At 38.9% G+C, this 116,433-nt stretch overlaps 5 protein-coding genes across 7 annotated transcripts; all 5 read right to left on the bottom strand.

Moving 5' to 3' along the window:
- Positions 1 to 29,122: 29,122 nt before the first annotated feature.
- Positions 29,123 to 33,520, bottom strand: Krt24 (keratin 24). Its single transcript, XM_046442899.2, has 8 exons — positions 32,903 to 33,520; positions 32,032 to 32,114; positions 31,470 to 31,626; positions 31,058 to 31,219; positions 30,840 to 30,965; positions 30,286 to 30,503; positions 29,692 to 29,759; positions 29,123 to 29,464 (listed from the first exon to the last, which is right to left on the bottom strand). Exons 1-8 carry the CDS (start codon positions 33,464 to 33,466, stop codon positions 29,361 to 29,363), a joined length of 1,482 nt encoding a protein of 493 aa, XP_046298855.1. The 5' UTR covers positions 33,467 to 33,520; the 3' UTR covers positions 29,123 to 29,360.
- Positions 33,521 to 56,108: 22,588 nt separating this feature from the next.
- Krt25 (keratin 25) lies at positions 56,109 to 62,222 on the bottom strand. Its single transcript, XM_046442895.2, has 8 exons — positions 61,730 to 62,222; positions 61,357 to 61,439; positions 60,787 to 60,943; positions 58,560 to 58,721; positions 58,348 to 58,473; positions 57,554 to 57,771; positions 56,807 to 56,874; positions 56,109 to 56,474 (listed from the first exon to the last, which is right to left on the bottom strand). The coding sequence occupies exons 1-8, from the start codon at positions 62,156 to 62,158 to the stop codon at positions 56,365 to 56,367; spliced, it is 1,353 nt and encodes a 450-aa protein (XP_046298851.1). The 5' UTR covers positions 62,159 to 62,222; the 3' UTR covers positions 56,109 to 56,364.
- Positions 62,223 to 70,470: 8,248 nt separating this feature from the next.
- On the bottom strand, positions 70,471 to 76,834 carry Krt26 (keratin 26). Its single transcript, XM_046442879.2, has 8 exons — positions 76,346 to 76,834; positions 75,547 to 75,629; positions 74,541 to 74,697; positions 74,271 to 74,432; positions 74,060 to 74,185; positions 73,075 to 73,292; positions 71,565 to 71,623; positions 70,471 to 70,841 (listed from the first exon to the last, which is right to left on the bottom strand). Exons 1-8 carry the CDS (start codon positions 76,787 to 76,789, stop codon positions 70,690 to 70,692), a joined length of 1,401 nt encoding a protein of 466 aa, XP_046298835.1. The 5' UTR covers positions 76,790 to 76,834; the 3' UTR covers positions 70,471 to 70,689.
- Positions 76,835 to 81,352: 4,518 nt separating this feature from the next.
- Krt27 (keratin 27) lies at positions 81,353 to 85,844 on the bottom strand. The gene is made up of 8 exons (XM_046442886.2): positions 85,376 to 85,844; positions 84,796 to 84,878; positions 84,251 to 84,407; positions 83,841 to 84,002; positions 83,637 to 83,762; positions 82,002 to 82,219; positions 81,785 to 81,834; positions 81,353 to 81,683 (listed from the first exon to the last, which is right to left on the bottom strand). The coding sequence occupies exons 1-8, from the start codon at positions 85,817 to 85,819 to the stop codon at positions 81,544 to 81,546; spliced, it is 1,380 nt and encodes a 459-aa protein (XP_046298842.1). The 5' UTR covers positions 85,820 to 85,844; the 3' UTR covers positions 81,353 to 81,543.
- Positions 85,845 to 98,051: 12,207 nt separating this feature from the next.
- Krt28 (keratin 28) lies at positions 98,052 to 107,512 on the bottom strand. 3 transcript variants are annotated; one of them, XM_058578736.1, is made up of 8 exons: positions 107,019 to 107,512; positions 106,309 to 106,391; positions 105,618 to 105,816; positions 103,370 to 103,531; positions 103,164 to 103,289; positions 100,127 to 100,344; positions 99,497 to 99,552; positions 98,052 to 98,989 (listed from the first exon to the last, which is right to left on the bottom strand). In XM_058578736.1, exons 1-8 carry the CDS (start codon positions 107,433 to 107,435, stop codon positions 98,847 to 98,849), a joined length of 1,404 nt encoding a protein of 467 aa, XP_058434719.1. In that variant the 5' UTR covers positions 107,436 to 107,512; the 3' UTR covers positions 98,052 to 98,846. The 3 variants fall into 3 exon arrangements, with proteins under 3 accessions (XP_058434719.1, XP_058434720.1, XP_046298840.1); XM_058578737.1 differs by having other exon boundaries at positions 105,618 to 105,687; XM_046442884.2 differs by having other exon boundaries at positions 105,618 to 105,774; positions 107,019 to 107,511.
- Positions 107,513 to 116,433: the final 8,921 nt, after the last annotated feature.

Below are 116,433 nucleotides of genomic sequence, written 5' to 3'. Positions count from 1 at the left end.
GAATAAAATAATGGTTACCTGGGTGAGGGTGGGGATGGGGAGAAGAAATTAGAGAGATGAAAGTTACAGGATACAAAGTAGCAGAGATGCAGGATGAACAAGTCTAGAGATTTAATGTATAATGCGAAGACTCTGGTTGATAGTTGGAATTTTCATTAAGTAAATTGATTTTATGTGCTCTTGTCACCAAAGGAAGTAACTATGTGAGATGATAGACAAGCTAATTTGCTTCACTACAGTAACTCTTCATTATCTACATGTATCCCACAACATCGTGTTTTAAACCTCAAATAGCTGTGCATGGGTGGTGCACATCTGTAATCCCAGAGGCTCGGGAGGTTGAGGCAGGAGGATTACGAGTTCAAAGCCAGCCTCAGCAAATTAGCAAGGACCTAAGCAATTCAGCAAGACCCTGTCTCAAAATAAAATATTTAAAAAACGGGCTGAGGATGTGGTTCAGTTGTTAAGCTCCCCTGGGTTCCATCCTTGTTCCCCAAAAGCAAAGCAAAACAAAAACAAACCCTCAAGTATATACAAAATTTATTTTAAAAAATAAAATACACGATTAAAGAAGAAGAAAAGAAGATGTCTCTTTTATTTTCAGTGGGAGAAACTAAGCCTCTTATTTTTACTTTGTAACTGTCTCTATAATATCCAGCTGCCCTCTCTAGTACACTCTTCCTATGCTTGAGGGCTTGAAAATCATTCAGATGCTCTGTACGCTGGTGGTATGGAAAGAGCAGGTAGATTGTTTTTGGCTCTATCTGTCCGACATACTGTGCAGTCATCACCTATTTGGCTCTTGTCCCTTTCCTGGGGTTACAATACAGGAAGCAGGGCACAGTTCTCCTAAATGATCACTTTTCTGAACTTGCTTCAGTTTTGCTGCTTGGTGGGGACAATGACTCAGAAGCAGGCCCAGGGCTCTTGTCTCTTGGGCCCCACCTCTGCGTGGTCTCAGCAATCTTCAGGCTATGGGAAGCTGTTCTTTTCTTGAGGGTGGAATGGAGAATCCTGCTCTCGTCACTAGCACCTACGCCACACAACCTGTCTGTCTTGTTCACTGTTGTGCGCCACTGTCTGGCTCTGTGCCTGGCACAGAAAAAGCAGAGATGAATACATGTGAGAGAAACATTTCTTCTGAATACTTAACTGGCTCCTGAGTCCCCTTCACTGGAAGATCAAGGTCTGGGAAACCGTTTGACTTGTTTTACCTTCCCCAGAGACAATGAGCACATAGTGAAAAGATTACTCAGGAAATGATAGCTGGTCTGGACATCACTTAAATCTGTTCTAAGGGGTGTGAAAATGTTTTTTTTTTTTTTTTTTTTTTTTTTAATCTGCAACATGAAGCTTGCAAATTAATGATATGAAGTTCTGAGCATTTCATCTATAATTGCATTATTTTGATTGAGTCAAACAGCTATTGTTAGTTTCATAATTTAGCTTGTACCAAAAGATTGATCAACTTTTTTTTTTTCACTTTTAAATACTTGTTTTGATTTTTCCCCTCATCCCTCTTCCTCTCTCAATTGCATGGTGACGACCTTCATAGGTGCAACTGGGTTGTATCTTCTCCAGTTCCTATTTACTTGGAGCAGGTGAAGGAAGCAAATTATCAAGAGGTGGACAAGTAGCTAAAAAAAATACTACATTCCTCAAGTTTTTAGTGTTTATAAATCCCAGCAAATCAGACATGCACCCACCTCCATCTTGCTGACTTTTTAACTGGGTAATATTATGGGAATTTGGCATTAAATTTTCTGGGGAAACAGCATCTCTTCTAGTCCATTCGAACGTAAACATGTCACCTGCAAGAATGGGATTTTTTTTTTATAAAGGGAAAATATTGAAAGGAAAGTAATGGATTAATTTATTCTTATGTAATAATTTGGGCACATAAATTTCACCCTTTATATTATCTAATCTTGTATCTATGGATGAAAAATCATAATTCAGCTAATGTTTTGTCTTTGCTCCACATAAATATTGTGTTTTGTTTTTTTATTCTGAAAAGCATAATAGAATGGATGGCAATCCAACTTTATACTAAGTGGCATTTCCCTCCAGGCAGTTGTAATTATGAATCTCTTTTCTTTAGTTGGGCAGATTGTACCCAACTGATCTTTTAATTTTGGGTGATAATCTCATAGAGCTTGGGTATTGTTTCATTTATGAAGTATAATTTCTTTAGCAGCTTAAGATATCTCTTTTTAGTCAAGCATACATTTTAATAGGATTATAGATACATAGTCAGCAGAAAAGCATTTTTTAAATATAAAAAATATTGCTATAAACAATAGGCCTTTACTGACTCCATCCCTCTTTGTTATGCCATTCATTTTTCTATTCACAGGAGCATGCCTCTGCACGATACAGGTTAATCTTGTGTTTCATGTATCAGTTAAGAAGGTAATTTGATAAAGAGCTGTGTGATGGAATGTATGGGTCAGGATTTTTCAGCAGGCTTTCAGTGTGTATGAGAAATGCTTACATGTGCATTTATCCTGCATGTGCGTTTTGTATGGGGTGACTAAGTGGGATATATGACATACAAAGTCTTGTTCCTGGCAAACATGGACTCATTTTCACTGCTATAACTCAAGGGTTAAAAAACAGGGCAATTTCTCCAGTCAAGGATTTTGCCTTCAGGTCTTATTTTCTCTGGCATCTTCTATGGTGCTTCCTCTTCTTACCTTGTGAACTATAGTCCAACACATGCAAATGCTTAGAGAGCAAGGTCATTTTAGGAAGCCAATTATATATGGTTTCGGTGTATTACAAATACAGTTTACTAGCATGCATGAGGCCCTGGGTTCAGCCACCAGTACTGAAAAAAAATATAATTCACGTTGTTTCATTAACTTTGCAGATTATGAACATCTAACAGAACGATTCAGAATTCAATTTGCACTTCTTCATTCTGTTTTGTCACAGGAGAGCGAGGAGCTGAAGCTCTGAACTTTGGTTTTTGTGTTCCAACGAAAAAATTGAAAGTTAGCAAAATCCATGCAAGAGAACTTTATCGTAAGTGAAGGTAAAGTAGAATCCAAGTGGGATGAAAGCAGAGAAAGGCTCAAGCAGAGGGCACTCTCAAGGGAGAGAGTGGGCTGTTTTGAGCACAGAGCAGACAGTGCCCTCTCCAAATTTATTGTTGCTTTGTGGTTGTCTGGAGAATTGGAGTCCTTCTTCAGCAACCTTCACCAATCAGGAGTTCAACTCTTCCTTTACACTGAGAGGTAGAGTTTATATATATATATTTTAATTAATTAATATATATAATTAAAGTATATTAAATAATTATATGTATACGGTTTTTAGGTGGACACATCTTTATTTTATTTTTATGGGGCTGAGGATCGAACCCCGTGCCTCATGTATGCTAGGCGAGCCCTCATGCAGTAGAGTTTTTGACATTAGTTGGTCCTTTCTGGATTTGTCATGGTGGCCATCTTATTTTGGGGTAGGGGGCTTCATCTACAAGTCAATCCTATGTTAATGTGGGTAATGGGGTTAGTGATGTATCAGAAGTGACCTTAGTGTGCCTGAAATACTAAAGAAACCTCCCTTCCCAGGTATATGGAGGCACCTGTGACCATACTTCCTAGCTTTATCGTGTCTTTTACGGATTCTTTCAAGAGTTAGTTAGTTAGTCCCATACATCCTCCTTTCTTGATGGAGTTCCCCTCCCCCCATTAGCTCCTTTTACTTTTGTTTGTTTATTCTCAAGGTTTCTGTACCATGTTTTTCTACAGGTTATCTGCTACAAGTTATTTGTCTGTCTTGGCAGAAATTTAAAGAAAAGTTTAAGAATGTAAGGGTAAAAGAAATTGAAGTTAAAGCGTAAAAGTTAAAGGGTAAAAGACCGGGTGTTGTAAAGTTTCTAAGCTGCAAGGTCTGAGTTAAAATGTAAAGGATTAGGTATTGTTAGGTTTCTATGCTACCTGCAAAACCTGAAATTTCTGTAGCTGTTGAGACAATGCTTGGAACTGCCCAGTAAATATTTCCCCTGACTATTTGGATTGTTTAATAAGGGCTCTGTGTGGTCGCACATAGGCATTGCAGGGCCTGGACCAATCAGTTTAAATGTAACCCCCTCCTTAGGAATGACCTATCACTCCAGCCTGACCTGTTCCTGCCAATGAATGAACCAATCATGTTTAGGAGTTGTTGTTCAATTTTCCCGCGCCTAATGATTTGTTCTGATGTATACAAAGCCCTCCGCCCTCCCCAAAAAGTGTACTTAAGCAGTGCTCAGCCCCTGCTTGGGGCTCTGGGCTGCTTTCCCTTGTTGAGTGGGCACGGAGCCCCAGCATGCTGGTTCAATAAATCCCCCTTCTGCCAATTGCATGAGTGGTCACTTGGTGGTCTCTTTCTCCGATGTTTCACGGGACCCTTACAAGAATAACTTAAAGGAAACCTGTGACCTCGCCATGCATTTCGCTGCTCATTACCACTACCTATCATTTCATCTGGAACTGCCTTGCTTAAGTCCCTGCCTTCAAAGTTCTAGCTTGTAGACTGCAACTGTGCACCCATCCCCTAGGCCCACTTGCACTACAAAATTTACTTTCCCCTTCTGGTCCCTGGAAGAGAGATCTTTGTTGGGTTCTGAAACCAAGGAAAACCTAAATCAACCCTCTAGCTTCACTTGCTTTTAGTTACATGTTTTTAGTTGCCTTTAAAGATTGCAGATTTCGAGGGGAAGGCTGTGTCTCCAGTTGATCCACGGCTCAGGATTCAAGCACTGTGAGTTCTGCTTCTTAGTGAGGCTGATGAAAAAGAGTTCCCTGGAATTCAATATCAGACAGAGACCCTTAGAGATTCAGAAATGTTGGTTCATTGAAACAAGAACAAGAAAGAGTACACTGGAGCCAAGCTCGTGGCACAGCAACAGTGGTACAGCTTCACTGTGGAGAGGAGGAATAATAAAACCAGAGAGAAACACAATGGAAATTTGGCATGAAAAAATCTGTAGATCCAAAAATCAGCCTGAACTCAGTTGATCCAGAGGCTGTGTAGTGAACTGGTGATTGAATTGTGCTGTTTCTCATTGACAAACAGAGAGCTGGGCAGGAGCCACCTTGAGGAGGCCATGCTATGGCTTAGGTCTAATCAGCCTGCAGGGACTTTGTTGGATGTTATTTGCTCCAGAGAGAGAGAGATCAATCCACTCCAGGAGTGTGGCCAGGTGGATGCTGATCTCTGCTGGGAGTCTGGATCTCGGGAGCCTCTTATGACTTCGATTAGTGGGACATTGGAACCAATCCTTCACGGTCTCACACATTCTACTGCCTGTGAATTCAGCCTTCCAAAGCTTAGTCCCCAAGTGTATTCACTCCTGCTTGTTCAGCTTCTTGACCCTCTTCAGTTGGTCATGAGAGCCTCCAAACTCAAAGGGAAAGCAAACTGGACTCCCCTTCATTTTTTCAGACTTGAATCCTCCTGGATACAATCTTCTCTGAGCCTGTTTCATTCATATTAGGCTAGGCACACCCTAGGCCACACCGTAGGTGCTTGCTGGGACAGTAGGACAATATTTGTTATGATTTCTCGGAGCACAAACTCTAAAAGCCAGAGGACTGGGATGATATGTTCCAAACCCTGAAATAAAAATAGATATCAGCAAAGTTTGCTATATCCAGCAAAGCTTTTCTTCAGAACTGAAGAAGAAATAAAAATCTTCTAAGATAAGCAGAAGGTAAAAGAATTCATGACTACTAGGCCAGCACTACAGAACATTCTTAAAGAAATACTTCACACAGAAGAAATAAAAAACAAACTACCAAGCTCACAAATGGATAATTCTTATTTGAAGGGTAGCTAAGCCAATGAGAAACAGGACCAAATTAAACATGATAAACAAATCACAATTGTGGGAGGTGGCCACTCTGAATGATTTGCATCATCCTTCCCTGAGTGGAGAGGCTTTGACCATCACTACATCTCGTAGTGACCTGGACATTGCCCTTGTCCTGGAAGTTTGAGGACGCGTTTTCAGATGTAGGTGTGTTGTCCATGGATTGAGCTACACTCACCTGTTCCTTTGTGATATTACCCCTTTGCCCTGTTTGGGATAGAATGTTCCATGGAAATGTCCTTTGTGTGTCCCTTTCTCTTGCTCTGCCTTTGGGTGTGGCCTTCCTAGATGTCAGTCAACCTGCCAACAACAGACATCATGAAGCTAAACTCAGCCCCGTGAAACCTGACCTCTTGCCTCATTTAAATGGCTTCTCCTCAATAATAGGGTCTCTCTCTCTCTCTCTCTCTCTCTCTCTCTCTCTCTGTGGATCCTTAATGTCAGAGAAGTCGTCACAGGACCCCAAAGAAAAAGGTATCTCTGTCTCTTGTGTGGTTACTTCGTGCAGCCCAGTTCCCCTGGAGTGACCCTGAGTGTTTTAGTTGTGAGGAACTCGACATACAATGGAATTAACAAACTCTCTATAGTAAATTGAATGTAAATAATCTCAACTCTTCAACTAAAAGACATAGGCTGACAGAATGGATTAAAAAGCAAGACCCAACTATGTGTTACTTTCAAGAGATTCACCTTATAGGCAAAGACAGTTACAGGCTGAAAGTGATAAGATGGAAATTGATAATGATAACTATGCAAATGGAGCACCCCCCCCCCCAAAGCAGAAGTAGCTATTTTTGACAAAACAGACTTCAAGCCAAAATTAATCAGAAGACACAAAGAAGGTCTCTTCATATTGGCAAAGGGAACAATGCAACAAGAAGACATAATGATAGTAAATATTCACACCTCAAATGTTGGTGCACCTGATTACATAATATGAACACTATTTGAACTAAAGACTCAGATAGATCCCCAGTACAATAATACTGGGTGATTTCAACACACTTCTCTCACCAATAGATAGATCATTCAGAAGTAAACTCCCTAAAGACTCTTCAGACCTAAAAAATATTATAATTCAAATGGATTTAACAGACATCTATAGGATATTTCATTCAACAACAGCTGGTACAGTTTCTTCTCAATTGTTCATGGAACCTTCTCCAAAAAAGACCATATTTTATGTCACAAAGTAACTCTTGGCAAATAAAAAAAAAAATCAATATAATTCCTTTCATCTTATCCAATCATACTGGGGTGAAATTTGAAATCAATACCAAAGAATTATAGAAATTATATAATTAAGAAATATATAGAAATTCATGCAGATTAAATAATACAGTTTCAATCAATGAATGGGATATAGAAGAAATTGGGGTGTTATAGAAGAAATCCCCCAAGTTTAATATGGAAATCAGTATGGAGGTTCCTTAAAAGACTAGGCATGGGACCACCCTATAACCAAGCTGTAACTACCAGTCCTTGGTATCTATCCAAAAGAATTTATGTCACATACTATAGTGATACATACATATCCATGTTTATGGCAACACAATTCACAATAGCCGAACTATGGAACCAGCCCAGATGTCTGTCAATGGATGAATGAATAAAGAAAATGTGGTATATATACATAATGGAGTTTTATTCACCCATAAAGAAGAATGAAAATATGTCATTTGCAGGAAAATGGATGGAACTTGAGAACATTATGTTAAGCAAAATAAGCCAAACTCAGAAAGTGAAGAGTCTCGTTTTTTTCCCCCCTCATATGTGGGAGCTAAAGAGGAAAAAGGAAAAGAAAGGTGGTGGTGGTGGGGAGGAGATGGGTCAGGGTGGGGATCTCATGAAAAATCACAGGGAGATCAATAGAAGAAAGAGACCAGGGAATGGGAAATGGGGAGAGAAGGGATAAGTGCTGGGAAACGACCTTGGCCAAATTTTATTGTTATATTGTGTGCATGTACAAACCTGTAACCATGAATTCCACCATTATGTACAACTATAATGCACCAATAAAAAATATGGGAAGAATCACAAGTTTGGAGGCTGGAGGTAAATACATACCTCTCTCTCTCTCTCTCTCTCTCTCTCTCTCTCTCTCTCTCTATATATATATATATATATATATATATATATATATATACTGGTATGTATATACTTTCCTGGCATATGCAAAGCTCTGGGTTTGGATTCAATTCCCAGTACAGAAAAAGATGGAGAGTGGGAGAGAGAGAGAGGAAGGGAAAGATGGAAAGAAAAGAGTTACTAATTTTGGAGGTCATACAGCTGAGTACTATGTTATTAGTCTCTTACTACTTTGCCAAGATAAGAATAACTGAGATGTTTTCAAGATTTATAGGGGCATCAGGATCAACAAACTACTAACCACCAAGTTTTGCAACATCCTCTTCCAGACCACTGGTGAGGTGACTAGAAATTTACGATCAATCATTTCCTAACCTAAACCTTACTTCTTCTCCCCCCTTCCCTAAAGATAAAAGGAGCTTAAAACTTGTGCTGAGTTAAGGCAGTCTTTTAGGACGTTAGTACACCATCTTCTTGGTTTTGCAGTTTTGCTCAAAAAAAATTTTTTTTCTTGCCTTAGTAACTTGTCCTTGATTCATTGGGCCCTTTCCAAGCAGCAGGTGAAGGGTCTTGGGCTCCATAATTGCACTAAGTGCCTGACCTTCACCAATTTGACAGATATCCCTCAGGTCTTCCTGACTTTGAGATATGTGTGGTGAGCCGTGTTTGTAGACCGTTGCCGCCATTAGAAGATGGCGCCGGTCTCCGTTGTGGATCTTGGTAAACAACTCCTTATTTGGGAGAGTTGGCGTGCTGTCCCTCAACACCCTATGAGAAAACCCCGCGTGGCAGCTTTGGATTGGACTTGAGTAAGCTTTATTAGGCTATGCTTGGGCGCTCGGCGGGGGGTCACTAGAAGATGATACATGAAACAAGGCCTGAATAAACTGCTGAAAGAAGAATCCTGTGTCCTGTTTTCCCTTGCCGGCGAGGGGTCGCGACAGATATGGACTTTTCTAAACCTGCTTTCTCCATTATGACATTGGCTTCTGTCTTCTGTTAAGTGTCCTACACACAGTGGCATTAGTAATCCCCCAAGTTTAGTTTATTCCAGACAGTTTAGGGCCTTGCATGTACATTTTGCATTCTTGAATTTTCCCTTTGTTGACTTCTTTTTCTCTTTCTTTGAAAAATTTAATTTTGTTTAAAAAATTTTCGACTCATGTCTTCTTACAGACTTTCGCAGAGTTTTAGCATTCTGGTAGTAATTCCCCAACACTTACCCTTTAATATAACCCAAATCTACCCCTGAACACAGCTGTAGATTTCCTTCTCCTCAGTCAGAACTGTATTTCTCTTTATAATGCTAGTGATTATTCAATGGTTTATAATATATGTCTTTATTCATTCGAAGGCCTTTCTCATTTTAATTAAACTCTTTATTTTGAGATAATTGTAGATTCAGTTGTAAGAAATACTATAGAGAAACCCTATGTATCCTTTACAGAGTTCTCCCAATGGTATCATGTGATTTTCATTGCCACAGTGACCTCTGTTAAAGGCCTTTTCTGAGGGTTGGCTCTGGGCAGTGTGCTGAGAGATGGAGAAAGGGCCAGACACTGACCCTTGCCAAATTGCTCCAATTCAAGGGAGAAAGTGCAAAGTGCCACAAGAAAGCTTTTCTGAAAAGAGAATAAGTACTTGTGTGTGTGTGTGTGTGTGTGTGTGTGTGAAAGCAGGGCCTCTAGTATGCTAAACACATGCACTACCACCGAGAAACACCCCCAGCCCTCCTTTGTAGGGGTTAAAAGGAGGTTGATAGGAACAAACACAAATGAAAATCAAGAGGCTTAATTCTTGATGTTAAAAATAAGGGAGGAACGCCCCTCCATTTCCTTCCCTTGAAGTATCTCTTTTAGAAAACATGTAATGGCAAATTCTTTCTCTATCTCTTTGAAATGTAAGTGAGTCTTTGTAAAAGTTGAAAAAGCATTTTGCCAGTTTCATCACCAAGAAAGGCCTTTCTCAAGCACCTGGAACCATCTCTTTGGGATGTAAATGTCCAAGAAAATGAACACCTCTATCTTCCCGATTCTGCAGGAAGGTAGGAGCCTAACTTTGGTGAACACTTTGCTGCAAAATGACCTCCTGATGTAAAGATAGGAGAATTTTTTTTTTTCATATAAAGCCTATTAACTAACATGGATGGCCACCTAATTGCCCAGTACAGTTAGGGCATAAATGGTGCTGTCATGTCATCTCAGTGCAGAACCAGTCATTGCTTGCCCCACCCCCTCATTCCCACTGAGGTCCCCCTCTCTGAGACTCCTCAGACCTCTTCCAGTGACAATGAGACTAAAAGAAAGAGGCAGACAGATGCAGGGTTGTACAGAATGCAGTTTATTGGGGTTTTATGAAAGACACGTGTCTCAGGCAGCAGCAAAACAGGTGGATGCCTACAACTTGGGTCAGTGGAAGTGGGCTTATATAATGGCCAGGACAAAAGTGACTTCATCCCAGCCAGAGTGCACCTGGTTAATCTCAAGTTAATATCAAAAAACCACAGGTGCATTTCTGGTGTGAATGTCACCAGGGTCCAATGGGAAAGCTCTGCATAGCACTCTAGCGATTTAGTGCGAACTGGGAAACTTTGCAGGGAAAAGAGATCCGGGGTCCTCAGAGGCAATCATGGCAGTTATCACTCAAGGAGGCTACCGTCCAGACAAACTGAATCCTTATCATCACTTAACACACAGGACACAGGTGCAAGAGGGTTTGCCTTGAAATAAAATTTAAAAAAATTAATTGAGGTGACATTCATATAAAATCAACTGTTGTAAAATTTATAGTCCATTGCATTTAACACATTTACAATGTTTTGTAACCAAAACTGCTATCTAGTTTCAAACTATTTTCATCACTCCAGAAGAATCTATACCCATTAATCAGCTGCTCTTCTATTCCCCTGTGTCCCAGTCCCCTGGAAGTCACCTATTTGCTTTTGGGATAGCAACACTATTCATAATGGCCAAGAAGTAGAAACAACCCAAGTTTCTATTAAAGGGCGAAAGGACAAATTTGTGCTTGATACGTACAATGAAATATGACCCAGTCACAATAGGGAATGAAGTCCTGGCACAGGTTATGATATAGCACTACACCAGTTAAAACCTTACACTGGTGAGAGAAGCCAGGCACTAACGTCCCATCTTACAGACTTCTATTTATATGAAATACCCAGAAGGTATACAAAGTCACAGTCAGATAGAAGCAATAACACCCTTCTATATTTTTTATTAATTCCATCTACTGTTCTGAGTTCTTACATTTTGAGGTCAAATTGTTCATGTCTTACATTTCTTTGGAAACTTCCTCAATTCCCTCTTCCTATCAACCCCTCAGCTTAGTTAAACACAAGCTTAGTTAAATGCTTTTGAACAAATGAGTGAACATTAGACAATCTTTTATTGACTTATTGTCATATCTTCAAAAGGAATTGATTGTTGTTAAATGGCTCTTAAAAATATGTTTTGAAGGATGGAGGCGGGATTGACTCAGAGGTAGAGTGTTGGTTTAGCACGAATGAGACCTTGAATTCAATCCCCAGCACCAAAACAAAAACCAACCAACCAAGCAGACAAAACAAAACAACAGAAGCAAGAAACAAAAACAAAAACAAAACAAAACAAACAACCCCCCCCAAAAACCCCCAACTTTGAGTTCTGGAAATGTTCATGACAAGTTTCAATTTTGCTTTGGTTTCCTAATTGCATAAGGAGGAGAGGAGTTGCTCACTTAGGGATTACCGTTGTATATTTAGGATGGAATGATAATCTTTTCCTTTTGGGCGTGAGACCATGTTCAGATTAAAGACATTAATACGGTATAACCAGTAATTATTCAGCTTAAGGCAACTTAATTACCTCTATAGATCCATATCATTTACATGAATATAATACTTCTACTTCTGTAAATAGTTTTGAGCCTTTGGAAAAAATGCTGTGGTCTGCAGTTTTTTACTCTCAAAAACCATTCTTTGGAACCTCCCAAAGTAGCCACAACACATGCCCTGAGAAATGGTCTTCGAAGTCAGCACTGTCTGAAAATTAGAGGGATATGTTTAGTTCTTCTTGATAAGTCCTCTGTTAACACTTATCAAGGTCCTCCCCCGCACCCCGCCCTTTTTCTTTTCTTGAGTAGTGCTAGGATGGAACCCAGGGCCTCGCGTGCTAGGCAAGTGCTTTCCACTGAGCTACACCCTGCCCTTCAGTGTTCATCTTAAAGACTGAGTAAAACAGAATCCTCCATTTTTCATCTCTATCATTCTGTATAATACCCGGGATAGCTATATTACCTTTTTACTGTAACTTTACAGTTAGCAACCAATAAATTTTGAGTTATCTATGAGAAATAATCTGATAGTAAGATCAGAGAGTGCACAATCCATTTTATGATTGTGTAATTTCTCTCAGATTGGAGTCTGGGCATACCATGCTCTTTGGTGAAGCAATGTGTTCTGAAATTTGTGAACATTTTTTATTTCCTTGTAATTTTTTGGCCCCTTGTTGGACTTCTGTTTCTCTTTGGCTTTTTATATCACTAGCCCATTCAGGGGGAAAAAAAGTTGAGTAGAGTTGTAGATGTCTTTTGGCTCAAATAGAAAACATTTATATTTGGAAATTAATGTGCTTTCTGAAATTGAATCCAGCCTATAAGCAAAACAAAACAATTGGCAGGACAAGAATAGTGGATTAGTTATTCTGCATTTGGCCTCGACTTTTATAAATATTTTCCACACTGTTGCCTTGGGAAAAAATTCATTATACTAATCCATCAAGCTTCAGCTCCTTCTTAATTATTTTTCTCAAATGTCACAACTCACTGGTGGCTCAGTGCCATCTGTCATTGTTGATTCCAGGGATGAATGCGGATGATATGTTGACATACAGGCGCCACAAGCTCAGTTACCTTTAAAAATCATTATCTTCGAAACCTCTGCAAGTGACCACAAATGGTGACTCAGGCCTTCAAAGAGATGGTCATTAAAGTCAGTACTGTTTCAGAATTAGGGAAGTATTTTCAGTTCTCTTTGAGAAATCCTGAGTGTTCATCTTAGCCAAATAGAACCTACCCTCTTTTCGACTTGGGGTGATTCTGCTGGAAACCTCTGTGTGCTTAGTCATGCCACCTTACGGCTGTACTTGCACATTTCAGGTGACACAATGCTCTGCATGCTTCCTTTCTGAGCGTGGCACGAGTCTTTTTTGCATGTGACTTCTGGACAGGACCTCTGTGTGTGATTCTTGGGTTGAGATAATTCACATCTCAATGTATCATATTTAGTTTTGGATTTCTAAAGTTCTGGTCATTGTAAAGTGATTTTAGAAATTCATGCACAGGTGTTGAGTGTTTATCAGTTGGTCAGGATTTTTGTTAGGGAAAATGAATTTTCAAGAAATAAAGATTATTGTGTTTCCTGTGCTTTATATCTATAGATCTTGTCACAATTTGTAAGCAGTTGTCCATTTGTATCTCTGGTTTTTACATTTCCTTTTTTTTTTTTTTTGGATCCAACAGATGTAGCTTTGACTCATCTATATCCCCTGCCCTTTTTAGTTTGAGATAGGTAACTCAATTGCTGAGGGTCTTGCTAAATTGCTGAGACTGGCCTTGAACTTGTAATCCCCCTGCCTCAGCCCCCTGAGTTGCTGGGATTACAGGTGTGCACCACTACACCTGGCTTCTCTGTTTTTTCTATTAGATATTTCCAGTTGGGTGTTCTATTATTAGGTCAAACTCAATACTCCTATGACTTGCTGTATCATCTTTCCTCCTAATTCTTCTCTTCACTACAGCTTTCTAATTTTTATTCTATCATAGCATTTTACAATTTTTGTTTACCTTGTCTTAGCGCCTTAAAGTCTAATGGTTAACCAAATTTTATGTCTCAGATTCCCCAATTCTCCCCCTGTACTCCACCCCATGTCAGCACATGTGAGCTCCTATTGCTTTACATCCTTGTCCACACTTTATATTGTCTTTAAAATTTTTGATTGATGGACTGTGGAGGCTTTGGGGGAAGAAATGATATTTCCTTCATCTTGGCTCCTCTGGTGCTGGGCATAATGCCTGGAGCTCACACACTGTATGTTGCCTAATTAGTAAATAGTAATCAGTGAATAAAAAGCACAAGTGTGTGTGTGGGGGGGCAATGACATCTATCTGGGCCAGTTGAGGACGTTTTCACAGATAAAGAACTTTTGAGTTGGATCTTGAAGAATAAATTGGAGGTTGCTGGATGGAGCAGGTGGAAAAGAGGGGGAGAAAAGGAAAAAATATGAGCAAAAAAAAAATTACCATGGTATGATGGGCATGGGCTCTGAATCTAGAATTGTCTGAGTTGGAAACTCAAAAAGTTCAGTTGGCAGCTGCCCTGGATGAGTTATTTAATTGCTCTGTGTCTCAGTTTCCTCATTCGTAAAATGGAGACAGCAGCAGCCCACCTCATAGGATCATTGTGAGTGTGGAATTAGTTGATGCAGAGAGAATGCCTAGAACAGTGCCAGCACATAGTTGATGGAGAGGGGGAAGGGCTTGGCAAGTTTAGGGAGCAATGGGGAAGCTTTTTATGGCTGGAATTTAAGGCATGTGCACGGAGTGGGGGCTGGGGTGATTGGCAGGAAAAAGGAACAGAGAGCTAAGTAGGTTGGAGCCAGATGGCAAAGGGTGTTGTAGGGCATGGGAAGATGCAGCAGGAAGGAAGCAGTGAGTGTGTTTGCAAAGCACGGGGAGGACGTGATCTGCAGTTAGGAGGGGTGGCAACGGTGTGGAAGATGGACTGACAGGTCAGACAGGTGGCAGGGAAAGTGCCAACTCTTTTCACTGCGTCCCAAATACACAAATGTAACAAATATGCAGTGTGTACACATTTATGAGGTGAAACTTTTGTAAAATGATATTTACAATATATTAGCTATATGGAAAACATTTAAAATAATACCATCCTTACATAATGTCTACCTTGATATTTTCCATTCTATTCCATTTAAAAATGCTGATTGTGTCCTGTTTCTTTTTCTTTTTCTTTCTTTCTTTTTTGGTACAGAGGATTGAACTCAGGGGCACTCAACTACTGAGCCACATCCCCAGCCCTATTTTGTACTTTATTAGAGACAGGGTCTCACTGACTTGCTTATTACCTTGCCATTACTGAGGCTGGCTTTGAACTCTCGATTCTCCTGCCTCAGCCTCCTGAGCCGCTGGGATTACAGGCATGTGCCACCTCGCCTGGCATATCCCAGTCTTTTTAATGAATGTGGCACAACTTGCAGTTGGAGAAACACTGCCTTCAACTAACCTACCTGTTTAACCTTCTGGTTTGATCAACTTTCCCTCTTCACTGAAGCATCTTCCTGTCTTGACTTAGTCCGTCTCCTCTTCTTCTTCCTTTTCACTTCCTTTGACTTCTCATTGAAAAGTTGAAAATGTTTCCCCATATTTCAAATTGAACAATACCCAAACAAAACCACTTAAATATGATATAATAATGGCACCTAAGACATTCTTTCTAATTTAAATAGGTGTAAGTTCAAAAGAAAACAATTACAGTGCTGCTTTGACAAGTGTCTCAGTATTACTCTTCCTCAACCAGAGTTTTAATTTGTAGATGACTTTATGTGCTTAATATAATCATATTTTCATATGAAAACACTTTTAGACCTTGGGGTATACTGTAATTGTGAAGAAAATGAAATAGGATAAAGAAAAGTTTTTTCTTTTTTAAAGAACTCACCTTTGATTTTATTTCTTCTTTTGATCCAGCTTCATACTTATTTTTTTAAATTTATTAGTTATTGACGGACCTTTATTTATTTATTTGTTTATATGTGGTGCTGAGAATCCAACCCAGTGCCTCACACATGCTAGGCAAGCGCTCTACCACTGAGCTACAATCCCAGCCCCAGCTTCAAACTTATGACTGAAAAGAAACATAAGATACTATTGCAGTCTTGTGTTGGTGTTTGAGGTATTCATAAATACTGTAACCTTGTACCTGATGGTAGTGGGGGACTAGGGGCCGGGTTCCTAAATCAAGTCCTCTGTCATTGCCTCCACAGAGCAGGGATAAGGTATTGAGAATTGTACTTAATGGATAGGCTCTGTGGAAGTTTGTTTAGCCCCAATAGTACAACACTGTTGCATCTAATTAAGAATATAAATAAGGTCAATGGGTAACTATTCTTGTCGCCAGTCCTCCCCTCTCCCCTTTCACCAAACACACAGCTTCTCACATACCAGCCCTGCCCTTCAAGCAGGTAGTGGTAGATCTCAATTTCATTCTTCAGGGTTGTCTTCCCCTCCTACCCCCCCAACAGCAGAATATTATTTTAATTTTATCTTATTTTTTTTTTTGCTTCTATGTAGTATAATTAATTAATTAATTAATTAATTATTTTAACTTTCCAGGTGTGTCTTGATGTTCAGGAGCTGTGGTTGGCTTGTGTCTGTCTCTTGCTCTCACGATGGACTTGAAGGAGCTGGATCTTCAGGGTGTTCACCTTGTCTTGGGTTGGCGAAATCTAAGTCTGGGAGTTGGCCCTCTCTGTTATAGGGCTGGCTTCAAAGATGTTTTCTGAGGATGGGGTGAAGTTTGCTGAAGAGAAGAGATGAAACAAAAAGTTATTTGGGTAGATTAGTATTAGAAAGTATTCCTATTCACTTTGCCAGGAGAGAATATGCATTGTACAGATGTTCACTCTCTTCTAATCAAGTAAAACAAAATGTGGGTACCACATTTCATGAGGTGAGGTTTTGTGATTTCATGGGAAGGAGCTATCTCAGACTTCCTATGTCTTCCATATCTAGTTGCATTTACACTGAGCATTTGCTTTCATGGAGTAGGAGAATCCTGCTTTCTTAAGACATAGCAGTGATTCTCAATGGATCATTAAGCTCCCCTTCTCACTTGGCAATATCTGGAGACATTTTTGGTTGTCACAATAAGTGTGGGGGGGTACTATTAGGTAGAGGCCACAGTTGCTGCTGCTAAACTTCCTACAACCCACAGGATAATCAACTCCACCCCCAAAGAAATACCAGCTCCAAATGTCTATAGAGTCAAGGTTGAGACACTTTGCTTTAAAATCTGACATTAGCATTTTATATATTACAAAAATTTCAGGAAACTACTGGATGAGAGTGAATCAGATCTCATTTTAATTCCCTGTAATGTCAATTCTGCCACCTTGATATTTTTCTGATTTTTATGAAAGCTTAGCTGTACAGAGTTGTAGATTTGACAGCTAGGAGGTATCTTAAGGTCCCCCAACTCCTCATTTTATAGATGAAGAAAAAGGATATTTTTCCTAGAGTTCCTTATCTAAGGTTACTTGGTGAGTTTACAGACAGCCTGGCACCAAGGCTCAGCTCTACCATATCAGTGCAAATATAGCAACTTGCTAATGCAAGTTAGGTTAATAAGTTTTTCAATGGTTAGAGTGTATTTTCCAGAAGATAAAGATGCCATTGCTATCCTGATTCCTGTCTCACTGCTCCCAAAACACTGGACACTAAGTAAGTGCTTATCATGAACCATCTTATATTTTTAGAGTATACTTGAAAATTTATTTTAAAAGCAAAGCATAGTTACTCAAGTTTAAATGTATTAAATCTTCTTAATTAAAAGAGAGCATATATACTTCTGGATACTTAATGGAATCCTAGCTGAGCTACATGCAGATATTTTATCTAGATTAATTCTCTTAAGCTTTTAAACAGGAGCCCTGCCTTACCACCTACCTGGCGAGAGAGGAGGTGATCTCATTCTGAATATGAGCCAACATTTCCCTAACGGCAATCTCATGATGACAGTTTCAGTATCTCAGCTAATTCTGGGCCATAGTATTTGCAAAACAGGGTCTGATATGTGCAATTAGTAATTTGACTTTCAGATTTTTTTAAACATCGTATGGAAAATTTCTTGTTCAAGTTACTAATTGAGGAAGCCCAAGATCTTGGATTTTTCTTAAGATCCTTTAAAGATAAACTCTATTAGGGAGTATAGTCTATTGGAAGTGTATTGCAGAAAACTCATGTGAAGCCATTAAATTGTCTGTGTAGACAATTGGTTTATGCTGTATTCACCCAGGGGGAGAGTTCTTCACATCAGGGCTGCTGTAGTTGGTAGTTCTGTCTCCAGAGCCTGAAAAGTCAGCTTCTGTTAATTTGGCCTTACTGGAATTGGATGCATCATCACCATCAGCAGAAGTAGCATCAGCAGTAGCAATCTGCTGTTATAGCACTCTGCTCGGAAATACCATTCTCAAAACAGAGTCATTTATCAGTGAAGCAAAGTCGTCCTAGATTTGCTGACCTTGGCTGTGTTTTTAGTTTACCTGGTTGTGGAGTCTCATTTCAGCATCTTGGTTTGACTGTCTGGTGTGGCTTCATGGTGAATGCTTGTGCCATTGAGGAGCAGAGTGAGATATCCCCAGGTGCCAGGTCCCTGTCTACATGCACGTCAGAACCTGCAACAGCTCCCTGGCCTTTGATTTTGGGAAACAACCATCAAGGAATTCCACCATTATGGCAGGAGTATTCACTTCCTTTAGGAGTATTTCCCTTCATCTCATCCTTAGATTTGAATTGAAGACAGGAACTAAGTAAGAAAGAGGAAAATTACACTTCAGTGGATGACATATCCATTTTCTTAGTTCTTTCTTGGGATAAATTGACTCCACTGGAGTTTCACCTGATTCCCTCAGCAATCTTGAGCAAGGTCAGATCATCAGGACTCACTGCAGGTCATTGATGTGACCCTTGACCTTTGGGTATAGGGTCAGTTAAGTTTCAGACCTGGAAAAAATTTCAAATGCTTTCAATGCTCTGTATATGTTAGTATGTCCTTTTAAAAACATCTTGCTAAAGAAATATGTTTAGAAATGCTAATCTTTAGTTCGACATTTGCTAATATAATTTGCTATTCACTTTCCACATTGTGTCGGTAGGATGGTACTGCATATACAATGCCAAAAACTTTGGGAAGGAATATTTTCAGCATTTTTTTATTTCTTAGGACACAGTGGTCATGGCTTGTTTGTCTTGCATGTTGAGGGCTTTTATACATGCATAAAGTAGGGAATTAAATTAAAGAACCCTCAGAAATGCATGATGACTCTTTTCAGGAACTTCACCTGAAATTACCTAACTAAAAATTCTTACTAATAAAACATAAATGTGGGGGCTGGGGATGTGGCTCAAGCCGTAGCACGCTAGCCTGGCATGTGCAGGGCGCTGGGTTCGATCCTCAGCACCACATAAAAATAAAATAAAGATGTTGTGTCCACCGAAAACTAAAAAATAAATATTAAAAAAATTCTCTCTTAAAAAAAAACACACACATAAAAGGTGCTTCTTTCTTTGGGCATACAATCACCATGGTATTCTTATAGATAATGAGTTTCTGTGAGATTTTTAGCTAGAATATTTCTCCACTTTTAGGATTGCATTTCTTTATAAAAAGAAAAATACTCTGTAACTTGTGGTTCCAGTATAATAATAAGCATGTCTTCGTGTTGTGATAATCTCCATGGCTTATGTTTCCATTGTGCTGTGAAAGGGAACCACACCTTACTTTTCTCTGAAGTACTCAGCTGCTGGTTTGACTCTGTCAGTCTGGGGCATGAAGTGGCATGGCTAAGGGTTGTATCTGAAATCTGGAAAATCAGGACACTAAGGAGTTAGGCTCACATTCTGAACTGCTGTATGCTGGTGTTAGCCATGTCCTTTGAAGGAATTTTATATATGTACATATGGTTCCTTAATGCCAAATCCATTAAATCATTGATTAAGTATTTCTTCATAGCATTCATCTCTGCATTTGGGAATAAAATAACTACAAGTGATTTACTTAGTTTTATTGATTTTTGGGAACTTTCTAGAATTCTTTAAATTGAACTATATAAAAGTAAGCAAATTAAAAAAATTAACATAACTAAAAGGTATTTTCTATTGCTTGTTTTGAGGAAAATAAAGGAGTAAGTGGAAAATGTTGCCAACAGTGTGATTCTTTTGTCCAGCTTTAGTGAACTTTCTTACTTTAGTTTAAAATTCATCAATTATCTAGTAATTTCTATAGTTGGGGTCTGAAATGCCTCCCAGGGGGCCCATGTGTTAGAGATTTGATCTCTAAACTGGGAGTGTTGGGAGCTGGTGGGAACTTTAGAGGGGGGGGGGCTAATGGGAGGTCTTCTGGTCATTGGGGGCATGCCCTCAAAAGGGATTGTGGAGCTGGGCGTGGTGATCCACACCTGTAATCCCAGTGGCTGAGGCAGGAGGATCGCCAGTTCAAAGCCAGCCTCAGCAATTTAACGAGGCACTAAGTAACTCAGTGAGACCCTGTCTCTAAACAAAATACAAAATAGGGCTGGGGATGTGGCTCAGTGCCCCTGAGTTCAATCCCGGTACCAAAAAAAAAAAAAAAAAAGAGCGTAGGTGGATGAGATTGTGGGACCCCAGTTTCTTCCTCTTCTGCTTTTTCATGCCCTGGACATCAGGTAAAGAATTTGCTCTACCATACACTCTTCACCATGATGTGCTGCCTCTCCAAGGTCCAAAGCTATAGGGCCAATCCACCATAGAGTGAAACCTCTCAACTATAGAATAAAATCAACCTCTCCTTTTCTGTTGCAGTAACGAAAACCAACTGTTACAGTTTGGGTATGAGGAGCCCCCTGCAAAAAGCTTCTGTGTTCATGCAGGAATGTTTGGAAACAACTAGAATATGAGAACTGTAACCTAATCAGCTCTTCCCAGTTTGAATAAACTGGGTGGTAACTGTAGCAGGTGGGGCTTGGGAGTAGATGGGTCACTGGAGGTCTGTCTTGAAAGGGTTCATCTTCCCTGTGGCTCCCTTTCCTCTCCCTGCCTGCTTCCTGGCTGTCCTGGGGTGAACAGATTACCTCTTCAGGGCCTTTCAGTCATGATGTTCTGCCTCAGCCTGGGCCCAGAGCAATGGAGTCTGCTGACTAATAGAACTGAGACCTCTGAAACCCTGAGCCCCCCAAAAACTTTCCCTCCTCTAAGTTGTTCTTGTAGAATATTTTGGTCACAAAGCTGACTAAAATACTGACCCACACAGGAATACGTCTTATAGTCACATTTTCTTCTTGACCATCTGCGCCAGGTTGAAATTTCCTCTACTATTTTACAATTTTATCTTTAAGCTACTATTCACTTGCTCCAGAGATTGAACCTTGTCTGGGTACACTGTGAGATGGCCACTCAGGTTTCACATTATTCTCATTACCAGACAATAGCCCACTCTCAACTCCTTCAAGTAGGTATTTCCAAAGTTTTTAGAAAAAATCTCCACCTCAGGAGCCACTTGTACCACGTTTCCCTGCTACAAATTCTTCCTTTCCAAGGACCAAAATGTAATGGCCACGGACTTGATTTTTTGGGCAGAGTATGACATAATGAAGGGGTTTCAACCATGCAAAGTCCCACACATTTAAAGGATGTTCAGGGAATTATCAATTAGTAATTCATTTTTCTAGTTGATAAAGTTGGTTGTCTCATCTCTGATGTAATCACTTTAAGAATTTTTAGGATTATTAATACATTAAGGATTATTAATACTAAATTAATATTTTATTAATTATTTGTTAAGCTCAAGAAAGCATCTTTTTTTCCACTTTTTTGTTATTTGTTTTAATTAGTTACACATGACAGTACAATGACCTTGACATATCATACATTTGAACCAGATGGGATATAATGTATCATTTTTCTGAGTGTACAGGTTGCAGAATCATATTGGTCATGCAGTCACATATACACACACAGAAATAATAATGTCTATTTCATTCTACTATCCTTCCTATCCCCCCATCCCCTCCCCTCCCCTCCCATCATTTCTCTTTACCTAATCTAAGGTAAACTATTCTTTTTTTTCCCCTCACATCTTCATACATAAGAAAGCATCTTATTTATTTAAAGGCACAAAATCTCTTCCTCTGGTATTTATTATTTTATATCAGAAAAATAAAGTGGCTGATATTTATATGATATCAGCCTAATTAAACTTGATTTTCCATTATGGAATTTTTGCCTTCACATATTTTTGATCATTTTTATAGCTGTGCTTATAACAATTCATTTTACTTTGGAATTACATGATAAAAATTACATCTTTTCAGATGAAATTATTTGAAATTTTGGGGATTTTAAGGGTTTCTCATGAAGTAATAATGGTGAATCCTTAGCTTATGTAATCTGTACATTAAATATGGGGAGTATTTAAGAAGAAAATTTAGGAAGAGAAATTGTCAGATTTATTTTAATGTTCTTATTTATTCCCCTTGGAATTTTGTCGATTGTCAGAAAATAAAATTTTCTCAAATCCTGCCTTTGAATTTTGAAGTGACTAATGATAAGTAACTTTCTCTTTATTTTACAGAAATGTAGGACCCCCCAAGAAAGTTAAAGAGAAATGGAAGAATTGGTACAAAATAATAATGTGGTTGATTTAGTGTTCAAAAGCAAATGTGAACGTTTCTTCAGGTTCTGCAGTGACTGCGACTTGTTCTCTTGGCAGTTCTTTGGTGATCATGGGGGCCCCCCTTCCCCCCAGCATTGTTTCCTTATTATCAAATGAATTTTTCTGTATAATAAATGTGTGCTGTCAGAGATAGTGAGATAAAGCCACAGATTGATGGAGGATCCGTCCTTCCTTCCTTTCTTCCTTCCTTCCTTTTTTCTCTCATCTTTAATAAAGCTGCCACACACAGAAAGATCGTATTTTTTGGTAGATAAATTTGGTGTCAGTTGATGTTCTTTCTTTGTCCTCTGCTTCATTTTACTTCAAGGGAGAGTACATCTTTGTTCCTATGTTTTTGAACACTCTACGCATTAAATAAACATTTCTCAAACATTTGTTAAAATTGAAACCACACTTATAACAAAATATTCAAATGATATATTTAGAAAACATATATATCAAGCTGACATTTGTTGTCATTAGCAAGTGTAGGGCTATTGGTGAAATACTATGTGTATTTTAGTTTTTGTTGTTGCTTTAAAAAAACACAAAATATATTTAATATGCTAAGTGAGATAAGTAAAAATATATGTTAAAAGAACTTGCAGTTTGAAATGATGGCTTCAAATGAGCAAGATTTTGTTAACTGAGTAAAATTAAGAAAATGAAGTTCTAAGGGTGAAGTGGCACATGTTTGTAATCCCAGCTGCAGGGAGGCTGAGGCAGGAGGATCTCAAGTTCAAAGCCAGCTGGGACAACTTAATGAGATCCTGTCTCATACATTAATAATAATAATAATAATAATAATAATAATAATAATAACAACAACAACAACAACAATAGGGCTGGGGATGTAGCTCCATGACAGAGTGTTTGCCTATCATACATTAAACCCTGGGTTTAATCTTCAGTACCATGGGAGAACAAAACAAAACAAAACAAAAACCTCTTTGAGAGTTAAAAAAACAAAACATCAGATGAAACAGGAAGTTTCTCTGCAAAAGTCCCAGTTATAGAGTTTGTGAGTGTAACATGGCCAAAGAAATCGTGATTTTTGTCTAGAAAAAAGAAGACAGATAAGCATTTTTAAATAGCTCAAAGACCTGAACCAGCATCAAAGAGCTGGAAATTACACAGAGAGATAGGTTTGGCTCAAAATAAGGAAAACATTTCTAAACTGGCACCTGTCTTTACTAAAATGGGCTGCCTTTCAAAGTCATGAGTTTTCCAAGCTCTGGGCATTTTCAACTCAGAGAACAATCTAGAATAAAGTTTCAGAAAGAATTTCTGTTCTGTGTGGGAGGCTCAAGTAAAAAACCGCCGCCCAACTTGTTAAAATTCTATTGATTTTTATGTTGCTAGGATTATCATAGAAATCACAAGCGCTGATACTGGATCTTCATGGAAACTTTTGGGTGTGGAACACCCAGTGGGGAAAGAAAAAAAAAAATGACTTCATCTTCACATGGTGCAACAAAGCCCTCATTTGCATAAAAACTTTCACGGAAAATTAAAAATATGGCTTCTTTGTCTTAGGCAAATTAACAAAAAAAATCATTTGAAATATTATATTTGCAGATAGATGCAAGCAATGAGAAAAGCCAAAGGCATTGTGTTTCTAACGATGAGGGTGTTTTTAATTAATTAATTGACAGAGGTTGCGATTCTTATGAAAAAGTTCTTCACTCAAGGTCAGCAAACTCCTGGTGTTAATAATCTGTTATAAATGTGTTGGTAAAGGTTTTTCAAGGACGAGAGAGAATGCTTGGAAAACTGTGATTACATTTCTCAAGACATACAAGTCAAAAACGAATTTTCTTTTCTTTTTTTGTTTCGTTTTTAAGCAAAATCCTTTGCAGATCTCTTGCCACTTTATTTCTATACCCGTTTTTAGAATGGTTTTTGCTTAGATTGCGTATGATATGCACTTTTTTTTTTTTTGCTCATAAAATCTAGTTTTCTGTAAACTCTGCCCCTCTGCCTCAGCCTCATCTGGGCTGCCATTGTAAGTTCTGAAGATGCTCCTGTCCTACTTAGAAAGCTGGTCTCTCTAGTTTTGCCCTTGACTTAGAATCTTGCTTCAGTTTAATGGCCAAAGGGGCATTTGATAGGTACCCTGCCTTCATCCTGAGCTTAGATTTAGATTGTTTTTTTTTTTTAGTGGGGGTGGATACTGGGGATTGAACTCAGAAGCACTCGACCACTGAGCCACATTTCCAGCCCTATTTTATACTTTATTTAGAGACAGGGTCTCACCTGCTTAGTACCTCCCTTTTGCTGAGGCTGGCTTTGAACTCCTGCCTTAGCCTCCTGAGCCGCTGGGATTACAGGCATGCACCACCGCACCTGGAACTTAGGTTGTTCTTGTTAGCTCTTCTGTTCTCTGACTTCAGCAGCTTTCTCCTCTCCATGTTGATAGAAAAACTGTTTTAGAAATCCTGAAGCTTGCCTCTTTACTTCAGGTTTTGGAGAAGCAGCTTTGGAAAAATGAAAACTTTGGGGATAACTTTCGTAGAGTGGGTCACTGTGTGAATTTAGGATGTGACACAGTAGAATTCATTGATTTTGGTAGAGTAGAAAGAACACGGCTGTGGAATTGGGAAGACTGGGCTTCATATTCTAATGTTGTCCCTCACTTGCTGTGTGACATGGAAAAAAATGGTTTAACCTCTCTAAGCTCCATTTTCTTCATCTGTAAAAAGGAACAGTAATACCTAACTAGGGTTTGTGATTAAGTGAAATAAAGCAAACCAATTATTTATATACATAGTAAGTGCTCATGAAATGTAAATTTCTTTCCCCCTTCTAATTTTCCTCCTTCTCCTCCTTTGTTTTTCTCAAAAAGTTTTCAGACTTATTGAAGACTTATTCATTTATTGTGATGCTTTTATATCACAAGTGGAACCATAAACAGCTATACATTTTCTAATTTGTTTTTAAATACAAAGGTAAACTCTACTCCTTGGACCAGGGCAAGCAATTGAAAGATGATCAAAAAAAAAAAAAAAAAAGTGAGCAATCTTCTGCTGCTCACCAGTTCCTTACCAGCTCACCAGGTCATCACTGTTAACCTTTGGACATGGGCACGTTTTTCTATGTTCGTACAAACACATACAAAAACATATGGGCTTCTCCTCTCTCCTTGTAGTATGTTTGTTTAAACAATGTGCTGACTCTGCATTTTGCTTTTTTCATGTAACAAAATAGCGTGGATATATTACCAAGTTAATAAGCTCAGATTTTTAAAATGTGTTCTAATTAGTTATACATGACAGTAGAATATGAGAGAATGCACTTTGACATATGTAGATAAATGGAGTATAACTTCTCATTCTTCTGGTTGTTCATGATGCAGAATCACACTGGTCAGGTTTATTTTTAAGATTGCATTACATCCTGGTGTCTGGATGCACACAGTTTATTCAATCATTTCCTTGTTGATGAATATTCAGGCTGTTGTCATGTATTTTCTCTTTTAGAAAACACCACAATAAACACTTTTTCACATATACTAGATGTCTGGATCAGGGTCTTGAAGGAATCAAACAGGTCTTGGTATGAGAAATGATTGGTTACTGAGAAAATTCCTCTCCCCACAATTGTGACAAGTATTTACTAGCTTCCCAAACTGAGTGGCCTTGATCTTTTAATTTCTCCATATTATAGATCTATAACTTATCTTTGATTGTTACCCATTCTTGAAAACTGTTTCTGGAATGTTGGGCAAGTTTTGGGGTGGGTAGTTTAAAAGAAAGAATCTGTCATTAAACTGGCTAGTTGTCCCCATGAGCTGACAGCCAACCTGTGTTTCTGAACTGAGCCTCAGCTCTTCCCCACTCTGGAACTTCTGAGTGGTTCTTGCATCCATTTTGAGAAGGATAAAGAAGTTTGCCTAAAAGTTGTGAGTGATTTATTGACCAATTTATTCAGAGGTCAGTGTAACTTTTTAATTGCATTTTATAGGTGTACATTTATAGGATAGTGACAAATACATTTTTGTAATCCCCCTCCCCCCTCCCCCCCCGTAGCTACGGCAATATTGCTTTTATACATGAGTTTGCTTTCCTCCTTTTTGGATCACTTGGATCCTACCTATAACAGCTGTTTTTATTAGTTATAATGAAAAACCTGAAGCAGGATAACTTCCTAGAGAACAGAGGTTTATTAAGTTCAAACTTTTGGCTGCTGGAAGTCAAAGCATGATATCAGTTCTGATGAGGCTCTCCTTTGGCTGCAGTTCCTTGTAGCAGATAGCAATGGTGGGGGTGAGGGTAGGAGGAGAGACTGCTTTGAAAATTGGAAGTCAGAGAGAAACTGGTGTCCCACAGTCCCTTCCAAAGGCATCCCCCCAACTGACTTAAAGACCTCCCATTAGGCCCCGCCTCTTAAAGGTCCCACTTCCCCACATTGTCACACTGAGTACCAGCCTTCCAACACATGAAGCTTTGGGGGACACATTGCCCAACCTAACTTGTCATTAAGAGGCAAACTTGAGCCACACACCGCATGTCCAGCTGCAGTTTTGTTGGGAGCACCCCTAAGCTTTTATGTTCTTTGTAAAAGAACAGCAAAACAAACACCTCATCTCTCCTTCTGTCTAGGATCCTAAGCTTTGTACGCATGACAGTTCTGGGATGCACCCTGGGTTTGTCCTTTCTATGCCATTTATGTACTAATTTTTTTTTAAAGTGATTGAGGTGTTATTCCAGTGTTTGCTTCTTTCCACCCAATCATTTCACGTAGACATAAATATTATGAACGATTAAGTTGCTTTTAAAATGGTTGGACCAATGTATTCTGTTATGCACGTGTCATATCTGACCCACTATCATTTTTAAAAGTGACTTGTTACTCCGAGTGTTTTTTTACTTGGGGAGGTTGCTTGGATAATATTACTTGAGCTACATTTGGGGTGATTTATATCCATCCCTTTGCCTCTTCTTGTCTGAACGCTGTTTAATTCCATGAAGTCATTAGGCAAGTTTGGACTTCTTTCCTCAGAGCTTTGAATCCTTTGGTTGTTTCCTTTGTGCTGCCTGCCATACATCTTGTTTCTAATCTGTGATGACAGATGCCACTTCTAGAATTCTCACCCTTCTTGTCCATTGTCCCTTGAGGTCAAAAAGACAAGAGCAACCCTATGAGTCTCTGGAAAATTCATGTACATGTAGACACTGGCTCTTCCTTTCCATGTGTATGTCCACTCAGAAGAAACGTGTGCTTAAAAGTTGACCAGCGAGCTGGACAATGAAGTTTCAACATAGACATTTTCTTCTTACTTCATTCAGAAATAATTTTAGGACAGGTAATAATAAATGCTCTGTTCTTAACCTTTTATTCCATACTTCAAATACACTTCAGGATCCAGAATGGTTCCATAGTGTTGGTATTAAAAATCAAGGATGCTCTTGGCAACAGCTTCTATTGTGTCTCAGTACCTTGGAACCTACAAATGAACTGAATGTTTCTGTTTCTGAACAGTCCTTTAGTAGAAATGCAGCATCTTAAGATAGGCCAAGGAAACAGAGTGAGGGTTCTCACTCCAGATGATTTTTAGAGTTGCCTCATACTGTGGCCCTGATATGAGGATACTATTGGCCATGAATACAGGTCCAAGGAAAGCAGGGTCCACAGCTAGAAGACTAGATCTGGGAAGACCCATGGAGACAGGCTTCCTTGGTATAGCTGTGAAGGCCCTAGGGACTGGAGGCTACATAGAACAGGTTTCCATTTCTGGAAACATCCAAGTTATATCAGCTGGTTCATATTCTTCATTATGTATTCCTAAATTTTCCAGTGAAGAGAAATATTCAGGGTTTCATTTACTGTAATGATTTGATGAGAAACATGTTTGATTTAAGACGGCATTGCATTTTTTGAGTAGTGGTAGAGTGCTTGCCTAGCATGTGTGAGGCACTGGGTTTGATTCTCAGTACCGCATATAAATAGATAAATAAAGGTTCATCAACAACTAAAAATATATGTATTAAAAAGAAACCTGGTACCATGTCATAATCTAACCTTTTTTCCCAAGGCTCTTTATTTGGCTCGTCTCCAAAACATCTTACAAACACGTCATGTCTGATTCCTGTGGCATTTCTGATGAATATTGTGAAATCAAGTCCTTTCCTATTCACTCCTTTTGATTCCTATTTTCTTCTTTGTGTTTCGACTTTCCTCCCCACCTACAGCATAAGCTTCCCAGAGTAGGAGGCATAACTGATGTTTCTTTCTTTCTTTATTTTTCCTTATGAAATGCCCCATTTTCCTGATGGACACACAAAAAAATAGGGCGTTACCTGTTGGTAAGTTGATTGTTCAAATGATCTCATCCTTTTTTGTGTGCTGAGTTGTTGACTACAGTGTTAGGGACACTGAGGTCTAATTTAATATACAGTGTCACTCAATTCTTGTGCAATGTCAAAAATGCCTACATACAAGATGGCTATAATACTAATTTTATGAAGAAGGGACACGATAATGAATTAATACTAGTAACATCATGATGCAGCTAGATCACAATTGAGAGGCTCATTTCTAAGTAAGATATTGGTTTTCTTAAAAAATTCAGTAACAGAGGCTGGGCGTAGTTCAGTGTCAGACTTACCTAGCAAGTGTAAAATAAAAAATAAAAGTAAAATAAAATAGAAAAAAAAGAAAAGAAAAAACATTCAGCAACGATTTTGTTAGCTTGCAAGAGTAAGTTTATTGAAGCCTAGAAGCAATTAGAGCAGGGCTGTCATTTCAACTTTCAAGAGCAATCTAATAAAGAAATCAGAGGATGCAGAAAAATTGGCTAGTCATCTATTTCTAGACTGAAGTGTTTCCATGAAGATATTCAGAGGGTTGACTTAGAATGACGTGATTTCTTCACTTGTGTCTTTCTTGATTTTTTTTTTCTTTGAAAGATACTCTTGTTGACCTGGAAATCGCTCATTTTATTTTCACCTCTGAAATACTGCTGACTTGAGATGAGACGACTTTGCCATCCACCACCTCTTCTATGATGGTCTTAGTGACTCTCGTCTTGTTGGGATCTGAAAATCATGGGGTGACAAGGTCAGTCTGGAAACTCACAGGAACGCAAATCCAGAGAAATTCAATTATATTCACGAAGTGTGTTTGTTCTCTCTGGGTAAGATTATGTAAATAATCGTATACATTTTAATATGACAAGCAAACCATGCTTTTACTTAAAAGTAAAATTTAAAAATTACAAAATTATCATCAATGTTAAAAAAAAAAAGAAAAAGAAAAAGTCTACCTCTTCCTTGACCAGAATAGCTTCCAGATCTTGAGTCACCCGATACCGAATCCCTGGATCCTATGTTTCTAGAGAAAAGAAGAATTGTGTTTTCCTTTGTAGTTTGCAAAGGTAGGAAAAAACCCTCCCTGCTGGGGATTCTCCATGATGGAGCTTTGGATATCTGTTTTGGTTTTTGGTACCGTGGACTGAACCCAGGGGTACTTAACCACTGACCCACATTCCTAGTGCTTTTTTGAGACAGGGTCTTGCTAAATTGCTTAGGGTCTCCCTAAGTTGCTGAGGCTGGCTTTGAATTTGAGATCCTCCAGCTTCAGCCTCCGGAGTTGCTGGGATGACAGGCATATACTACTGTTACTGGTTTGGGGTAATTTTTTTTTTTCTGGTGGTGCTGGGGATTGAACCCAGGGCTTTGTGCACACGAGGCAAGCACTCTACCAATTGAGCTATATCCCCAGCCCCTGGATATCTTTTGATTGTACCGTGTCTGTGACTTTATTACTTCGAAACTACAATTCCAACCTCAGTGTCTCTTTTCAGTTTCATAAAAAAATGCACGGTTTGCATTTTGGCCCATTTCTGACATTCATTTACCCTCCTTCTCCATCAAGCAGGCGGCGGTAGGTCTCGATCTCCATCTCCAGGCGGGACTTGATGTCCAGCAATTGCTCGTATTCTGTGTTCTGGCATTCGGTCTCACCCCGAATCTGGCAGATCTGCTCCTCCAGGCTGCTGATCTGCATCTGAATTTCTGACAACCGAGCCACGTAGCTGGCTTCTGTATCAGCCAGAGTCCCTTCCAGGGAGCTTTTCTACGAGAAAAAGCAAATAAAAAATTCATGATGAAGATAAGTCAATGGATGATTTAAAAAGTATACAATTTTATGTGGTTCTAGAGGTGTGCTTTCACTCAATAACAACCTCTATTGATTAATCATTGCTTTTGAAATTTTTGTTGGCATTATCTTTTCAGATTAAATATTTTATGGAAATAGAGTACATTAACTGCTTTATGCTTTCTAGAACCATGGTACAGGTCTCCATAACATTACTTTTATCATGTGACTAGTGAACATCTTGTAAAAGAAAAAAAAAAGTGCATTTGCTTAACTCCCTGTTGGAGATTTTGAAAAGCTATTTGCACATACCATGGCCAGTTGGGACTGAAGCTCAATTTCCAGGGCTTGCAGGGTACGCTTCAGTTCTGTTATCTCATTCTTGGCAGAACTGGCGGCCCCAGCATCAGTAGAGATCTGTGCTTGCAGGGCTGCACTCTAAATAGAAATAAAATGCATTTCTTCTAGGCCATGAAAGGAGCAGAAGTGTGTAGCTGCAGGCTTCAAGATGCCCCACAGAGAGGAGATACCTGCTTGTTGAACTGCTCCTCTGCCTCCCAGCGGTTCTGCTCAGCCAGCTCCTCATACTGTGCCCTCATGTCATTCAATAATTTGGTCAGATCGGTTCCTGGGGCAGCATTCATTTCCACAGTCACATCCCCTCCAGAACTTCCTTGCATACTCTTCATTTCCTAACACCAAGGAGAAAAGATCACCGTGATGCTAATAGAAAAGCAACAACTTCCTAAAATGGGCAGAGCTAGTGCGAATTTGAAACTAGGACACCTGTGGGGGGGGGAATCAAGTTCAGATATACTATGCTTATTATTCGTCTTTTTCTGGTCTTTAGATGTGGGAAATTCATTGAGTTTATTCTTATAAAACAGATGTGGGCGAAAATATGGAAGTCAGGGCTTTCACTCCTGTGGAGCTGGTCCCAACCTCCTCGTGACTCTTCTTCAGATAGGTCAGCTCCTCAGCGAGACTCTCAATCTGCATCTCCAGGTCAGAGCGGGTCATGGTCAGGTCATCCAGAACTTTCCGAAGGCCATTAATGTCGGCCTCCACACTCTGCCGGAGACACAGCTCGTTTTCATACCTGAAAGGGGCAGCAAGAAGGTAGCAGTGAGCTGGCCTGACACCTTTCAGAGTCCCCTGCATTTCCTACAGATTGAGCAAGTTCTCACCTCTACGCATTTTGATAAATGAAGGTTACTAAGTTTTCTCTGATGATTTTCCCCCATAAGGAAAAACAAAAGTTTGATGTTAGTCCTAATCATGTCTAATAATTTTATAATGAAATCCTCATCCCTAACTTGTCTCCTCTTTTATTTTTATTTTATTTTTTTTCCTGGAATGATGGTTTCTACAGTTTACCCTTGGGATGTTTGTGAATTGAATTTTGGTCATGATCCCCAGAAAGATATTAAGAAAAATTTTTAAGCAAATGGATTGGATTTTATTTTTTCCTGTCACACTTGTTTTCAAGTCTGATGTGTCTTACTTCAGTCTGAAGTCGTCAGCAGCCAGTCTGGCGTTGTCAATCTGCAAAATGATTCCAGCATTTTCAACAGTGGCCGTGATGATCTAGAAAAAGATGATAATAATGAATGGTTCACTCATGATTTTTGCCTTGTGTCTGTAGGCCTGCCTGGGAGGGTAGGTGTTTTCTGTCTTACTAGCTAGCTCTTAATGGGGAATTGATTTGCAAACTTACATAGTAATGATACCTGTATATTTAGGATTACATCTTTCTGCAAAAAAGTTAACAATTTGCACATTTATAGGAATAGGCACAGAACATAGCCCTTCTGTGGATTTTCACTGTTTGGAAGATCAGTTATTCCATGAGCTCTTTCAGAACATAGTACAGAGGTTGAATTTCACTTAGAGAAAAATGCCTTTAAAAAATATTTCCCATACAACAGTGGCTAAACATTGTTGGTTTCACTACCTCCTTATACAGTATTTGTACCAGGTTTTCTAGGAAGAAAAATAGTCGTAAGGACTCTTTTAAGTCTACTAAGACACTAAAATGTGTTAGTCTGTTAGAATTAACCATAAAGTAATTAGATTCAACTAATTGGTTCTTTGCAATCAGTCTTATATATACATGTTAGCTGCTTGGCATGATATATACATTTTACTCTTATGGAGAAATACTCAAATCTGAGATGCAATCAGAAAATTAATGCGGTTAGATGTCACATAGTGGGCTGTCATCATTAAGACATACCATGTACCATTTTGCATAAAAAACAAGCAAATATATTTTTAAATAACTCATTGACTTTGAATTTTCATTACAGTATATGATCTGACTAAAAGTGAAAGATACATCATAGAAACTTAGCCTATCACAGATAGTATCTTACCTGGTTCCTGAGATCTTCAATAATTGAATAGTATTTGCTATAATCTCTTCCAGAACCATCATTTCCAGACCCAGGCCCAAATTTGTCATACCACGCCTTGATTTTATTCTCCAGATCAGTGTTGGCCTCCTCCAGGGCTCTGACCTTGTCTAGGTAATTGGCCAGGCGGTCATTGAGGTTCTGCATAGTTTGCTTTTCACCTCCAGAGAAAAGCCCCCCGTCACCAATGCCACCACTCAAGCAACCTCCCATACCACCTCCATGGCTGTAGAAACCTCTATTATCACCGCTGCTGAATCCAGAGCCCCCACCAAAGCAACTCCCGGAGCCCAAGGTTGCTCCCAGACCACCTCTTACTGAGCAGCTCCCAAAGCCTCCTGCAAAGCCACCTCCAAAGCCACTGCTAGGTCCCCCACTCAGGCCACAGTTGCCAGTTCCTCCTTGGAAGCCTCTGGCAGAGCCACCCCCGAGACCACATCTGCTTCCACTGCTGAAGCTGCTTCTACCAGCGGACACCCTGCTGCTCCCAGCCCTGGAGGAGGAGATGCGAGAAGAGCAAGACATGTTGTTCCTGCAAAGCTTAGCTTGTCCCAGCGAATGTGAGAGGTGGAGGGAAGAGCCTATGGATTTCGGCTCTTATATACACACTTTTTCAGGGTGTTCCTTTTCTTTGTCACTGAATTACTGTTACAGTTTTGCTAATCCATAATTGGATAATTTATTTTTCATGAACCCACTCTACTGGCTGTTTTTCTAAGGCTGGGTCAGAGCCCTGGGGCATTTACTACACTGGAAAAAAAAAGGTGGAGCAAAGCAAAAAAAAAAAAAAATCCAGAATTATAGTTTTAACCTTTCAGAGATTTAGATGACTGGTAATTCTTTTCTGAAAATATAATTCCATTAAATTTGCCACACGATTAATCTCCCACACCTGCAGATTATCACACGTAATTAAAATGATGAGAACGAAAATTTTCCAACACAGAACTTTTTGTTCGTATTGTTGTCAAAAGTTAGAAATTGGCTCTAACCTCAGTGTTAGTTCCAGGTTTAATTAAGTCTTCTCTTTGATGATTTCAGTCAGCCTGCTTTTGAGGTTGTTGAAGTTTATGCAGTTAGGTTTTTGCAATTTTTGTATTTTGATATTGAATGATATGTTTTTGCTGTTAATAAAAACTTAAATCAATAGCCTTCCAGGCCAGTATTGTTGGATCTCAGGAACACCTGTGTTGAAGTAAGTAATGTCTAAGAACGACCAGACAAGTTTCCAGACAGCTTGATTTAGTAGGGGCTCAAAGAGCTGTCAGGCTGCCCCAAGTATGCTTTTCCTTTTGATTGAACTCTCGTCTGACATAATGCTAGCAATGTCTTTCTTTATCTGATCCTAAGAAGCAAAGACATGAGGTCAATTTCTCTTCTTTTTGTTAGAAAAAAAATTTCTTCCAGAGAGGAAGATCTGAATTCATTATTTTGGGGGGCAGGTACCAGAGATTGAACTCAGGGACACTCGACCATTAAGCCACATCCCCAGCCCTATTTTGTGTTTTATTTAGAGACAGGGTCTCACTGAGTTGCTTAGTGCCTTGCTTTTGCTGAGCCTGGCTTTGAACTCGTGATTCTTCTGCCTCAGCTGCCTGAGCCGCTGGGATTACTGAACCCACTTTTAATAATCCATATTTTTCCTGGAGTCAGTTCACAAAGTTTCCCTTATCTACTCTTTGCTTAGGTTTTTCTGCTTTTGTTAAAAAGACATTTAGTTAAGAGGACCTGTACATACTTTTGATAACTCATTTTATGGTTGGGATCTCTGTGTCTGTTCTGAAATCCAGGGCCCTCCCAGATCACTTTCTGCTTTGTGTTGTTCTGTCCCTGACTACTATAGATAATTTCCTTTCATTTCAGTTTGTAACTTCTCTGGTTTAAAAATATCTTTTAAAAACCTGGGTAAGTGGGGTGGCTCGTGCCTGTAATTGTGACAATTTGAGGGGCTGAGGCAGGAGGATGGCAAGTTTGAGGCCAGCCTTAGCTCAGTGGTATTGAGCCCTTGGGTTCAACCCCCACTACAAAAAAAAAAAAAAAAAAAAAGAACAAATACTGTATGATTCCACTACATGAGATTCCTAGAGCAGTTAAATTCGTAGAAAGAGCAGAATGGTGAATGGGGGTTAAGATGTTGTTGTTTAGTAGGTGTAGAGTTTTAGTTTTGCCATGTAAAAAGAGTTCTGGAGATCAGTTGTAAAACAATGTGAGTGTATGTACCACCACTCAACTGTGTGCTTAAAAACTGATTAAGATGGTAAATTTGGGGGGCTGGGGTTGTGGCTCAGGGGTAGAGTGCTTGCCTAGCACACGTGAGGCACTGGGTTCAAACCTCAGCACCACATAAAAATGAAATAAAGATATTATATCCACCTACAACTAAAAAATAAATATTTTAAAAAAAGATGGTAAATTTTGTTATGTATATATTTTACCACCATTTTAAGAAGATTGTTTTTTAAAAAGTATAGCTGTTTCCAAAAATATTTCTTAACCTCTTTAGTTTTTCACTTATGTAGTTGACTTGTGTTGATTTAAAACTTTCTTCCTGGTCTATTTGGTCTCTATTGAATTATGTGCATGCTTTAATCTATATACTCAGTCATTTGTTTCCAATGTCCTGGCTTCTCTTAATTTTTCCTTAAACTGCTTTTATTGGGATGCATAATTAAATTAGGTGAGGATTTCCTTTATGTAGCCCTGTAGGTTATCAGGTTTTACTCTACACCTGCAGTGTTTTCACACTAGCATGATGCTACTTCTCACATTTATGTGAGATGCCTGGTGGCATCTCTTCAGGGTGTATAAGGTGTTTTACAAGCATTTTTTTTTTGTCTTTTCCTTTTTGGAACAGGGAATTGAACTCAGGGCTTTGTGCATACCTATGAGGCAGGCACTTTACCAGTGAGCTATATCCCAGCCCGTGTTTTGCAAGCATTTTAATGGAATAATTGCCACAATGCCCTTATAAGGTGGTAAAAAAAAATGTCCCAAACATAATATGTTGGTCACCTTGCCTCATCTTTTTCCCAAATGATGAAAACAAGAAGGCAGTCTAAATATTAATGATAAAATGGTATGCAAATGTTGGAGATGTGGGGATAGGTCAGGTTTCTCTCCTTTTTTAAACTATGAAATAGAATTCTTTTCATTTTTAAACTGTCATTGGAAAAATAGAAAATTTAAAGAAAGGAAGAGTAGCTAAGTGAAAGAAATCTGGTAGAACTTACAAATTTCAGAGCCCCTGGGGAAAGAGCCTTATGTGCAAAGAATGAGGGAGGACAAGTTTTAACATTATCTTTTCCCTCTGAACTTGGCCTGGGGTTTGTGAATTTTTTTTTGTAGTTATCATCTGAATTCAGTTTTTTTTTCCGTTTTTCCATCTCTTCTTTTGCTTTGTAAAATTAGGTTCGAAATTAAGTTCTTATGTTTCCCCAGGTCTGTTCAGAATTGACCGGCTGGAAGGGCGTTAATGATTAAAACAGCCATCACTGACTCAAATTCTTTGCCTAATGAATCAGCATATAAATCAACATATAGATAAATCCACAGGATCTTCTTCTTGTCTCTATTTCCTTAAATGCATTTTATTCTTTCTTTCAGGTGTATCAAGGTGACTTTCCTTTTAAATGATGACAAGTCTGTTAAACAGGCTAATCTTAATTCTGTGGTTTGCAAACTGCCTAGAACATTGGTGTTTGGTGGATTAAAGGGTTTCAATCACATATTTAAATACAATTATGTTCTTCACTGAAGTGTTAGAATTCTTTGGTAAACATTAGTTCCCATTGTTTTGAGCCAACCTCAAATTCAATACTCTGTTTTTAATTGAAATAATGACTCACCAAAGAAAACAAATTAGTTCTTGGCATTTCCTTCGTCTGTACATTGGAAGCTTCAAAAATCTGATGACGTTCCGTGAGGTAAAATAATCACAAGTGCCAGGAGTTGTTTGATATATGATAGTTTAAAAAGACATAGACTGAGTCCCAGATATTTGGGCTCCCAGAACAATTCTCTGCCCTTAGTTATATGCTATTTTTAATAGTTTGTGATTAGCAATTTATTTTGATTTGTAAAGAATCATATACACTACATTTCGTTATAGAATATGATTTTTTGGGGTACTGAGGTTTGAACCAGTAGCTCTACCATTGAGCTACAACTCCAGCCTTTTTAATTTTTAAATTTTAATATAGGTTCTTACTGAGTTGCCAAGGTTGGCTTTGAACTTGTGATCCACCTGCCTCAGCCTTCTGTAGAATATGATTTTTTTTTGTAATAACTGCAGAATGACTAGCAAATAGCAAACAGCAAACATTATTATTATTATTATTATTATTATTATTATTATTATTATTATTATTTTGGTGAGGCAGATGACCAGTATTTTAAAAATTTCAGTTGAACATATTACATGCATTTAGATTAGCAACAAAACCAGATATTGCAAAGTGTGGCATATTGCTCCTGATGGAACTTTGCAGATTTGAGAATAGAACTCAGGGCTTTGATCTCTTGCTCATTCCAGAGAATATTCTATTATGTGTTTTTCAAGTAAGGCATAAGTTCAAAATAATTAAGAGAAGTAATTGGGCATAGAATATTTGTTGAATGGTGATAGAACTTTTTGTGCTGGACAACACAGGAAAATTGGGAATGCAGATGTGAGGTTTGAATACTCTCACTGTAATGCTTGGCATATTTTAGATGGTGATAAATATTCCTTGAATGAATAAAAAAAATTATTTGCTTCATGAACATCCTGGGTCACTGATTATTTTGTCCTTTTACTATATATTCTGTTTTCTCTATCCTTTTTTTTTTAATTTTTGGATATGATCCTGGGTTTGTGATTCTCGCTTTTGCTGGCTTTGAACTCATGATTCTTCTGCCTCAGCCTCTTGAGCTGCTGGGTGGTGGGGAGGGAGGGTCAGTGAAGGCCATTCAAGATCACACAGACATTCCCTGTAGAGAATCATCATTTCTGTTAGCTTTTTGGTTAGCTTGGAAGGAAAAAAAGAAGTTTTCCAAAAACATGTGAACTGAGAGACCACTCCTGTGGGTCCAGGTCTCGACGGGCAAAAGGTGCAATTTATGCAGTCCAGGGGGAGAAATAAAGAATGTCCACACGCTTCTGCCCTTTTCAATGCTTTATTCACTCAAATCACTCAATACAATTTCACTGTATAGGTTCTTAATCGAGAAAATGACAATCCTTAATGCTGGGTACTGCAGTAGACATAATCAATTCACAGCAAACAATCCAGATTAATTCTAAGCACTGCAAACACACTTAATCATGACAGGCTCATGACAGACATTCCCTCTGCCTGCTAAGCTCAAGTGGGTCAGATCAAAAGTCTCAAGCCTTAGGCTCTAAATCCAGCAGATGCACACTCACTCAGACTGCGGTGATCAGATCAGGAACCAAGGCAGGCTTCTCCTGAGGTGGAGCTGACAGCTGGCTGAGGAGGTGGTCATAGGGAGAAGTCCTTTTCTTACCAGAGTCAAGAGACTGCTGTAGAGTTAGAGAGACTACTGTAGAGTTAAAGAGTGGTGAGAACAACACAGAGGATCAGGCAGATGAGAAGAGTTGGGATGTCAGTCCAGGTCCTCATGAGGCTCTCAGGCTTGCGTGCATCAGTGTTGGCTCGCTGAATGTCTGTTCTTTTGCTCCATCATTTATACTAAATTTTGGAGCTTCTGACTACCTTTCAATTCCTATCAGCTGCCACTGGATTTCTTGGTGATGTCATTTTCCCTGGGGTGCTCAGGCCCAAGGCCCAAGGCCATCCTTACAGTCTAGTTTATTGATTCTGTTCTGGTGCTATTATCAGACCCAAAGAAGATCTTCCAAGTGCTGTAGTGCCGCAGTCTGGCTAGGCACAAAATCACGAGCCACTCACAGCCTTGTAGATTCAAACAGCAATTCTTTATTCCCGAACTGACACCGGCACTCTACACGCATGTTCTGGGCAAAATCCACACTCTCCACTGGGCTCTGAATCCCAAATACTCTCTGAATCCTGCGAGAACTCAACGGGAACTCAAGGCGCCTGAGGCACGCCCTATTCCCAGCAGGAATCACCTTAAACCTGGAACTGCCCTAAAACCTGATCCGCCCTAAACCCTGATCCACCCTAAACCCTGATCCACCCTAAACCCGGATCCGCCCTGGTCCTTGAGCAAGGTCACCTTTCATGCAAAGTCACTGCAAATGACCTGGGTCCACAATGGAGAGTCCTTCCTCTAAGCAACATGGGGTAGGCTGACAAGGAAATTGCCATGTGTCGTACCTACTTAGCTATGGCTCTCAGCACTGTAGTGCAGCCTAGTGCAATGTCTTTTGTTTACTTCCCTCTCTTTTCCCCAAGCAATTGTTATCTTTCTGGGCTCTGCTGCCTCAGCTTGGGAGAAGGGTGACACAGGTAATGTGCAACTGTCCCTTTACCCTCTTCATGCATGTTTTCTTATTATAATGCTATAACCTGGTGATCTGTCACTTGGTATCCTTTAGCACTAGGGAAGGTATTTTCATGTGTGAATAGTTCAAATTTATGTTTCTTTAGGACAATCGCTGGTAAGCCCTATTCTACCACCTGGCTCCACCTTCTGTTCTTTCTCTTAATGCTTCCTCTTTGCCACCAGCAAGTATCCGTTTGGTCATGTGGCTTCTGCTGGAAAGGCTGACAGGACGAGATGATGGAGTGGAGAGGCTACAGATTCAGGTCAGGCTGGGGAGCGTTGGCTGTGGGGTCACCTGATATGGTTAACAGATCATGGAAGGGAACTGTAGGAATATCGACTGCCTAACCAAATCCTTCCAGGGACTGAGAAAAGGAAAAGATTCAGCTTTGATGTGGGGCTGATTAGATGGAGCAAGGAGCGGGTCCCAGCAAGCAACTGTTTTCCTTTGGCACTCATGCCCCAGGGGGAGACAGAGAAGCCAGGCTCCAGGAAACCTTGGTTGAAAGGTGCCAGGTAAACCTCATGTCCCTCCCACAGTGGCATTCAAGAGCAAGTCCAAAGCCTACCATTGTCCTTCTGGGTATAGAGTGAATACGAACAATTCTACCCAGGGCTAATGAGTGATAATATATGTACTAACTTGTGACCCATTCACTGTAGCTGACTATTTCTAGAAGAACTTTTGATGTGATTGGTCCTGGAACAAGACCTACCACCCCATCCTTTTCTTTCCTTTCTTTTTTTTTCTTTTCTTTCCATGAACCCCAATTTTACCTACTTTCCAGGGCTGCCTCTTTTAGAAAACTTTTCTTGTCCCTGCTTCAACCCTTAATTCTAGTTTCTTCTTCCCTCACATAATTTTTTTCCTTATTGTTTTTAGTTTCTGCCATACTATTTACTTATTACTCGACTATTCTTGTATTTTTTTCTTGAAAATAAATAGGGTATTCATTGTAAAAACATTTAAATGTGCAAATGTTTTTTCTTTAGAATTTAAAAAATTTCCCAGTGATACATGCTTATTTCAGGAAATTAGAAAATGCAGGTAAACAGGCAATAGAAAATAATTCTATTTTATTTCCACTATCCACTATCCTATCTTTCTACTCTTCCAGAACAGCTTTGTTAACATGTTGGTACTTATTGTTTTAGATTTTATAAGCATATATGTAACATGTATGCAATTATTTCCTTACTAAAATGGGTCATATTGTATATCATACCTTGAAACTTTACTTTTTCTCAATAAATGATTGACATCTTTTCAGGTCACTGCATGAACCTTTTTAGTGGCTGCATGACAATCCTTTGATGGATGCTGATGGGTGTTTCACATCTCAGCTTATTGATTCTTCATTGTTAGATATTTTATTATGGCTAAGGTTTCACTCTGATAAACATAACTAATGGGAATAAACATGTTAATAATTAATTATGTAAGGATAAATTCCTAGAAATGGAACTGTTGGTTCTAAAGATATTCCCTCCCCCCTAGGCTTTGATATCTGTTGCTGAATTATTCTCTTGAAGATTTTTCCAATTTATACTCCACTTAGCAAGGTATGAATGCTTTCCCTCTACATCCTTGCAAAAGTGGATATTTGTTATATTTAAACAAAAGGACCTGTTTTGATGCTACAAATGACATTTCTTTGTTTAAATTCACCTTTCTGTGATTACTAGAGATGTTGGGCATCAGGCACTTTGTAATGTTTGGGGGAGCATTCCTGTTTTATGAATTGCTGGTGTGTATCATGTACCTAGTTCTTATTGATATTATTATCTCTAATATTAGATCCATTCATGAGTTTATATACATTCAGTGTCAATGTAGTTACCTACTGGACATTGGCCACACAGGACAATCACAGAGAAAACCCCTGATATCATGGAGGCACTGTTGAAAATATAGAGCTAAGATGGTTGGGGGTTGCACTGGGAGGCTGGGCTAATGTTCTTATCTTCTAGCGACAGCAGGTGGCGCTAAACTATAGCCAAGAGGAGATGACTTAAATGCTGCCGTCCAAATCCAGACTTTTGGATGCTTAGGTAGACATGGTTCTCCTTAGTATCAGGATAGGTTTTTACCATATTTCACTAAAGCTTGAAATTTTTTCTTTTAATTTTGGTTTTCTTCTTTCTACACAATATTTTCTTGATACAAACCATCCTTTTTTTTTTCTATTCATGCTTTGTGCTTTTTGTACATAGACATGTTTTAAATATTTTAAAATATGGGATCACATTGTGCAACATTTTTTAAAATTATTGGCTTCTAGTTATTAAAACATCCTGAGCATATTTCCAAATCAATCATTACCTTCTATAGTAGCAGCAGCCAAAATAAGGCCTGTGGGTCAAACTTGGCCAACTATCTGCTTTTGTGAACAATGTTTTATTGGAACATATCTAGGCCCCTTTGTTTACACATGGTCTGTAGCTGCTTTCACACTGCAGAAATGAATAGCTGCAACAGAGACCATGGAGTCTGCAAAATGAAAGTATTTATTATCTGGCCTTTTACTGATAAGTTTGCTGACTCCTGTAATATAGCATTATTTTAATGATTATTTACGCTTTTCTTAACTGGATATACTACTAGGCAAACTTAACCATTCCACTAATGTTGGACCTAATGTTGAAATGAGGTTGTGCTGAGCATCCTGATAGCTCAATCTTTGTAGGCATCCATGACTCTTCTCTCACATGGGCCCCAAGAGAGGAATTTCAGGCTGCAGTGAGTGCTGGGTGTACTGCCCAAAACCCTCCGGAGGACTGAGGCACTCACTCTCCTCCCTGCTGGGAGAATTAGTAGTTGGGTCTCTCAGCTGAGACCTTGTCTGGGAATCACACTCCCTGAGTAAATAAGTGGGAGCTAGGAAAGATGCAGAGATGAAGTCAAATTCTTTTTAAGACTCACTGCCCAACTATGAGGACTGTTAGCTCCTGCAGGGTTCTCCTTGCTCTATTCTTGTAACTGACCCTGTACAAGGACTGAGTGAGGCAGCAATAGCCAAAGGCACTCTTCTTGAAGTGGCCACTAGCCAAGGACTGGCCAGCACAGGGCTATAATGTTATGGTGGAACAGAAATCCAAAATATACCTTCATTTTATGTACTAATATATGTGAGTGTGTGTGTGTGTGTGTGTGTGTGTGTGTATTTTTTGACAAACATTTTATTAATTGAACTGTTCTTCAGCTTCCTTCTAGTTTTGCATGTCAAAAATTTCATGTTATGTTTATCATCATTCAAATGTCAAGACAGGTCTGCAGCTGGGGAAGTATTCCTCTTGGGAATTGTGCTACTACTGGAATATTCCTCCATCTTGTTGCCTAATTAAAAGAAACAGAAAAAATTGAAATGATCTAAAACAAAAAAAAAATATATTTCTGCCTTCTGATTCTTTTTACTGGAATAAACTCTAAGGAAAACGATTATTTTGGAGGGGAGGTAGAAAAAGCACAATTCCTTTTTAGGATAAGTCATATGTTTCAATTTGGTTTTCATATTCATTTATGGGCCAACAGCTATTGAAGTTTCTAAGACTTTACCTGTGCAGTTGATTTCCACTTTGTACTGTGGGTAAACCCTATTTTGATAACAATGTTTTTGAAAAGTGGCTAAAAATTGGTTAAAAAAGAATATTTCCAAAATATTTTTTATTAAATATGTTTTTTTTCCTTTATCTAATGTAATGAGGTGCCGCAGCCCGGCTGGCTGGGCAAAATAGCCAGGGGGTGACAAACAACTTGTGTACGTTGATACAGCAGGAGTGGGAGCCGTTTATTGCAGGACAGGAGCAGTATTTATACATTCCACACAGCTTATCTAATTAGCATAAACTAGATACATCAGTCAACCAATAAGGAATCTCCACACTTAATGGCTCGCTTTTGTTACTTCTCAAACCACTCCCTCTGGCATTTTGCCAGGCACCATCCAGACTTGTTTACCAACTCTAACATTCCCCTGGCAAAATGCCAGGTGTTATTTTGACTTGTTTACAGACTCTAACAATGAGGAAAATTATTTGCTGCCTAGAAAGGATGGGGAATTTAAAGTAGGTTAGACTACTTTAAATACATTTAAAATTAAGACTCAGAGAGGTTCAGAGTAAACTAGTATATAACTAGTATATAATTTGTTCCCCCCACCTCCAATTGATTATCTGAATCTCATTTAAAAATGTAATAAAGTTTAACAAAATTTATATTTATTATGCTAGTATATCTATTATAATATATAATAAAATTTATTATTATGTTTATTCTAAGGATGATACAGAGTAGAGTGACCTGAGTTTAGAGGTATTGCTTGAACAAAGATTCCAGACACTTACATTTTTATTTGCTTATTTACTGACATGCAAAGACTATTGTTCTTTACATTGCTCTGTAGATTTTTGGTGGTATATCCAAAGAGGAAGTCAGATCAAAATGTATGATTGAATTAACTTTCTAAACTGCAGCTTTTATAAATTAAAAAATGGCAGTTTTTATAGCTTCAGGGTAATTTTAGGCAAAGATAGATTCAATGCCTGTTTTATTTGTCACTTCCATCACATACTATATTAATAAGATAATACAATTCTTTGAAATTCATTACCGTTTACGATGAATACAGAAGCTAACAGACGAGGCTCTTGTTTCATTTACTATTCACTTATTGTGTTTCTATTGACTTATTTATTATTATCATCCTATTTGTTTATCAAGTATTCTACTTATTCTATTATTTGCTTTGTATAATTTATTAACTTTATCTGGTTATTTAGTTTGCATTTTATACAAGAGTAATAAGTCAAATCTTATCAATTATTAATTTAACATCTTGCAAAAACCTTCTGTTAGATCTTGGAAATGAAACGAACCTGTCATTGTCCCTGCTCTTAAAGAACTTAGTGCACACCAGTCTACTGAGACATCAGCAAAATCTGTATGTCCCATGTTACCTCACTTTGGAAGCCTCAGTTCCAAATATGAGTGGAAGAGAAGGCAAAGGAGGCTCCTAGTTAGGGGCTGAAGGAAGAAATTTTAAAGTCTGACTCTCACTACATCATAACCAGGACACAGGTATTTGTTCTTAATGTGCTACAGGACTTCCTTAGATGTTAGCAGAGTTATTGTTTACATAAAATTTCATTGTTCTTTTTATTATTGTAATATTGTAATTTATAATATTATATGTATTATTATCTTCCATGCGTGATTTTTAAAGTATATAAATTCACGAGGAATAAAAAAAGAACTTAGTGCATAATTTTTGCAGTATTTTACATAATCATAGCAAGAATTCTCTTCTGTACTTTTCACAATGTGGAGAAACTGTCAGAAAAATAATTAACATCTTTTTCCCACTGAGAAACAATAGGGAGAGTAGTCACTGTTCAAGGGTTGACCTCGATGCAATCTCTGGGTCCCAGATGGCTGGCTTATTATCAACCCTTGCTTACAAACAGCTGCCCTAGTTAGAGACCCAGTTTCCATGGAGCTTGGCCCTGGGAGCTCACCTCGCCAGGCCACTGCCTACTTGTACACCTTCTGTCACAGACTTGGAGCCGCATCCTGCTACCTAGCGATACAACCCAGATTCTCTCCCAGTTTCGCTGCAGAGGTTTTGTGCTGCTAAAACCAACAACCCCATCTGTCATCTGCTGTCAAAGACTGTGCCACCTCCATCAGACCCAATTGCCCAAATTCCAAAAAGTTACCATGGCATCATGCTTAAAAAAAAAAAATCTTGAAGTCGTAGTTTTGTATATTCAGCTTCCCACTGGTTATCTGGCCATTTACTGGCTCTGTGAACTTGAGAAAGTGACTTAACATCCCTGTATCTCCTTTTCCTCAGATATAAAATGAAGATACTAGTTCCTCCTTTATAGAATTATCATAAGGATTAAATAAGTTATAAGACCAGGAGTAACGCCTGGCATAGAGTAAGTGGGAAATGTGTTAAATAAAAACATTTATAAAGCATTTTTCAAAGATGCAGACAAAAGGAAAACAATTAGTATGCTATTATATTTGTGTGATGCCGCAGTCTGGCTGGGCACACAATCACGAGCCACCACACAGCTTGTAGATTCAAACAGCAACTCTTTATTCCCGAACTCACACCAGCCATCTACAATCACGTTCTGGGGAAATCCACGTTCTCTGCCCAAATCCACCTCCACTGGGCTTCTATCTCCAAAATATACTGTCTGAATCCCGTGAGAACTCAAGGGGAACTCAGGCAGCAGGATACGCCCTATTCCCAGCAGGAATAATCTTAAACCTTAAACCTGGAACCTAAACCGGGAATGCCCTAATCCGCCTTGGTCCTTGAGCAAGGTCACCTACATTCAATGTCACTGCAACATGGGGTACGCTGGCAAGGAAATTGTCATACCTACTTGGCTAATGGCTCCCAGCATCTCCCCCCTTCTGATTAATTAAACAACAAGCAATGTGGCTTAAGGACAGTGCCTGGTAGGTTGTCCAATTCAACATATGGTTCTTACCCGTCATCGGAAAACTGACCTTTAGGCGTCAGCCTCCTGTCTTAGGTTGATACCACTGCAATTGAATCATACCCGTCACTGACTACCAGTCCAGCATACAGCCATACTTGTGGATAGGTCTATGCACCAGTGGGGGGGTGAGGTTCTTTGCCTCACCTCTGTTGGCCCCCAAATTTGGCCTTGGTGCCAGTGGGGGAGTGAGGTTAATGTGGCTTAAGGACCGTGCCTGGTAGGTTGTCCAATTCAACATAAGGTTCTTACCCGTCATCGGAAAACTGACCTTTAGGCGTCAGCCTCCTGTCTTAGGTTGATACCACTGCAATTGGATCATACCCGTCACTGACTACCGGTCTAGCATATAGCCATTGGCCCCCAAATTTTAGACCATCACTAGCAGAAGGGAGGAGAATACAGAAATGCCACAACACCAAGCCAGTTGACGGCTCCTTGGGAAAAATTGCATCACTGGTGACACCATCAGCAAAGATATGCCAGCACTACCACAATTCGCTGCACCAAACGACAGTTACATAGTCCAGGCAAGTTCTGCAAGCAGTTCAAAGCGGAGGAATCCATCAATATGTCCATTTCCTCCCAAAATCCGTTTCCTCCCAAAGTAAGTTAACTCCTTGATTGAGCATTACTTGTTGAGTTATATTCATTGATGCATCAGTTTATACAGTTTACTGTGATAGCTATCATAGAAGCTGTAGTCTGGTTGTATCTTTGTCTTCACCGGCACTGGGATGAAGACAGGAATTCTGGCAATGATGCTAAAGAGACATTATCCTGAAAAGAATTATTAAATATAATGAAAAAGAAAGGTGAAAGTAAACAAACAGATCTATTAACCTACTTCAAAAACAATCCTTAACAGCTGTTTACCTAATTTAAATTAAACCATTTAAATCACATGAATAAAAAAAAATAATAATAATTCGGATCCATTTTTTCATGAGCGCTCCTCATATAAGAAATATGGACATACGCACATACAGACATACAACACAAAACACAAGAGTGTACACAAACGTACAACACATAAGAAAATAGTAAAGGCCTTGTAGCTTTACCTGGGTGAAATCTCCATTGCAATGTTTAAAAACTCCACAGTCAAAAAATAAAACTGGGGCTGGGGATGTGGCTCAAGCGGTAGCGCGCTCGCCTGGCATGCGTGCGGCCCGGGTTCGATCCTCAGCACCACATACAAACAAAGATGTTGTGTCCACTGAAAACTAAAAAAATAAATAAATATTAAAAAAAAAATAAAACTGATCAGAAAAACATTAACCTAGGTTTGTATGAGCTCAAAAAATAAAAATAGAACCTTATGATGTGGAAAAATGCAATAATAAAATAGCTATTGAAAAAAGCATCCTGATTAATCACTGTCGCAGATGTAAGAATGGCCAAGCTGGAGTTCTGGATATCAGCTGTTATGGATTTGAGTCAAATCATCTTCTTTTCAATCTGTAGAAATTGTTTTAGTTAATCTCTCTGGAATCCAAATCAGCTGCTGTTCTCCCTGTGGAAAAACACAAACAGACCCCCGACTCCAGACAATCACTGGGTCAGGACCTTTCCATTGTCCTGTTAGAATATCTTTCCAAAGTACTTTAGGCTTATGTACATTTTTTGGATACATATGCCTTTCCGCAGCACTAAGTCCTGATGAATCCAAATTTAAAAAGTTTAGAGTAAAAAGAGTTATTTTAAGTTAATCTTTGGGGGATATATACCCCCTTCCAATTCCCTCTTTTTGCTTTAATAAGTATGTTTTAATAGTTTGATGAGCTCTTTCAACTATGCCTTGTCCCTGTGGATTGTATGGGATTCCTGTTATATGAGTAATACCAAATGATGAGCAAAATTGTTTAAAAGAGGTAGAGGTATAGCCAGGACCATTATCGGTTTTTAACTGTTTAGGAACGCCCACAGTGGCAAAATTTTGTAAGCAATGAGCTATAACATCTTTAGTTTTTTCTCCGGCATGAAGGGAGCCCATCAAAAATCCAGAAGAAGTATCAACTGTAATGTGTAAATATTTTAATTTTCCAAATTCTGGCAAGTGTGTGACGTCCATCTGCCAAATATGGTTAGGTATCAGTCCTCTAGGATTGACTCCAAGATTAACTTGTGGTAAAAATGTCACACAATTTTGACATTGTTTTATTATATGTCTGGCTTGTTCCTTAGTTATTTTAAAACGCTTTTGTAAAGTATTAGCATTAACATGAAACCTTTTATGAAAATTTGTAGCTTCTTCAAATGTAGAGAAAATATGTATGTCATGTGTAGTTTTATCTGCTAAATCATTGCCTAAACTAAGGGCTCCAGGCAATCCTGTATGTGCCCTAATATGTCCTATGAAGAATGGATCTTTTCTGTCCCAGATTAGACTTTGTATAGTGGAAAACAAAGAGAAAACAGTAGAAGAAGGGGAAATCCTACCAGCATCTTCAAGAGATACTATAGCATTAACTACATACTGACTATCAGAAAATAAATTAAATACAGAATCTTTAAACATCAAAAAAGCTTATAAAACTGCATTAAGCTCTACCTTTTGAGCTGATTGTTTGGGTACTAAAAATGTAAAAGTTCGATCTGGGGTAACTACTGCTGCTGTACCATTATTAGACCCATCAGTGAATATATTTGGAGCATTCATGATAGGTGTTTTTCTTGTCATTTTAGGAAAAACTACAGGATGCTTAGACCAAAAAGACAACAAAGGATTAGATGGTAAATGATTATCAAATGTAACATTAGATTTACACATGATTATTGCTCAAGTATTTAACTCATTAGCTAACTCATCAACTTGATCCATAGTATATGGAGTAATAATTTTATTGGGAGAAATTCCAAACACTCCCTTTGCTGCTTTTATTCCTTTGAGTATTAATTGTCCTACAGCCTCAGGATACCTAGTAAGAATAGTGTTAGGAGAATAAGATAAATGTATCCACAATAATGGACCTTCTTGCCAAAATACTCCTGTAGGAATATTTTTTGTTGGTAGTACAATAAATAATAAAGGCAAACTTATATCAATTCTATCCAAATGTATGTTTTCCATATATGTTTCAATAATTTTTAATGCCTTTCTTGCTTTAGGAGTTAACATTCGGGGTGAATTTGGATCTGATGGACCTTTTAGAATATCAAATAAAGGTCCCAACTCTCCTGTTGGTATACCTAGATAAGGCCTTATCCAATTTATGTCTCCCAATAACTTTTGAAAGTCATTAAGTGATTTGAGTTGATCTACTCGTATTTGAATTTTTGGTGGACGGACCATGGTTGAGGATAATAGAACTCCTAAATAATTAATTGGAAAATTTAATTGTACTTTATCTATTGCTATCTCTAGATTATAATTTTTTAATAAGTTTGTAAGTGTGGCATAACATTCCAGCAATATGTTTTTATCTTTATGTGCCAGTAATACATCATCCATATAGTGAAATATTTGTAGTTCAGGATTTTGATTTCTAAGTGGCTGGATTGCTTTGTTAACATATATTTGACACATAGTTGGACTGTTAGCCATCCCTTGAGGGAGTACTTTCCATTCATATCTCTGATCAGGACCTTCATGATTTAATGCAGGGATAGTAAATGCAAAACATGGACTATCCTCGGGATGAATTGGAATTGAAAAAAAACAATCTTTAATATCTATAGCTAAAACATGCCAGGTTTTTGGCAAAGCAGACAATTGAGGAATCCCTGATTGAGCAGGTCCCATAATAACCATCTCATTATTAATGGCTCTTAAATCTTGCAATAATCTCCATTTACCAGATTTCTTTTTGATGACAAAAATGGGAGTATTATGGGGAGATATGGAAAGTTGTATATGTCCTTCCACTAATTGTTGTTTGACCAGATCATGGGCTACTTGTGTCTTTTCTTTAGTCAAGGGCCACTGAGGAACCCACACTGGTCTTTCTGATTTCCAAGTAATTTTGATTGTCTCAGTGGCCCTTTCTGAAAATCCAACCCATGTCTGTCTGTTCCTTGATCTATTTGTACTGGTGCTGCTATACCTTGCCCTTGTTTTCCTAATCTTTTTTCTTTCCTAAAGCCTTGTCTAGCCCTAGTAGTGGGCGCATTAGGATTGATGTTATTTGTTAACGTCAAACCTAATTGATCTAGGACATCTCGTCCCCATAAGTTTATAGGAAGATGATCCAATACATATGGCTGTATAGTTCCTTCACATCCTTCAGGATCCTTCCAATCTAATATCATAGAACTTCTACGGGGATTAGTCGCCACTCCTAGGCCTTGAAGCGTTTGAGTGGCTTGTTGTAATGGCCAGTGTTTTGGCCATTCTTGACGAGATATGATGCTAAGGTCAGCTCCTGTGTCCAGTAGCCCATTAAACTCATGACCTTGAATATTTAGTTTTAGCATTGGACAAGAATCTAAATTTAAAGACAACATAGCCCAATCTACACCTGTGGAGCCTAATCCCCTGGAACCTCTTTCTACACTATGACTAGGAAATTTATTATGTAGGCTGGGTATTATTAACAACTGTGCTATTCTATCTCCAGGTGAAATTACTGATATACCTCTTGGAGAACTAGCTATAATTTTTATTTCACCTACATAATCGGGATCAATTACCCCAGGACTTATCATAAGTCCTTTTAATGTAGATGAACTACGTCCCAGTAATAAGCCTACTGTTCCTTGGGGAAGAGGTCCTTTTACTCCTGTGGGAATGATTTGAACTCCCATCTCTGGAGTTAATACTGCTCTGGCAGAGGCGCAGATGTCCAACCCTGCGCTCCCTCGGGTTTGTCTGATGAGGGATTTAATGGACAAGGTGTCCTGGGCACTAGCCTGATGTGTTGCTGGGATCCTCCACTGCCCCGTATATTTGTGGTTGTGGGCCCCAGAGCATTGGGCCCCCCTGTCCGTTTTTTGGCAATGGAGCCTGATGCCTTTCTCCACGATATCGTGGATAAATACCTGGTCTTTGTCCGTTTTTTGATAAAGGAGTACCCTCAATGGTGGTTTGAGAACGGCATTCATTAGCCCAATGTCTCCCTCTATGGCATCGTGGGCAAATACCCGGTATTCTATTCCTTTGATACCTACTTTTGTTAAACCCTCCTCCTATGGGGCAATTCCTTTTAAAATGTCCTGTTTGTTCACAATCATAGCATGTTTTTGGCCTGGCATCTAAAGCCTGTTGTACTGCAGCTGCCAAGACTTGCCCTTGTTCATTAATATCTCTACATAATTTAATATATGTGTTTAAATCTTCATGTCTCCATGGTCTAATAACCTCTCTGCAGCAACGATTTGCTTGGTCATAAGCCAGTTGTTTTATTAATGGCATTGCTTGTTCTGTATCCCCCAAAATTTTGGCAGCCGTTTGAATTAGCCTATCTACAAAGTCAGCGTAAGGTTCATTAGCTCTCTGTATTACCTTAGATAGCTGACCTTGTAAATCTCCATGTCCTTGTAAAGTCTTCCATGCCCTAACTGCGTCTGCAGCAATTTGTGCATATATAGCAGGATCATATTCAATTTGTTGCCGTTGACCCTCATAAGGTCCTTTTCCTAACAACGTATCTAGATTTCTTTGAGGGTAACCGGCTGCTGCATTTCGCCTAGCTGTCTCCGTGCAAAATTCCTCATTGGCAACCTTCCATAACAAATATTGTCCTCCATTTAGTACAGATTTACACATGCTAGCCCAATCTGCTGGCGTCATGTCCAAGTTAGTAATGGACTCGACCATGCTTACCGTGAAGGGAGCTTGGGGACCATAGGTTGTTACAGCCTCCTTTAACTGCTTCACTGTTTTAAAATCTAAAGCACGGTGAATTCGCTGCCCTCCTGCCTGTTCAAGTACAGGGCATGCTAATCTTTGAGGTCCTGTCTCAGGATCCCATTTATCAACTACCGGGTTTGAGGGCCACTCAGCTGTCTCCATCGGTGGGGCTGTTGGTTGAATTACACCCTCTTGTGATAAAACGGAGTTAGTAACAGCCTCCTGTTGTGGCCTTTTTCCTAACAACCCCTTTTCCTTTAAATTTTCTTCCTCTGTCTTACTAGCTCAAGAGACCTTCTCTTTTGTTTGATCTAAAATGTCTTTCTCCATGGTCTGAACCTCTAACAATTTACTTAACATCTTTTCGGTTTGTTTTTTACTAATTTCTAATCTACTATAAAGATAACGCAACCCAATAAGATAACACAAAACAAAATCGAAACTGAATGAAACAAAAACGGAATAAAAAATCGTTGTATCAATTTTCTCTTCCTCAGGGCTGACAAACTTCAAACCTTTAGCCAACCATTTTTCCCAGTTTGCCTGAGAAATTTCTAGGGATAGGCAGCTTGAAACAAAAACAAAATAAATCACAACAGGAACACATTGTTTTTTGAATTGATCACCCATTCTCTCGCCTTCCCTCAGGGGCAAGCAATTTCACTTACCTCCAAGTTTCAGATGTTCCCCGTACGAGCCGCCAAATGCTGCAGTCTGGCTGGGCACAAATTCCGCAGTCTGGCTGGGCACACAATCACGAGCCACCACACAGCTTGTAGATTCAAACAGCAACTCTTTATTCCCGAACTCACACCAGCCATCTACAATCACATTCTGGGGAAATCCACGTTCTCTGCCCAAATCCACCTCCACTGGGCATCTATCTCCAAAATATACTGTCTGAATCCCGTGAGAACTCAAGGGGAACTCAGGCAGCAGGATACGCCCTATTCCCAGCAGGAATAATCTTAAACCTTAAACCTGGAACCTAAACCGGGAATGCCCTAATCCGCCTTGGTCCTTGAGCAAGGTCACCTACATTCAATGTCACTGCAACATGGGGTACGCTGGCAAGGAAATTGTCATACCTACTTGGCTAATGGCTCCCAGCAGTGTGATATTAAAAAGATCTTGCAACTTTATGACATGATTCAAATGGACACTGGGAAAGCCTGGAGCAGGATCCTGGAGGTGCCAGTTTAGTTACTGGATAAGTGGGAAGGGAGAAGGTCTTGGGCAAGGCCAGCTGCCACAGTTGAGGACATTCAGGGGGCTCTAGGCAGTGACTACTTAGCCTTGTGAGTTATTGGTATTTTAATGATCTGTACCAGTCCCTTTGTAGTTCTGGATTTAACTTTGTACAATTTAAAGAAGGGTATTTCTTCTTCCTGGGCCCCTGGCTTGGGGAGGGGACTGTGGTCTGGCCACCCTGGTGTAAAGCATAACCTCTCCATGCTTTACAGTTAAACTTTTATAATAACAGATTCTCAACTGGAAGTGGGGTGGGGAGTGCATGTCAGAATTTATGGTGGGTCTGGCTTACTATTTGTCATTGTTGCTTTATAACATTACCAAGGCAGTTTGTCCATGTTAGTATAGAGGGCTTTCTTGCTTAAGTACAGAGGATGGCCAACATTTTGGTCTAAATTATCTCAGGAAAACTAGTCTATAATTTGTTCCCCCCACCTCCAATTGATTATTTGAATCTCATTTAAAAATTTAATAGATAAAGTTTAGCAAAATTTATATTTATTATGCTAGTATATCTATTATAATATATATATATTATAATATATATTATATATATAATATATATTATATTATATATATATATATATATATATATATATATAATATAATGTATTATTATGTTTATTCTAAGTATGGTACAGAGTGGAGTGACCTGAGTTTATTTTGTTTATTTTTGCACATAAGTGTTTCAATGATTAATCATTTAACTTCCTTTTAGTCTTTAGGGGCAGTTTCAAGTTGTTTTCTGGTAAGAACCTGGCTCACATCATTCATTCAGCTCTGAATCTGATACTGTGCCAGGTGCTGAGGATTCAGAGATGATAGAAATATGCCCTGCCCTCAAGAGTTTATAGTTGGCCAGATCATGAGACAAATGGCTGAACGCGATTGCCACAGAGTGGGGATATTTGTGGTTATAGGTGCTGCCCAGTGTGTGATCTGAGAGGAGGGACCCCAAGAGAATGAATGCTTGCTGCCACCAGCCTATTACATAGAATATGTACATATGCAACTTTGTTAGGAAAAACCTAACAACTTTTCAAAGTGATCGTGTTTACAACCCCACAAGAGTGTTAAAAAGTTTCATTGTTGGGCTGGGGTTGTGGCTCAGTGGTAGAACACTTGCCTCATATATGTGAGAAACTGGGTTTGATTCTCAACACCACATATAAATAAATGAATAAAATAAAGCTTCATCAACAACCAATATATATATATATATATATATATATATATATATATATATATATATATATATATATATATATGTTTCATTGTTCCACAGCCTCATCGACATTTGCTACACAAGGCTTTTTGATATTTGCCACGTTGCAGAGTTTGAAATGGAATTTCATTTTGATTTATCTACCTATCTTTTTCTCTCTGTGCTGAGCTCCAGATAATTTCTTCAGTATACCTTACAACTTATTAATTCTCTCTCCCACTGTGTGTGATGTAGTGTGGAATCTAAGCATTAAGATTTTAAATTTAATTTCTTATCTTCTTTATAGTTAGAAATTTACATTTGGTTCTTTTGAGAAAAATCTGCTGAGTCAGTCTAATTTTTTTGGGATTCTGCTCCTGCTTTCAAGGTTTTCTTTTATTTAATTTAAGTATATTCATTTGTTTTAATTCTCTATATTTTAGAATTGTTTCTGTTGGTGCTTCCTTATGGCATCTTGATTCTCCATGTTTTGTGACTTTTGATTAACAACAGCTAATTATCCTGAGGATTTTATTTGTGAGAATACTTTGAGGCCTGGAATGATGATGAGTTTTTCCAAAGAGAATTTATCTCTGTGAGGCTCCCTGGACCCCTTAAAATAAATTCTCAGCTTAAAATTATTTTGGAACAGCCAGATAGTGTGAATTTTGGCTTGCTAATCTCAGAGGTCATTTTTCCCTCTTTACTTCAGCAGTTGAGACAAAACAAAACAAAACAAAACAAAACAAAACAAAACAAAACCCCCTTGCAATTCCTGGGACATGAGGTGAGTTATTTCTAGGTCATGCTTACAACTGATTGCATGGCCCAGTGGGGCTTGAGCCTGCAGGGAGGGTCTCTGTTTATAAATACTTCCTGCTTTATCTTTTGTTTTTCTTACTCTGTGGGGTTCTAAAAACTGAAGTCCAGGTAAAAGCTTCAGCATATGTAAGGATTTATTTACATTTGGAAGCATTACCGGAACCAATGGAGAGAGGATTGGATGATAGGTAGCGAAGAGGCAGGTAGATGGCCTCAGAATTTGGACAATTACTAAATGCATTTTTTTTAAAGTGGAAATTTCTTTGACATTGTAATGTACTTATTTCATGTAATCTGTTGGGGAACATGATTAGGCATTTTGACTCTAGGGGTCCCTGGCTGAGACTGTATCAGAAAACTATAAATGTAATTTGAGAATAATTACATACTCAATGACACCATCACCTTTTCAGCTTAGTATTTCCACATGGAACCTGTAATCGAAATTTCCTGAATGGATTACAGTATAGATAATTCATCCAGAGAGGACTCAAGTCTCAACTAAGTATCTAGGGGTAACATTTGATCTGAGGAATTACGCTCTCAGTTCATCTAACATATTTCCCTTTAGTAGGGATGAATCCATGGGTCAAGAGAGTTATAAACATCCATCTTGACCTTGTAAGGCAAGTGGGTGGTGCCATTAACTTTGGCTTTAACCTTTCTTACTTTTAGAATATTGTTTGCATATATATCCATAAGGAAAATGAGATTTGAAAATTAATTAATTGAATCAAATAACTGAATTAATTAATTAGGTATAAATATTGAATATTAAAAAAGAGATAGCAGTTGAGTGTCCTACCAGTGTACGTTATAAAAATTTGTTTAATCTTTACATTAGTCATTTGAAAGAAGTACCTTCTTTATTCCCATTTATAGATGAAGAATCTGAAATGTGTATATTTTAGTCTTCTTATATCAAGTATGGCACATTAAGGATTTAAATGGAGGTATTTTTAATATCTTCTGAAATTGTCTGATTCAGAATTATTGGGAAAGGCTCACAAAATTCTAGATAGAAATCAGTTAACTATGTTTTAAAGTATTCATGTAGATTCAAAGCTGTTCAGTGCTCATATAAAAACTTTCTAAAGACAAGACAAGGTCATCGGTAATAACTTGCTGAAGGAAGAAGGTTTATTGAATACAAGGAATCCATAACAGATTTCTGTAGGGTCATCAAGGTAGTCAAATGAGTCGTCATATTTGGACGTGACGTTCTTCCAGATGAATGGGGAGATACCTGTTGATTGCCCAAATAGAGAAAGGGACAGAAAGACAAGAGGACAGGCGTTTCTTAGGCTTGCTCATTTTCCCAGATTATATAATGCCTTTTCTTCTGTGCTGGTCTTTGGCATATGTTCTCTATTAATTGCTTTGAGATTTTTCTTCCAGGGAGTGGAGCCTGGTGGTTAGGATTTTGCTGCGTTGATCGACCTCCTCAAGAACTTTCTTAACCACAATGGCTTTGGCTGGATCTAGAAATTAAAATTTAAAAGGAGATTTTAGAGAGTTATCAATTAAAAGACTAATAGGATTTTTATACAGGATGGACTATGCAGTCAGTGCAAAAATTTAAAGACTCATTTTTGGTGAATTTTGATTACTTGGATAGGTAAAATCATAGTGACATGTGACTGTTTAAGATGAACACATGTCACTCTAGTTACTAGACATCTAGCAATCACTGATATCTTCTACAAATCTTCATTATGTCTATCTAGTCTTATGCTAAGCCACAGTAACATAAAAATAATCAACTGTGCATTGGAAATGAAGTAATATAATAGTGGGTTTCCATCTTAATTACCTTTGATTTGATTTCCCATGTTTCCAGATCCATAATCTTTAGATTTGTAACCTCCAGACTTACAGGCCCTGTGAAAACATCATGGAAGAGCGTGATTTGGAATCGACCCCTTTGATTTCAGATCCACTATTAGGTTTTCTTTAGCTCTTTGGTAAGAACATACTCAGTGGATTTACACCGTAGAAACTGCTCTTCATTAGCATCAAGAAATGGTATTTTAAATCTTCACACCTTAAATACAGGGTTTGAATTTTGATTTTGTAAAATATTGCTAATTTGTATCTTGGCAGAAGAGTATTATGTTTAATACTTAGCATGCATGATAATAAGTGTGGTCATAATAATTCATGTTCACTTTCTTGGAATCTAAGTTTCAAATTTCAGGAAAGTCATCCTTCAATACTGGTGGGGAACTAGTTCTAGGACCCCAGCAGATCTCAAATTCCAAGGATGCTCAAGTCCCTTATATAAAATGGCATAGTATTTGCATATAAAAATGCATCCTCCCCCATACTATAAGTCATCTCTATATTGCTTACGATACCTAGTACAATGAAAATGTGAGGCAAACAGTGTTACATTGTTTAGAGAATAATGACAAAAAAAATCTGTACATGTTCAGTACAGATGCAAGTTTTAATTTTTCAATAATTTTTACCTGTGGTTGGTTGAATCCAAGGGTGTGGAACCTGTGAATACTGAGGGCTGACTGAATATGACATCTTGCATGTACATTATTTGACCTACCCATCATCTCCGCCAATGAGGAGGCAGTAGGTCTCAATTTCCTTCTCCAGGTGGACCTTGAGGTCCAGGAGCTGCTCATACTCCAGTTTCTGGCCCTCGGTCTCAGTCCTGACCTGGTGCAGCTGCTCCTCCAGGGCCCCAATCTGAGCCTGGATTTGTGCCAGCTGGGTGCAGTAGTTGCCTTCGGTCTCTGTCAAGGAGCACTCCAGGGACTGTTTCTGTTAGGGAACAAAAGACAGAACCTGAGATGGATAAATGAATATACAGAAATTCCTTCGATATGATTTTCTCTTCATTAATGTTATCTATAATTGTTTTGCATTTCACTTTAACACATAGTAACACTGACTCTAGATCACTGTTTCAATATAGTCAGATCTTTTTTTGGTGGAATAGACCTAAAGAGCTGGGTGGAAGAAGCATGCCTGGAATCCCAGCAACTTTAGGAGGCTGAGGCAGGAAGATCACAAGTCCAAAGATGGCCTCATCAACTTAGCCAGACCCTGCCTCAAAATTAAAAAAAAAAAAAATAAAGAGGACTGTGAATGTTGCTCAGTGATAAAGTGCCCTAGGGTTCAATTCCAAAAACAAAAACAAAACAAAAATCTAAAACCCTGGTGTTGCTCTTTTAGCTCTCTCTCTCTCTCACACACACACAGTACCATTCTTGTTTTAGGATAATGATAAGACTACATGTGGACATTTTTTTTTTTCCAACACGGGTATGGTCTTTAAAACCAACTGGTTCATATTTTAAAAGAACCTAGGAGTCGGTAAGAAACTGCTTTTCATACCGTGGCTAAGAGCGACTGCAGTTCGATTTCCAGGGTCTGGAGAGTGCGCTTCATTTCGGTCAGCTCGTTCCGGGCAGAGGTTGTGGCTCCCACATCCTCAGAGATCTGCTGCTGCAGAGAAGCGCTCTGAAATGACGGAAGTGAGGGAGCAAATCTTAGTTTTATAAACATCACAAAAATGCACAGTGATCGTTTTCTGGACAAAAGTTCACCTTTTCGTTGAACCAGGCCTCGGCGTCCCGGCGGTTCTGCTCAGCCAGGGCCTCGTACTCGGCTCGCATGTTGTTCAGCAGCACCGTGAGGTCCACCCCGGGGGCGGCGTTCATCTCCACGTTCACGTTGCCTCCCGCGGCGCACTGCAGAGCCTGCATTTCCTAGAGGCAGAGAAGTGTACAGCTCAGTTACGCAGGAACCTTATTAAAAGTCTAGGAGCTTGGCTTTGGAAGAGTTCTTAGAAGTGACTGGTGGTCCCCTCCCAGACTGTGCATAAACCCTCCCTTCCCCCTTTCATATTTCCTGTCCATTGGGCTTACTCTCAAGGAGGAGTCACTCACTATCACCTGCAGAAGCCTGTTTTATTCTAGAAGTGTCAATTGTTTAGGAGCTCCTAAAACTCCAACGCATCAGTTGTAGTTCTGCTACCCAGAACAAGTCTTAGTTCCTTTTCCACACGAAAACCCTTAAAATACTTAGAATGAGTTGTTCTCTTATTCCAGGTGTTTATAGTGTAAATGTCTCCACCTTTGCTGATGCTCTTCATTTCCTTCGAGACCCACTTCAATGTGTTCTCCACCAAGCTATGCCCTGAATATAGTGTGGACATGGTCCAAGGATTGAGTTTGAATAGTTCTGAACAACTGGAGTGGTAATAACTAACTGACTGACTAAGTAAATGTGTTTGTTTGTACATTACCCACCCCCTCGCCCCCAACAGGAAGGAAAGAATCCAAATGTCTGTTAAGCTGACATAGTGACATTATAGTGTCTTGTTGGTCAAATCCCTGTGTAAATTCTGGTTCTGTCCTGTATTGGCTATGTAAATTTGTTAAAGTTGATTAACCTATCTAAGTTTCAATTTACTTATCTGAAAATTGAAGCTAATTAAAAACCCTTCTTTGGGTTGTTACAAAATAAGTAAACAAACTAATAATAGTAAGACTTCATAACATTGCCTGGCATATAAATGTTGGCTATTATGATTACTATCACCATGGAAGCTGGGATCTTGTAGGCAAAGTCTGCATGCCATTCTGCCTGAGCCTGAGCTGCTAAGACTAGATGACAGGCATCATGTTAAGGGGGTGTAAATTGAAATCTCACAGATCATCCTGTGTCTCCTGGCAGAAACCCTCCTCCCCCCTCCTGGACAGGTCTGAATGACAGTAACTGAAGCTTTCTTTGTTCCCTGCAGCACCCCTCCCCTCCCCCAGGCTGTTCTGGCATTCTTTCCTGTACTTTCCCTATCTCCATGGGTACTTTTCCTTCTTGAGGATTGAGCAAAAACTCCCCTCCCTCCCCAAGTTCAAGCAGTAAAAGAAAAGGATGTATAAATGGGGTCACCTATAAGTGAGGCATTAAAAAAGTTGATTGTTTCCAATTCATCCTAAATGTATTGAGTACCTATCATGGATTATAACCATACTTGAACTTTTATGGCCAAATGCTGCTACTCAATTAGTTATATTTACCAGATATCATGACTAACTAAGTAGCTTCTTCGCTTGAGCTCCTGCTTATTTAAGGATTTGGCTTGACTGAAGAAGTCTTTTGGCTATTTAAAAATATCAAATTTATTTTCAAAGGATAAAGAAATCTTGTCTTTTTTAGAAAACAGTGACTCTAAAAATAATCTCAAAGATGAAGCGGTTGCAGGATCTGATTTTGAAGTTCGCTTTCAAATTGAACATTTTTGAAGTATACTATATTCTTAGAAGTGAAAATTCTGGTCTAACAGTTCATCTGCAGGTTCATTTTTATAGCCATACCTATTAAGAATGTCTTAAGGTTGCCCGCACACACATACTTAATGTGTGTAGGCAGTTAATGTTTTAGTGTTTTAAGTCTGCCACTGTTATGTAGAAATTTAGATCTAGTTTTTTTTTAAAGATGTCTGTAAAGTATATTCATTTTATATAATTAAATATAATCGCCTAAAGTGGACTATTTTAACTTAGCTATAATTACATAGCCAAACATTGATCTTATAATCCTGATTGGTCTGGAAAACATGGTTCCTTTTTTCCCATGGGAAACTGGATGAAAGAAAGAGTGTAAATCTATACGAATAATTTGATACTTACAAAGATGAGTCAGATCTCAGACCTGGCAATGGGTCTTCACCATCACCTTCTCATTTAAGAGGCGAGGTACATTATCTCCTGGCAGGTGGATAGTGTGTGTGTGTGGAGGAAGAGCAAAATGCAGATGTTTATCTCTTACCTCCTTATGGTTCTTCTTGAGGTAAGTCAACTCTTCACTCAGGGTTTCATACTGAATCTCCAGGTCAGTTCTGCACAGGGTTATTTCATCCAAAACTCTGCGTAACCCATTGACATCAGCCTCTACGCTCTGGTGAAGAGCCAGCTCATTTTCATACCTAAAAAAAAAAAATGTTAATGATTTTCCAACTTGTATACATGGCTGGAGACAGTCACTGATCAAGGATAAAGGCTAGAATTTTAGAATTTCAAAGTGGCAAATCTGGCCACAAGAGACATCTTTGAAGGATTGCATAATAATTATTATTTTAAAAATTTTGGGGGTATTTGACAGAAAAGTAGATTATTGGGCACTAGTTTTCTGGCTGTTCACTAAGACTAGCCAAATTATACAAAAATGATAAACATTCTTAATTAAAATCCAAGTTGATTTTAAATCCAAGTGTTTCATAGTCCCGGTATATGAGTTGGTAATATATTTTTTTTTTTTGGTGGAGGAATTAAAAATGAATTTTGATTTATTCTTTGCATTAATTGCCATGAATTCTTTTTGCTCTGTGAGTCTACTTACTTGAGTCTAAAATCATCAGCTGTCAGTCTGGCATTATCGATCTGTAGGACAGCATTAGCATTGCTGGTGGTGGAAGCAATGATCTAGAAAATGGGGAGTGTGACTTTTAAAAAGGCAATTTATCACAATGAAAACAAAAACAAAAACTTTGTTTTAGATTAGGAAATAGAATCAAAATCAATACAATTAATAGAGAGTCAATAACATTTTTATCATAAGGATAACTAACCGAAAGCACTTATTTCCAACGCGAAATTGAAATTCCCTTTAAGAAATCACAAAAAAAGGGATGGTAAATGTTTTTCAGAATTTAAGCGAAAAGAAATTTAGAAATAAAAGTATTTATATGCAATGGCAAAATACAGTTTCTTACCTGATTTTTAAGATCCTCAATGATTGGGAAGTATCTACTGTAGTCGTGATCGAGACCCCGGCAAGAACCGGGCCCAAATTTCTCATACCAGCCCTTGATCTTCTGCTCCAGGTCGGCGTTGGCCTCCTCCAGAGCGCGCACGTTATCCAGGTAGGACGCCAGACGGTCGTTGAGGTTCTGCATGGTCACCTTCTCATTGCCAGACAGGAGGCCCCCCTCATTCATAGTGAAGCCAGCGCAGGGGTTGCCTGTCCCTGCGTTTCCTCCTGATGAACTGCCCCCAAAGGCGCAAGAGAAGCCACTTCCAATGCCTGGAATACCGCATGCATTCCCAGCCCCGAAACTGGCTGCCCCGCTGGAGAGCCTGAGAGATCCGGTGCTGGGACGGGTACCGGATCTCCTGGATCCGCTGGAAAGTCGAAGAGACATGATCTCAGGGCAGGCGTCACAGAACTGTATTCGTGAAAGCCAGAAAGGAGCGCCTTCTCACCTGGGCAGTTTGCCTTTATATAGACAATTCCCAAGGGGGTTCTGGATGGAATTCTGCCTACCTAGAATAAAACACAGCTTGCCAGCCTCAGCAAGTTAGCGTAATTGGATAATTTATTTTTTCCTAATTAGTAACTAACTTTGCTGGGCTCATTTTTGGAGGAGGGTAGTTGCCCTCAGGTTGGTGGTTATCTGAGAAATGGGTCTGGGTGGAGCAGTGTCCAGGTTCATTATTACATTTTAAATTGCTGGTGAGTCATTCCTCACTTCCATCCCAAGAAGATAAAGTGCATCTGTCCATTACAGGATAGAAATGCAGCATCCTGGTTTGGGGCCAAGGTGGGTTTTAACTTTTCTGATTTCTGCTTTTCTTTTAAGGTCTTTCCACATCAGTCGAGAATAGAACTGGAACCTTGACCTTCCCAGTCTGGTCCTTTCCTCAGGAGGTTCTGGTTTTTGTTTGTTTCTAATTCCTCCTGCCACTGTTTCTGATGGGATGTTAACTTCCATTTTGGCTGACGTGCCACATACTTTGTTGACACTTATGACGGGATAGTTGTCTTCTCTTATCCATTGTGGTAATTGGGAACACACCCCTAATTGCTGTTATGTTTTTGTGGGAGTTTGGAAGGACGATAACTTATTTCCTGACCTTGCACATTTTTGACGTGAACCTGGAAGGAACTATTTTACCTTTTTTTTAAACTTCTTGAGGTTTATTTAGTTCAGGTGAAAGTCATAAGTAAGCTAACTCTTTACTGGGTGTGGATTCCCATGTATTTATTGGAAACCCTAAATATTACAAGAAATTTTTAAAATTGACAAGTAAAAATTTGTATATTTGTAGTGTAGAATGATGGTTCCACATACTTACACACTGTGGAATGGCTAAATCAAGCTAATTAACATATCCATTACCTCACATACTTAATATTTTTGTGGTGAGAACATTTAAAATGTACTCTTAGCAATTTTCAAGTATAAATCATTGTTATTAACTATAGTCATCTAATTGTACAACAGCTGTCCTGAATTTATTTCTCCTAACTGAAATTTTATATCTTTTGTCCAGTTTCTCCCCAATGCATTTTCCTGATGATTAGTGATATGGAGCATCTTTTCATGTGCCTGTTGACCATTTGTACGTCTTATGAGAAATGCTTTCAAATCAGGTTTTTTTTTTTTTTGTCATGGAATTGTTTGAATTCCTGATGGGTTTTGGGTGTTATACTTTTTTCAGATAAATGGCTTACAATATTTTCTCCCAGGATGTGGGTTATCTCTTCATTCTGTTAATTGTTTTCTTTGCTGTGAAGAAATTTTTAGTTTTATTCAATCCCATTTGTCTGTTTGTTGTTGTTGCCTGTGCTTTTAAGAGTCAGATAAAAAACTTTGTCCAGACCAATATCAAGGAGATTTCTCTCTGATTTCTTCTAGTAGTTTTACAGTTTCAGATCTTAGGTTCAAGTGTTTCATCCATGTCGAACTGATTTTTGTATATGGGGTGCAATAGGGGTCCAATTTCATTTATCTGCATGTAGCTATCCAGTTTTCCTAACATTATTTAATGAAGAGACCATCCTTTCTCTATTTTGTGTTCTTGACATTTACTGAGAATTGAACCCAGAGGTGTTTTACCACTGAGCTATATCTCCAGCCCATTTTTTAAACTTTTAATTTTGAGACAGGGGCTTGCTAAGTTACTTAGGGCCTTGCTAAATTGCTGAGGCTGGCCTTGAACTTGTCATCCTCCTGCTTCAGCCTCCCAAGCTGCTGGGATTACAGGTGAGCACCACCACTTCTGGTTTATCATCTTTTTTTTTTTTAAATATACTGACTACAAATGCATGGATTTATTTGTGGGCTCCTGATTCTGTTCCCCAGGCCTATAGATATGTTTTTGTGTCAGTACCATGATATTTTGATTACTATAGGTTTGTAGTTAGATTTTGAAATTAGGTAAAGTGATACCTCTAATTTGATTCTTTTAGCTCACTATTCAGGATTTTTGGTGTTTCCAAAGGAATTGTAGGGTTGCTTTTCTTTTCTATGTGAAAAATTGCACTGGAATTTTTAGAGAGATTGCAAAGATCACTTTGGCTTACATGAACATTTTAGCAATATTAACATTTTTAATTGGTGAACATGTAATATCATTCTATTTATTTTTATCTTCTTCAGTTTCTTTCATAATACTTTAGAGTTTTTAATGTAAAGGTCTTTTACCTCTTTGATTATATTTATTCTTAATTTTTATGGTATTGGAAAAGGGGTTGTCTTCTTAATTTTTCAGACAGTTTGTAACTGTTGATTAAAAATGCTACTGATTTTTGTATCTTGAAAATTTATTGAATTCGTTTTTTTTTTTTAACCAAGAGTCTAGGGTTTTCTATCTTTAACATTATGTCATTTACAAAAAGACAGTTTGATTTCTTCCTTTCCAATTAGGATACCTTTCATCTCTTTTTCTTGCCTAATTGCTCTGGCTAGGATCTCTAGTACTATGCTGAATAGAAGCAGTGAGAGTGGGCACATTTGTCTTGTTCCAGATCTTAGAGGAAAAGCTTCCATTGAGTATGATGTTATGGGCTTGTCACATAAGGCCTTTATTAATTTGAGATACACTCAGTCTATGCCTAATGTATTGAGAGTTTTTATCACAAAAGGATGTTGAATGTTATCACTGTGCTTTTTCTGTATTTATTGAAATGATCGTATGGTGTTTTCTTTGTCCATTCTGTTAATGCGGTGTAGCACATTTATCAATTTGCATATACTGAACCTTGCTTCCCAGGGATAAATCCCACTTGACCATGGTGAATATTTATTTTAATGTGCTGATAATTTCAGTAGTATTTTGGGAGGGAATGTTCACATCTATGTTCTTCATGGATATTGACCTATGATTTTCTTTTTATGTAGTATCTTTGGCTTTGGTGTCAGGGTAATGCTGGTATCATAAAATGAGTTTGAAAGTATTACCTCCTCTTTAGTTTTCTGGAAGAGTTTGGGAAGGCTTGGTATTAGTTCTTCATTAAATGTTTAGGAGAATTTAGATGTGAAACCCTCTGTAAATTTAGATGTGAAACCTCCTAGTCTTTTCTTTGATGGGAGACTATTTATTACTGATTAAATCTTCTTACTTTTTGGTTTGTTCAGATTTCTTATTTCTTCATCATTCAGTTTTGGTGTATTTTATGTTTCTAGGAGTTTTATGCATTTGTTTATCTATCCATATAAATATTTATGATTCTTTGTACTTCTGTGGTATCATTTATATCTCCCCTTTCTTTTCTGATTTTATTTAAGTATTTCCCTCTCTCTTCCTCTCTCTCTCTCTCTCTCTCTCTCTCTCTCTCTCTCCCCCCTAACTAGAGTTAGTCAATTTTGTTTACCTTTTCAAAAAAACCTACTTTTTGCTTCATTGATATTTTTAATTTTTATCTCTATTTAATTTATTTCTGCCCTGTTATTGGTTATCTTCTCCTATTAACTTTGGGCTTACTTTATTCTTCTTTTTCTAGCTCCTTGAGATATAAAGGTAGGCTGTTTATTTGAAACCTTTCTTCTTTAATGTTGGCCTTTATTTCTATAAACTTCCCTCTCAGAAAGGCTTATACTGCTACCGTTTAAGGCTATTTTTTAACTGTGAAATGGAGAAGATGGGAGACCTAAGGGAGGTACTACAGAACAAAACTGAAAAAATGAGATTGTACACATGTATGAATATGTAACAATGAACCTCACTAATATATATAATTATAACTTACCAATAAAAATTTAAAAAAATTTATAACTTACCAAAAAAAATTTAAAAATTTAAAAATCACGTCCCATGTTTTGTTATGCTGTGCTTCCATTTCCATTTATTTTAAGATCTTCAAAATGTTTCTTCAATCCCTTGATTATTCAGATGCATGTTCTTTAATTTTCATGTATTTGTGAATTTTCCAAAGTTCTTATTATCTATTTCTGGTTTCCTATCATTGTGATCAGAAAAGAGACTTGTTATCATTTCAACCCTTTTTAAATTTATTTGTTTGGTGGCCTAACACATTCTCTATCCTGGAGAATGTTCTTTGTGTGCTTGAGAAGCTTGGGTGTTCCGCTTTTGTTGTAATGCTTTGTATGTGTCCATTAGGTCCAATTGGTCTAAAGTACAGTGTAATCTCAATGTTTCCTTATGGATTTTCTGTCTGGATGATCTATCCATTGTCAAAAGTAGAATATGGAAATCTTCTTCTGTGTGAGTTGGCTTTTCATCACTGTCACCAAAATACCTGACAAGAACAACTTGGAGAAGAAGAAGTTTGTTGTGGCTCATGGTTTCAAAGGGTTAACCCATGGTTGGCTGAGTCCATTATTCTGGGGCCAAGGTGAGACAGAACATCATGGTGAGAGGGTATGGTAGAGGAAAGCTCATGGTGGCCAGGAATCAGAGAGAGGGAGAGAGAGAGAGAGAGAGAGAGAGAGAGAGAGAGAGAGAGAGAGAGAGAAAGATGGGGCAGGGGAAGGGGCCACAGGGGAAGATGGACCCTTCTTGGACATGCTCCCTGTGACCCAGCTCTAGCTCCACCCCCTGGCCTACAGTTACCATCTTGTTAGTCCATTCATGCATGGGTGGATGAGGTTATAGCTCTCATAACCCAGTGGTTTTACACCCAAACATTCCTGCATCACCACAGGAGCTTTTGAGGGACACCTCATGCCCCAAACCACAACAGCTACTGTGATAGTATTACTACCTTTTTTTCTTTTCAGATCTATAAATATTTGTTTTATATACTTAGGTGTTCAATGTTGAGTGCATATATATTCACAATTGTTATATCTTCTTAATAAATTTATAATGAGATAATGACCTTATACATTTCCTTTCATTATTTTTGATTTAAAGTCCATTTTGTCTGATATAGCATCCCTTACTCTTTTTGGTTCCATTTGTATAGAATATGGAATATCTTTTCCTATCCCTTCACTTCAGTCTATATGAATCATTAAAGATGAAGTGAGTATCTTATAGAGAGCATATGCTTTGGGCCTTATTTTTAAAATCCACTCACTCACTCTGTATCTTTTGATTAGAGGATTTAATCCATTTATAGGTAATTTTTTTTTAGTAGATACTTTGTTTTTTTTTTTCTCTTGCTGTACTACTTTGTGATTTGTTGGCTTTATTTAGTGGTATGTTTTGATTCTTTTCTATCTTTTGTGTATCTACTATTGGTTTAACTTTGTGGTTTCCATGAGATTTACATAGAACATCTTATTATTATAACAGAGTATTTTATATTAATAACAAACAGCTTAACTTTGATCACATACAAAGCTCTACATCCTAACTGGCCCCCATTTGATGTTTTTGATATCAAAATTTGCATTTTTATGTTGCATATCCATTAACAAATTATTGTAGCTATAGTTATTTTAAAATTTTTCTGTGGTTGTAGATGGACAGAATGCCTTTATTTTATGTTTATTTTTATGTGGTGCTGAGGATCCAACCCAGTGTTTCACACATGTTAAGCAAGTGCTCTGCCACTGAGCTACAGCCCCAGCCAGTTATTTTTAATAGGTTTGTCTTTTAAGCTTCATATTACATATATATTTATATACCTCTATTATAATATTCTGAATTTGTATCTCTATTAGTGAGTTTTTAATCTTCATGTTGTTAATGAACCCTGTTGTTTCAACTTGAAGAACTTCTTTACCATTTGTAAGGCAGATCTAGAGATGATGATCCTGCTTAGCTTCTGTTAGCCTGAGAATGTCTTTATCTTTCCTTCATTTCTGAATTACAGCTTTTCTGGGAATAGTGTTTATGGCTGACAGTGTTTTTTCTTTCTTTCTTTCTTTAGCACTTTGAATACATCATTCAATTTCCTCTTGTCTTGCAAAGTTTCTATTGTGAAGTCTGCTGACAGCCTTATTAGGGTACCCTTGTATGTGATACATCTCTTATTTCTTGCTGTTTTCTTCTTTTTTGACTTTTGACAATTTGACTACAGTGTGCCTTGGAGTATTTTTCTCCAGATTGATCTTGCCTAGAGTCCTTTGAATTCCATGAATCTGCAGGTCATATGTCTCACTCAAGATTTTGAGAGTTTTCAGATCCCATTTCTTTAAATAATTTTTTAAAATCTTTTTCTTTCACTACTTTCTTTTGAAATGCCCATAATTTGTATATTTGTATGCTTGGTGGTGTTACATAGGTCCTTATGCCTTCCTCACTCCTTTTCATTCTCTTTTATTTTTGTTCCTTGACTTTACTCATTTCATGTCTGTAGTAGGTAGCACGTAAGGCTTATATATGGAATATTGTTCCCATTAGAAAAAATTGTCCCACACTAGAAACAATTCCACAATGGAATGCATAATTTGTGGCAAAAATTTTAAAAGTGTTTCCAGGTTGTTGGTTAGGTAATGCTATTTAATATAGCTTAAATTTCTCTGTTTCTAGTTATTAATATGGTCAATACTTTTCCCAAATTTATGGACAATTTTGGAATTCCTCTTAGAATGTTGAAGATATCAGTCCACTGTTGAGAAGTTGGTATGTATTCTCACTATCATTCACTTGAAGGGAATGATTTTTTCCCCCATATGACTGATTTTGAAGATCTCTTTGTTGCATTGTACCTTCATTATGATTTATTTATATGTGAACTTCCTTTTATATTGTCTTTAGTTTCACAATGGGTGGTCTCAATTAAAGATATCCAATAAGAATTTTGAGATTTGTCAAGTATTGGTGACAGTCTTTTATCTTTAAAATGCATGTGTCTGTGTATATTTTTTTGTTTTTATTTTTTGCAAATGTTGACCATTTGGAAACAAGGAGAGGACCTAAATGTTTTCCATTTTGAGTAGAATGGTTGCTTATTAAAAGCATGTGTTTTGGAGTAACAGTTTATTCTTATATTAACTATAAATCCATCTTATGTAGATAGATATGTCTGTTTATCTGTATTAGTAGAAAAAAAGTGAACACAGAAAAATGGAAGTTAGTTGAATGATTCTTGGAAAGAAAAGCAACTCTATTGGGAGCAAGCAGGAGTGACTAGTGTTAGTACTGGTAGTCCCGAGAGAAAGAGCGTCCAACACTGTGTTTGCAAGGTGGTAAGTTAGCCAAGGGTTTTGAGAGAGTGAGGGTGTGGCTTTAGTCCTCCTTTCTGGGACATAGAGTTCTTATGTGGCCCTAATATCCAGAATGAAAGAGTAATAAAACATAATGAGGGAAACTGTAGCCCAAGGGATGGGGCCATCCAATGACCAGGAGTTAATGTGAGGGCTGAGGAGGGAAGTGCAGGCAGAGGGACTGGAGGTGGGTAATGACTGAGAGGAGAAGAATATAAGCAGAGTGAAGACCCACTATACTAGAAGCCACACACTCCTGGGTGTGACATTGATGATTATTCACACAAGATTCTGCCTGTTTGTGGTCCCTCTTTGGTGGCAATGGAATCTTAGTGTGAAAACAGAATGTGCTTCAGTGGAATTATTATGCTGATTTTGTTGTGTGCAGTGGGACTCTGGTCACCACGGGGGAGAAGGTGATCAGGATTTGAAACTGAGCTCTACCACATATCAGCTGCATAGGAATTTCCTTAAATTCCTGCGTGGGAAATTCCTAGGGAAATTCCTTAAACTGGTTGAATATCGCTTTCCTCATATATATAAAGTGAAGATAAAACATTTACACATGAGCTTTTATAAAGATTAAATGGGTTAATGATTGTAAAATGAGTTCAAGCACACTTAGTATAAAATATTGTCATTATAGTTCTGCAATCAAAAGCATTTCTAACCTGGGACCAGAGATTAGGGCTGTGATCTTTGCCATTTATCCTGTTATTTTTTTGAGGCAAATGTGACTGTGAAGTGAAGAACATGATTTCATTAGCATGTCTTTAGTATTGTCATGTGAAAATTAAAAAGAAGCATATTTCTTAAAAAACAAACAACTTGCGGTGGGTATGGTGGTGCACACCTATAATCCTAGTGGCTTGGAGGCTGAGGCAGGAGGATCATGAGTTCAAAGCCAGCCTCAGCAACTTAGTGAGGCCCTAAGCAACTGAGTGTGAACCTGTCTCTAATTAAAATATAAAAAAGGCTGGGGATGTGGCTCAGTGGTTAAGCATCCCTGGGTTCAATCCCTGATACAAACAACAACAACAACAACAACAACAACAAAAAACAAAACAAAAAAAACAAACCCAAACCAAAAAAATCCACAACCTTGCAAAGGAAAAATATTTTAATGAAATGTTCCCCCAAATCAAAATGAAACTAGGGACAGAGCAAGATTTTTCCCTTCTTTTAAAAAAGGGTGACATGAAAAAAACATGAGAAAAGTAGGAGAAGGAACCCAAATTTCAGTCCTTTTATTTTTAAGAAGTGAAAATTTCCATTTGGCCCATGGAATTTTGCTAAGGCAGCAATTTTCTTAAATGATTTTTTTTTTCTCATTATGATGCTTTAGAAGGTACTCGTTGCTCCATTGTAATGTTGCTTATCTTAGAAGATTTTTCTTCTATGGAGTGGACTCTCAGTGAAACGACATTGCCAAGTTGATCGAGTTCTTCAACCACCGTTTTGACAAACACTTCTTCTTTTGAGTCTAAAGGAAAATCAAAGTTCAGCGATCATTTTCAGCAGGTTGAAAAGTAGTCATAACAGGTATGCTTTCTAAATTTGGGGTTTTGCAGAGATGGGGTGTAGCTCAGTGGTAGAATGCTTGCTTAGCATGTGGGAGGCCCTGGGTTCAACCCCTAGCACTGGCCCCTCTTCCTCCAAAGTTGTTTTTTGCAAATTTGCAGAAAATTGAGATACTATGTTTAAAGTCTATATTTACCAAGATTTGAAACTATCTTTCTTATATTAACCACTGATTTTTAGAGCAATGGGTATCTAGATGCATAAAGGAAATATGGATTAAAAACCACCTAGTAACAGGCAGGTATAGGCACAGAGAAAGTAATGCCTTCTTTTAAATACTGACTTGTCCTATTTTTTTGGCTTAAAAGGACATTAATTTTTTTAATAAAATTAATAATAAACAAAGTAATTGTTTATCAAAGCATTGAAACAATGAAAAAGAATATGTTCAAGGTAAGGAAGATATTGAGGGATTCAGTCCTCATCCAGTAATTTCATAATTTGACCACATCTGTTCCCAAGGATATAAAATGCAAATATTAAGAATGATCATAATGACTCCTCATCTCTTCATTCACTAGAACGGAACTTAAACATAAATTTTATTTGGTTCACAAATAAGTGATTTATGTTATAAAACAGAAGAAATTTTAAAGAATTACATCAAGGAAAAAGCCTTCTGTACCTTTGATTTGATTCCCAGGTCTGCACCCTTTTGCTTTGTAACACGTGGGTGTGCTCCTTCTGTGAAGATAAGAATAAGTTAGTGCATTTTTTTTCTTTCAAGAGGGAGATCATAAGTAATAGGGAATTGGGAACAAAAGTTCTGGAGTTCTGGTTTCAATAAGATGTAAATTTTTCTTATGTTTAAGGACATTAATTTTTTTGACATAGTGAAAAAAGAGAGTACGTGGATGTTGATGAGCAGAAATTTCCTCCTGACCAGACATTATCTTTTTCAACTCACAACGTGGGGACTCTGAGTCTCACTATGACTTTTCATCCACCTGGCTAACAAGCATGTTTGGAGCGCCTCCTGTGTACAAGGGGAAGTCGAGGTGCAATGGGGCTAAGAAAAGCGGTTTGCATGGCAGGAAATAAAGCATATTCATGTAAAAATTTGTAGCATTTCATGAAAGGTGCTGTTAAGTGAAAAATGAATGGTGTGAAAGGACTTTGTTCTGAGAAGGGAGCCATCACTGTTGGGTTCTTGTGAGAATAAGCTGAAGAGGGCTCACCCTGGCCTTCCAGAGTACATACGTTACCTACTCATGGGTGTGTCCATGGGCAAGCATTGATTACCAAGTACTTTTTTGTGTATAAGCCATTGTCAGAAGCACTTTACACAGCAGACTGAGGTGCTATGGCTAAGGATAGGCAACAGTATGGTTTTGAGCTGGGCATGGTGGTACAAGCCTGTTAATCCCAGCAACTCGGGAGGTTGAGGCAGGAGGATGGCAAGTTTGAGGTCAGCCTCAGGAATTTAGTGATTCTCTAAGCAACTTAGTGAGACCTTGTCTCAAAATAAAAAGGGCTGTGTATATAGCTCAGTGGTACAGTGTCCCTGGGTTCGGTCTCTAGTACCAAAGGGGAAAAAAAAAGATAAATAAAAAAAAAAATAAAAATAAAAAGTATGGTTTTGGTGTTATCACAGTTTTATCAATGAGGAAATTGTGATTTAAAGAGGTTCAACCACATGCTCAAATTTACCTAGTATGTGATTCTCAACCAAGGCTGTAATTCTAAAGCTGTTTTGCTCTTGGACGATGAGCTTTGGTGCCTCTCCAGCTAGATTTTCCTAATCATCATTGCTCTGCTTTTATAGAGTGATGTAACAATAATATAGAGTGAGCTGCTTATTATAAGAAATATGCTCAAACACTAAATTACAGAAAGCAATTTCTGTAGAATTTCCCCCTCAGATTGGAATATTGTAATTGTTAAATATTTCATATTTAATTGTTCTTTATCTTACCATACATAACAAAGACTTGACATACTAAGAATTTTGATTTTCAGACTTCTGTCTGTTTTAATTTCGCTTGGATGCGGCAGTGTCCATGAGGGAGACTGCATGTGTATGAATGGGCATGATCTTCAGCACGGGAAATTCCAGGATGCAATATGGCAATATTTCTCCAGGAAAAAAATACGGTTCCTGTGAGATTCATTTTCCCCCCACCATTCATATTTACCTTTCTTCTCCGTCTAGTAAGTTGCAATATGTCTCAATTTCTTTCTCCAAAAATACTTTGAGATCGAGAAGCCGTTCATGCTCCAGCTTCTGGCCTTCCGTTTCCGTTCGAATCTGCTGTAGCTGCTCCTCCATTGCCCCAATCTGATCCTGGATCTGCTGGAGCTGAACGCAGTAGTTTCCTTCTGTCTCAGCCAGGGAGCATTCATAGGAATGTTTCTGAAAGAGGAATGAAGTCAGGCTGGACTGTGTAAAAGCAAAGGGCATGCTCCTATTTTAAGCATTCTCAAGGTGGAAAGAAATGTTGGCACAAGAGATCTAAGTCTTTTCAGCTGAAAATTGAAATTGGTTAGAAAAGATTTCTTCTCCATTGGAAAAAGCCTTTTTTTCAGGTTTTGGGGTGGATGGGTCAGAAGTAATGTTATTTTCATAAACTTGTATTTTTAATTATATGTACTTAGATACACTGTACTTGTGGTATAGATTCATATTTTTATATATGTGTTTTCTTGTACCTATGCACACACACACACACACACACACACACACACTTCTATGGTTTGAATATGGTTTAACTGTGTCCCCCAAGCATTTGTGTGTTGGAAGCTTAGTCCCAGTGCAGAGATGTTAAGAGGGGGTGGACCTTTAAGAGGTGGAGCTTATTGGCAAGTAATTAGGTCATCGAAGGTGCTGCTCTCAGGAGATACTGATATAGTTCCCATGGAACCCTATTTGGTTCTCATGAGAGGGTTGTGATAAAAGAATGAACTTGGCCTGTGATCTCTCCCTTTCACATGCACTCATTCCATGATGACATTGACCATCGTGTGTCACAGCAGGTGCTGTTTAGACTTTCAGCCTCTAAAAACCGTGAGCTAAGTGAGCCTCTTTTCTTTATAAAGCACCAGCCTCAGGTATGTTGTGAGAGCAATGGAAAAATGGGCTTACACACAAACATATTCAATTTAATGGCAATTCCTACATACCATAGCCGTAAGGGACTGAAGTTCTATTTCCAGGGTTTGTAGGTTGCGCTTCAGTTCTGTCAGCTCATTTCTAGCTGCTGTGGTTGCTCCTGCATCATCTGAAATCTGCTGTTGCAATGATGCACTCTGAAGAGGAATTGTCAGAAGGGTTAGTGGCTAGCTTGATTGTTCACTGAATAAGCCCTTCGCAGGTAACCTGCCATAGCTGTACCTTCTCATTAAACCAAGCCTCGATGTCTTTGCGGTTCTGTTCAGCCAGTTCCTCATACTCAGCCCTCATGTTGTTCAGCATAACAGTTAGGTCCACTCCTGGGGCTGCGTTCACCTCCACATTCACGTTGCCTCCTGATGCATGTTGCAGGACTCCCATTTCCTAGAAAGGGGTCAATATTAATATCTGAGGGAGGATTTTGACTGGTTTCCAAACCCTGCTTTGAAATGAAGAGTGGACTGTACATAGCAGCTCTGCAGGCTTCCTTACCTCCTCATGAGTTTTTTGGAGGTATGTCAGTTCCTCACCCAGGGTCTCACACTGAATCTCCAGGTCTGTTGTGTTCAGGGCCAGCTCCTCCAACACTCTGCGGAGACCGTTGGTGTCCGCCTCAACACTCTGGTGCAGGGCAAGCTCGTTTTCATACCTTAAAGTTCATGAAGGTGTTTGAGAATTGTAACCCTAGGCAGGTGCCAAATGCAGCTTGTGAAGACACTTCATGTGCCCAAAGATGTGAGGTTCTGTACACACTTCTGAAGCTTTTTGCAAGAGCAAACTGTTAAAATACTTTAAGAGAACTACTGATGTATGAATATCATTTTGGAGGTGTTATTTCTTCAGGGTTAATTTTTTTGTCATCCAATGTGTTAGTTGAACAAAATATTGCTAGATTTAAAACATTATGATAGTTCTCTTTATAAGGGCATATTTAAGGTTCTTTTTATAAGGGCATATTTAATTTAGTTTCTTTACTGATCTAGTATGTCTGTCAATGTTTTAATATTAAGACATTTAGGTTTTAAAAACAAAAGAGGGGTTGGGGATATAGTTCAGTGGTAGAGTATTTGCTTAGCATAGGTGAAGCCATGGGTTCAACCCCCAGCACTGTAAAACACTCAAATAAGACATTTAAATAATCAGTAAGAGGGTTGGGGATGTAGCTCAGTGGTAGAGAGCTTGTCTAGCATGTGTGAGGTTCTGGGTTCAATTCCCAGTGAGTGTGGTGCTTGCATGCTCATGCGTTCTTTAATATAATTTTAGTATTTTTTTTTCCTGGTACCGGGGATTGAACCCAGGGGTGCTTAACCACTGAACCACATCCTCAACCCTTTTTATTTTTTATTTAGAGACAGGGTCTCACTGAGTTGCTTAGGGCCTTGCTGAGGCTGACTTTGAACTTGCAATCCTCCTGCCTCAGCCTCTAGAGCTGTGCTGCCTGGCCTCAATTTTAGTGTTTTTACCTTTACAAAAAAAAAAATTAATCATTATCACCTACTTCAGTCTGAAGTCATCAGCAGTCAGCCTGGCATTGTCATTTTGTATAATGATGCTGGCATTACTTGTGGTCACAGAAACAATCTAAATGGGTAGAATGTGCAGAATGTTAAGAACCAAAACTCAAAGAACCCTCCAGATTTCGGTGAGATTCAATAACTTCTTAACCTGTTAAGCATCTATTTTAGCATCACTTTTTTTCTATATTATAGAAATCTGAATTTTCTTTAGATAATAAATATCCAGAGCGTAAGAGCCACACGAACACTTTTTATTACTGATGGTAAAGGCATGAGTTAAATATAAAAAATGACAGTGATTACTCTATTTCAATACTATTGCTCTTTCATTATTTTAATTCTATAAATTTTCATTGTTGGACACTGCTTTTAGGACTTGGAATACACAATTAACAAATTCTACATCATATATATATATATATATATATATATATATATATATATATATGTTTTTTTTTTTTTTTCTTTTTTTGAGGAGGGGTATCAGGGATTGAACTCAGGGGCACTTGACCCCTGAGCCACATCCCCAGCCCTGTTTTGTATTTTATTTAGAGACAGGGTCTCACTGAGTTGCTTAGCATCTCGCTTTTGCCTAGCTTTTGCTGAGGCTGGCTTTGAGCTTGTGATCCTCCTATCTCAGCCTTTCTAGCTGCTGGGATTACAGGCGTGCCCCCAGCGCTCGGCTCCCATAAATTTTTAAAGCATGGTTTCTGTTTCCTTTACTTTAAGTTATGCCCCCTGGAAGTCTTTAAGGAAAGTATGCAAATTCATATTTCTTACCTGCTTTTTGAGGTCTTCAATGACTGACAAATATCTGCTGCAGTCATGATCAAGTCCCCGACAACAGCCAGGCCCATACTTTTCATACCAGCTCTCGATCTTCTGCTCTAGGTCTGCGTTCGCCTGCTCCAGGGCGTGCACGTGGTCCAGGTAAGAGGCCAGGCGGTCGTTGAGGTTCTGCATGGTTACCTTCTCATTCCCAGAGAGAAGGCTGTACTCATTTCCAAGAAAACCAGTGCTAACGTGGCTTCCAGACCCTCCACCACCGTTGCAGAAGCTTCCTCCAGGAGAAACGCCCCCAAGCGTACCAGAAAAGCTGCTTCCTGCTCCCGAGGACCCAACACACACATTGTCAGCCACAAAGCTTGCCTCTCCACGGGACAGCCTGACAGAACCAGCTCGCGAGCAGGACCGCCTGGATCCACTAGACAATCGGAAAGACATGGCGACTGCACAGCCCAGCGACCCTTTCCCAGAGAGGAGCAAAGCTAGAATCCACCTTCCACAGAGGGTGCTCGCAGTGGCCTTTTATAGGATTCAGTGGTCATTTCGATACCTCCTATGCCGATCTGTAATAAAATATAACTCGCATCCTAATTGTTGTTTTCCCCAACTGGGCTATTTTTAATAGTATCTAGTGGGTGGCAAGGTGCCCCAAGCATATTTTTTATATGTAAAAAAGGTGCCAGGTGGAGTGACACTAAATCATAGCCTCCAAGGGTTAGTAATACTAAATCACAGCTTCATAGATCACAGAAAAGAAAATCATCAGTTCTTTTCCCAAAGGTATAAAGGTACATGTTTTTGACCTCTGGAATAGATTCCCCCCTCCCATCTAACAAAAATTGATAATTCAAATGAGAAATGTCTACCGCTCTTGTCCTGCAAATGCATATGAAGTATCTCTGTTATTCACTCTTTATTGAGTGTTGTTAGAATCAGAGACTCTCAGCATATAGTGATCTTTTGATAGTGGGAGTTTTTGAATTGATTTAAAAAAATATTGAAAAGATGGAATAATAGAAATCCTATAGTAATTTGCTTGTCAGTCGCACTGAAATTCACTAGTATGTGGTATTGGTAGAGAATTATTTGAATCACAATTTTTTTTTTTTTTTTTTTGGTTTGGTCCAGGAGCAGAACATCAATTCAGTTAGCTTCTGAGTTTCCAAATTATTCACTTCCCTGCCTTAAAAATATTGCTTATTGCCTTTTAGTTCAAACTTACGTATTCAAAATATTATGCATTATTTGGAGACATGAACTTCCTGTAGATCTGTAGGGAAGGAAATACATGAAGTAGAGGGGTGTTTCCATCACTACCTAGGAGCCCCATAATCACAGTATGCAGATCTGAGATGAGTTCCATAGGGAAGCAGGCTCTTTCTTCTTTGCCTTGATGTCCTTGGGAAGTTAGCCACTCTTCTTGGGCTTCATTGCCCTGGGGGACAAATGAAAATAATAGCATTGAACAGTCTCAAATGAAGACTCCAATAATGAGCAGCTCCAATAATGAATGTCTATAAGACAGTCTGAAGGGCACAGACATTTTGCAAATGTTAATTATATTATTATAATAAAATGGACATGTCAACAGGGTCAGGTCTCTATCACTGACAATGGTACAAATTGAGTGCTTGATTGATGACAGGCTTAGTTTTTAAATAGTAATTTGGTTCCTGAATCAGAATTTTCTTCCTTTTTTTTTTAAAAAGAGAAAGAATTTTTAATATTTTTATTTTAAGTATTAAAATTTATATTTTATATTAAAAGTTTAATTTTAATAAAAAATTTAATAATTTAATTTTAATTAAAATTTTATATTAAAATTTAAATATTTTTATTTTTCAGTTTTCGGTGGACACAACATCTTTATTTTATTTCATGTGGTGCTGAGGATCCAACCCAGCACCTCACATGCACATGCAAGGTGAGTGTGTTTCCGCTTGAGCCACATCCCCAGCCCTGAATCAGAATTTTCAATGTTGTGAATATTGAACACTTTGAAAAATATCCAATGTTAATTGTCACTAAAAGATACGGAATGTTCAGTGAACTGGGATGCATGAGTTTTTCTTTTTTTGAGGGGGGGGTTCCAGGGATTGAACCTAGGGATGCTTAAATATTGAGTCACATCCCCAGCCCTTTTAAATATTTTATTTAGAAACAGGGTCTCGCTGAGTTGCTTGGGGCCTCACTAAGTTGCTGAGGCTGACTTTGAACTCAGGAGTCTCCTGCTTTAGTCTCCTGAGTCCCTGGGAGTACAGGCGTATGCCACTGTGCCTGGCCATGAATTTATTTTTACTACAAATGTCTAAATTAATACAAGACTATAATTCAAACTACTGGCTTATGTTTAGAATAGTGTATGATAGGAGATAGAGCTTAAATTCAGAGACTTATTGCTGATTTTCTTGTGGCTTGCTCAAATTTTAAAACTTTTGCTCATGTTTCCCATGAATAAAAATCATGACAAACAGAGTCTGTTGTCAGTGTAGTAGTTTATAAGGCTTGAGCTTCTTCGATAAAAGGTGTTATGGGATTGCAAAGTATTATTAACGTAATCTGTTTATCTCAGGATAATTTACAAATACTAATTAACATCATCTTTTGTGAGACAAGTTAAGCATATATTATTAAGGCCATTTTGGAGATGAGTCGACTCTGAATCTACCATGGCAGCAGAGATCACAGAACACCCTCCATCACAGCAGGGATGGAATGAATAGCTCTTAAGTCCTTGAAGGGTTGTTGCTATTTACTCATTGAGCAAGTCTTTTGAATTCTTTTGATCATAGACTTCCTCTAAGCAAATACTCCCTTGAAGGGTAGAGGATAGATTGAACCAATTCCCTGGGCCACTTTTATCTACATATATATTTTTTTCCCTGAGAGTGGACATTTTTTCATGGTAAGAAACCAGCATCCAGTAACAGATCATCATCATTTCTTGAAACTCTACTAGGTAATACAGTATTACATAATATGCATATCATAGGTATTCAAAGTGATTGAGTTGAATTCACCTGTAAGTTATGCTGTTAATGTCTCTTTATTTCCAAATTAAATTTTTCATTATGTTATCTTACTGTAAAGATCATAGGCCAATTTCTCTCTTGATAAATTTATTTAGCTTTAAGTATGCTGTTGTTTAAATTTTACATTCTACATGCCTGTTAATTAAGTTTAGTTTAGCATTTTTCTTGAACATGAATGAGGTTTCTTTTGATACTAGAGTCCTTGTGTTTTTCTGAGAATCATATTCTAGTGTGCTAATTCCTCCCACAAAATGGCTCCCCTGGTTTGGGAAGAATTGATAATAATTGATAAAGCAGTATTTACCGTGTGTAAGACACTGTTCCAAACATCATTTAATCCTCACAGTATCCCTATGAGGTAAAGATTATGATCATCCTCATTCTACAGGTAAGGAAATACCTCCAGTTACTAGCTCTGTGACCCTGGACAAATTACTCAACCATTCTCTGCCTCAGTTTCCTTACCCATAAAATTCTCTCAATTCTTTCTCCCAAATTGATGCTAGTAGAGCTTATTCTCTGGATTGTGATGAGTTGGTGGTCAGACATCTCAAATACTAAAGAGATCTGAGCTAAGTACTTAAAATTAAAAATAAAATTATGAAGACAAATTTTTTAGAGCCTTTTTAGGTTCACAGCAAAATTGAGAGGAAGGTACAGAGATTTCCCATATACTCCCTGCCCCCACTCATGCACCCTCCTTCCTTGTCTACATTCCATACCAGGGAGGTAGTACATTTATTCCAATGGTGAACATACATTGATTGACACATTATAATCACCCAGAGTCCAGAGTTTACACTGGATGCACTCCTGAGGTTGTACATCCTGTGAACTCGGAAAATTGTATAATGACATACGTCTCTTCTATGGTACTATATAGAGTATTTTCACTTTCCTAAAAATCCTCTTACTCCACCTATTCATCCCCTACCCCACCACACCTAACCCCACCTCCACCTAAACCCTGACAACCAAGGATCTGTTTACTGTCTCCATAGTTTTGCCTTTTTTAGAATGTCATATTGTTGTAATCATAAAGTACATAACCTTTTCTGATTGTCTTCATTTAATAATATAGATTTAAATTTCCTCTGTCTTTTTTCATGGTCATCTAGATAGCTCATTTATATTTAGCACTGAATAAAATTCTATGGTCTGGATCTACCACAGTTTCTCCATTCACCTACTGAATGACATCTTGGTTGCATCCAAGTTTTGGAAATTAATAAATAAATCTACTATAAGGATCCATTTTCTGGTTCTCAGGACCTGAGAAGCAGGTTGTTTCTGCTGTGTGTCAACATGTGGGAGACAAATCCTCTTACTCAAATAAACCTATGAGAATTTTTCTGCTGAGTTTATACCTCCTGTGCCTTTGTGAGACCTTAGACTACAGGCTAGAGAATAGTTTCATTGATGATAAATGCCAAATATCATTCATTTACAATTAAGTTTATCTTGAGAGACACATCACTCTGCATCTTGGATGGCAAAAACTGGATAGAGTACTTGTGAATGCCCACCCTTATGGTGGAGCGGTGGAGACTGCAACTTAGGACATCTACTGGAATTCACTTACACTGCTCCCCACCTCTCACTCTTTCCCCTTCTTCCTCCAAAACGAACCATGGAGAGCTGTTCCTTTATGTTTAGGATGTTTGTGATTCTTTAATTCCTTATTTCCACTTCCATGAGCATGTAGAACCAGAGACTGGAGTTGTTATTAAAATAGTTACTATTTTATGCTCGCTACCCGACACTTAGTGAGTGCTCAGTGATATTTATTGAAGAATGGAAGGATGAAAAAGTGTTACGGAAATGGGAACAAGACTCCCACCAGTCTATATGTTAAACTTACTTCTAACTTGTGAAGACCAGTGCCTTAAACAGAAGAAATTAAAGACAATGTTCAGCTCCCATGGGAGGGTATATTTAAAATACAAAGATTGATCAGAACCAGAACGGATGACTTGCAACAGGAAGAACTTTTATTGAAGCACCACCAAAGAGAAAGCTGAAGACGTGTTACTACTCTACGGAGAGTCTGTCTTAATTCACTGGAGGAAAAGCAGAAAAATGAGAAGGCCCTCATTTAGGAAACGAGTTTCGACTTGGTCTTTTAATTTCAGGGCCATTCTGTTTTTGGGGTGCTGGAGTTCAGGAAGGCACCCTCTGTTCACTCTTGTTGTTGGGTTTAGTGGATTTCTCTTCTATGGTGTGAACTCTGGATGAGAGAATTTTGCCACGAAGATCTAGTTCTTCGACGACTGTTTTCACGATGGCAGTTTTAGATGAATCTAAAATGACATATATGAATTTATTAAATTCATAAATGGGAAATCATTCATCATTTAAAACATCCAAAAAAATTCGAAGCCTTCATGCAGCTTTTGTTTACCTTTTATTTGACTTCCTGGTCCTCCGTGGCCTTTGGATTTGACACAAGATCTGTAAAAATCAATTTTGCTTTCATTATTTTACTCTATATTTTTTATATTATTTTACTCTATATTATTAATATTTAGGCAAATATTTAAGGTAGGAGTTCACTGAATGCAGAAATAACACAAGAAAGGTGTTTATACTTGATTTTAAATAATTTTAAATTGTCTTACTCATCATCTCCATCTATCAGGCGGCAGTAGGTCTCAATCTCCTTCTCCAGGTGAGCCTTGACATCCATGAGCTGCTCATACTCCAGTTTCTGGCCCTCGGTCTCAGTCCTGACCTGGTGCAGCTGCTCCTCCAGGGCCCCAATCTGAGCCTGGATTTGTGCCAGCTGCGTGCAATAGTTGCCCTCGGTCTCTGTCAAGGAGCACTCCAGGGAGTGTTTCTGTGGTTGGTGAGACAGTTTTATAGAGAATGTCACCATACTGTTCAGAATGAGCCACGTCACTTAAGAGAGACAGACAGAAATCCCTGCATAATGCAAATAATCCAAAAAAATCCGTCTGTTCACTATTGTGAACAGATGCCATGGTATTTTTTTCTGTTTTTGAATGACATCAATGGTGGTGAATGTTACTCATAGGCCCAGGAGTATTAGAAAAAATGAAATTGTTTCTACCTAGTGCAGAGTCTAAAGAACTCTGATCGGGGCTTTGGCTGTGGCTGTGTCTTAGCGGTAGTGCACTTGCCTGGCATGTGTGAGGCACCTCATATAAATAAATAAAAATAAAGGTCTATCAACTAAAAAAATAAGAACCCTGACCACACACCAATATGTTCCTTGCTTGTGGGGTCTGGCACTTTGCCATTTTCCCAGAAGGTAAAAGTCCCCCTGCATTTTGACACCTCATTTCTAATCATGTGGCTGCCTCCTTTCATGTGGATTGCAGCTCTTCTATGAAAAAACAATCCTACCGTCAATTGCATAAAGTTTGTATAAGTAGAATGAACTAAAGAATTACCCTTTTAAGTTTTGAGTCGTTTGAATTGTAAGTGTATGAATACCAATGAGTTTATATAGATACACAGAGGGAATACCTGCTGTAATTTTACACTGAATAAAGACAGAAAAGTCTTACCCTTTTATATGCAAGAATTTTTGTATGATCCCTGATTTTGTATGCATTCATGGTTTCTTTTGTGAATAAATACTGGAGGTTTCCTAGCCATAGCGGGAAAAGGATAGGCTTGGGAGGATAGCCTCGAAACTTTGAAGAGAAATTCTGTGGAACTCTGCGAATCACTTTTTTGAATCTCAGATTCTTCTTTTGGAAATAATGAAATGAATTATAAAGTCTGCCCCACCCATGCCTCAGCATAATTGAGGGCTAACATGTGGGCAAAACTACTGGGCAAACCCTTAATGAAAAAGGTCATTATTATCATTATGCATGTTTAGCTTTAGAGTCAATCTTCCTGCCTCTACTTTGCTTCTTGTTTATGCCACTTGAAAAGGAACTTAAGTGTTCTTAATTAGTTGGCCAAAAGGAATGCTAGATAAAGAAAGCAGGAAAGGTGCTAACAGCTTTCCATACACAATGGTTTTGATCTTTTGACTTGGGAGAGCAGATTTCTGAGCACCTCTAAATAACTGTATGTGTTAATTTACAACGCTTCATAATTATTAGCATCTAGGTATAATTTCCAAGCAAAGAGAAGTATCCTATGTAAAATGCAAACGTGTCTTAAGTCTATATAGTCATTTGCGGATAAAAATTCAAGTAAGTAACACGGGAAGAACATTCTCCTTAGATTCTTCCCTCAATTTCTAAAGGAAATCCGTTTTGTACTTGGGGACTCACCATCGCTAAGAGGGACTGCAGTTCAATCTCCAGGGTTTGAAGAGTACGTTTCAATTCCGTGAGTTCATTCCTAGCGGAGGTGGTAGCGCCAGCGTCGTCGGAAATCTGCTGCTGCAGCGAAGCGCTCTGCAACGTCAGGGGCTGGTGTCAGGGGACTTCGGCGTCCGTACCCAGCGCGGGTAAGCGCGCCCCGCGTGGCTTTACCTTCTCCTGGAACCAGGCCTCCGCATCCTGGCGGTTCTGCTCAGCCAGGGCCTCGTACTCGGCTCGCATGTTGCCCAGCAGCACCGTGAGGTCCACCCCGGGGGCGGCGTTCATCTCCACGTTCACGTTGCCTCCCGCGGCGCACTGCAGAGCCTGCATTTCCTGGGAGAGATTCGTTTAATCAGATCAGGATTTGACTATTTTTTAATGAGCTGGACAGACAGGATCTGTATGGATAGAAGCATTTTGTAAGTTTTCTTTTGAGAGGGACAAATAGACACATTTCAAGAAATAATCTAAACCATAGGGAGAAACTGCCATGCTTCTTGGTATTAAGATATTTATCATTTGAAATTAATTTTTAATTTGGGAGGGAGACAGACTGAAAGTCAAGGAGGTACAGTGCCTACCTCCTCGTGATTCTTCTTGAGGTATGCCAGCTCCTCCGTGAGAGTTTCCAGCTGGACCTCAAGGTCAGTTCTGCACAAGGTCAGCTCATCCAGCACTCGGCGCAAGCCATTGATGTCTGCCTCCACGCTCTGGTGAAGGGCCAGTTCGTTCTCAAACCTTACAGACATATTTGAAAAGTTCATTCTTAGTCATTAGACATTAGTCACATCACTTTTTAGATTTTCATGAAACCCAAACTAAGATTTGTGATAAAACTGTTAAAATAACATGTAAATTTTCATTTGGATCATCCACAGTACACTATATATATATATATATTTGAAGGAAGAGAATGAAAATAGTCAAAATCCTCTTCCCTGTGACTTTTTCATTTGTGTTAGCCCCCCAATTTCCCAAGTGATATGTGCTATTCTGCTAGCCACTCCAGTTATGTATAAGCTTCAAAACAAATAAACAAAAGAAGAAAGCAGACCTCACAAAACCTAAAAAAGAGGGGGTGTTTCTTAAGAGAACTTTTTGTGTGTTTCTCTTTAGCTCTACTTACTTCAGTCTGAAGTCATCAGCAGTTAGTCTCGCGTTATCATTTTGCAGGATAACATTGGCATTACTTGTAGTTGCAGCAATTATCTGATAAATGGAGAGTTAAGAGTGAGGAAATTTTTTTAAAAAATCAAATTTCTTTGAATAAGGTTCCCTATGAAACTATGGTAGTATTTATGGCAATATTAATGGCACCTGTATCTAATAATAAGGTAATTGTTTTGCATATGGGAAATTGAAGTATGTTCTCTTTTATTCCCCATTCTATCCTAAAAAACAAAACAAAACAAAACAAAAAACTCTTTCCATGGGAAAGATTATAAATACAAAGTTGGAGACACTCACTGGCCAGATTGTGATATTTTAATATTACTAAAAACATACATGCATACCTAAAACCAGATGATGGTTGGGCCATGTTCAAAGATCAGAATTTTAATAGAAATTATTTTAATCTTGATAAGGAACTACCAAAATTTAGAAGCCGAGCTCAAAGTCCTGTCGTGACAGCTTACACATCTGTGTGTATATGTGTGGCTAATTACTCTCATGAATTTTAACACCCATAACATTATGTTTCTTACCTGGTTCCTAAGGTCATCGATTATTGGAAAGTATCTGCTGTAATCATGATCAAGACCTCGGCAAGAACCAGGTCCAAATTTCTCATACCACCCCTTGATCTTCTGTTCCAGGTCAGCGTTGGCCTCCTCTAGTGCTCGAACATTCTCCAGGTAGGAGGCCAAGCGGTCATTGAGGTTCTGCATGGTCACCTTCTCATTGCCAGAGAGGAGGCCGTTTTCGTTCCTGGTGAAGGTAGCACAAGAAGCACTCCCCCCGCCCAGCACTCCACCATAGCCTCCTGCCGCTGAGCTGCCCCCAAAGGCACAAGAGAAGCCACTTCCAATGCCTGGCACACCGCATGCATTTCCGGCCCCAAAGCTGGCTTCCCCACCAGAGAGCCTCACGGAGCCTGCACCCCCACAGGAGCCCAGCCGTCTGGATGAGGAAGAAAAGCGCACAGACATGATGCCCACACTGGAGCGTTGCTCTAATGGCGAGACTGTCCTACTCAGTTCAGTTTGCTTTATATACACATCATCAGGGTGTTTCTTGATGAACTTTGCTACTCATAGCAAAATGGTGTTTGCCAGCTCATTGTGAATTATCCATAATTGGGTGATGTTTTTTAATGAACGTCTTTACCTGTGTCCATTTCCGTAGGTGGATAGTTAGTACCTTGAGGTTATTTGTTATCTCTGGAATGGGGCAGGGTGGAGTATTATCAAGGTTATTAAAGGGATACTTTTCCAATTTAGTGTGAGTAACCCTTCCTGTCTTCCATGTTTTAGGAATATAAAATTCCTATATGAATAAAACAGTGTGATAGACCAATTTCTCTTTCCCTTCCCAAACCAACAACATTGCATTTTCTCCAGAAGGCAAAGCATCGTAGTCATGGCTTTCTATCAGATATGTTGAAAATAATGTCAAGACCATGGACCCATGAGAGGGAGAAGGCCAGGTCCTCAGAGAAAACTGAGGAACTAAATGGGATCTTCTTTGGAGACAGAAAGTCTTTCTTGATCCTTATCCCTCCTTTCGTCTCCACTGGCTTTCTGTCTAAGCTCCGTTGCTAATCAGGTTGAGTAAGGGGATTGGGTAACCTGTCTGTGCCTCAGCTTCCCCAGCTGTAAAAGAGGGATTATATGTTAGCTTCTATAGTCCCTTCTCACCTCTACATTTCTCATTTTGCTACATTTCTTCCTTTCACTCTTTCTGGAATACTTTTCTGCATATTCTTTCTTCCTCTTCACTTCCTACTGTTTCCTGATTTTGCTCCCCACTACTTTAGAGAGTTAGTGATTAAGATCACTGATCACTGCACATAGCTGATCCACTCATTGTTCCTTATGGTGATTCTCCTGCAGCCTCTTGGTTGATTGAGCTTCAGTTGCTTTCTGAGATTCTTCTATATCTCTGGTCGCTTCCATTCATAACTTCTGAGTCCTACATTTTGTCATTCCTTCCGGTTTGTGGTTGGCGTGTAGGACTCTTCTTGAGGCAGCTCTTACCTCTGTGGCTGGCCATTCTTTATATTGCCACTCCCCTTACCCATCTCTTTGCCTCTCTTCATCTTATTCTTTCCACCTGTTTTTTTTCTTCTTAAAGTTAAAAATTATTTGAGATCTTGCATTTACCAAGAATGATTAACATCACTTCAGTTCTATAGACTGAAAATGAAGTTGCTAAAAATATAAAATTTCAAGACCTAATAAATGAGCTTGCAAAGAAAGCCAGAAAAAATTTCCAATCGAAAAGAAATTACCTTATTAAGTATGACAACTTGTTGTATTACCTAAGCTTATGACACCAAAGTATTATTTTTTTTTTGCAGTTTGTAAGTTTATGTTGTTAGATATGTGTCACCATTATCTTTATCTCAGTTTTTTTAACCTTTATTTTATTTATTTATTTTATGTGGTGCTGCGGATTGAACTCAGGACCTCACACATGCTAGGCGAGCGCTCTACTGCTGAGCCACAACCCCAGCCCATTATCTCAGGTTTTAAGTAATAAAATATTTTTAAAAGAAAAACATCCTGGCCTTTTAGGATTCCCAAAGTTACATTTCAAATAAAATACACATATGAAGAAATAAACCACATACAATTAATAAGAGCCAACACTACTGCCTGAAGACACAAAAGACCAACAAGGACGAAATTACAAGATGCTATATACAAAACAGTGTGCTTCTAATATATATGAAATGAAAGAGAGGACTGGAGTCATTACCAATTAACACATGATTCTCACAGAAGATCAGCTCTATTTAAAAAAATAAAAATTTAATATCTAAAATGGCTGATAGATTAAAAGAAAATAAGTGAACAGCATAAAAGACAGAAGGATATTATTGTAAGTGTGTGTGTATTGGGGAGAAGAGAGGTTAAGAGAAAGAGATTTTGAAAATTTGTTTATTTATTTGTTTTGCCATGCTAGGGATGGAACCCAGGACCTTGCACATGCTGGGCAAGTACCATGCCACAGAACTACACCCCTACCCCCTAGGGAGAAAAATGTTAAAGCTGCCAGAGAGAAATTAGAAATCATCTACAAAGGAAGTGTGATTAGATTTCATAAGCTCCCCACAAGCAAAATGGAAATTAGAAACACTGGAATAATCTCTATAAAATACTGAGAAAATATATTTATTAAAATTGAATACCAACCTAAACTATCTTTCACGAATTCTGGGAAATGGTAGCAATGGTGGCAGAGTTTTTGAAGCCCCACATGAAAATCCTGTAGAACGATCATTTCCTCAAATGAAAGACCAGGTACAATATTTACAACAAATCTAGATGACGATATGTTATCATGAACCTCAACGTGTAAGCTGGTAGAATGAACTACCATCAACCACAATACCTGCATATTATAAGCATTTCTGGGGGACCCAGAAGGAATCCAGAGGCATCTGAAGAATCTGATTATGGGAGAATCCCAAAAAGACAACTAAAAATTATAGTAGGTGAATTTGAGAAGAGCTGAGGTTGCAGGGAGAGTTCTGCTCACTCCTGGTGAGTGAAAAGATTCTTCCAGGAGGTCAGAAGAGAGTGAAGCAGTCTAGGCTCGGTGAGTTCTCAAAAGCGATCAGTCACGGCTTCATTCCAGAGGAATAGTCCATGATAAGGAGAAAATGCTGGAAGAGGGATTCCACTGATCAATAGAGGGAGGAGACGGAGGCTCCAGGTACAGATGGGGGGGGGGGAGATGAGACAGGAAGTTTCAGAAATCAAGCCAATGTGGTTTTGAATTCTAGGTTTAAATAAGAAATGGGAGCTTTGGGAGTTAGAAGGTTAGAAGATCTATTTGGAATTGTGACTCACTTTAGAAGTTAAGGAACATGAATTGCCTATAAAAATGAACAAAGGAGGGCTGAGACTGTAGCTCAGTGGGAGAGCACTTGCCTTGCACGTGTGAGGCACTGGGTTCATTCCTCAGACCACATAAAAATAAATAAAAGTATTGTGTCACTCAGCACCACATACAAACAAAGATGTTGTGTCAGGATCCAACATGGCAGCGGGCGCGGAGAGATCAAGTCTCTGACCTCTCCAGCTGTGCGGGCATAGGGAGTCGTAAATTGTCTAAATGCTGTTTGCTCAGGACCACTAGGCAATGCTGAGCTGACGTGGATCTGGGGCGAACAGTCTGGGCCCCTCAGAACACACACACCGAGCCCGGATCGGCTGCATTCAAGCTCTGGTTCGCCTGCTTCTCGTGACTCAGCACTAACGATCCCGCTGAAATAACTGGTCGGCCCTTCTGAACATACAGAGGTAAAAGCCAACCGGGCCTTCATAGGCAGTGGCCACAGGATTGAAATGGGGCTTGGGAGAGACAGTCAGGACCCACCCGTTGCATTGGTCACCCGGCAAAGGGAACGAACAGTCACCATTTGCATGGGATACCACCATGGCAGAGAACTGACGTCACGGGCGGAGGAGATAACTTCATTGAAACCATTACACAGGTGTGTAATCCCCTAGCCATCTCTCTCCACACAGCGGGGAAACCTTAAGGGCCCCTCCCAGCTCTCCCGTAAGGGCCCCTCCCAGGCCTCCTGTGAGTGCGATAGCCAGACAGAGGGAATCAGGAGTGGCGCGGGACTCGCGGCTCGGAACTCCCAGCTACCGCTCCCACCAGTGCTGACAACTGAGGTCTCTTGCACCAGCTACCGGGGGCGTGGCTGCCAGAGGGCAAGCAAATTCGCTGGGGGTTCTCAGCCCCAAGCTCTACAAATGTAGGGTCTGAGGGAGGCAAACAGGGAGAGTGTGCCCAGGCGTTCATGAAAACAGGGCTCCCAGGAGCAGCAGACCTGGCATGTAGCCAGTATTGTGGTGAGCGTCACAGGTGAGCGGGGCCTGGCTTGAGGAAACACAAGAGAAGGCCCTAGGCACTTAGGATTGGAGACCCGCCCAGTCTGGGACGAAGAGCTGCTGCACAGTGAATGGTTCCCACCTATTGAGAGGAGAAGCTTGGCCCAGTGGGCACAGCTCCACCTACTGGAAGAGAAGTTAATCGAACTCTATGACTGCATTTATTATTATTATTATTATTTTTTCTTTTTCTTTCATTTTCATTTTTTTGTTGGTGTTGTTGTTCTTTAACTTTTTTTTAATGTTTTAAATTTTTTTTTAAATTTTAAAATTTTATTATTATTATTATTTTTAAATTTTAATTTTCATTTTTTTATTATCATTATTATTTAAAAAATTTTTTTTCTTTCTTTATTTTCTATTTTTTTCTTTTGTGTTTTCATTTCTTTTCAATTTTCTTATTCCCCCTTCCTTGAATTCTACCTGCCTACTCTCATTCTCTTTAGTGACTTCTTCCCTTCCCTTCTAATATCTTTCCTCCCAAGCAACAAATAAATTTATAAGAGTAAACAGTAACTCAGCAGTCAAACAGAACAAGAAGTAACATGAGCAGCATAAAAAAGCAAGGAAGAAAAGGAGTACAAACAATGAAGGACAGCCTAAATATTCAGGAGGATCTAGAGTCATCAGAAAAATGGTCATATAAAGAACTCAAGGAATACCTTAGACAGATGGAATGGAACCTTAAAGAGGATACGAGACAGCAAATCCAAACAGTGAAAGAACACATTGAAAATGAATTACATAAACAGATAAAAGAAGAAGTTAAGCATCTTTATCAGGAGATAGAGATTATAAAAAAAATCAAACAATAATTCTAGAAATGAAGGAAACAATAAACCAAATTAAAAACTCAATTGAGAGTATCACTAACAGAGTGGAGCAAGTAGAAGCCAGAAAGTCAGATAATGAAGACAAAATATATCATCTTGAAAAGAGTCTAGCCAACTCAGAAAGGCTGGTAAAAAATCACGAGGAAAAACATCCAAGAGATATGGGATAACATAAAAAAAAACAAACTTACGAGTCATCAGGATAGAGGAAGGTACAGAGATTCAAACCAAGGGAATGAGTAACCTGCTGAATGAAATAATTACAGAAAACTTTCCAGAAATAAAAAAGGAAACGGATATACAAATTGTAGATGCATACAGGACACAAAATCACAGTAGACCAACGCCAAGACACATTGTTATGAAGATATCCAATATACAGAACAAAGAGAAAATATTAAAAGCTACAAGAGAAAGGAGGCAGATTACATTCAGGGGTAAACCAATAAGGTTAACAACGGATTTTTCATCACAGACACTGAAAGCGAGAAGATCCTGGAACAACGTATTTCAAACACTGAAAGACAATGGATGCCAACCAAGAATTCTGTATCCAGCAAAATTAAGCTTCAGGTACGACAACGAAATAAAAATCTTTCATGATAAACAAAAGCTAAAAGAATTTGCAGCCAGAAAACCAGCACTGCAAAGCATCTTGAACAAAACACTACACGAGGAAGAAATGAAAAACAGTAACCAAAACCATCAGTGGGAAGTGCCTCTATAAAGACAGAGGTCAGGGGGAAAGCTAATAATGGAGAAACAAACTAAATTAAAAAAAAAGAAGAAGATAAATAATCAAACATGGCTGGAAGTACAAACCATATATCAATAGTAACTCTAAACGTTAATGGCTTAAACTCTCCAATAAAGCGACATAGGCTGGTAACATGGATTAAAAAAACAAATCCAACAATATGCTGCCTCCAGGAGACACATCTGATTGGAAAAGACATACACAGGCTGAAGGTGAAAGGTTGGGAAAAAATATACCACGCACACGGTCCTCGTAAGCAAGCAGGGGTGGCCATCCTCATATCGAATAAAATCTACTTCAAGACTAAGTTAATCAAAAGGGATAAGGAAGGACATTATATACTGTTAAAAGGAACCATTCACCAACAAGACATAACAATTATCAATATTTATGCACCAAATAATGGTGCTGCGACATTCATAAAACAAATTCTCCTCAAGTTCAAGAATCAAATAGACCACAACACAATAATTATGGGTGACTCCAACACACCTCTCTCACCATTGGACAGATCCTCCAAACAAAAGTTGAATAAAGAAATTATAGAACTCAATATCACAATCAATAACCTAGACTTAACTGACATATATAGAATATATCAACTATCATCAAGTGGATATACTTTTTTTCTCAGCAGCACATGGATCCTTCTCAAAAATAGACCATATATTATGCCATAGGCAACCCTCAGTAAATATAAAGGGGTGGAGATAATATCATGCATTTTATCTGATCATAATGGAATGAAACTGGAAATCAATGATAAAAGAAGGAAGGAAAAATCCTACATCACATGGAAAATGAACAATATGTTACTGAATGATCAATGGGTTACAGAAGACATAAAGGAGGAAATAAAAAAATTCTTAGAGATAAATGAAAATATAGACACAACATATCGGAATCTATGAGACACAATGAAAGCAGTTTTAAGAGGGAAATTCATCGTCTGGAGGTCATTCCTCAAAAAAAGGAAAAACCAACAAATAAATGAGCTCACACTTCATCTCAAAGCCCTAGAAAAGGAAGAGCAAAACAACAGCAAATGTAGCAGAAGGCAAGAAATAATTAAAATCATAGCGGAAATCAACGAAATTGAAACAAAAGAAACTATTGAGAAAATTAACAAAACTAAAAGTTGGTTCTTCGAAAAAATAAATAAGATCGACAGACTCTTAGCCATGCTAACGAAGAGAAGAAGAGAGAGAACTCAAATTACTAACATACGGGATGAAAAAGGCAATATCACAACAGATGCTACAGAAATACAGAAGACAATTAGAAATTATTTTGAAAACCTATATTCCAATAAAATAGAAGATAGTGAAGACATCGATAAATTTCTTAAGTCATATGATTTGCCCAGACTGAGTTAGGAGGATACTCACAACTTAAACAGACCTATATCAATGGATGAAATAGAAGAAGCAATCAAAAGACTACCAACCAAGAAAAGCCCAGGACCGGATGGGTATACAGCGGAGTTTTACAAAACCTTTAAAGAAGAATTAATACCAATACTTTTCAAGTTATTTCAGGAAATAGAAAAAGAGGGAGCTCTGCCAAATTCATTCTATGAGGCCAACATCACCCTGATTCCGAAACCAGACAAAGACACCTCAAAGAAAGAAAACTACAGACCAATATCTCTGTTGAACCTAGATGCAAAAATCCTCAATAAAATTCTGGCGAATCGGATACAAAAACATATCAAAAAAATTGTGCACCATGATCAAGTAGGATTCATACCTGGGATGCAAGGATGGTTCAATATACAGAAATCAATAAATGTTATTCACCACATCAATAGACTTAAAGATAAGAACCAAATGATCATCTCGATAGACGCAGAAAAAGCATTCGACAAAGTACAGCATCCCTTTATGTTCAAAACATTAGAAAAACTAGGGATAACAGGAACTTACCTCGACATAGTAAAAGCTATCTATGCTAAGCCTCAGGCTAGCATCATTCTGAATGGAGAAAAATTGAAGGCATTCCCTCTAAAATCTGGAACAAGACAGGGATGCCCTCTATCACCACTTCTATTCAATAGAGTTCTCGAAACAGTGGCCAGAGCAATTAGACAGACGAAAGAAATTAAAGGCATAAAAATAGGAAAAGAAGAACTTAAATTATCACTATTTGCGGTTGACATGATTCTATACCTAGAAGACCCAAAAGGGTCTACAAAAAAACTACTAGAACTAATAAATGAATTCAGCAAAGTGGCAGGATATAAAATCAACACACATAAATCAAAGGCATTTCTGTATATCAGCGACAAAACTTCTGAAACGTAAATGAGGAAAAACACTCCATTCACAATATTCTCAAAAAAAATAAAATACTTGGGAATCAACCTAACAAAAGAGGTGAAAGATTTATACAATGAAAACTACAGAACCCTAAAAAGAGAAGTAGAAGAAGATCTTAGAAGATGGAAAAATATACCCTGTTCATGGACAGGCAGAACTAACATCATCAAAATGGCGATATTACCAAAAGTTCTTTATAGGTTTAATGCAATGCCAATCAAAATCCCAATGGCATTTCTTATAAAAATAGATAAAGCAATCATGAAATTCATATGGAAAAATAAAAGACCCAGAATAGCAAAAGCAATTCTAAGCAGGAAGTGTGAATCAGGCGGTATAGCGATACCAGATTTCAAACTATATTACAGAGCAATAGTAATAAAAACAGCATGGTACTGGTACCAAAACAGGAGGGTGGACCAATGGTACAGAATAGAGGACACAGAGACTAATCCACAAAGCTACAAATATCTTATATTTGATAAAGGAGCTAAAAGCATGCAATGGAGGAAGGATAGCATCTTCAACAAATGGTGTTGGGAAAACTGGAAATTCATATGCAGCAAAATGAAACTGAATCCCCTCCTCTTGCCATGCACAAAAGTTAACTCAAAGTGGATCAAGGAGCTAGATATCAAATCAGAGACTCTGTGTCTGATAGAAGAAAAAGTTGGCTCCGATCTACATATTGTGGGGTCGGGCTCCAAATTCCTTAATAGGTCACCCATAGCACAAGAGTTAATAACAAGAATCAACAAATGGGACTTACTTAAACTGAAAAGTTTTTTTCTCAGCAAGAGAAACAATAAGAGAGGTAAATAGGGAGCCTACATCATGGGAACAAATTTTTACTCCTCACACTTCAGATAGAGCCCTAATATCCAGAGTATACAAAGAACTCAAAAAAATTAGACAATAAGATAACAAATAACCCAATCAACAAATGGGCCAAGACCTGAACAGACACTTCTCAGAGGAGGACATACAATCAATCAATAAGTACATGAAAAAATGCTCACCATCTCTAGCAGTCAGAGAAATGCAAATCAAAACCACCCTAAGATACCATCTCACTCCAGTAAGATTGGCAGCCATTATGAAGTCAAACAACAACAAGTGCTGGCGAGGATGTGGGGAAAAGGGTACACTTGTACATTGCTGGTGGGACTGCAAACTGGTGCGGCCAATTTGGAAAGCAGTATGGAGATTCCTGGGAAAGCTGGGAATGGAACCACCATTTGACCCAGCTATTGCCCTTCTCGGACTATTCCCTGAAGACCTTAAAAGAGCGTACTACAGGGATACTGCCACATCAATGTTCATAGCAGCACAATTCACAATTGCTAGACTGTGGAACCAACCCAGATGCCCTTCAATAGATGAATGGATAAAAAAAATGTGGCATTTATACACCATGGAGTATTATGCAGCACTAAAAAAATGACAAAATCATGGAATTTGCAGGGAAATGGATGGCACTAGAGCAGATTATGCTTAGTGAAGCTAGCCAATCCCTAAAAAACAAATACCAAATGTCTTCTTTGATATAACGAGAGCAACTAAGAACAGAGCAGGGAGGAAGAGCAGGAAGAAAAGATTAACATTAAACAGAGACATGAGGTGGGAGGGAAAGGGAGAGAAAAGGGAAATTGCATGGTAATGGAGGGAGACCCTCATTGTTATACAAAATTACATATAAGAGGTTGTGAGGGGAATGGGAAAATAAACAGGGAGAGAAATGAATTACAGTAGATGGGGTAGAGAGAGAAGATGGGAGGGGAGGGGAGGGGGGATGGTAGAGGATAGGAAAGGTAGCAGAATACAACAGTTACTAATAGGGCATTATGTAAAAATGTGGATGTGTAACCGATGTGATTCTGCAATCTGTATTTGGGGTAAAATTGGGAGTTCATAACCAACTTGAATCTAATGTATGAAATATGATATGTCAAGAGCTTTGTAATGTTTTGAACAACCAATAAAAAAAAAAGAAAAAAAAAGTATTGTGTCCATCTACAACTAAAAATATTTTAAAAAATGACAGGAGAAGAAGGAGGAGGGGGAAGAAAAAGAGGCAGCAACGTAAATCTTAGAGGTGAGGTGACAGAATTTAGAAAATAATTAGAAATAAAAGGGGAAAAATTCATTAAACTGAGTAAGATATAATCATAGGAAATGAGAAGTTTAGGGGAAGTGAGTCCCCAGAAGAAAAAAATCATATTCTGGAAATACACAATTTTAAATAAACTATCAGTAAATACTGTTTGATAGTATATTAGATACCATGTATTATCCCAAGGGAGTTATTTACAGCAAGTGGTAATTTACTTCCTTGCAAAGAGCTCCCACAAATTTTGGGTGTTTGTTAAAATATGGAATGGCAGATTGTGATTGCCACTTTAACAACTAACTACCCCGGCACAGTGGTTCAATTGCCTCTCTTTCACATGGAGATGGATTTCTTGGAATTCCTGCCAGTTCAGAAACCCACTGTAGCAAAAAGCAGCATGAAGCTTCAAGCACCAGAGAAAAATACAAAATCATTAGGGAATTCAGGGAGCCCTGGAATTCTGCAAAGCAAAATCATAGAACTGAAGGCCATGGTCAGTTCTCACACTCCTAGGAAGGAAGGGCAGATTTAAGACTACAGCTTGAGGACCAGATGTTTCCTTCCAACCTGTGAACCCAACAGGATTTAAAAGAAATTCATCTGAATTTAATTCTACATTCATTCCTTTGCTGAATAGATACACAGGGATTTCTGGCAAGAAATGTTGCACGGGAGTTGTTTTCCTTATAAGCCATTTCACATTGACAGCAACCTGACTACAAAGTGCAAAGACCCCTTCCTGTGCTCTACTGGGCCCTGCTGTGGAAAACAGATCACCATGAAGACAGTGTCTTAAAAAATCAATGAGTTATGAGCATACACGATGAGCAGGGATGGCTTTGTGGATCTGAAGCTTGTGTAGTAGCACAGGATCTTATGTTCAGAAGACCCCCACACTTGGATTAATGTTCTTTGTGCCCATCTTGAAATTCTTAATAGTTCTATTTTGGGACTTGTGTCTTGTAAGTGAATTCTGATGGGACCCATGAGGCATGTGAGTGAGTAGAGGAGTATGTGAGGTATGTTTATATGCAGTTGGCCTCTGTGGTGTGTAGCGCGTGCAATGCCAGTATGCATTGCATTCTGGTGGACCTGCGATGCACAGGGGTCCAGCAATACACAAAGTGAGTATAAAATCAGTACGTTCCAACTCTGGCTAAGTGAGCCAGGTCTCTGACAACCCCAAGATGCCAGGCTTGTCATGCAAACCAGCACTTACTTCAAATGCAGAAGGTGTTGGCGTTCCCAAGAACCATGAATGACCCAGGAACTCTACCATGGCACCTTTACTTTCTTGTACTGGCCAACCACGTATGCTGAAAATAATGATATGGCAACCCAGAGTTCCTTTTGCTTTCAGTCTTTTCTTACTCATCAGTAAATCAAGGGTAGAGCATGTTGGTAGAATGTGCATATATAAAGAAGTAGAATAGGGCTGTAGGTGTATCTCAAGGGTAGAATGCTTGCCTAGCGTGTGCAAGGCCCTGGTTCAATCCCTAGCATGGCAAAACAAAACAAAACAAAAATGGTTAAGTTTGTTTTGAGTAGTGTTCCCACTGTTTTGGGGAAAACAAAAATACATTTGCATATACGAGCAACAAGATAGGAATTGGGTAATTTCAGTGTTCTGTGTACAAGTTAAATGTTCTTAGGGTTGGATTTAAAATTGGCATTGATTGCATAATATAAAAATGAGTGGTAAAAGGTATGCAACAACTTAAATTTTTATTTTATTTTTACTTAGAATGACATTAAATAGTTTAAAAAGATCCAAAAACAAAACAACAAAAACCCAGCACAAGTTGAGAATGCAGCTTCAGTGGAAGGGAAAAAGCATTCTATTTTAATACCTTTAATGACATGTTTTTTTAATCTGAGTTTTGAACAAGAGACCTCCCATTTTCATTTAACACCGAAGCCTGTAAATAAGTAGCTGGCCCTATGCATTGTACATTTGGAAAGTCATTTCCTCATGAATTTCTAGTTTTTGCATTCTTTGATGACTTTTGGTGGAAGAGTTTGTAATCCTGTGCTTTGCACCACTTCTAGGAACTTCCGTGTGACTGTTGGGTTGTTGGGTAGAATTCCTGCTCTCAGTGGAGCTTTGCATTGGAATCAGACCATATAGTAGAGAAATAAAAAAGCTGCTTTCCTAAGGTAGAAAGACACAATAGCCAGAAAGTTCATCAACCCTTTGAGACTTGGAACTCTAGAATGGGTGTTGGTGGGTTAAATCTGACTTGCCTTGTGATTTTATACAGCCCTTGGGTTAAATGGTTTTTACATTCTTAAGTTTTTGAAAAAAAAAATCAAAATTTACAATACTTCATGACACATAAAACTATTTGCAATTCATATTCCAGAGTTTTGTTGAAGGCAGTCTTGTTCCTCTTTGTCTTGTCTGTGGCTGCTTCCTGTTACAATGACCAAGTTGAATATTGAACAGAGAAACTCTATGATTGCAAAATCTAAAAGATTTACTAGCTGGGCCTTCATAGAAAAAGCTTCCAATCTGCTTTAGGAAAAAAGTCATTAACATGAGGCTAATGACTGTGGATCTTTTTGAGACGTTCCTGTTTAAATGAGAAACCTGTCCTAGGTAGTATCCAGTGGCCCCAAAAGGGCTGAAGGTAGGCGATTGGTAAAATGCCATGCATGCGCCATCTAGAGGTGGACTTTTCAGTTGCAGAATTCCTGAGTTTTCCCAGACTCTTTGCCTGTGTAGACACTTGGGCTTTCACGATTATGCCTAGTAAATGTTTAATACTTAATGTCAAGTGCTGGTACCGACTGTTATTAAAACTCAAGTGAAATTCAGTTAAAAATTGAGTCCATAAGTATCTCCCTAAGGAAAAAAATCACAACTAATTATTTATTAGTCTTCAAAAAACAGAAATGTGTGCACATCAACTTTTTTATTTATTTGAAACCAAACACCCAACAACCTGAAAAGGTTATTAAGAAAACAGGTATTTTTGCTAAGGAACTTTAAGAGTAGAAAGTGTTTTATATTTCTCTCTCATATTTAAAATAATTCAGTGGTGCCAGATCTTTTCTCAAAATATTATTTTTTTCTCTAAGATGAGAGCTAGAAGGGAACCCTTTGTTCTGTCTTGCCATTGACTATTTTAGATGTCTTTTCCTCAATGGAGTGAATTCTGGATGAAAGAACTTTACCACGTTGATCTATCTCTTCCACCACCGTCTTTACCAGCGTGGTTTTGGCTAAATCTAGAAATAAAACATATGTGAATTCATATATTCAGCTTAAAAGACTATATGACAAAGAATTCCATTGTTGGTTGTAATATAAAACATCAAGTACATTTTTATTTAGTGAGGAGTAAGTAAAGATTTATAATAATAATTTGAGACAGCTGGATAAAATTAAAACCAATACTTTCAATTCAGAGTACTTTTGTTAGAATTATTTAATTATAGACAGTTGCCATAGCATATGACATCTTTTTTGGGAGGCAGGTACCAGGGATTGAACTCAGGGACACTGAACCTCTGAGCCACATTCCCAGCCCTGTTTTGTATTTTATTTAGAGACAGGGTCTCACTGAGTTGCTTAGTGCCTTGCTATTGCTGAGGCTGGCTTTGAACTCATGATCCTCCTGCCTCAGCCTCCTGAGCTGCTGGGATTACAGGCGTGTGCCACCGTGGCCGGCCATGTATGACTATCTTTAATGCAAAAGTATTTACTGCAACAGAAACAGAATTAGATTTTATTACCTTTAGATGAATTTCCTGAATTTTCTGATCCAAAGCTTGTTGATTTGGAGCATGAACTGCCAAAAAAAGTTTATTCTTTTATATTTTTGTTTACTATTACATAAGAAATATTCACTGAATCAGTGAGCTCGAGTGAACTTTGTATGACAAAAACAGATCTTAATTTACTTATGGAGAAAATATTAAGCAGGAGCTGAAAGTAATTAAATATTATCTAAGGAGAGGCCAATTTTAAAAACCATTCCATTTTTTTTTAAATCCGAGAGTTTAAGATAAATATATATACTCCCCTAGGATCCACATATTTACACATATATGGATCCTGGGAGTGCATTTATTTCAGGGCAGCAGTGATATTAGGAATGAACTTCATATCAGGAAGGATGAAGCCTGGGATTGGGGGTTGGGGAGAATCTTGAAACCTGCAATGATTAAAAGTACAATGATGGGAAGTTGTGTGGGACACATGGAGTCCTCCAAGGCAGACGAGGAGGATGCTGTGATGTACAAGGCATGCAGAGGACCCCTGAGGCAAGAAATGGACATGCTTTTGTACAGTGGGAATAAAAAAAGGCTTGGATGTGTGGAAGGCTAAGGGGCAGTGCGGAACTTTCCAATGGTTTTACTTACTTCCCATCTCCGTCTATCAGGCGGCAGTAGGTCTCAATTTCCTTCTCCAGGTGGACCTTGATGTCCAGGAGCTGCTCATACTCCAGTTTCTGGCCCTCCGTCTCAGTCCTGACCTGGTGCAGCTGCTCCTCCAGGGCCCCAATCTGAGCCTGGATTTGCGCCAGCTGCGTGCAGTAGTTGCCTTCAGTCTCTGTCAAGGAGCACTCCAGGGAGCGTTTCTGAGGACATCAAAGATACAAAGCAAAGGATGAAACCACTCTGAGGACTATGTAGTACCATGTTTCTCAGCAACCAGCAGGACTGCTCCCTGGGCAAGTTTTGGAAATGTGTGGGGCTTGTCATAATCAAATGGGAGTTGGAGGCTGGGGTGGGGACAGGCCTGCTGGATGACCTGACAGGGAATAAGCAACCCTTTCCCCACTAGACTTCTGAATGACCCACTAGATATTCATGGTATTTAGGTAATACTTCCTATTAGGACCAATCTACATATGAAAATACTTTTGGGGGTAGTATAGTAAGAAATCAATATGGGGACATTTGTCTTTTTGAAGTTACATATTTATTTTTGGGTTGCCTGTTGTATTTCAATTTCACTCTGCTGTGTCCCTATCGTATTCCGAGGCCCACTGTGCTATTGTTTCCTTTTCTAATCCATCCTTGACTTTCTGTCATCCACCAAAGGATGGATACACTTGAGATGGAACAAACACCTTACTGAGTGGGTTTTCAAAGCCAGAAGTGCATTTCACAACACAGTACAGGTCATTATCTCGACACTACTCTTATGAATACTATACTTCCTCTCTTCTACTTCCATAGTCTGTAATTTGTCTTGGCATGTGATCTTTACTTCAGTGAAGGTAATTTCCCTCATTCCTTTATCATGTAGAAATATGACTGGGCAGTCATTACTTCTTTCTGATATTCATTATTATCAGAGTGTCTACCACCCCTCTTCTACTCTTTCATTTTTTTTTCTTTTTTTCTTGTGTGGAGTGACTCCTGTTCTTATATTGCTAAAAATAAAACATTTATTAAAAGAAGATGCAAGACTCTGTCTGACATTTTCTGGGGTGATTGGGCCCAAGTTTAAAAATACTTTTCTTTTTTCCTTTTAATTGTGATGGTGGCACTAGTCTTAGAAATAATTTTGTGCATTGCTAAATATTATATATAATCAATATTATGTATTGATTTTGTTTTAGGATTGCAAAGAGGTAGATATAAAATATTCATCATGGTAGCAGACATAAGCCCAATGTTGCTAACTTAGGAAACCGAGTTAGGCTGACCAGCTGGTCAGGTGGGGGGTCCCGGACTCTTCAGGAGTGTTTGGGTGGAAGCTGATCAGGATGGTACAGGGGAAATTCAGTTAACGGGTAGCAAGATTCTGGTGAAGTGAGGTAATTTCAAAGCTCAGCAGTTTAAAACCTTAATTTCCCCAAAGATGTGTCCTCATAAGGCACTCCTTTTAAGTTTGCTAATGCTCTCATAAGTCAGAGGAGACAACAACTCTACGTATGTCACAGCTTTCCACTGTAAAGGCTGGCCTGTCATGAGGAAAGTTGGCAGGATGAATTTGGGAGTCTGCATACTACAGGAAGCAATGTGAATGTCAATAGATTGAGACAGCTCCCAACTCACAATTGACTTACGTTGTCTAACTATAAGAAATTGAACTTAGATTTTTATCTTAGGTCAAAAAGCAGAGAAGTTAGGTTCTATGCCACCATTATTCTATAATTCAGTGGTGTTGGATATTAAATGGGCTTTCTGGGGAGGAATCTCTCATGACCCCAAGCCATAGTACTGTGGGTTGCACAGAATCTAACTGCTCTATAATATCATAGCTTCTTGTGTGCAGATGCTTTACATTCTGATCTAGGGGCTCAGGAATTTATTTCCCTCAATATTTCTCAAAACAGAAACTCATGAGCTACTGCAGCAGGAGCATGTTCCTCAGGGCTCTAGTTTGGGGGAAAGGGGAATGTGGAGAGGAAGGTTCTGGGAACCCAAAGTGGCAGGGAGAGGCTCAGGAACCAGCTAGCAGCAGTGGTAAGGTGGTGAGAAGAGGGACATGCTGGTTAAACTTAGGGTTAGATAGTGGTAAAAACAAGTCCCCCCTAAATATTATAAAGTAAGAGAGTACGGGCATTTTTTTTAGAATGGCTAAATAAAAACTTCTCATTTTAATATTTACTTATTATCTATTTATTTTGGTGCTGGGCTACACCCAAGTCAAGACCCTTCCTATTGTTTTGAGTTATCTTTTCCTTCTATCTCACTGAGCTCATCTCTATGGTAGCTGTTCTTGTCTTTATATTGCAACTTGGTGTCCTCAGGGAGCTGAAAACCTCTTGTGAAGATGGAGTTCATAGGCCACCCTGTGCAATAATTCTCAAAATCAAGGCTTTTGGGTGCTGCCAACTCACAATCCAGAAGTGGGCTTTAGTCCTAAATTGTCTCCATGGTAATCTCTGAAGCAATCCAGGTGTCCTAGTATGTGCTGAAGTGGTGACTGCCCAGTTCTACTAGGTGTGTGCTCTGGGATGGGACCTCTGCCCAGGAACTGTGGGAAGGATGGTTCTGAGAGTGCCCATGTGGAGTTGGGATACGAACCCTCTTTTCCTTTGCCTGGTGAAAACCACAACGTGTCTTTTAAATATGTCTTCATCTATATTAGGAAATGCTGATATGAACTAGCTATGCCCTATGTGACTGAGTGACTACAGACCTGTCACTTAATTTTCAGGTGGAGTCACAATGCTGCTACTTGCTCTGCGGGGCTGACAAGAATTATGCTAAGGTGGGAACTATGCCACAAGTTGGTTATTTCCATGAAATGAGCTCTGAGCACGGCCCGGAGGGGAACCTCAATAAAGTCAGAGAGGAAGACAACGCACTTTTTCTCGGGGGGGGGGGCATTTTTCCTATTCTTTTCCACTCTATTAGCAGGTGGAGCTGTTGCAGGGTCGAAGGGACAGGCCACTCTTGGGGGCTTTTTGGAATCAGGTTGACCTGCGCTCGCACCTACCGTTGCCAGGAGGGACTGCAGCTCGATCTCCAGTGTTTGCAGGGTGCGCTTCATCTCTGTCAGCTCGGTCCTGGCGGAGGTGGCTGCGCCAGCGTCGTCGAAGATCTGCTGCTGCAGCGTGGCGCTCTGGAAGGCAGGGCGCGGAGGGTCACACGAAGTCCGAACTCCGAGGTGGTGTGGGTGGGCGGGGGGGGCGCTGACCTCACCTTCTCCTGGAACCAGGCCTCGGCGTCCCGGCGGTTCTGCTCAGCCAGGGCCTCGTACTCAGCTCGCATGTTGCCCAGCAGCACCGTGAGGTCCACCCCGGGGGCGGCGTTCATCTCCACGTTCACGTTGCCTCCCGCCGCGCATTGCAGAGCCTGCATTTCCTAGAGGGGAACGCGGGTGTGCTCACATGCAGCCTGAGAAGAGTTCTGAGAGGCGTTACTTTAGATCCCCCAAATAGGAATTGGCTTATTCCACCCATGTTCGTGCCAGTCATCTATTTAATTAGTTATTTGTTCATTAACACAACCATGACCACCACCTCCGCGCAAAGCGAAGGTTTTCATTCTTTTCCATGAGAAGGGACTACAAAGACCAGAGAGCTATTCACCACATAATAGTTGACTAAATGGTTGATGGAAATAAAGTGGGAAAAAAACAAATAAAAATCCGAGCCCTTGGAACTTTCATCTTAGGGACAGCAGTAATTATTTATTGAATGATTATTATATGCCAGGCACCGTTTTATGCACTGTCTTCATGTGTACTAATTCAAGACTTTCATCATCCCTCTAAGGTAGGTACTACTACTATTATTATTATCATTTTACAGATTAGGAAACTGAGGCACAAAGAGGTGAAATAACACGCCTGAGTCACTAGGATTTGAAAGAGGGCATTTTGAAGATGGTACTCTGGCTCCTGAGTATCTGTTCTGAGCAGGACAGCCTCTCTGTTCCAGGATAAATCACCGGGCAGATCATTAATCTGCCTGATAAAGTCAGAGAAAGGGTTTCTGAACGGAGAAACAAACCAACGGCCTGAACTTAGTTCTTTGGGTGGCTGACCTTTTCATTTGGACTCATATCCCTGCTTCCTTAAGCCATTTTTTATGACCCTAAATCTATGACCTTCAGTGCATTGATCAAGGAAACCACTATTAATCTATTTTCATATTTTGAGTAAGATTCTGTGGTGAAGAAAAAAATTCCTGTTGCTCTAAAAATCTGAAAATTGAGTTGCTTGAAGTTCTACACTCAGTGCATTCAAAGGCACCCTTTTTCAGTAGGTGTATATTATCTTTAAGGGGCCAATGAATCCTGCTGTGAACCTTACCTTCCAGGGAATGTCCCCTGCTGGCTGCTTGGCTAAGGTTGTCATTTCTTCCCTTCCTTCCCCATGATTTTCTTTTCTTTCTTTTACCTTTATTTTGTTTAATTAGTTTTTTTTTTTTTAAATTGGTGCTGGGGATCAAACCCAATGCCTCACTCATGCTAGGCAAGTGCTCTACCACTGAGCGGTTACCCCAACCCAGGATTTTCTTTTTTGAGGCCGCTACAGGGCATGATCTCTTGACTGTCCTGCCCACACTCTCTGGTGGTCCAACTTTTCCCTGGCTCTTTAAAAAAAAAAAGTTTTTTCTTGGGGCTGGGGTTGTGGCTCAGTGGCAGAGTGCTTGCCTAGCATGTGTGTGGCACTGGATTCGATCTTCAGCACCACATATAAATAAATAAAATAGAGGTACTGTGTCCAACTAGAACTAAAATAAATGAATAATTTTTTTTTCTTTTAAAATTTTCCTTCTCTTTTCTCTTTTCCATAACGTTCCCATTTGGGACAGGTAGATTTGATGTCTTGGCTCTTTTAAACCATTAATGGAGTACCTCCTGTCAAGAGGGGTTTCTGAAAATTTGTCAACCATTTTTTTCAGAGATTTTTTCAAGTATTTCTGGAACAATCTCTTTTTTGGGGGGGTGGGGCCTAAGCAACTCAGCAAGACTTTCTCGAAAATAAAAAGGTCTGGGCATATGGCTCGGTGGTTAAGTGCTTCTGGGTTTAATTCCTGGTACAAGAAAAAAAAAAGGAAGGAAGGAAGAAAAACATCTTTTCCTAGTCAGAGAGGTCCTGTATGAGAAAACTGACCTCAAGGTAGGCTTAAGTAGATGAAATAAATAATCGAATATAAAGAAAGATTGTCATACTCATGCATAAGAAATGTGTTATTTTCAAGTGGATAGAATTGTATCAACCTGAAAAGTGGAAGGGTACAGATTAATTGTTAATATTTATAACCTCCAGGAATGGTGTTAGAACAGCAGATTAGGAGAAATGAAATCTTCCTTTATATGCTTTGGTATGAATAAATGATTACAATGAGCGTGAATCACTATTATCATTTTGACACCCCTCCCACCAAATGTTTTAAATGTACAGAATTCTGATTTGACCAGAAGCGAAGCTTTCTCCTACCTCTTCGTGGTTCTTCTTGAGGTAGGTCATCTCTTCACTCAGGGATTCATACTGCAGCTCCTGGTCCGTCCTGCAAAGCGTCAGCTCGTCCAGAACCCACCTTAACCCATTGATGTCTGCCTCTACGTTTTGGTGAAGGGTGAGCTCGTTTTCATACCTTGGGGGGGCGGTGGTATTTATTTCAGTATAAGTTAGACTACTTCAAGAAATGGGAGAAGAAAACCTTAATTATTGAAATTGAAAATTAGAAGCTGAATTAGCGCTCTAAATATTATAAAAAATATACAGAGAAAGAAGTCTCCTATCTTGCCTCCCAGTTCTGTACAGGATAACCAGCAGTTATTCAATCACACAAATTCCAATACCGTATTCCAATTAGATAAAAATATATCATTTTGAAATTTTATTTTAGTTTACCCTTTTGCCTAGTTGGCAGATTGTTACTGGCTCTCTACTTTGTCCTTGGCACTATTCTAGGCAGGCAAAGTGATGCCTGGATATTTTGTTTGAAGAATGTAATAAATATATATAAATTGTGAGTATAGTTTATTGTCATGTAATGTAAATCATTTGCTTTCTTTAATCTTTTAGGTTATAGTTTATTCTACTTGGAGTGAAATCAAAAATTCTATTTGACAACTTAAATAGTTAGGAAACTTTTCCCAGAGCATGATTATTTTCTATCACTTACTTTAGCCGGAAGTCATCAGCAGCCAGTCTGGCATTATCTATCTGCAGAATGACATTAGCATTAGCAGCAGTGGAAGAGATAATCTAGAAGAAATCAAAAGGGAGACCACAGTAAGTAAGTGTGCTCTTATTAGTAATTATTTCAGGAAATAAAAATTACCCAAGTAACTTTTGCATAAAAACTTCCTTCCTTATGTCATAACCAAAGCACTTAAAACTGAATTTTTAAACATTAAATGTTTTAATACTTTCTTATCTATGAATCTATTTCAAAATGAACAGAACTAAGAACATGATAGCTCTGTGGAAATTTAGGAATCAAAGTGTCTATTTTTGAGTAATGAGAGGAATTATATATTTAAATAAGTTAAAAAAAATACAAGTACAGTCACGAAGCATTTCTTTCTTTCTTTTTTTAAACTGGGAATTGAACCCAGGAGCACTTAACTACTGACCCGCATCCCCAGTCCCTTCCTCCTTTCATATTTTTTTGAGACAGGGTCTCGCTAAGTTGCTTAGAGCCTCCCTAAATTGCTGAGGCTGGTCTCGAACTTGCAAACCTCCTGCCTCAGCCTCCGGAGTTGCTGGGATTACTGGCGAGCGCCACCGCGCCCAGGCATGAGCATTTCTTAACTACAACAAGATATTTCTTTTTGCTAGGTATTTCTTACTTTGAAATACTTTGACTAGTTCCAACTTCTGGTTTCTCACCTTATTTTTCAGATCCTCGATCGTTAGGTGATATCTGCTGTAGTCATGATCAAGTCCACGGCAAGACCCAGGTCCGTATTTTTCATACCAACTCTTGATCTTTCTCTCCAGTTCAGCATTTGCCTCCTCCAGAGCCCGCACATTATCCAGGTAGGATGCCAGGCGGTCGTTGAGATTTTGCATGGTCACCTTTTCGTTCCCCGAGAGGAGTCCTCGTTCATTTCCAGCAGTATTTCCAAGGGCGCCTCCCGCATGGCCCCCAACATTGGGGATCCCCAGGGCACAGGAAAATCCACCGCTAGCCACCGAGCTGCCGCCTGCACTGCTGCCTGCCAAACCTCCGCTGGGTGGTCTGACAGACCCAGCTCCAGACTGCAAGCAAGAGCGCCTGGACCCGCCAGAAAACCGGAGCGACATGGTGGCGGGGAAACGTGGCCTCCGCTGTGGGCAACCGTCAAAGAACAGAATGTGGACCAGGCGCCCGATGGTTTCTTTGAGCTTTTATATACAGTCATGGGGGCTGTTTCCATGTGAGTTATGTCTGCCAAAAGAAAAAATGGCATCATTTAGATTAGCACGAAATTACGTATAATTGGATGATTAAAAAAATAATTATTAATGTCTAACATCTCTGGGTGTTGCTTCAGGATATTTATCTCACCTGAAATAGGGTTTGTTCTATATTAACTTCATTATTTTAGCTTCTAATTTTGAGTGAGTCATCCTTTACTTTCATCTGGATCCTAGGAATATGCCATCATTATCTAGTGCAGGGTGTGATCAAATGTTAAAAGGTAAGTAAGATCAGGAGAGGGCACCCTCAGCTGCAGTAGGGTCTCAATTACCACCGAGATGTATGAAGGATATTAACTACAGACAGATATTTCATCCCTCCCCCTCAAAGTGTGTTAATACACACACACACACACACACACACACACACACACAACATCTATTTATTACCTTGGACAGTGACACAAACAAGGACCTGTTCCTTTATTTAACATATATGAGTACCTGCTTGGTGCTGTGTGTTAAACACAAAAACAAAAGACATGGTGCTAAGTAAGTGCAGAAAGGAAAAGGCTGCTATCGGAGTCAGAATCTGTTGTCAGGTCTAGACAGGGGCTGGATTGCATTTAGTCTTCTGTGTTCATCTAAAGAGATTGGAATGGAGACTAAGAAAAGCAGAGGATGATGTGACCAGGTTGAATTAAAAGAAGGCTTATGACAAGGTTAGAGCAATAGTCCAGGTGGGGAGGATGGAGGTAGTGGGGTTGGGGGGAAGATAGAGTTGGGAGAATATGGACTTCCAATGACCTTGCAGAGTAAGGACAGAGGGAGATTGGGGGACTCCTTTTAGTAATTGATTTCAGATGCTGAGAACTCATAATATTAATTGAGTTAGTGATTCTGGGGTGAGGTGAAGACACCAAGTTTAGTCTTGGATCAACTGGGTTCAAGGGTTTGGTGGGATGTCCCAAAGATGACTGATAGGAAGAGAGAATGTTCCGAATAAATCCACTGATTTGGGAAAATACCTGATCAGTGGTGAGTGAGGGATTGTCATGGAGTATAGAGGGTCGAGGTCTCATTTGTGTTGACATCATATGTGGAAGTAATCTTGGTGAAGGAATAGAGACTGATGTGGGTTTGGCAATTTGAAGCGAGTTTAGAAGAAGAAAAAAGAGTGCCAGAGAAGTTTCTAATCCTGAGAAAATGGCTATGTGATCATATAGAAAGAAGAAAGTGACACCAGAGAGAGTCTGAGGGAAAAGACAGGTTAAGTGATTGGGCATCATTATGAGATCTTGTAGCAGGCAAGAATGTGAATAAGAGATTGATAAAGGTGAAGGAAGACAGGTTTCTGTATTAGTCCATTTTCTGTTGTTGTGTCAAAGTTGCTGAGTCTGGGTAGTTTAGAAAGAAAAGAGGTTTATTTAGCTCATAGTTTTGAAAGTTGAAAGTCTAGTGGGTATCCTCTAACAAGTATCCTCTTGGCTACCTCATAACATGGTGGGCAAAAGGGGAAGGGAGATAGCCACATGATGCAGGGGTAAGTGCTTGGGGTGGCTTTGCTTTCTGAGCTTCAGGCTCAGGTAGGGAAGAAAGGTATGTTGTTGTGTTATCACAAGGACAGTCAAGAGTATCTCTGGGAACAGTGTTGTCTAAGCAGCCTAAAGCTGGTCAGCTGGTGCCGTGGGCAGCATTGGGATAGCCTTTAAATGCATAGTCTAGGCAATGTTGTAGGATATTTTTAAAGTTGCAAAGAGCCTTAGACATCACTTAATTCAGCTCCTTATTTGCAGATGATAAATACTAAACAATTTATTCAGGGCCATGAGGCACATTCCCAGGTGAAAGCTGGTGATGTTCAAGGTGACCTTGAGATTCTGGCCACATGAGGAGCCTATTTTAGATATAAATAATTACCCTATCAGGCATGTTAATATGAATATCTATTTTATTAATTGCCTTTCTTAGTCAACATATTATATGAATTATAAAATTTTTCTTTGAATTGTTGAAGTTGAAATATTAAAGAATCAGTGTATTAGCATATATAGAGAATCATATATCTTTGGTGTCTATTATGTAACTCATTTATTATTACTACTCTTTATTATTATCTATTGCTAATTATTTATAATTACTTATTAAATAATAACCAGACAACTAATTGGTTTAGCACATCTGAATTTTCATATGCAAATAAAGTGTTTCCAGAAGAACATTTCACAACAAAAAGAAAAGAACAATGTATTTTATACTTAAATATTGCAAAGAGAAAGAATAGATTTTAAGTGTCCTCACTATAAAAAAAATGATGTGATGTTAATTGTTTGAGCCACTTCAAAATGTATACATATTTCAAGAAATTCTGTTGTATATTGTAAACACATACAATTTTTATTTGTCAATGTAAAATAAATAAAACAGCATAAAATAGAAAGAAAACAAGCTGTCGCTTTAAAAGGCATTCCAAATAGTCAATTCTTTACATTCGGCATCAGGACCCCTGGTAATTCCGGGCTGCGGAGTGTGTCTCTACCCTTTATTTCCACCAGGGGGCAACGTTCACCTTCAAATGAGTATTGCTGCTCAGGTGCTTGGGGTGGAACCTCCCTTGCATGCCCCCAGCTGGAAATGATTAAACCACTGACACTCACTCAACAATGATCTTTTTCTGAGGTTCCAGAGTGCGGTGAATATAAAGATAAGATTGCTTTACATTAATAGTGTGCTTTACCACTTCCAAAGGGAATTCTTGTATATTATCTCATTTGACCCTTACAAGGAAGCTGGAAATTCAGGGGAGGGTCCCTCACCCTTTTTAAATGTGAATAAAACGAGGAAAAGAACTGTTAAAGGATAAATACCATAAAATGGGATGAATAAAGCCCAGAATGGGCCTGGTGACTCATTGTGCCGGACCTTTCAGTGCATATAATTATCCTAGGATCAGGTAGAAAAATAAAACTCAACCCCAAAATTCCTCTCCAAAAAAAAAAAAAAAAAAAGCATAAGCACAGTTCTTACAAAATTCTCTTCAGAATGTCAAGTTAGTAGCAAATTGAAGCTTTTGGCTACAGTTATGCTGCCTATTAAGTGACATTCATTTATTTATATAGAAATAGTTAAGGAGCATCCATTATGTGCCAAGCACTGTGTTAGTAGCAGGTGATTCAGAGGGGAAGGAAACAAATGCTTTATCAACTCTTATGGAACTTATTGTTTACTGGGGGAGATGGGCCTTAAGTAAATAATCATGAAATTAAAATTATATTAAAAATTTGGGAAGGAAAGAACATGGAACTATTGAGGGAGGACCTGATTTAGGTTGGGCCACCTTTTTGAAGAAATGACATTAAGAAAATACTAGAAAGATGAGAGAGTGATTTCCAGGCCAGAGAGTGGAGGGGCATTCTGGGAGGAAAAAATATAAATATAAACACAACATTTACACTTAGTATGAGAAGGTGTATTAGTCTGGTTTTCATGTCCGTAACAAAATACCTGAAGCTGAGTACTTTATAATGAAAGGAGGGTTATGTAGTTCATAGTTCTGGAGGGTCCGAGAGTGTGGCATTGTCCTGTGCTTGGCTCTGGTGGGGACCTCATGCAGATGGCATTATGGTGGGAGTACCTGTGACCACACAGTGAGATCAGAAGCCAGAGCACAGGAAGGCACCAGACTCCCTCTTAGAACAATCCTTTGAAAGATCTAAGCAGGATCTCATCAATTCCTTCCAAAGGTAAAGCCTCCAGTGACCTAACCAACTCCTCCACCTCTCAACATGAACCCCTGGGGAACATACTCAGACCATCTCTAAACCATAGCAGGAAGGGAGAGTGTGGTACCTCCAAGAACTGAGGGGACCCTGCTGGTGATGAGCATGCAGGGGTGGGGGCGCTGAGAGCTGCCCAGGAAGAGATTTAGGGGCCAGATGAAAGATTGTGAATTGGGTCCTGTGTGTAAAGGGAGATCGTTGAGAGGTTTAAGCAGAGGAGTGATTTTAGAAAGGCCATTCTGGCTGCAGTGTGGAGAATGGATGGGGTGGGGGGGCGGGAGAGTAGCCGTGGGAAACCATTAGGGAAGCCAGCTCAGTAATTTAGGTAAGGTGTTAAAGTGACCCGAGTCAGGGAAGTGGTAGTGAAATTAGAACTGGGTGGAATTGGGATGATTTTGGAGGAAGTCTCTCGCTAGCACCTGGTAATGACTGGTGTGGTAAGGATGTGGGGATTAGGGAGAGAATCCAGGGTGTCTCCTGGAGCGGGCAAAGTAATGGTCCACCAAAGAAGATCACACCCTAATCTTCAGAACCGTGAAATTTATTACCTCACCTGGCAAAAGGGACTTTACAGAGGTGATTAAGTTAAGGATTAGACATAAAGATTCTATAGAGAGTTTTTTTTTAATTTTTTATTGTTGGTTGTTCAAAACATTACAAATTTCTTGACATATCATATTCCACACTTTGATTCAAGTGGGTTATGAACTCCCACCTTCACCCCATACACAGATTGCAGAATCACATCAGTTACACATCCATTGATTTACATATTGCCATACTAGTGTCTGTTGTGCTCCGCTGCATTTCCCATCCTCCACCATCCCCCCTTCCCTCCTCTCCCCTCCCCTCCCCTCCTCTCTCTACCCCCTCCACTGTATAACCCTGAGGGTCTCCTTCCATTTCCATGCAATTTCCCTTCTCTCTCCCTTTCCCTCCCACCTCTCATCCCTGTTTAATGTTAATCTTCTTCTCATGCTCTTCGTCCCTACTCTGTTCTTAGTTACTCTCCTTATATCAAAGAAGACATTTGGCATTTGTTTTTTAGGGATTGGCTAGCTTCACTTAGCATAATCTGCTCTAATGCCATCCATTTCCCTGCAAATTCTATGATTTTGTCATTTTTTAATGCAGAGTAATATTCCATTGTGTATAAATGCCACATTTTTTTTTTATCCATTCGTCTATTGAAGGGCATCTAGGTTGGTTCCACAGTCTTGCTATTGTGAATTGTGCTGCTATGAACATCGATGTAGCAGTGTCCCTGTAGCATGCTCTTTTTAGGTCTTTAGGGAATAGACCGAGAAGGGGAATAGCTGGGTCAAATGGTGGCTCCATTCCCAGCTTTCCAAGAAATCTCCATACTGCTTTCCAAATTGACTGCACCAATGTGCAGTCCCACCAGCAATGTACAAGTGTACCCTTTTCCCCACATCCTCGCCAGCACTTGTTGTTGTTTGACTTCATAATGGCTGCCAATCTAACTGGAGTGAGATGGTATCTTAGGGTGGTTTTGATTTGCATTTCTTTGACTGCTAGAGATGGTGAGCATTTTTTCATGTACTTGTTGATTGATTGTATGTCCTCCTCTGAGAAGTGTCTGTTCAGGTCCTTGGCCCATTTGTTGATTGGGTTGTTTGTTCTCTTATTGTCTAATTTTTTGAGTTCTTTGTATACTCTGGATATTAGGGCTCTATCTGAAGTGTGAGGAGTAAAGATTTGTTCCCAGGGTGTAGGCTCCCTATTTACCTCTCTTATTGTTTCTTTTGCTGAGAAAAAACTTTTTAGTTTGAGTAAGTCCCATTTGTTGATTCTAGTTATTAACTTTTGTGCTATGGGTGTCCTATTGAGGAATTTGGAGCCCAACCCCACAGTATGTAGATCGTAGCCAACTTTTTCTTCTATCAGACGGCATGTCTCTGATTTGATATCAAGCTCCTTGATCCATTTTGAATTCACTTTTGTGCATGGCGAGAGAAAGGGATTCAGTTTCATTTTGTTGCATATGGATTTCCAGTTTTCCCAGCACCATTTGTTGAAGATGCTATCCTTCCTCCATTGCATGCTTTTAGCCCCTTTATCAAATATAAGATAGTTGTAGTTTTGTGGATTGGTTTCTGTGTCCTCTATTCTGTACCATTGGTCCACCCGCCTGTTTTGGTACCAGTACCATGCTGTTTTTGTTACTATTGCTCTGTAGTATAGTTTGAAGTCTGGTATTGCTATACCGCCTGATTCACACTTCCTGCTTAGCATTGTTTTTGCTATTCTGGGTCGTTTATTTTTCCATATGAATTTCATGATTGCTTTCTCTATTTCTACAAGAAATGCCGTTGGGATTTTGATTGGCATTGCATTAAACCTATAGTGAACTTTTGGTAATATCGCCATTTTGATGATGTTAGTTCTGCCTATCCATGAACAGGGTATATTTTTCCATCTTCTATGATCTTCTTCTATTTCTCTCTTTAGGGTTCTGTAGTTTTCATTGTATAAGTCTCTCACCTCTTTTGTTAGGTTGATTCCCAAGTATTTTATTTTTTTTTGAAGATATTGTGAATGGAGTGGTTGTCCTCATTTCCATTTCAGAGGATTTGTCGCTGATATACAGGAATGCCTTTGATTTATGCGTGTTGATTTTATATCCTGCCACTTTGCTGAATTCATTTATTAGCTCTAATAGTTTCTTTGTAGACCCTTTTGGGTCTGCTAGGTATAGAATCATGTCACCTGCAAATAGTGATAATTTAAGTTCTTCTTTTCCTATTTTTATGCCTTTAATTTCTTTCGTCTGTCTAATTGCTCTGGCCAGTGTTTCGAGAACTATGTTGAACAGAAGTGGTGAGAGAGGGCATCCCTGTCTTGTTCCAGATTTTAGAGGGAATGCCTTCAGTTTTTCTCCATTCAGAATGATGCTAGCCTGAGGCTTAGCATAGATTGCTTTTACAATATTGAGGTATGTTCCTGTTATCCCTAGTTTTTCTAGAGTTTTGAACATAAAGGGATGCTGTTGCCGCAGTCTGGCTGGGCACAATCAGGAGCCACTTGTCAAAAGAAACTAACTTTATTTTTAGAACCACACACGACAAACAAAATAGTCTCTCAGGAAAAACCCTCAGAGCCTCAACTGCCACCACCGGCTTTCCACACGCCTCTCTCTCCCACACAAGCTTCTCTCCACCTCCCACAATCCTCCTGCTCTTGAGGCCGATTGGCTGGGTCACGTGGGCGGAGCCAAAAAAGTCCCCCAATGAGCAGCTCCGTGGTCTGAAAGGGCAGGGAAACAGTCCAATGAGCATCACCGCAGAGGAGCCAATCAGCTAGATGTTGCTGGGGCCGAGGAGCCAATCAGCTAGATGTTGCTGGGGCCGCTGTGAGCCAATCATCAGCCAGCAGCTGGAAGTTTGCTGGCAGCTGGAAATTTGCTGGGGCCCCTTTGGCTGTGGCTCTCAACATCTCCCCCTCTCTGTTTAAACAACAAGCATGTGGCTTAGGGACCGTGCCTGTTAGGCAGTCCAATTCAACATATGGTCCTTACCCGTCATCGGATGAACTGACCTCTAGGCGTCAGCCTCCTGTCTTAGGTTGGTACCACTGCAATTGGATCATACCCGTCACTGACTACCGGTCCAGCATACAGCCATACTTGTGGATAGGCCTTTGCACCTGTGGGGGGGTGAGGTTCTTTGCCTCACCTCTGTTGGCCCCCAAATTTTAGACCATCACTAGTAGAGGAGGATGCAAAATGCCATGACATTAAGCCAATTGAGGGCTCCTTTGAAAAATTGTACCACCGGTGACATCATCAGCAAAAATACCCCAACACTACCACAAGTTGCTGCACCAACAGATAGTTCACAATGCATACAGGTGAGCTCACAATGTGTCCAGGCAAGTTCTGCAAGCAGTTCAGTGATGGCTATTGTAGAAGCTGTAGATTGGTTTTATCTTTGACTTCACCAGCACTGGGATGAAGATGGGAATTCTGGCAATAATGGCTAAAGAAAAAATTATGTAACATTCCAGAAGGCACTAAAAGAAAACAATTTTCTTAACAATTTACATTGTCTTCACCGGCACTGGGATGAAGATAGGAATTCTGGCAATAATGGCTAAAGAAAAAATTATGTAACATTACAGAAGGCACTAAAAGAAAACAATTTTCTTAACAATTTACATTATCTTTAAGAGAATTATTAAATATAATGAAAAGGAAAGGTGAAAGTAAACAAACAGATCTGTTAACCTACTTTTTTGTTTACATATTAAAACAATCCTCAACAGTTGTTTACCCAATTTAAATTAAACCATATAAATCACGTGAAAAAAAAATATTTGGATCCATTTTATCATGAGCGCTCATCATATATGATATATGGACATACGTACATTCAAACATATAACACAAAACACAAGTGTGCACACATAATATAATACATACAACACATAACATTATAGTAAAGGCCTTATAACTTTTTACAGGTGAAATCTCCATTGCAATGTTTAAAAACTCTATAGTCAAAAAATAGAACTGATCAGCATCATGATATGGCAAAGGGCAATAATAAAATAGATATTGAAAAAAGCATCCTGGTTCTGTTGCAGATGTAAGAATAGCCAAACTGGAGTTTTGGATATCAGTTGTTATGGATTTGAGCCAAATCATCTTCTTTTTGGTCTGTAGAAATCGCTTTAGTTAATCTTTCTGGAATCCAAATCGGCTGCTGTTCTCCCTGTGGAAACACATAAACAGACCCCCGACTCCAGACAATCACTGGGTGAGGACCTTGGTTAATCTCTCTGGAATCCAAATTGGCTGCTGTTCTCCCTGTGGAAACACACAAACAGACCCCCGACTCCAGACAATTACTGGGTCAGGACCTTTCCATTGTCCTGTTAGAATATCCTTCCAAAGTACCTTGGGCTTATGTACATTTTTTGGACACATATGCCTTTCCGCAGCACTAAGTCCTGATGAATCCAAATTTAAAAAGTTTAGAGTAAAAAGGGTTATTTTAAGTTTATCTTTGGGGAATATATACCCCTTCCCAATTCCTTCTTTTTGCTTTAATAAGTACATTTTAATAGTTTGATGAGCTCTTTCAACTATGCCTTGTCCCTGT

This window comes from Marmota monax, unplaced genomic scaffold (genome assembly GCF_021218885.2).
Source record: "Marmota monax isolate L192 unplaced genomic scaffold, Marmota_monax_Labrador192_F-V1.1 WCK01_AAM20220418_F8-fsc00205, whole genome shotgun sequence".
Taxonomy (NCBI): Eukaryota; Metazoa; Chordata; class Mammalia; order Rodentia; family Sciuridae; genus Marmota; species Marmota monax.
The sequence above is the reverse complement of the archived record's forward strand: the minus strand, read 5'-3'. Positions and strand labels throughout refer to the sequence as shown.

Coding starts and splice junctions, on each gene's coding strand:
- Krt28 (XM_058578736.1), bottom strand. CDS start 107,435: ATGTCGCTCCGGTTTTCTGGCGGGTCCAGGCGCTCTTGCTTGCAGTCT. Junction 106,392..107,018: donor TCGAGGATCTGAAAAATAAG/GTGAGAAACCAG, acceptor GATTTCTTCTAG/ATTATCTCTTCCACTGCTGC. Junction 100,345..103,163: donor TGCAGTCCCTCCTGGCAACG/GTAGGTGCGAGC, acceptor TGATGTCCTCAG/AAACGCTCCCTGGAGTGCTC.
- Krt27 (XM_046442886.2), bottom strand. CDS start 85,819: ATGTCTGTGCGCTTTTCTTCCTCATCCAGACGGCTGGGCTCCTGTGGG. Junction 82,220..83,636: donor TGCAGTCCCTCTTAGCGATG/GTGAGTCCCCAA, acceptor CACCAACCACAG/AAACACTCCCTGGAGTGCTC. Junction 81,835..82,001: donor CTGATAGATGGAGATGATGA/GTAAGACAATTT, acceptor TGATTTTTACAG/ATCTTGTGTCAAATCCAAAG.
- Krt24 (XM_046442899.2), bottom strand. CDS start 33,466: ATGTCTTGCTCTTCTCGCATCTCCTCCTCCAGGGCTGGGAGCAGCAGG. Junction 30,966..31,057: donor AGGAGCAGTTCAACAAGCAG/GTATCTCCTCTC, acceptor ATTTCTATTTAG/AGTGCAGCCCTGCAAGCACA. Junction 30,504..30,839: donor TTCAGTCCCAACTGGCCATG/GTATGTGCAAAT, acceptor TTTTTCTCGTAG/AAAAGCTCCCTGGAAGGGAC.
- Krt26 (XM_046442879.2), bottom strand. CDS start 76,789: ATGTCTTTCCGATTGTCTAGTGGATCCAGGCGGTCCTGCTCGCGAGCT. Junction 75,630..76,345: donor TTGAAGACCTCAAAAAGCAG/GTAAGAAATATG, acceptor CTACCCATTTAG/ATTGTTTCTGTGACCACAAG. Junction 71,624..73,074: donor TTACTAGACGGAGAAGAAAG/GTAAATATGAAT, acceptor TTATCTTCACAG/AAGGAGCACACCCACGTGTT.
- Krt25 (XM_046442895.2), bottom strand. CDS start 62,158: ATGTCTCTTCGACTTTCCAGCGGATCCAGGAGATCCGGTACCCGTCCC. Junction 61,440..61,729: donor TTGAGGATCTTAAAAATCAG/GTAAGAAACTGT, acceptor CCCATTTTCTAG/ATCATTGCTTCCACCACCAG. Junction 56,875..57,553: donor CTCATTGGCGGAGATGATGG/GTAGGTCAAATA, acceptor ATGTTTTCACAG/GGCCTGTAAGTCTGGAGGTT.